This window comes from Sinohyriopsis cumingii, chromosome 16, assembly GCF_028554795.1.
Source record: "Sinohyriopsis cumingii isolate HCF-2022 chromosome 16, ASM2855479v2, whole genome shotgun sequence".
In the NCBI taxonomy this organism is placed as follows: domain Eukaryota; kingdom Metazoa; phylum Mollusca; class Bivalvia; order Unionida; family Unionidae; genus Sinohyriopsis; species Sinohyriopsis cumingii.
In genome coordinates, this window is record NC_142976.1 from 90,116,088 (window position 1) to 90,260,266 (window position 144,179).

A 144,179-nucleotide genomic window follows, 5' to 3' on the forward strand; every position below is an offset into this window, starting at 1 on the left:
GGAATAATGAAGCAAACATGATCGACGATATTGACTATTGATGACAATTTTTCAATTGACACGCGTACACTCTAAGACAACTTGAACAACTTGAAAAATATAAACAAACAATAAATTTAACTGGTAAGAACTTCATATTGCAGCAATTATAAACTGATAAAAGGCTCAACATTTCTCTCTCTCTCTCTCTCTCTCTCTCTCTCTCTCTCATGTGTAATAGAGTGTGTATTATATGCAGCAGTGTTACAACCTGAAGCCTAAAATTAAATATCTCATTACGCTACCCTTATAAACATGTATAAGTAACCTATATAATATTACTTTATAAATAGCAATATTTTCATCGGAAGACTTAAATTGAGAGTGTCTTTTTGCAGCTGCATATGTTTTATTAGCATTTAAAAAAATGTATATAAATAGTTTACCTGGAACGAGCAAGATGCGTCAGTTTATGTTTTCTCTCATATATATGTTCGCTACGAAGTATGATTAATTATTTTCTTTTAAAGAATATCAAGATAATTTGGGTTGTTTAAAGTTAGTTGTTTTCCTTAAAACCTATTCCTAAAACCTATCTTGCATAGTATATACTTGTTGTTTGAAGAAAAAGAACTTGTTCCAACTACTGTTAAGTAGGGCCGAATTGTCTTTTGAGTTGGGTCGAATTGTCTTTGGGCCAAATTGACTATGATGATAAGGTCAAACGTTTGTCAGTAATTAGTATAGATTTAATATTAATTATAAGTACATAGTTGCCTATAGTTTCAAATATGTATAAGATTCTTTCCCTGATATAAATATTAAGCAGATGCCAAATCATGTTTGTAACTGCATGAAAAATTAAGTTTAAAGAATATGAATCATTTGTAAGGGTTTGCAAATGTGACATCTATGATTTAATAAGCATTTAATGAATACTAAGATTCGCATTGAAATCTGTGTATTACTTGCCGTAGGCGTCAAGTATAGATGTCTTGTAAACTTCTGTATTTGTTGGGTGAAAGATCTAATAATGGTTTAGTGAATATCAAACTTTATTTTCAGTGAAATCTTAAGTACCGAGTTTAATAAAATCTTATTTTGGGAGTAAATTGTAAATAACCCATGTTAATGTATATAGTTTCCCTCTTCACAGCACAACTATGTGCTTATGTAAATAGTTACACAGCACAACTATGTGCTTATGTAAATAGTTATATTGGGTCCCGAGTGGCCGAATGGTCTAATGCGCTCTCCGTTACGGATCACTGCCACTCACCTCTGTCTTCGCCAGTTCGAGTCTCGAATTCAGCCAGTGTAGGTATGTGAGAAAGCTCGTCGGTAGCTTCTCGTGGGTCGGCTTTCCAGGTTTTTCCCGGGTTCTTCCTCCACTATTAATACTGGCCGCCATGTATAACCAATCGTGTGCTGAAAAATGGCGTTAAAACCCAACAACAATAAATACGTTTTGCTCATGCGCTGTGATACAATCGTTCTAACGAGAAGAATAATAATTCTGTATTCTTTTAAACTTGTAAAGTTTTATTTAGGTTCTCCCCCTGATAAAGAAAGAATATTCCTTTTGGAATGTCACCATATACAATAACTGGAGTTGGTCAGATTGCATTCATATAGTTATTCCTCTGCCACGAACATCAACTAATTTAATGCAACCCCATTAAAAATGTGTATAAAATTTTGAAAGTTAAAATATACACATTTATAGTCTCGTAAACGGCAAATACATAACATTACTTAAAACGTACTTTTTAATTAAGTGCCAAATTTTATTTTATCAGTATATGAAACAGTATCATCTAAATGAGCTTAAAACATTAGGCTCGACCAGTACTTTACCGTTATTTAAGTATAACACGACTGGTTAGCTACAGCAGATGGCTGTGTTGCTATGGTGATGTGAGTTGAAAGTCTGTAATATAATACTTTCATTGGAGCTTTGCCATCTGGTTCTAGAAGTTCCTTCGTTTTGTCCCAGTTCAAGAAAATTTCAGTTTAATTAAACCATTCCTTACAACCTATATTTAATAATTGTAATATTTATCTCCTAACAATGTAGATAATAATTCTGTAGATTTTCACTGAAATGTCTGCATTAAATTAATTCTGGTGATAGTTATCACATTTAGAATACAATGTACGCGAACTATTTAGGTTTTCTGCCTATATCGTTCGGTTAAAAATATATTCAATGCTCAAAACTTGTCACTATTACTTTTTTTTATAAAGTGTCCTTATTTCACTGATACCTAATTGTTTAGATTTTAGAAAAATGAGTTAGGTATCGTGTTGAAAATTAGTAATAATTGTAAGAGTATTAGTAGTGCTAAAAATGATAGGGGCAGTAGTGATATTAGTAGTTGTTATTGAGGCTGTCTTTCGATAATACAACAACAACAGCAAATAATAATAATAATAATAATAATAATCTCCGTTGGAAGTGAATGTTCGTGGTTTTGTTAGAACGTCCATTATGACTGCAGTAAAACCTTGAATTACTGAATCGCTACATATATCCGATATTTTATCATACACATTAAACTTGAATTTAACACACGCAGTACCCTTGATCTATATTGTCGTTGAATAGTATTACACGCTCACGTTGCTGCAGTCTCTGGAAGCGACTACAGTCCAGCTATTGAAGTATTACACCTATCCGACCTGTTATCATACACATTACCCTTGACCTGTACTGAAATTGAAGGGTCTTGGGTACTTACATTGATACAGCTTATAGAAGCGACTTTTCGTTGTATTGTTAGAACGTCTACAATGGCTGCAGTCCAGTTATTGAAGTATTACAGTGTAAAAGAGAATGAAACCTATGATCTAGGTTAACGAAACCACGATCCAACTGTGAGGAGACACTCGCATAAACACTTTGTGAATGACGAGACTAGCACATGTATTATTATTGTTATTATTATTATTTCTGACATCACTAGCTTGTATTTTGTCTGCAAAATGTATATAATATACGTAATCTGTATTATTAGTTGCTTGTTTAATATGATCAGTCACACAAAAAGCCTTATCATGTTAAAATGTGATTACTAAAACAGTTAATTACTGCTTTTCTGAGTAGGAAATAAGTTTAATTAATTTTTAATTCATAAGCCATTCACCTTTGATAATATAGTAGCTTGAATCATGTTTCTGAAACATTTTGGATATTAAAGGCTTGCCAAAGTGTGGCGTTTGCAAGGCTTTCTGTTTGCAAAGATATACAGAATATATATATTTCTCAAAAGATTTCAATGTACATTAAAGATCTAGTATGGCTGGAAAATTAAGGCTTTACATGGTAACAAACACGAGATGCTGCCTGGGGGTTTCACACTTGTTACCGGCTTTGGACCTGTCTGTATGCTAGGGGCGCATATACGCGAGTTTGATGTTTCGACTTAATTGAACTTATTCTGAAGAACGAGTAGACTGTTGCAAAATATTTGATAAAATCAAATTGAGGATTCTTTTATAGCCACAACGGTGATTTGACACACATAATTTTCCAAAATTTTGCAATATTTAGTTTTCCTTCTTCTGTACGGTTTGAGTCAATTTTCTTCAGCGCATTTCTAAACTTTGTCTAAGCATATATATATATATATATATATATATATATATATATATATATATATATATATATATATATAGTTGAGGCTCAATAGTACGCATACTCTTTGATCTACAGACAGCTTAAAAAAAAACTTTAAAAGAAACTAACGAGCAGTGTCTGAGTTAAAGTATATTACAATATTGTAAATTTTGATCTTGATAATATCTTGCCCAGAGACGCACCTCGCATTCATAGCAGCTCCGTCTTCCATAATTGTAATGCGAATAAAATAATAAAACATATTTTAGAAACCCCGTGTACCATACATTTGTTTTATTACAATTCCCTTGATGTATAATAGGTACTGATACTTAGAAGCGTTGATTACTAATATTGTCTTCATGTATGTTGTCGACTTTGTAATATGTCCAATTTAACCGTATAAGTATGGTAATAATTCATTCTAGTTTAATTCATGTATTCAGTTTCTTTATTAAAATGTAACATATGGTATGTTTGGAAAGTATTAAGGGAATGGAGTTTAGATATAAATTCTTAGAGAAAAATAAGCTATGTATGGATAACTATGAGTGTACATGTCTGTATTTATATATGCAAGTCGTTTCTAATACTTAACATCTGTCAGCCTATTTGTAACTGAGGCGATAGAAAGAAAATCTAACTGGACATTTTCTCTATGACAGGTCAGATAAGACTCTCAGCGCTAACAAGCAACCTGCTGAGCACAGTTTACGTTTCACAGGCATAGCTCTTCACACCATTGGTGTTTGGTTTTGGGAATTTCAGAAGTATTATGTATAAAGATGTAAATTGGAATTTTCCTGCGGAGATAATAATTTAAATTATTTCTGACAAAACGAAATTATCAGATTTCCATAATTAATATTACCTAGCAATAAATACCTGGCAAAAGCTCACAATTTGAGCTCTGAAATCTGAAAAAGGAGCAATTACAAACAGATTAGTTTGATTAGTGTTCCAATGATCTCCGGATAATTTAGCGGTACTCCCATGGGGCCCATATATAATGATAAGAAAATGGCCTATTGAAAGCAGCTTCTCGAAACAGTGTTTCTGCTAACGTCATTACCCTGTTTATAATATTTGTACTTTATATTAGTAATGCCTGGAAACTTTACAGCAACGAACTAAAAGTGAGTAGCAATAATTTGCGTTGTAGAATGATCCGGTATAGAATTTAATGTTCAACCGTCCTCTAAACTAATATCTAATTTTAATAAGCAACTTGAAAATTTGATCTCAAGGTCTAAGGTAATACAGATTAACAAAGAAACTCTGGCTACATTACGAAATTTGTGGAAAGGAAAAATTTATTTGTTAAGGTATATGCAAGTTTTCCTTGATCGAAAAAAATATAATTGGGAGATAAGCTATGCTTCAAAATGTTACAATTTAAGACGCTTCACATTTTATTTGTATGCGTACAGGGCATGGAAATGTAAGAGGAATATAGTTAAAACAGTCATTGAAGTTTTCACTATATGAGATAAATTATAATCATTTTCATATTGATTTGCAAAATTACTAAATCATGAAAAGATTGAAATAGGTAAGCTACACGCACCTCTCTGCCCATTTCGGTTTGCCCCCAGGTCCGAAAATTCGAACATAAATCAGAGTCTTAGCGACTAAATTATTAGAGGGAATAGGTAATGCCAGAAATCAAAGATAACTTACCGTAAATTTGGTATAAGTGCCTGTGCCAGGGAGGATCGCCACCAGCAACGTTAGCGTCAAAAGCGAACAAGAGCCAAAATCACTATCTGCTGACCATCGCTAGGAGAATGAGGCTACGGACATTCATTGGGAAAATGAATTGGGACATTCCTTAGAGTAAGAAAGTAGCCCTGTTATACCTCTATTCCACGAGGGGTGTTATATACAGTACAGTTAATTGTAAGACAATTTACCGGTTGCAAGTCAATATTTAATAGATATTGTATGCTACACTGGCATAATTAGTGTGTCCTAATCTGGTGTGTTTAGGTAACAAATTGCCATTTTGGCCGTATTAAAGACTTTTTTGTCTCGAGACTTAGCGAAGTCTGGTCCACGTATGTGTAACTAAAATGACCATGACTGTCGTTATTAGTGTCAGTCAACTGTGCATTAGATTGTAAGATTTCAAATAAGTCAGGTGTTATCTGAGACAATGGCATTTTTGTGTGTAATATATGTTAGAATTTGTAGAAGTTAATTATAAGAGATACATAAAACACTGGTAGCACATCGTCACACTTCAGACCACTGGCCAATTAGCATATTAGATTACATGCGCATGAATATATTCAATATTAGAAATTATTTCGAATGCCACTAGAATTCAGTTGGAACATCATACATTGGAACTTGCCATAACGCTATTACAGCTATTTGGGAATTCATCCCCATTATTCTGGCAGTTCTTGCAATATGACTGTAGTGACTTTGGCGTAACGAGTCTTCGGAATTCCGATATTTGAAATAATCTAGGCCATACGCATTCGCATGTACATACATAAGAAAGGTATGGGTTAAAACAACTGATTTGTGAATATGTGCACTTATTATCAGATGTTCCCACACGAACTAATAAAAGTGATGCCTTGCGGTATGACAAATTCTCTCAGAATTCGACCGTTTAATGAATATGGTAATCTCATGTAGATGGCTTTGATGCAAACATCGAAGACATCATTATATACAGTGACGTCTTGAAAGACCACCTGCAAACACTCCGGAAATTCTTTCTTATATTGCATGAGAAAAATTTAACAATTAATTGGACTAAAAGTGAATTTTCGCCGAGCTGGTGTTAAATTTGTAGGAAATAATGCAGAATATGGTCAATATTTACCTGTTAAAGTTAAGGTCTGAACTTGAAGTAATATAACTTCTGAATTAGGCACATCAAAGGCGATGGGAATCTGATTGCATATACTCTTTCACCTAGCTTTGTACTATAGTGCTTTGTTTTATATATTTTTTTTCATTCTTGAGGCATCATTCTTTTCCGTTATTTGGGGAGATGTTATGTATATACACGTTCTTTTTACTTTCTGAGAATGGCTGTATCTACTTTTTAGTTTAAATGATGTCACGTAGATTCCATAGGACCTGTAAATAGGTGTTTTCAAGTCTTTAATAATCAACATATTTACAATTTTGGAGCTATTTATGATTGGCTAGTAAAACTGTAGTGGTTTCATACACGAATAAGCATTGAGATATGTTAAATAGAATAGTAAGGTCAATCCAGTGGGGTATATTGCAAAATATAATTGTCATAGGTTCTTGGAAATGTAAATAAGAACAGAACTGAAATATTTATTCAATTCTTATTCAGATTCGTTAAATAAATCAAACTACAATACATCAACGTATACACGTACATCATGAAAATTTATTTCCACATTAAAATGCTTTATCTCAGACAAAACTGGGGATATTGGAATAATTAACGACAGTACGATATTTCCGACTTAAGTAAAAGAGGTGTAAACTGAAGAATGTATGAATGGGTAAGTTCAATGTGACAGTAATACAATTGTGTTTGAAATATTATATATGCAAGAATACTTCTTTTATATCAGCTTTCATATATACAACTACAAAGATGTTTATCCTCATGAAATACATTTTGTACTACTTAATTATGATTGTCTTCAGAATATTATTGATTACATAATCGAAACTGATCGTGAAATTGCTTTGGCTCATTTAATGGAAGCAAATAACAGATTATACACATTACCTACATTAGAAGGAAAACCCTATGTTTACACACCAGCATTAGGAGGACCTCTGACATTAGGAGGATATCCTCCTAATGCTTCCTTCTAATGTATGTGGAGTAACACGTGAAAATATTTAGATGTTTGAACTTATATAAGCTTTTCATCTTTCAAGTAAATAAAAAATATGACCAAACAGAATTATATTCTGTCACTAGCTAATGAAACTTTTTCAACAAAGGCACTCCATATGCAATACGAAGCGTTAGAACAAGTAATGATAGACACCAGGCTCAAACATCCGGTAAGATCAATATTTTATTCAGTGAGTTCGTATGCACTATTTCCAGATTTTATAAATATTCATAACATGCCATCGAATAAGGCTGCCATTACTAAAAATAGCGAAACTTTAAATGTCATAAAAGATCATTCTGACATAATTTGCTCTGCGAATTACCCGAGTGACCGAGTGGTCTAAATCGCTCACCGTTACGGATCACTGCCATCTCACCTCTGTCTGCGTGAGTTCGAGTCTCAGCCTCGGCTAACGTTGGTACGTGAGAAAGCCTGCCAGTAGCTTATCGTGGGACGGTGGTTCATCCCGGGGTTTTCCCGGGTTCTTCTTCCACCATTAATACTGGCCGCCATGTATAGCCGATCTTGTGGTAAAAAGTGGCGTTCAACCTACAACAGCAACAACCACAGCATTGTGCTTTTTTATGTAGTTTTTCAGTCAGAAAAGACCACTCACGCTCACCTGTAAGTACTGTTAAAAAACTGATTTGATCCTGCTTGGGAATGGAACTTAATGCCTACGCAATGCTTTTTAGTGATTTGTAATATGCCGCATGTGTGAAATTTCAATTTTAAGAAAATTAAAAAATAAAATAAATTACATGTGATACATTTATTTTCATTTACTTTGGATACAATTAATAGCTACAGCATTGCATCTTTTTAAAACTAAATCTGTAATTAAATGTGAATAAAATTTAACTACATAATCAGAAAATTGATGAGCTTAATTTAGTTTTAACAAAATAGTCCAATGGGTTTACACAAATGCAACTGAAGCTGTCTCCAATGAAATTTGAAACCGAGATATTTCACTGTTCATTTTATTTCTAAAATCAGTTTTTACCACCACTATGTATACAACCGTAACATATGTAACTATACGTGACCTTATAAGTATAATTGTGCAGGTTAGAGTGCTGCCATTATATCAGCACGGGATGGCTGCCATAATGTGTCCCAGGGTAACTACAGTTGCCTCAGTACAAAATAGTATATTTGTGTCGCTGTAATGTTAACCATCAAACCAAACCAAATCATGCACGTTTGGAGCAAGTTTAATAAGGAGGAGCTTATTAAGTGATACTATCAAATGGCAAGAATTAAAGCAATGCTAGTAATACTACTACTACTACCACTACTACTACTGCTACTTACTACTACTACTACTACTAATAATAATAATAAAAATAACAAAGTAAGTTCTGAATATAACTCAAGTTAATCTAACAGTGTATTTTACATCTTCATTATTGAACTAACGTACTACAAATAACATTTGCAAACCATATAAAAAAAATAAAATGCCATGTATAACATTACTATCAATTCATTCCTTATTTAGATTCATTAAATAAAACAAATTACAATAAGTCAATGTGGACACGTACACCATGAACATTTCTTTACATATTAAAATGCTTTATCTCGGACAAAACTGTGGGCATTACAATAATTTACGGCATCACTATGTTTCCGACTTAAGTAAGAGAAGTTTAAACTGAAGAATGTTTGAATGGGTAAGTTCAAAATCACACAAGACCAAATGTGTTTGAAATATTATCTATGCAAGAATACCTCTTTTATATCAGCTTTCATATGTACCATTACAAAGATGATTATCCTCATTAAATACATTTTGTACTTCTTAAATATGGTTGCCTTCAAAATAATATTGATTACATACTCGAAGCTGATCGTTATATTGCTTTGACTCATTTAATGAAAGAAGATAACAGATTATACACATTACCTACATTAGGAGGATAACCCCATGTTTACACACCAGCATTAGGAGGACCTCTGACATTAGGAGGATATCCTCCTAATGCTTCCTCCTACTGTAGTGGAGTAACACATGAAAATATTTAGATGTTAGAATTTATATAAGCTTTTCATCTTTCAAGTAAATCGATATTTTGACCAAACAGGATTACATTTTGTCACTTACTAATGAAATTGTTTCAGCCAAGGCATTCCATGTGCAGCGTTAGCACAAGTAATGATATAGACCAGGCTCAATCATCCTGTAAGATCAATGTTTATTTCAGTGACTGGTTAGTATCATTTCTACTGTCTTGAAAGAGTTTCATTACAATTTCAAGATTGTAGAAATGATGCTAAACCTGCCATCGAGTATGGCTGCCATTGCATGAGATAGTGAAACGTAAAATGTCATAAAAGATCATTCTGACATAATTTGCACTGCGAAATACCACGGCATTTACTTTTTTGATGTAGTTTTTCAGTCAGAAAAGACCGCTCAGTCTCACCTGGGACTATTGTTAAATAACTGACTTGATCCTGATTGTAAGGGAATTTAATGTAATGCATGCAAAATGCCTTTTACTGATTTGTATATGCCGCATATGTGAAATGTCAATTTTAAAGGTTTTAAAAAAACAAAAACAAATGCATGTGATACATTACAGTCAATAGGTACAGCATCTGATCTTTTTGAAACCATATCTGTAAATAAATGTAAATAAAATTTAACTTACGTAATCAGAGAATTGAAGGCCTAATTTAGTTTTAACAAAGAGTCTAATTGGTTTTCATGAACTCAACTGAAGCTCTCTCCGATGAATGTTTAAATCGAGATTGAACAAGGACGAATTTATTAAGGGATCCAAACCCATGGCAATAATAATAATAATAATAATAATAACCCGGGCCCCGAGTGACCGAGTGGTCTAAAGCGCTCTCCGTTACGGATCACTGCCATCTTACCTCTGACTGCGTGGGTTCGAGTCTCAGATTCGGCTAATGTGGGTATGTGAGAAAGCTTGCCAGTAGCTTCTCGTGGGTCGGTGGTTCTTTCCGGGGTTTTCCCGGGTTCTTCCTCCACCATTAATACTGGCCGCCATGTATAGCCTATCGTGTACTAAACAATGGCGTAAAACCCTACAACAACAACAACAACAATAATAATAACAAATTAGTTCAGTTCTGAATATCAGTCAGTTTAATCCAACAGTGTATTTTACATCTTCATTATTGAACTAACTTACCACAGATAACATTTGTAAACAATATTTACAAAAATGCCAAGTATAACTTTCTGAAAGGAATTACTATCATGGAGATGGAATAAGCTAAAGGGATGAAAACATTACGTCATATACTATGACGTAAAGCAGCACTTATTTAATAAACAACATGATGTATAACTAATATTTTCCTATGAATGTAAAACCAAAATTTTAAAAATGTTTAATTATACATTGCTGTAATTGTCTGGAAAAGGAAAATGTCATATATTGATGAGTTACAGGTAATAAAGTTGCAGATTTCATGGTTTGCAACAAAACAATATGCTCTCCTCGTGCTATTTTAGAAGGGGCATAACACGATATATCCAGTAACTCAAGAATATTTGTTTTCTTGGCGTGGTGGAAATGATATTTGTTCAAGAAATGGGGGTAATATAAAACAAGATTTACAAAACATTTTATATAATATCGAGGTCATTTCTCATGTGATGAAGAATAATTTAATGTATACAGAGGCTTCCAAATTAAATACCTTAAAATAATGCACTCAGTATTAGAATTGGGTAAAATATGATCTGCACAATTTTAAAAAAACAAAACAAATCTATTGTGAAAAATTGCAGTGCGAAATAGGTTGTCGGCTAATACATGAGATATTTCCGCAATATGATTTAGGTTCTTTTTAGTTAATAAATCGACGTATGCCAGGTAAATATTTGCTTGGCCTTCATTGGCTGCACAGAAAATGGTAATGTGTTTCATTTACACGTAGTCTAAACTTTACTTATACTATATAATATAAATTTGTTTCCATACTTGTTTTGAATACTGTACAACCCTTTTAAACAACTACCTCAGGCAAGTTAAACAAGTAGCCTCTGTAAACAATTTTTCGTCTTAAAGAGGTTAATTTCTTCTACTTGTTTGATGCAAAACTCTTATACATGTAACTGTTGAAGAAAGGTACTTGCATACTGGTAGTGAGATTTAAGGTAGATTCTTGTAATGTTAGGCCTCATTTACAGCATATGTACAATTCCTCACCACGAATGTAGTTGCATATGATTGTATGAACTCCATGTACCTTAAGGTAACTCGTTCATTTATCCTTTTGATACAAAATAAATGCCCATAACCTTGCCAAATAAATGAAAATGTTTTTGTGACGACAATGTTTCAGCGCAAGCCTTAACATGTTTATGTTACTTAAAGTCACGTGTAGGAGTGGTGCTACTTTAACATTTAAATGAACTGTGTGCGCGTGTCACTATCATCACAATCATATGTACTTGCTTCTATTAATACCTACTGTAATCGAAACTATCATAAAGCCTAAAGACACAAAGAATGTGATTGTTGCTTACATTTAAAAATCAACTTCATGCCAAGATTAGATGCTGTTTGGCCAAGTATTGGTTCAAAATATGAACGTGTATATAAAGGATGACCTACAATATCATTATTATTTACATGAAAGAATATATTTTATCTATGGTTCGAGTTAGGACAGGTTGGAATTTTGCAATGAAATGGATTCTTCTACGTAATCAGGTTTACTCTGGATATCTGCGAAGACAAGCCTGAGTATTATTCTACAAAATAATGTAATTTCAATAAAAACCGAGTAACAAGGCAGTTATGGTGCATTTAATTGTCCGTAAACGGTCAGTCAGTTTGCATCGGTTTGCGTAGCGGTTTGGTCAGCGTATTGAAGAACTGTTTTTCTTGAAATTATGTTATTTTGCCAATAATTCAACTGCCACTCTCACTCTCGAAAAAAGTATCCATGCTGTCTGTTAAAAAAATAACAGACACTTATTATGGTTATTTTGCACTTGGTAAGCAAATTCGTCATCAAAAAGCTGACATTATTGGGCTGGTCGGACTATTATCACGAACTCTAATCATATTTAAGATTACATCAGTCAATCTTGCGCAGGTCCATAAGCTTCCAAAACATTGATAAAGACTTTCGAAACATTTTAAACACCATCTGCATAATTAAATATATAAACCTGCGAACTCAAACTTGTAACTTGTAACTTCACACGTTATTAAAGGTAGATAACACCCACAACTATTACATACCAGCTTGTATGTATGTATGTATGTATGTATGTATGTATGCATGCATGTATGTATGCATGAATGCACGCGCGCGTACGTATGCATGTATGTATGTATTTATGTATGCGTGTGTGTAGGATTTAACAGCACGTCAGCACACTACTGGGTATATGTGTCAGATATAACGTGCTGAACTGACTACACAACAACGTTGAGAGATCGTATTATTAGTATTAACATCAACACGAGATATTTCAATAGTTAATTTGTTTACACACAAACATTGCGAGGACCTATCATGCGACATGTTTACACACCAACGTTGAGAGGACTGCAAAAATCAGGTGTGTATTCTCTTATTTTTAAAGCGATTAGTATGAATCTTAGAAAATTCATAAAGACATGTTTTTTGCTATTAGGGATATCTTTAGCAAATCGTTTAAGTGACAATTGGTACACATTTCAAACAGGTCCTCCCAGTGTATGTCAGATAACATAGGGAAATATTGTTTTACACACTTTCTTTACCTATTATCATATCCATCCAATATTTCGACCCACCCAATATGACCAAAATTTATTACGATCTAACTTAACAAATCACAGAAATTCCAATATTATAATTTTTTCACATGTTACTCCACATACATTAGGAGGAAGCATTAGGAGGATATCCTCCTAATGTCGGTGGTCCTCCTAATGTTGGTGGAAAACATGGGGTTTTCCTCCTAATGTAGGCGATGCGTGAACACACACACACACACACACACACACTTGAGCTTAAATGTACTTTACTCCTCCCCCATCAATGCCATCTGCCATTATGGGCAGGGCTCTTTATTACAATGCGCTAGTGCTAAATCACTAAATAACCAAAGAATTTCAGTACTCAGCACTGAAATAGAAGAATTGGTTTTATCTTAGATTCCTAGAAATTTTTGTTGGTCAGTAGAGTGTACTTCCCTCTGAAAGACTTTTTTTTTAAAGTTTAAAAATATGGCTGCTCCTTCTATCATAACCTAAATGCCATTTATTGCTTTTTATCAGACAGAAATACTAGAAAGTGTCAGCATTATTATATCAGGCAACATTGTGTTGGACCAATTGGTGACTTTATTTCAAACCAACTTATATTCATGTTGATAAGTTACAAAAGCTGAACTTAAGGTACTGCGGAAGCAACTGTCATCAATAATGCAAGCGCTGCTCTTAAAAAACAAGGCCACCAAATAAGTTCAGTGCTTGATGCAAATGGAGTAATCCAGAAAGTAGCCAATTGGTACAAAGTTAAACAGTAGTTGTTCTATTTAGGTGATGTTACTAAATTGTACAATATATCAAAAAAAAATTATTTTGAAGGATTTCCTGTTAAAAATTTTATGAGAAAAATTGGTATGCGTATGCATCTCAGCAATGGTATTACTCTGATTTCACTACCAAACCAATTGGTGAGGGGATTCCTGTTTATAATACAAAGGTGCTAACAGAGTTTCCTTCAACATCAGGTAGTTTTAAAAGCCATTCACCTTGTACACTGACATGTTATGTCACATGTAGATCAATCACAATGAAGAGTGTCCTATATGTCATATATTTCAATATCTTGTTCACTTCGGATGAAATGTGTGGTCACATTTTGGTATCACAACATGAAACATAGTTACAAAACTAGTAATCATTATAGAACACTGACTGATTATGTTCCGGATTTAAGTATTTGTGTCTTAGGGGTTGTCTCATATAGTTTAAATTTTTAATAGTGCTTGTCAGTTCTATTTTATTTTACAGGCATCTACCTTTGTGAGCCCAAGGCCTTAAAATTTATTAAAGGGATTTATTGACAAATTTGCGTTTTAATAAGAGCTTACTTTCAATTTAGAAATGATAAATCCCTTAAAATTGTCAAAAATTAAATGTTGAAAGAAAAAGGTTTAATGGTTCTATTGTTGTTTCTGTTATCTTTGTTTTCGCAGTTTAAATTACCAGAGTACATGTTAAGAGATGAAACTATGCCATTTATAAGTGCTGTTTATTGATGTTTATGGAATTTCAGATTGAGCATTTGTCATTGTTGTACAAAGATGTAACTGAGGTACCAACATGTCAATTATCCAGAGCATTCAGTTTTCAAAATCACATTTGCTGTCATGAGCCTGTTGCTATGATCTAGGTACATGTACTTGTATTTGTGACCTGTAAGATGACATATGAATGTAGATATAAGGGGTACGGTCAACACTGGTTGTGTTAGGTTCATTTCAGATGGAGATGTCATGAACAATAACTTTTGTTCAAAGTTTGTTGGTTAACTTTACCGGGTCTCATATTGCAAGTGGTCATTCATATTCTTGGCAACCTTGAATTTCTTAGGTGAAGTTTGAACAATGTGTTCTCTTTATCCTGTTAAAGATTGGAACACAACATTTTAACAATGGTGTTAGAAATCATTTTGGTAATATACTTTGAATTAAAGATGTTAAATTGAATGCTGGTTTGAAGTATTGTTTAGACCACTTTCCAGTTATAAATAATAAGGCATACAGAATTATGCATAATTTAGTAGAACAGATCAATATATGGTGACCTTATCTATCACATTTTTCATCTCCTACAAACAGGAATACAAAGTGGTTGTAGAATAGCATTTAAGGAGAGGAGTGACTGTCCATGCTAATAGCATTTTAGATGTGCTAAATATTATGGAAAAAGACAAGAGAGAAGTAGAATGTAAACATTGTAGCAATCCGGTATACATGTCATGGTTTTGCAATAAACACCCAGTCATGTTAAATACTCTTTACATAGCCCAAACAACTTTTACGAGCACCAGTCATTACTCAAACGTGAACGTTTTTGACTCTCATCCAGAAACGCACATACTTAACAAAGCCTAATGTTGTGACCAAATTGCCATTTAACATGCTGACCAGAAAAGTTAAGTCGGTCTGACAGCCATATTTAGGTTTGTATTTGATATTTAAACACTTTGGCTACCTGTAATCTGTCAGTGGTCCCAGCCCATGTACACTATAACTAACATAAACATGATGACTTAACTTGAGCTGGTCTGCAAGAGATAGTCCTACAGAAATGCACATTAGATTTAAAACTAATCTTGAATAAAATGTTTACCAAAGTAATATAAGTATAATTTATAAACTTTAATTACAGTTACTTATATATATATATATATATATATATATATATATATATATATATATATATATATATATATATATATATATATATATATATATACACACATCAGGGTTTCGTCATTTTCTGGCATAAGGAGTCACACAGCACATAACAGCTTGATAAACAAACCGTAAAGACCTTATTACAGAACAGGGAGTAGTGACCTAAACAGGGAGAAGTGGAAGCAATGCAAGATATATATATATATATATGTGTGTGTGTGTGTGTGTGTGTTTTCATTCTCTTATTTGAATTATGCCTTCTATTTGTCATTATGCATGTCTACATTTAACACTAGTTTTAAGCAAAATTTTATTTTCAAGTAGAAACTGAGTTGTATATATGTATATTATAAATATGTATGCATATAAAAATTATTATATGCATATGCAGTGTAGAAGCTATACATTGAAAGCTTGAGAGCACTGTATAAGCTATACATTGTAATGAATTTTAACTGATAGGACTAACAAAATTACAGTGTTGTAATTGCAACAAGGTGGTTCAGATAGGCCATGAGTGATGTGAACAGAGATCAAAATAGCAAGTATTCCAGCAAGGACATTTATACTGATAGAAAGGTCAGGCTGTCGTTCCCGAGTCATTAAATGGGAACAGCTTATTTTTTTTTACTCAATACTAGTATTTTGCAATATTAATGATTCATTGAAAACCTGGAAACATATTCTAGAAACATATTGCTTAATATAATTTTCTATATGTAGGAAGTAGAATGTGGAATCAAGCATTCTTGGAGTGGATATCAGTCTTGTCAGAGATATATTGATTCATTTAAATTGATAATGATTTTTTGAAATTTCAGTGCTATGATGAACATTTACTCAAAGATATTCAGATATTATTAGCTGATTATTATGAGTTTATTCAAATGACAGTTGGATAATTGCCATAATATTAAAAGAATATTATTTTGGATTTTACCATTATTCACTTCAAGACTATTTGGATTATATTGGATTTTATGATGAATTCATTTAATAAAGACATTAGGATTTAAAACATTTACTTCTGTGGTGTTCGCACACAAGGATGTTAGAATTATCATTTGGAATACTTTGGAATGTACAGTATTTGGATTACATCAAATATATTGGATTTTGGAGAACTATTGTAGGAAATTGTAATTTATACCATATGGTAAGATATTTTTAATTATTTCACTTTCTAATTTAGAGAAAAAATGTATATGTTGAATTTTACAAAACTTGTTAATTATTGCTCTTTCTTTGTTACACAATTAAAACCCCCAAACCTTAACACCAATCTACATTCTAATATTCCCACTGTTACTAATAACAGAAAGAGCTTTAATGACTTCTTCCCAAAAACTGCTAAACATTAAAGGTTCTTCTAAAAAAACACAACAGAATGTTACCAAATTTAGCAGGAAGGATTCTGGGATAGATGGGTTTCAATATCGTACAAATTATGCTGATCTGCCACCAAACAAACACGTACAAGGTTGCCTGAGGGTGATTTAATTTTTAGCTGTGGTTATTTAAAATACTGAGTTCAGTGTATCCATTGCTGTACACACAGTGCATACAATGAAAACCCCAATTGTAAATCCTCATATTCTCACAATACAATGAGTATAGTCAGGAAGAAATCTAATTTACAGGAGGAATCACCAGTTGTAGAGTTGTTTTTCTTCCAGGGTGTCATTGAACTCAGTGGTGTTTTATGCACCCTGCATCCTGGGTACGATGGTGACATTGGCTTGGAGGATGATATTGGTTTACTATCAGCAAAGAACCAAAGATTCAGGACCAACAGGCATGAAGGGAATAAGGTGGCTCTTGAGGGATCCTTCAGCAGACTTGGTGGGGTGAGCCATCCAAGGTGATACCAGTGGACGAGAGCTGTGGAAGAGGAAACGCTTTGTGCTGAACATATGGATGTAATGATATACGTTCGTTCCATTTTTTAATCAGTATTATTCAATATCACTATATAAGTAATATTAATAATTCAAGATTACACTACGAGTGAAAATCAATAATACATACATCCAACTTGTGATTGAAATTTAAGTTATTCTTATTTGTGTACAAATTTAATACTTTGTTCACCCTTGGTTGTAGAATCATTCATAGTTCATATTTCTGTTTATATCCTATACTTTGATCCACTTTGTGATAGGAATCATGTATTCATATTGGTGTACAAATTTTAGACATTGATCATCCATGGTGATAGATCCATATATCAGTCATATTTGTTTACATGCTCCATTCATTGATTCTTGTTGAAGTTATAAATTCTGATCAGTTTCCTTTAGAAATGATATATTTTATTATCAAAGTTGCTGAACTCATGCACATCACATATTAAATCCACATTTAATTTATAACTCCTTTCATTGTTATTTTTATTTTTAATCACATCCACGTTGTTTTTTTTTAAATTGACTTCAAATGCTTTTGTCGTGCTGAAGGTAATTTTTCTTTCTCCATTTTAGGTGTTGGTTGTAACACCTCTTTTTTCCTGTATCCATTTTTAACAGCTGGTTTTTATTCTTTCTCCATTTTAGGTGTTGGTTGTAACACCTCTTTTTCCCCTGAATCCTTTTTAAACAGCTGGTTTTTATTCTTTCTCCATTTTAGGTGTTGGTTGTAACGCCTCTTTTTCCCTGTGTCCTTTTTAAACAGCTGGTTTTTATTCTTTCTCCATTTTAGGTGTTGGTTGTAACACCTCTTTTTCCCTGTATCCTTTTTAAACAGCTGGTTTTTATTCTTTCTCCATTTTAGGTGTTGGTTGTAACACCTCTTTTTCCCTGTGTCCTTTTTAAACAACTGGTTTCTTTAATTTTCTTGCAATTCTTGCAACACTTGTTGTTTGTAATGATTCTTCATGTTTATGTTTTACGTGTATTACTTTTTAAGTAGGATGTGCCACTTTCAATTTTTCAAAGAATCACTAATATTGTCTATGATGCATTTTTAACTTTTCTTCCATTCTAGGCAATTAATTTAGTGCTTGTTGTGCAAGCTTTTCATACATTTTACTCTGCATATTTTATGTATATATTTTGTTCTTGTTTCTTCCAGTTAATTTTTGGTATTCTAGTTACACTAATTCTTTTCTTTGTATATCACCATATCATCTTTAACTGATGTTTCTTCAATAATTTATTCCTTTTGTAGTTTATATTGGTTGTTGTGGTCATGGTATATGTTGTGAAAATTAAAGAAACCAGTTGTGATAATGATACATGTGGCATAATTTTATTCATGTTATTATTATCATTTTCTTATCATAAATCATAATAAGGGCTCTTCCATTCAAACATACATGGTGCACAGGGATGGCTGTTTTTGAAAACATATGAAAGGGTACTTTGATTTTACAGATTTCATATTAAAATGATACAGAATTTTAAATTGCATCTCTGGGTGGGTACCCCACTTTAAAAATGACTTCTCTGGGTCCCATGTATTTTTTAATGGAACAGCCCAAATCTGATTTCATTTTCATCTAATTTCTCAAATGTGTCAACATTTTTTTGAAATTTCATTTCAAAATCTTTTCCTTTTGTTTCCCTTTCTATGGTATCAAATAATTCTTCTAATATTATATATTTTTCTTGTTTATATTAATTGTACAAAATTGTAAACCTATCGAAATTGAACTAATTTAAAAGCAAAATTTATTAGCAAAAATATTTTGCCTTTTGACCTGTTGCATCCACAAATATGAATCTGGTAATAACAAACAATTAACGCAAATTAATTTGTATGTTAACTTTATTTTCGTATCAAAATCAAATATTGCCATTATACACATAAAAAACATATATCTTTATTTTGTTAACCATTTAATTTTCAACAAATGTTAAGACATTAATCCAATAGCTCCACGTAATTTTCTGTTCAATTAAATTCTTATATTTTAGCAAATATGTCCTGGATAAACTCTTCTGGATTATCAGAAATAAAGTTGTTTTAACTTGGGTAGTGATTGCTTCAAAGAGTAATGATTATATTTTAGTCTATGTTCTTTTTATTTTCTAATTTTAGGATGAATTAATTCCAGCTGAAATGACACTAATAATAATTATGACAAAAGTCATGGCTACTATAATACTAAAGTTATATAATTGCTGATCACCGTCCTACAAGCCAATGTCACCATCGTATCCAAATTACTTTGTGCAAGTTACCAAATAATTTGTATCATTTTCTATATGCTGAATATAATCTTGCTAAATAACCATGTAGTTTATGTATGTTATTTATTTATATTATTATATTAGATCGAAAATACAAATATGGACAAGACCACATCAACAGACTCAATATGTATGTTTCCATGACTGGCAACAACTTGGATTACTTCTGTTTCAATAAAAACACTACTCCATATATTATTTTTTAGATCTTTGAGAAAACATGACAACTTTCAGGAACAACACCTATTGAATAATAATTAGAAACATTATCAACATCCCCCAAAATATCCATGAAAAAACACTGGTTGTGATAATTTCAATAATAATAACTAACTTGTGCAAGTGACTGGAGGTAACTAAATGAAACTACTGAGTAGAAACCTTGTGGGTAAAATTTCGCACACTTCTTTATTATGGTTTTGATTAGGATTGTGCCAGTATAGTGCAATAGCTGGTTCATCAGCAGCCTTAGATTTAATACCAAATTTATTATCCAAAGTCACAGGTATAAGTTCTTATTAAGATAAAAAACCCGTGGTAGTATTTTTATAGATTTTATTTTTGTTCAAGTTCTAATTTAACATCATTGATAAAACTGTATCTTCACATTAACCATATGTTTATCCTCAATTGGTCTAGAAGAGGAAATATTACTCTGTCTACATGCTGAAGAGAGAGAAATTGACTGACCTCTGTCAGGAATATTATTTTCAATATTGGTAATGATTATTATGTGGGGTGGTGGTGGCAACAAATGATAGTACAAGAAGAAAGGAAAGTAGTGTGCGAGAACCAAAACATGATTGTTATCATATCCTGCAAGGATGAATGCGTCAGAGATGCCCATGATGTAATATGGCTCGACCTTCAAGGTTTTAATTGACATGAAGGATGGGTCCCTATTGATAAGGGACTGATAAACACTATTGATAAGGGACTGGTAAGCACTACTGATAGTTAATACAATCCATCTTTACCATAAATAAAATTTACAGCATTATACCTATCAAAACTGGTTTTCCATTCAATTTGAGACTGTCGTTGAAAAGTTTAAATCCTTGTGAAAGCACATCTCATTTTATCCAAGCATACTTACACCCAAAGAAAAATAAAATACTAGACCTATTTGCTTTAAGTACAATTAATAATGAAACACTACATACACTAATTACCACATATACACTAATTACCACATATTACTGATTCTCATACTTCACTGGCATTCAGACAAAACTACCGAATCAACATCATGTCAACCAAGTTGGTTGTCATCCACAAATGTTTGCTTGTGGGTAAATAATACTGAAACTGTTGAATAAACAAGTCCAATATTTTTAAAGTCACTGATAATTAGGTCTGAACTTTCCCAGATTTTGGCATGTTCAGTTCACGTATGGATGACATTATCCAAACTGATGGAGGTCTAAGCTGAATTTTACCTCTCTTCAGCCAGAGTTAATGACATGGTTGCCAAAACGTAAGGACAGTGTTTTCAGAAGGAGATCATACACATGTACTTTAGACTAGCTTAGTGTTGTTGGCTGTATTTGTTCCCTTTCATGTTGAGTGTAAGTGATTTATCTTAACAGGTGATTTCATTTGTGCTGATACAAGTCATAGCATTCTTTTAACCATTAAACCAGCTGTTGTTTGTTGTCATCATAGTTCCTTTGTATTTCTTCATTTGGGGTACAGTGGAACCCTGCTATAACGCGATAATTGGGGTCCAAAAATTAGGATTGCGTTAATAGCAGGTTCACGCTAATGTGGAGTTTTACAGTATTCAACTTTTTCCAGAGAACAACGCATTGCACATATACATTTATTCATGTCTAATGTCAACACCATTTACTATTGTGCCATCATGGCATGCAATTCATCCATAATGCATGTAATTCCGTTGAAAAATTGCACACAGATTAAAAAATATTCAATAATTTTGTCACAGTTCATTGTGTCTGAATTCAACGTCTAATAGAGACGTTGAACATAGTTTTAACACCGTTTACCTACCGTCTGATATTGTACCGTCATGGCATGCAGTTAATCCATGTAATTCCATTGCAAAAATTGCATAAGTATTTAAACCATTCAGTAATTTTGTTACAGATTATTATGTGTCAGAATTCAATGGGAAAAAATAACAGCAAAATTAGGCTAAGAAAGACGAAGCACAGTTAATTATACGGTTCATTACGTTGCATGGTTTATGAATGGTGTCTATACAAATTTCATACCACTAAAGTTTTATCATATGCGTTTTTGTGTACCTTTATCCATTGTAAATTCCCAATAATTAAACAACACACGCTTTCAGCGTGCATATAACTTTCACTTCAGATTTTGTGAATATCGAAAAAAAAAAAATGAAAAATACTTTAATAAAAAGTTTTAAGCTGAACACATACACTGCCAAGTCCAGCAAACATGTTGGCGACTTTCGTTTTTTGATGTTTATTAAATTGTGAGAATATTTCATCAACTACCACATTGTCTGCTGCTTGGTTGTGTATACAGTTAAAAAAGAAACACATGTTGGCTATTGTTGAAGCAACGATTGTATACAAAATAACTGAAGAAATCACAAAGACAACTTACTGGCTTCATTCCTGGATCAATAATAAATAACATTTCCGATAATGTTTATTTTGGCATAACACTTCAAGAACGTGGCGAAATTGTTAAATTTCAGAAGCCACGCAATGATCATATTATATTCAAATTAATACGCAAAGTGTTCCCCCGAATGACGATAAAGATTTTACCCACTATTTCTCGTCCTTTTAAAAAATATAATCTGGGCACAAGAAAAATACATGTATGTGTATTTAAAATGTCAGGAACCACGCCACGATCGTAATATATTTGAATTCATACACTATCTCTATCTCAAAATGATAATAAAAATTTGTATACACTATTTCATGTACTTTTAAAATAAAAAAAATTCCGGGCACGAGAAAAGTACACGTACATATATTTAAAATTTCAGGAACTATGCCATGATCATATTATATTTGAATTCATAAACAATCTCTTCCCCAAAATGATAATACATTTTTATACACTATTTCATGTACTTTGAAAAAAAGAATATTTTTTCATGTGCACATGAATATATGAAATTTCTGGAGCCATGCCAAAGCTGCATTATATCCAAATTCACGTTATCACAAAAAAATGCAAACTTTGAAAGGCAACACCAAAAATTTAAGTACACACACACATTTTGTTTTACAAAACCATGAGTTATGAGATCCACAAAAAATAAATTATATTACAGTATTGTCACACATATCAATTTTGCCACAGCATATCATTTCCGGTGGCCTATTGGTTAGAGCGTCGGCCTCGGATGCGGGAGGTCGTGGGTTCGATCCCTGGCCGAGTCATACCTAAGACTTAAAAATGGTACTAACAGCTGCCTCGCTTGGCGCTCAGCATTAAGATGTTAGTGTTAGGACTGGTCGGCCTGGTGTCAGGATAATGTGACTGGGTGGGACATCATGCTACATGAATGCGGCATGATGCCCCAGTGCTAGATATCACTATAAACTGTCGCACTGCAGACTTCGCAGCGATATGACTGAAAATTTTTTAAAACTACGTTAAAAATCCAAATCACACACACACATTAAAAATCCGTATTCCTAGAATACATCTGGACTAAACAAAACAGAAAATTACACTTCAACGTTCTTTGTCTTGAAAACATCAAACATGCTCCTTTATTGTTCTCAATAGAAATGTTGTTTCAGAACACAAAGTCCCAGAAATTTCACTTTTGTGCTTTTTGCTACTGTGTCAAACCAGTGCATGGAATATTCACCATTCACAACAAATGCTTGAGAACAAAAGTGTATCTTACAGAGTTTATTTAAATTATACTAATTCAACCTATATTTGTTCCTCATTCTACCATAAATAATATAGCTTACATTATTCATTATATTTTTTATCATCTTTTTTATATGGATAACTGTAATTTCTTATGTGCCAGTGAGATGTTGAAAAACATTATTAGTAAATGGGAATTTCTTTATATAGAGAACTACTCAAGTATATTACAAGATTATTTTTTTAAAATTACAATTATTCATTCTTTATGAAGAGAATAGTTATTTAAATTGATGCATGATTACTTTCTCGTACAGCTTAGAATAGTTGTTTCTCTACCATGAAGGGGCCCCGAGTGGCCGAGTGGTCTAAAGCGCTATCTGTTACGGATCACTGCCATCTCACCTCTGTCTGCATAGGTTCGAGTCTCGGATTCGGCCAACATGGGTATGAGAAAAAGCTTGCCAATAGCTTCTCGAGGATCGGTGGTTCTTTCTGGGGTTATCCCGGGTTTTTCCTCCACTATTAATACTGGCCGCCATGTATAGCCTATCGTTTGCTGAACGATGGCGTTAAACCCTACAACAACAACAACAACAACTATACCATGAAGCATAACTCTCTTCTCAAGTATACAGACATACATATAAAATATGAATTAAATAGATCAGTCAGCTTTATTTTTTCACCTGTTTTATCTTCTTAAGCAAATATTTTTGGAATTGGATGACTAATTTTCAAGATGGGCCTTCCCTTAAATCTTAGAATATCTAACAAGTTCCTAAAAAAATACTTTCTTATAAAAATTATGTATCTAAACAAGGATATTATAGCAAAAAGTACACTGAAAACATACAAGTATTATATTGGCTTAACATGAATTCAGTACATTGTAAACATTAAAATTTACTTTTTTTTATAAATCCAGGATTCAGAATCTTAAATTGTTTAATCCCGATCAAAGGAAAAGGAATAAACAATCTTTAGAATGAAACCCAAGATCTTTAGCACCAACGCCTGGCACAGGTACCACTTGACCATAAGGAAAAGAACCCATTTTCACTAAACATGTCAAATTTTCTTTCTCAAATTGAAATTTTGGAGCACAGTTTTTATTCATTTCAAACCATGCCTTTTTTTAAAAAACATTCTGCAGGTGTCAAGAAAATCATCATTTTTATAACTCTCTGAAAAGCGTCCTGTTTTATCTCAGAGGTATTTGGAAAATTCATTAACTTCATGGTTTTTTCAAGTATAAGAAAGATTTCAATGTGTACAACTATAAAATTTAGCACATTTTTCTTTATTTTTACTACTGAATATGAATCCCAGTTATAAATGACAACATTTTCGTAAGTTTAGGTAATAAGAATGTGATGCAACAAACCCTTGATCACATCCTCTGCAGAAGTTTTAATTTATTTCTTTGGGACATCATCATCTTAAAAACAGACAAAAATGTCAACTGATTAACATGATCATTTACAGCAATGTAATTTCTCCATCAGACATATACCAAAGTACACCATCCATAAATGTGGAGAAAATGTAATGTAATTCATTCATCTGGAACATCTCATCTCAAAATGAGATAAAAATGTCTAGTGATGCATTGATTTATTTGTGCATTAGTACATCATTCATGGATGTCATTACATACATACTTTAGTCTAATCAAAACATAATGCACTTTATCTCTAATAGGAGTATAATAAAAATGTTATTTATAAAGTTATTACTTAAATTAACAAAAGAAAAGCTCATCCAAATCCTGATCAAGTCTTAATACCAAATTATTAATCTGTTTGCTGTCCTCTTACTGGTGATAAAATTATATTTCTTCAAAAGTCTGGATCTTGACACAATTATGGACTCGTTTTATTCTTAACTTATTTTTGGACATAATTTTTACTAATTTAATATAAAAAATTGAAATTGCTAATAACACTTGAATAGGTCATTAAAATCACTTTAGAAGAATTATCACACAGGTATTACGCAGTATATTTAACAGCAGATGGATGAAAATGTGATTGGTTGCTATGTAAGGGCAAACTGTCATGGAACTGTAGTGTTAGCCATAGTCACTATAACAATTTACCTACAATGCATATTTTTTTATTAACCCTGTTATTGACTGTTTCTATGATATCATTAAGTATATAAAATAAACCAAAAACCATTTTAAAACTTCACATTTCAAAAACTGCAAATTGTACATGCCCAAGTAAGTTCTTAAATCTTAATTCGAGTAAGCTTGAAAAACTTAAATTTGTCCAGGACTTATCAAGTGTGTTAAATTGCATAGGAAGTAAAGGTGGTTCAAACAGACTGATATGATATTTGTGATAATCTTTCATTGTGATAGCTATTTATGAAACAAGCAACGATAATGTTCTTTAACTCCCCATTTTAAAGATTTCAGCATGCATTAAAAGTCACAAAAATAATTACATTCATCCCTTAGAACATTCCTGATTAGACTAAATAAAAAAATAAAATCATTGGTGGATTGTCTGATATATTATATGTGCTGAATAAAAATGTTCATGAGTAAAACACTCAGTCTATTAATCACTGTGCAATAACAAATAAAACACTCTGTATGCATTATAGAATGCAGTCACATTAAAATAAGGCTGACAAAATTTTACTTCACTCTCTTGCTGTACTAGATAGTACCTTCTCTGTAAGATTAATCACTAATGTAGCAATAATGCTCTGTTTATGTAAAGCTGTCCATAAGTACATTTTGTGATAATGTTTGCATAAACTATACAATATGACTTAATATAATATGAGGTTTGTATTTAAGTATAATGCAAACGATTTTTATTGCCGTTTGAATAAATCTGAAATAAAAGGACTTTATATTCTAAAAATGACACCTACTATTCAAATAAGAGTCCTTCAAGAGGATTGATGTTTTAGTGACCAAAATTAATTTCCAAAAATCTAAGATAACAATGTTTCTTCTTTTTAACTGTGGAAATGATTGGAAGCACCTCCGATATCCTTGAGAAAGTCACACACAGCAGTTCTGGTAATAAAATTGATAAATTACACAAGGTACATCTAAGTGCATAATAAAATTCTTTATTATTGTCTTTGACACTGATAGAAGATCAATGAATTTGTTTCAGACAATGTCAAGATCAATGATGAAGTGCAACTGATAAAGTACACAAGATACATTGAAGTGCATAATAAAATTCTTTATCATTGACGTTGACAATGATAGAAGATAAATGAATTTGTTTCAGACAATACCAAGATCAATGATAAAGTACAACTGATAAAGTACACAAGATACATGTAAGTGCATACTACAATTCTTTATCATTGTCTTTGACACTGATAGAAGATGAATGAATTTGTTTCAGACAATGTCACGATCAATGATAAAGTACAACTGATAAAGTACACAAGATTGAAATCATCTCTGATATTCTTGATAAACTCCCACACAATAGTTCTGGTAACAAAATTGATAAAGTACACAAGATACACATAAATGCATAATACAATTCTTTATCATTGTCTCTGACACTGACAGAAGATCAATGAATTTGTTTCAGACAATGTCAAAATACAACCATACGTCAAGTCATTATATCTTTAACTCCTGTTTTATCTTGGTGGGAAATGTAGTCATTTCCACAACTTGTTTCTTTTCCAGACAAAAAAGATCTCTATGTTGACAATTTTAAATTCTTTTCACTACCATATCTCTACTTCTAAAAATGATGTTGTGAAGTCGAGTCATAAACAAACAATTTTTTTTTAAAGTAGAGATTTAGTGAAACCTGGCCAGGTCTTTTAGACTGGTAATAACTCTGTAAGATTTCAATGCAATTGGTTCAGGGCAACTTCTTTTGTAAAAGCTTTGTTGCATCAATTTTCTTAAAATGACACTCAAAGGTCAATTATTGTATTGATTTATATCAAATCTATGTAATGTCCTCACACGAGGTATACAATTTGCATAATCAATGGATGTAAACAAAAATAAACATACTTGCAACATCAAACATATTTAAGGCAGATACCAAACTAACCACTGTGTTCACCATGGTGACTGACTGATCTTTCCCTCAAAAGTAGTTCTAAAAGTAATATCCAAAGTCACATTATGATTAGTGATTAAGGTGTGGAAGTTCTGAGTGATGCTTCATTTACTTAAACTACAGTTACAATGACACTTCATGACCTTGAAAATGACTAGTGATTCGGAGGAAAAAAAGTTTCTGAATTTTTGTTCGATTTAAAGAATACATCATGTGTAAAATGAAGACAGAAAATATAGTGCACATTTTAAGTTCAGGACATGTACTATGTGTAACAATGAAGACAGAAAATACACTGAATATATTGACTGTTATAATAAAATAACGTTTAGTCCTATTTAAAAGTTTTATGATAATATATCAGTCCTGGAATCTGCTGTATTTCTGACACTCTCTTCATCTACTTTCAGTCTGTTGTAATTGTCCCTCAGAAAGAACAGCACCGGCAAACAGAAAACAATTGACCCCAATAAGCACCAGTTTTCCCACATGGTACCTGAAGATATAAAAGTTTACACAATATACATTTACATGCTGGATATAAAGATAGAAACAACTTAAAGATGAACCATGATTATAAAGAGTACTAGAGTGACTCAATAACATTGTAGAATGATAAGTCCATATAATTTCCATACCATAACAGTTGAGCCATCCCAAACATGCAAGTTGGAAAGACTCGTGATATGATACAGTAGCTTTTGACACAAAACATTTTACCAAGTATAAAGGTCCTCCCAGACCTGTGACATAATACAGTAGATTATTATGTAAAACATGACACCAAACATAAAGGTTGTATCAGGCTCATGACATAAGAAAGTAGATAATGATGTAAAATGTGACTCCAAGCATGAAGACAACTAAAATTTATAACCCCCATCCACGCCCTGTTTTTGATGGATCACATTTTATGGTGGACAATACGTCTTATAGATCAACACAGATTGGATGATCTACTATTTTCACGTATGGGTGAGTCAATGTTGATAATGGGGTACTTAACCTGAAAAATGTATGCCAACAAGAATTCATTCTTTTTACATAGCAAAACTAAATAAATATATAAAATTGCAAACAAAACTTTTCTATTTTTATACAGTAAAACTAAATAAATATAACATGTACATGTCTGCACACTAAGAAGCAGCACAGGTTTCACACTTGTCAGACATGCAGAAAATCTGTTTACCTTTTTCTGGGCGAGTCCATCTTTTGCTGACATATATACAGATGTCATATGAATCATTACATCTATGGAGAGCTATATAATGGGGGATTAATGCACTTACCAATATTAGGTATCATCTGGATTAGTAGGAACACCAAACCACCAATATTATTCATCAATGTAAGGGCGAAGTTTGTGATGCCCTCAGCCACTGGGTACGTAGCTTCGCAACATGACTCATAAAATAGTGGTGTTGAAGCTGACAGAAGTAGTCCCACTAAAATTAGGGTTGTGTACATAATTCCTGAAAAGAACATCATGAAAGAGACATTGGGAGGGATATATTGCAGTCCATAAATAAGTCCTGAAAATCAAAGCAAATTAAAACCATGTGTTGTTGCTAAAAGCTACATTTTAAACAGGTGCAATTATTATCCCTTTGCTTTATTATCAAGGTTAGTGATAAAGTGATATCATCCTTTATTTCATCTATCAATAAATAACCATATATTCTCCTCATACAACATGTGGCTGCAGTAGACCATTTGCATGTATGTGGTAACTGTACTTAGGGTCACTGGGAGGAGTTCAAAGCTCAAATACACTAATATATAAAATATTTTCAAGCCAAACTTCATATACTACCCATGTATATTGACATTCTCTGTCCCAGTTTTGTTGACATAAGCGGATGTCAAGATAAAGGTATTTATGTGGGGATACTGAAACAAAAAAGAAAATCAAATTTTTCATACAAGCAAAATTCATATTAAGGGTGACCTATCATCAGCGAGCAGGAGTTAAACTTTGAGAAGAAAAAAACAATGAAAATTTTGTTAACAGAAGGCAATACTAGTTCTAGTCCACTTGTATATTGACAACTTACATTTATGTTATCTTTGTGTAATACAATCCATAATGCATCAAGTTGTTGTTGCTGTTATAAGGTTTTTAAGTACACGATAGGCTATACATGGCAGACTGTATAAATGGTTGAAGGAAGAACCCAAGGAAAACCCAAGAAAGAACCACCAACCCATGAGAAGCTACTGGCAAGCTTTCTCACGTACCCACACTGTATATATACGCACACAAGAACACAAGAAAAATCTATTAATTTGTGTATAGGTCACATCTTAGAAAATTCATGCATCATCCACATCACATTAGAAAAAAGATATAAAAATGGTAGTCCTTATTTCATTTCATCTATATCCCAATGTGTCACTACACAATTCACTATGATTTTCATTGTCGCCAATATCACATGGCTTTATAGTTGTCGTTTACATGCTACATGTACTTAAACTAACCTAGATTTTGGTTTGCCTCAGACAACAAACATAATCATCTTGCTGAGGTTACGAAAAATATGAAAGTGTTCATAGGGAATTGAAAACCTTTCAACAAGTGAACATTTTTTGTGATATGCCTCACTTCAACTCCCTTAGTGGCCAGATATTGTAAATTTATGTTTTGGTAGCCGTTGTAAGCACGAACAGTCACTTTTTTCCTGCAGAGAGGAAACTTTAAAAACACAAAACTGTGTTCCTATCACCGATCACTTTGGAAAATGCAACAATGTACCAGATTGCATTGCTATCATTCAAGTTTGGTGCTCACTTCCTTTGATAAATGATGCATTGTTTTAATTGAAGTTTGTAGCCAGCTTGCTTTGATGAAGGGTTTATGCACAACTAAAAATACTGAATTGCACAAGGAAAGATTTAATGCACACATTGTAAGAAAATACAGGATATACGATTCTCTCAAACAAGCCAACATTCATTATTACCAATATTCTACATCTTCAATAACTAAAATAACATCAATGCTTAATTAAAATATTTAAACAAATATTTGGTTCTCTCTGTGGGGGGTGGGTTACTCATGGGCTAGAATCTGAAGATACAGGACTGTGATTCTCAATCGGTGCTAGGCTGATCCCAGCATTACAGTGTATTCTGGGCTAGACTGATCCCAGCATTTAAGTGTATTCTGGGCTGATCCCAGCTTAAGGTATGATATGTGCTAAGCCTATACTAGCATACTAGTGTATTATGCAGGGCTGATCCCATCTTCAATTGAATCTATTGCTAGGCTGAACCCACCATTATAGTCTATTCTGGGCTAATCCCAGCACAAGTATAACTGGCACTAGACTGATCAAAGTATTAAAGTCATCCCAGCTTCCGTAGACTGTGCTAAGCTGATCCCAGCTCATGTCAAATCTGTGCTAGCCTGATCCCGACATATGTGTGTATTCTGGGCTGATCCCAGCTTAAGTAGATTATATGCTAGCCTGATCCCAGCATACTAGTGTATTTTGGGCTGATTCCATCTTAACTAAATCAATGCTAAGCTGATCCCCACATAGGAGTGTATAATGGGTTGATCCCAGAATAGTTGAATCGGTCTAGGCTGACCCTAGCACAAAGAAAGTCAGAACAGTTGAATCGGTCTAGGCTGACCCTAGCACAAAGAATGTATTCTTAATTCTCCTCTATAAACTGTAAAAGAAATGTATTAAGCAGGTATGACCTTTACGTTATTAGTATAGCATATGAGTATCCGATTAAGGGAAAATGCCAAATTGAATTTTATATTAAAATATATCAAATGAGAGCACCCAAGAGGATGTCAGTTTGAATGTAATAATCCATTCGGATGGGAATGGTGTCTAAAGCATATCGCACTAAATGTATGTACAGAACTGTTTCTCAACAGAAAGAGGTCGAGTAGGGTTAACTCTGATGTATCACATATAACATACTGAATGGCACATTACACATCTGCCCTATGTTTAATAGCTCTGAATGTAGGCCCTAGTAGAACATGGTTCATTCTTGAGATTACTGACCATCAGGTCTCAGTGATCTGGATCATTGGTCAATGCATAAGGTCTTGAACTAAGCTTGATATACAGAAACCATTGGTCTCTGACCTTCTGATACAAGACTCAACAGGTTTGTATACAATTAGTGCAGTTTATCCAAAACGTTTGTCAAAAGATATGTAGTCTGGAAAAAAAGACTACAAAACCCATTTTCTTTGAACCATAATTTTATGAGAGCAAATTCTTTTTCAGTCACAGTGATTCTGACCAATGAACTTTTCCCTCCGGAAAAATGAATGTCTTTATTATACAAAATCATCCATAAACTTTGTGCAAGGTTCATGAAGAAACCATTTTTGTTCCTTTGTTCCTTCAGTGACCTTGAACTCTGACCACAAAATAAATAAGCCTTTTCCTTACTCCAATTCCAAGACGATCCCAAAGTGTGGTCAGAGTCAGTGATGTAGAAATAATATTACTGTGTATTAACCTTTTTCTTCTTTCAGCCATTGACCTTGATCTCTTGTCCCAAAATGAGTAGACTTCTTTCTTGCCAGAATTGTAATTCATCCAGTTTGCTCGACGTCTGTGATAGAAGTAATCTTATTATGAAGTAATTTTTCTTCTTTCAGTTAGTGACCTTGACCTTTCACCTTTTGATCCCCAAAAAGTTTTTTTCTTAACCTAGAAGTGCAAGTTATCCCAAATTTTGGTGAAGACACATAGTCACCAACTGACATTTTTATGCAGAAACTATTTTTTCAACTTTCATTTTGTGACCTTGACCTTGGATCTCCTGATCACAAAATGAATAGCTTCTTTCTTATCACTAGTGTAGATATTGGCAAACTTAAGTTATTATGTTTTAATGAAATTAGAAACAGATGGATAGACAGACATCATGTGTTCTGCCATATGAGAGCTGTATAAAAAAGCTAGAATACAATTTAAATAACACAATAAATATGTTCAATATAAATAATCTTTGGCATAATGGGGGCACATCCTGTCTCAGCACACTGCACCAGCCGAGTTTTGAATTTTTTCTATAGGCATACCTCAGGAAGAGAGACTTGGGGGAGTTTGTAGGGTTGAGAAGAGTGTCAACACCTGTTATGTGGAGCCACAAGAATTTGATATGAGGTATATAGATACACTGATAACCGAAACTTGATAAGTTTGATCCTGAGGATTGCTATGATAACAAACATCAGCCAATACTCAATACATGCACCTTAGGAATCTGGTATGAAGTATATAGTTCAGTACATTTAAGTACTGACACAAATTGGGAGTCAACACGAAATTTAACAGACAATGCAAATTTAGTTACTAGCTTCTTAACATATTGGCTGCAATGACATCGTGTCTGGACAGAGAAACCATAGTAGACAAAGAGGGGCCCAGCAAGGGGCTAGAGAAGGATGCATTGTATATTAAACTACTTATAATCAATTAATTTTAATATTTGGTTTGCTTGATACAAGTCTTATTTCAATCAATCATATTCTTAAGGTATCAAATTATCTGTATAGTCAAGAATTTGATTCTTACAGCAGAAATAATGTATGGCTAATTTTTTTTTAAAATTAAATATAAACTTTTAATTTAATTAAAATATTGTAAATATTATTCCTTAAATAAGTGTCATTTGCAATACTTTTAACACACAAACCTGTTGAAAATGGAATTGTTCCATACAAAGCCAGTGTAAAGACAGCAAAAGAAATCCCTGCCAGAATGTACAAGGTGATCAGGTATTTCTTCATGTGACGGGAGAAAATATCTGCAAGCCTAAAAGACAACAAAATATCTAAAACATAATGTAATGCCTAGAGGATTACAATTCATATCTTATTAAGTATGCAGCTCTCCCCAGCTATAATGCACTTTGCTATAGTGCAATTATGAATATACGCCAGAAATGCTGTTGGACCCCATAATCAAAACTATAAAAATTATAAATTTAAAAAACAAGCTTTCAATATCAGCTGAAAACTTTATATCAACAACTCTACTTGATTTGGACATTACTCGAATGTGTTTTTACATTTACAATTAAACTCTAATTAATTAGCCACTATTATTCAATCATCCTAAGATATTGTTTTCCTTAAAAAACTGCACATCAGAAATTACATGTCTCTAACAATTGTCATTGGTCAATATCAACTATCTGGTTAAAGTACATGGGACTGTTGAATTTGCTTTTAACACTAAGGCCACCCCAGTAGGTCAGTGCCTTAATCTCTGTAAACACAGCTCACCAATTATAATGAAGACCAGCTTACTGTCCATCATTATTTGTTGAAACAAGGACAGCAACAGCTTGCAGACAGGTTTAGTGGCTGCATTCCTTTTGTACTTATCTCTGCTTTCTGTTGCTGTGCAGCCCAGAATAGATAGATGCTCATTTGCAAAAAGTAGCTGCAAATGAGGTCCATTCAAACAATTGTCATTTTCTAGTGAAATCAGTTAGATTTAAAAGTGAATCCAGTATTATTAATATCTTCAAGTGAATTTAAATATTTAATCTCACAATGGAGACTTCCAAGAAAAGGTAAGTATATATGTGAGTAAGATTGTAACTTTAAGAGATTCACAGAAGAGGATGCTGAAAATGTTAAAGCTGTGCTATGGTGATATTTTAACTCATTTGATGATGCTCAGCACTAGATCAAAACAGATGAGGACTGCCTCACTGTTCAGTGTAATACTGATGCTAATGTCATCCCATTCTTTATCGCCAAAAGGGAAAACTTTCAGTCAATGGGAAGTAGGATTTACTTATGACAGTGGCGACGATGACCTGCTGGAAATACCCCATGCTGTTTCTGAAGGCATATTTGCATTTGAGAAAGCAATGATGTTTCTAGAAAGCTATTAAACTGAACATTTGAAAATTATGCAGCTAGACATACCATGGAATTTGCTGCAAATAAAAAACGAGAACAATCAGGACTCAAACAACATAAAATTATGAAACACTTCCAGTAGGGAATAATCATCATGTGAGTGAACAGTGCTTACTCTATTTGGATTAGTACCCTTGTGACCAACTGTGTTTGTTTTGGACATCATTGGAAGTTAAACAAATTACATGTAAGTTTGTTATTTTGTTTGTTTTTTTCTCCACTGTTCTGTGTTTTGGAATCGCTAAAAGCAGGCAGCAAATGATGTGATGTCACCCAGTTGTTAATTATCACATGTAACTGATATTTTTGAATTGAAGATGAGATATTATATTGATAAAAATGTTTCGACATTACTCAATGCACCTGTTGCCAATAGATGTTCATTTATTTAATTGCCATACGGGTGTAGAAGTGGTAAATATGTGATAATGAGTTATCAAAAAGGACTTTAGCTTTTAACATCAGGATGCATGAACCTCAAATGCAACCTACATTTAAAAATGAGAGGGAGGCAAGTGATGATATTTTTTCATAATTTTAGACTGAAGTTATAACTTGCAATTGGATTCATAAAATGACATGTTTACATCACCGATTGAATGGAACTCATACACCATACCTAATTCATATAAACTATTACTATACATTTGACTGGCGTTTTGTTACCCCTCCCATACACTCAGTTTTGGATCATTTTTGCTATCCTGCCGTTTAGTACATACCACTGTCAGCAGTTATGGACCCCAACTACAGCATTATAATGGGGAAATGGTGTATTGTTATTATTGTCTGCATATCCTGTACATCCAGCTGGTAACAACACAGACTTGTCTATCATTTAATAACATACTGGAAAACCAGATTCTATCGCGCTAATGTCAAAATTGAGTGGTAGACTTCGACCTGCTGGTCCACTATAGGATGACAGATATGTACATGTTAATTAATACAATGCATCAAAATACACCATACCTAATTCATATAAACTATTACTATCCATTTGACTAGCGTTTTGTTGCTCCTCCCATACACTCAATTTTGGATCATTTTTGTTATCCTGCTGTTCAGTACATACCGTGGGCAACAGTTATGGACCCCAACTACCGCATTATAATTGGGAAAAGCTGTATTATTACTATCTGCATATCCTGGTAACAACACAGACTTGTCTATCATTTAATAATACACTGGTAAACCAGATTCTATCATGCTAATGTCAAAACTGAGTGGTAGACTTCAATCTGCTGGTGCATTATATGATGACAGATATGTACATGTTAAACACAAGTCAATGTATCAGCTATTGAATCCACACTGAAAAATATTTGTGTGAATGAACTGTTTTGGTAGTGACTGACTAACATGCAAGTTGGTTCGCAAAACTAGTCATACATATAATTTTGGCAAAATTCAGTAATCTGTGTATTTTGTATACTTTAAGCCGAATTAAGGAGCGAACTCTATTCTGAACACTGTTACAAAAGTAAAAAACTCAAAATACAGATAGAACTTTGCACTAATGAATTTAAAAGACATCACCCAAGATATATTCTCAATGTCGATTCCAAGTGTACCTATGGTGACAAAATTCTCTGAATCATAAATAGGTCCTTTAATACCGTAAATCATAAATATGTTATATAGGTAAATTATAGATTTTTATCTTTTTACATTATATGCTAAACATTCCACAGTTATGCAGTATGAACAGAAGTGTATTAAACCTAGCAAAATTATTTTTAACTCATACTTAGATCACATTTCACATGCCAGGAATATCATTAGCATTTAAAAAGAATACATAATGTAGACACATTTATTATTATAATTATCATTATTATTATTGTCCCGCTCGGATGCTGGAGGTTGTGGGTTCGATCCCCGTCGAGTCATACCAAAGACTTACAAAAATGGTACTAACAGCTGCCTCGCTTGGCGCTCAGCACTAAGAGGTTAGTGTTAGGACTGGTCGGCCTGGTGTCAGGATAATGTGGCTGGGTGGAACATCACGCTACATGTCTTCGGAATGATGCCGCAGTGCTAGACATCACTATAAACTGTCACACTGCTGACATCGTAGCGATATGACTGAAAAATTGTTAAAGCTACGTTAAAAATCCAAACATACATACATACATACATACATACATACATACATACATACATACATACATACATACATATATGGATGCATGCATGCATACTCAATATGGATGATCTCGTGCAGGAAATAACGTTGATAATACAGCCGAATGAAAATACAATTTGTCAGTGTTTCTGACAATAATACAACATTTCAAGTTTTAAATTTTAGTTGGCAGCTCAACATATGAGTTACCTCGCAATGGATTATATTTCATAGTGTGAAACAGTATTTCTGTTATATTATTAAATTTCCAGTCCGATCCAGATGCAGTGTACTCATCTGTTTTCTTCCATATATCCTGAAATATATTATCTGACAGTGATATGAAATCTGTCTATGTTAGAATATGACTAGATTCTGATGAGATATAAGGATTGGCAAATTCCTCGCATTGCTTAGCGGCAAGCTGTTCTGACGTAGGCATCTGACTGACAAGCCTATCCTAAGATTTCTGTTGGGATCCCAGAGATTTATTTAGCTTAAAAACCTGAACAAGGAACTGCACTATGATCTTTAGACCCTTGTGCATGGCAAGCTCTGATTTAATTATTAGCCGAAACAGATGATATAAGTTTGTGGCAGATATATTTACTAACAAATGTTTATTATCGAATCTCCAACTGTTATCAAACCCAGAAAATGCAGCAGCGATTTTTCTAGGTTGATATCTGATATCTCTTTGTCAAGAATAGAATTCTCTTTGTGATATCGGCAAGTTTGAGTGTTCTGTGAAAATTGTCAATTAAAGAAACAAAATACTGTTATTAATAATATGAGCAAAATTATGCTTAGTGGCCTCATGCCAGCAGTCACTGAGCAGGAGATATTCTACGTTCACGAGAAGTACAACTGCTATGCAGGAAATATGCTAGGAGGGGTGATTAATCTTAAAACTAAGGCTTAATTTGAGATTCGAACTATGGCTGGTTATAAGATAAAAGTGAAAGGTGCTGATGCTACGTGTATGCAGATTTGTTAATCAAGGGCTTCATTTATTTGTTGTCTTGTGTTGACATTCCAACAGGGATGCAAGTCTATCAGGTAAATAAGAGTATGACTGACGATACCATTGCTAATTTATCTTTACAGCATGAATTTAAATCTCATCCAAATTATGCTTTTTATGAGGTCAACGACAGACGAATTATCAGAAATATTAAAACAAAAAAACATTAATTGTTTTATAAAAAGTAATGGTTATTTACAAGTAACAGTACGAGGAACTAATACTAATAAAGTTTGTTACAGATCGCACAGATATATGTTTTTGAAGTTTTTCATGGTTTGATTCCTAATTGTTTAGTTATTGATCACGTTAACAGTATTCGAACTGACAACCGATTTGAGAATTTAGACCTTGTTTCACAACAAGAAAATGTTTATCGTGGTAGATGAGGTGGTATCAATTTTAGAAAATCTGCTCAACCTATAATAGCAAACAACTCTACTACTGGTGAAGAAATATTATTTCTTTCAATAGCATTAGTAAGAAAACACTCTAAGATTGTCTCAAGGGCAGTAAAATTTGCTGATGGAGTCTATAAATCAGTATTATCAAAAACATTCGGGGATAGAATCGTCTTTCGTTATGAATCACTTGCTACTTAATATCTGTGCTTGTCAATCAATATTTGTGTTTAAAATTTCCTTATCTTATTCGACTACAATCTAGCTGTATCGCCCACAGCGATAAAATGTGAGCAACATATACATTTTTGTTTGTTCTATTATAATGTTGCTGTTATCGCGTATCACCATATTATCTTAATAATCAGCATAAAATTAAAGTGCAGAGTACCCATGCACTCCACTGCTAGCAGTTTATTCACAGATCAATATTTAGATTATTTCTACGATCTTTTCTTGACAGACAACAGTGAGCCATTGAGTGCCAAGCAGTAGCTGATACTAGTCCTATTTCGGATTTATTTGCACTGTCCAACTTAGTCTGTGATGAATCTAGCAGCAATGTTGTTGATAACTTTCCTATTTTATTCGATTGATAAAATTGAACAGTTAGGGTTAGCGAATTAATTTGGCATGAATCAAATCGCAATGATAAGATCATTGTGTACAATATAATATTCGTCAGATGTTAGATAACCGTTTGATTGCAAATTATCTAAAATTTCAACAATTTTGTTGTCGATTTCTGTGTTCGTATTTCTGACTAACTTTGAAGCTATTAATAGCATCAACCAGTCAACTATTTCAGCGGTCGAAATAAAGATCTTTAGAACATATACTATTTTCTCTTTTCTTCTATACTCATCAAATTTGTTAGCAAAGTTTTATATTAACAATGCTTTGTAATTAACATGTTTTTTTATTTGGTAAGATAATATTATAAAAGTTTGCAATACTATCTTCTCGGTGTTGGTTTAAATATGTTTTGCATCATTGTAATTGAGTTTATCATGAACCACTTCATTCTTTGTTTTCTCACAATTCTTAGTTGCTCAATGAAATCATCTGTCTTATTATGACCCAATATTTTTACATCATCAATTGTATTTTTGTTCTTGCCAAAGATTGTCTTCTCAAAATTTCTAAATTCAGCAATATCTATTGGACATCCAGTTTCTCTTAGGAATTTATTGTTTCCATAAAGTAACCACATTCATTACCCTTATCATTACCCTTATCCTGCTCCCCAATTGTTTCAATTCTACAGTTTGTCATTCAGCTAGATCACCTATTTTTTCAATAATTTGTTCAGCAACTTTCTTTTGCTCCTCTTCAAGAATACCGCTGTTTACCTGTATTTCACCTGGTAAATCAATCAATATTGTAGAAGCCTTGTGCCAGATAAACTGCATTACACTTTCTGTTGCGAGGCAATGAAAAATACGATTTTATCTTATCCATCTTGTCGTTGCTAAGGGGAATGTCGTCGGAGACAAATGTTTTATGCTCGTCACAATCTAGCTCAGCAACTGGAATTAAATCTTCAGGTTGTTTTATAATAAATACATCATCACTAATGCATAGTTAATTTTTTTTAGCTTTTCATTTTAGTCCCTACGCAGCTCGTATTTATCCTGCTATGGACTGATCATGTAGATGTAACCTCTATCGTAGTTGAGGAGGTCATTAAGTAACAGATTCATCAGAAGGTTAATTTTTTGCCCAATCCATTTCGTTCTACTATCAGATAATGACAATCTGGAAGGTCATGGTTATGCTGATGTTTGATTAATCGCTCCATGTCAAATTCATTTATGCTCATTCTGCAGTAGGGATTCAAAAAAAAATTATCAGGCAGTCAAAGTTAAATTTTATCTTACAGTAACAAATAAAAATGAACTATCACACAAAATTTGGTACGTTAATTGACAGCTCAACAGTAAAAGAAACTTCAGTCACTATGGATGGTGCAGACTTAACAAACTTTCTCAAAAAATCTTAAAATACAATGACAGGTAATTTATATGTCAGGTCAGTGAGTGCTAGAACTTAAAACAAAATATCCACCAATCAATGTAAATAAATCATAGGCAGTAAGTTTTGTGCAACTCTTAATGGTCAGCAATAGTAAGTTATCAGCGACAGGTGTAAAGATGACCGGAAATTTCAATATGAGTATTAAGAAAAGAGTAAATCTCAAGCCTGAAATCGCTACCCCCGCTAACATAAATAACTCACAAGCAGTAAGCTATGCACAACTTAGTATGGTCAATAATAGCAAGCTGCCACTACCTGGTAGGAAGATGGCTGGAAATACAATTATTGGATGGAAATCAATATTTAATACTCAACTTGATAATACAACTTTGACCAATAACGATTCTATAACAAATGTGAAGTTTGTGTAGGATGACTTTGTAATAAAATCCGGGATGCTATGGTGGGAAATCTGGACATGGGATCAAGCAACATAACAACTATAGCAATTCCATCAGAAACATCAGATTTAACAAACAAAAATTACGCAGATGATATGATAGCAAGAAATATTACATCATGAATAGCAAACTCCGGTGATACGATGACAGGTATGTTAAGCATGGGCTCGAATAAAAGAACTTATAATCCAGTCGCCCCATTTGATCTTAATAATAAATTTATGTTGATGCTGAAATAAGTGCAGTATCAGTGAGTACAATTACTTCTGCAAATGCCAATGATCTTAAAATTCGAGGTACAGTTATAGGTGCGATGGATTTGGCTATCAATAAGATAACTTCTGCATATGTGCCTGTTTCAACATCTGATTTTACCAACAGTATGTGGATAGTGTTACCCAATCACAAGCGATTGGTGGTAGTACACAACGAGCTAAAAATAGCATTGGTCATATTCCACATCTCACTGATGCTACAAATAATCATTGGGGTTTTGTTGTAACAGCATTAAGATAGTATTCGTAGAATAATCCAGGTTATGTGTTTGCGTTTAACAGCTCTATATCTGATGGGTTAGAGTGGGTCACAGATGGGGAGACAAGCGACTTTTGGATCAAAATAAAGTGTCCAGAAGCCGTTGCAATATGGAAATTTCAACTAGGAGGTCGACTAAATATTAATATCGGATGAGGTTATATTTGGAGTTTAGAAGGATCTATTGACAACAAAAGATGGACTCAGCTGTATTCGGCACCAAGTGTATTAGTACTTCTCAGCAATTTACACTTGATCCTAGAGAAACCACAGGCAAGTACTCATATTTCAGAGTTATGTTGAGAAAGCTGAAGGTCCTTGCCCAGGTTTGATGACGTTTCAGATATATACACTCGATGACCTAATATAGGTCTGGCATGCTAGCACGCTGTGATTTAATGTAATTGTAATATATAATGTATGTTGATCCTTCATCGACCAGGTTCGCAAAAGAGTTTTATATTTTTATACTAAACCCCAAAACGGAGATCGAAATGGCTGGCGTTGATTCACTAGACCCAGAACATGTTGAGGAAGTAAGGGCAGTAAATTTAATTTCTCAAATGAGACAATTTAAATTTAGAATCACCCGGTTTAAATGAGATGAGTGACAACTTTGCTAGAGTGTCAGGAGTGAGAGGCCCTCAATTGAGATATGCGATCAGAAACATTATTATTATTATTATTATTATTATTATTATTAGTAAATACTGTCCTGTAAGTCAGTGTGAGGCAAGATGGTTAAAAGTTGAAAAGGTTTTGATAAATACACTGCTTGAGCTAAATAATGAAAATGTTTTGACGATCGACAGATCTAACCTTGTAAAAACAAAATTTCATTGTGATAAGAAACCAGAGCAAGAGCGACTGAAAAAATTTATAATGAGTTTGACACACTAACTGAAACAAAGAAACACAAGTTTCTTAAAAATTGTAAACTCAGACACATTTGTTAAATGTCAAATATATTGTGTGCTACGCATGAACTACTATGACATAAAGACGTTAGAAATGGTAGATAATTGTACTGACTCTAACCCGCTATCAACAGCATATCTAGTTCTACTAGACTCTCTCACCGACAATAAAGAAAAGTACAACATATATCGCATTAATACTGCACTAAATGCAATATCAGAAATTGAGTCTAGAATTGAGTTATATGATGATGTTGAACGAGACATTTTTAAAGGCTTGATGAAATTATGATGGTAAAACCTAGTATTGATGAAGATTATGAATACATAATAGTTGTAAAATCTTGCATTAAAAACTATAAAATAAGAAGCTGGAACGTTACTGACAGATCCAAAATAAAGAAATGAAAAGGAGCTGATTGATGGATACTTTAACCTACCTGCCAATGTAAATATAGAGCAAGCAGATATTTGCAGTTTTTTAAATTTGCAAAAGCATATGCAATTCTCAGGCATCATCTGGTACTTAACAATTTTAAGCTGGGATAGTTATGTTATGTTGTTAGTTCTATCGATGAAACAGAATATATTTATTGTGATAGAGTAATAGATGTTACTGAAATACCAACAATTTTTAACCCTCCATTTTCACCCCCAGTCTTAACGAATATCAGATAATATGATATCTCATCTTAAGTATATTATAAGTATGGAGAGTTTCTTGCCGACCCTGTTAATAATAAATTAAGTACCCTGATCAGTAAGGCTGTCGCTGAAAATGCCTTCACTACGGCAATTTAAATAATTACCGAAACAGTTTCAAGATGACAAGCTAGAAAATATTACAATAAGATAATAAGCATGCTGAATTAAATTCCTATGATACGATCGCACAGAAAATTCAGAGTATTTTAGTAAGCTTGCTTGGGTTACAGTTTCTCTTTCTGATGTTATTGATAATCTTTGCAATCCAATATCACAAGACAAATGCACAAGGATCACAGAAGATAAGGAGCTAAAAAATGTTATGTCGATAAATCAATAGTCTCACATGGAAATTTTATCAAGATGCTAGAACCTGACTCTCTCATTAGTGGCAAAATTAATCTGTATTTGTTCTGTCATGATAAGTCTTACATTATAGCAAAAGATGAGACTTTAAAAATATCTCGACAAGTAGCTGTGCAAAATTTGGTTTGAAAAATAAATATAAATCGCTAGGAATTTTAAGTAAAAACCGCAGTAGTTGTGCATATGGAGATGGTATCTAAGCCAACCATATTTTGCATTGTGTCTGCGGCGGTTCGAGTCTAAGATTCAGCCAATATGGGTATGTGAGAAAGCGTGCCAGTAGCTTCTCGTGGGTCGGTGGTTCTTTCCGGGGTTTTCTCTGGTTCTTCCTCCACCATTAATACTGGCCGCCATGTATAGCCTATCATGTGCTGCAAAATGGCGTTAAACCCCACAACAACAACAACAATTTTGTATTGTGATGGTGATTCAATGATAAGTTCTCGATGCTGTTGCCTCAAGTTGTTTTCATATTATTTTTTTTAGACTAACATGGGGGGTCTCTGAGGTGTAATCATGCTGTTATGCAAGTGTAAAATAGGGTTTTGGCTAAGATACCAATAATGTGTTAAAGTACCATTAAAACCAATAAAAACAAACAAATTAAATACGGTTACATCTGTAAAAGTACCATTTGCTCACCTTTAAAAATTAGCTTAATTTCAAAATTTTTTTTATAGTTTTGCCTGTAAATTATATTTCTCTCAAAACATTTATCTAATCCCATTAATGTTAGGAATTACTTTCTGCTGCCTCCAGAATCCAGCCTTCTTAAAGATGTGAACATGTTTTTTATTTATATATTATGTAGACAAAGGGAAGGTATTCGTACAGATTACATACCATCACCCTGCTAGGTGGCAACCTGTAACATGGATGTCATCAGTGCGATTCCTGATGCTACCATTATTTTTTGGGATGGTTGGGAAGGCTAACGAAGGCCAAGGTAAGTATTTTTGCAGAAACATAATTTACTAATAAATATATTTTCTCTATCAAATATAATAACTAGTCACATTATTGCTAAAATAATAGGCAAATGAAGGGGGAAATGCTATGCATCAGTCTTCTACATTGTTATCTTGTAGGAGCATAATTAATGTTCTACAGCAAGAATCAAATGCTCCCCAAAGTTAGCATAACTGTATAATTTAAGTCACACGTGTGCAAGGAAAGCCCACGTGGGATCCCACACACATTAATCTCTTAAAGTTTTTTGGATGAATCTAGTGAAAGCTGTTCAATATTAGGTAGGAGGTTGTGATATCCTTGGCATGGCGTAGTTTCTGTTTGGCAGCAACCAGAATTCTGCTAAGATTTAAAGCCAAGTCAAACAAGTTGAAGCTAAACTAAGTTGACTGGGCATTCCAGCACATTACCTCCAGTATGTCTCGAATGGAAATGATATACTCAAACACAAAGCTGGCAGAGTTTGCCCACATTTCATGAGCTCAAATGTTCATTATTTGTACCTGGTCCTGTGAGCAGTCAATGCACATGGATTTATTAACTCCCCAGAAGCAAGCTATAAGGACTTATGCAATATAGAATGCTTTCCTGCAATAAGTGGCAGGAAGAGTCTTTGGTGATGGACTCTATGTTATTTGTTCATTTCAGGAATAATCTGAGAGCATGGACCAAATTATTTAAGTGTGCTGCTCTCAAGGGAACAATCAACGAGAGGATATAATGTTATTTTTTCATTACCCGTGGACAGCAGTTAGTTATTTACAATGAAGCTGGGCTGTGTCATTAAAGCGACTGACCCATCAGATCAAAATTGTTGATAGTTCAGATCCATGGAGACAGCATGTAGTTCACTCATCCTTGATGTAAAAGCAAGGGCCATCAAAAAACAAGTTTTATATGATAAATGTTTTAATGAAGTGGGAGATAAGGGCTCAAACTTATTTAACCTGAGCCACATCAAAACCCAGACTTTGGAAAAGGGCCAGTGATCATGGTTATGAATAGTCAGCAGGTCTGAAAGATCTTGTTTTGACCAATATTTCCTCTTCCCTGTTGTCTGAAGGTATCATAAATCAAGGAATGATATCCCCTAATTGTTATTGGGATCAAATTCTCTTCAAAGAAAAAGAAGTTGGCCAGCCGTGGAATGGAGGCTGAAATGGGTGTGCGATCATGTGAGTGACACGCCGCTTTCTGTCATATGCTTGGAGTGGAGGGCCATGTTGTTGACAAGACCTCTCCATAACTGCATCATAAAACTTTTTCTATGCATGCGGAACAAGAGTCATGTAGGAAGGCATATCTTTACCAGACATGGAGTAACAGTGACCTTATGTATTTCTGCACCATATGAGTTGCCACAATCTGTCTGGCTACATCTATCACTAGGTCAAGTAGACTGGTTACCCAGAATTTTTCCCATTGGGGAGGGGCAATCAGAATCATCTTGCGTTTTATGCCCTTCAGTTTTGAAGCAATTTTGGTGCTAGAACTGATGGAGGTAACTCCCAAATTCTCACCTAGTTGATTGCTAGAGCATTCAGTCGTGTCCACTAATGTTTAAATGAAGATGGGTAATGTATTGTTCCACCTTGTTGCAAATAAATCCACCACTAATCAACCTGATAGGATGCAGACAAGACAGAAGATAAATACATCGAGAGACCACTCTGTGTGAAGCAGTTGGCCTTTCCTTGAGAGAGAGTTCCCCTTTTAGCCGAGTTAGGTCACAACTGTCAAATTATCCAACTTATTTAAGAATCTTGGAATGAATGTACTCCAGCATACACCTAAAGCATGGACAATGGCTTTCATTTCCAGCTTGTTGATGTGAAGAGTCTCCTGGTTTGACCAACTGCTGCTGACTATCAAGAAGTCTGTGAACAAGTGTGCCCTATAGCCCGATAAGCTGGAATCTGAGCAGACTGTGAACTGTTGTTGTGGGTCCTCCAAAAGGTATTCCTGCCTTTAGCTAATCTGTTTTACCATTGAGACAAGAACTATTTGATGTCTGTTAATATTACAATGAGATGATTAAGCAAAGAAGATATTTGGCACCACTGCTATGAGTGCCATTTGAAGGAAGCACAATTAAAGACAGCTGAAGAATACAAGATCCACTGCTGCGCTGAAGAGGCATAACAGGTGAAGCGAGGAAACACTCTCACCATAATAATATTTTTGTAAGAGTTTTGTGGAGACACGAGAAGAATAAAGTCTATACATGTGAAAGGAATATGAACGATATTGATATGTGTTAGGAATTTCAGATCTAATATCCAGCTTAGGCTGTGAAGGAGATAGAGAACTTTGCTCATGTCTTAAACCGAAGCCATGCATACAACTTGCTATTGTAGACTATTGTCCAGGTACACCAACATCATAGATAATTTCAATATGTGTGTTACTACTGAGGCCCTTGGGAAAGCCCAGGGGCTGATGTTGAAGACAACATAAGTGCTCAGAATTAATACATCACTCCACACTAACCACAACATTAGGCATGAATGGGGAGACGAAAAACAGGTTGGGCAGATCTAGGCTTATGGCATATTTGCTGCAATCAACCGACCAACGGACAGACCTTGCGGTTTCTATTTTGGATCTGGGTGCTTTGATCAAATTATTTAGATTGCTCAGGTCTATAGCGGCCATAGCTTGAATTTCACAACCAGAAGGAAGTATGACAGGTTTTAAACTACCTCTACCACACATTTCTCTAAGTGTTTATCTCCTTCTGGTATTGCTGGTAGTGTCCATCATGAAGGGGCAGAACATAAGTGGATGAGGTTGGACAAATGAGACATGAAACTCTCTGAAACTAATAGAACTAAGAAGCATACAGTCATTATGTGGAAAGAAGTTGCTTCACATATCTCAGAACAGAAGAAGACTTGAATGCACTTGTGACTGACTATGGGTGGTAGGGAGGGCAGTCACTGTTTATTGTGGGGAAGCTTGAGGTGTGAGAAAGCATGTTTTCACTCATCCCCCTTCCTGTTTTTCTGCGAGAGGCAGGTGTGTATGATTCTCTGTTACTGACTTTGTCCTCGCGAACAACCTCAGCAATTCTGCTGACAGTTATTGTACCTTCAATGAGACCACTCTTGGCAAAGGCACACGATCTTCCACTTGTTAAGCATCATATTCCTATACTGAAGTCTATGGTAAGTACATACTACATGATAAAGATGATGCTATATCTTCAACTTGTGTTATAATGACCTGCCTAGTCAACAGCACTTTATTGATAATATTGAGCAGGCATGTTTCCAAATCTTTATCATTGCTGCATGGCAAAGTCTCTAGGTGCAGGTATCTAACGAGTTGTGGGAGGAAACTTAGGTTGTTTAACAGGTCTAGGGGGAGGCATCTCCACGTCCCCAAGATATTCATTGAATCAAAACCAATACATTTAAGGCATCTGGGTTGGGTAAGTATGAGACTACACTCATAGAACAAAGAAAATGCCAATGCAACTTCAAAGCTAATAACAAATATTTATTAATAAATTCACAAATGTCAATAATGAAGCAGAAACTAAACATTAAATAATATTAGTAATTATTATTAAAAGTTCAGACAGGAAACCTAGCATTTTCAGACATGCAGTTAACAAGTTAAAATCTCAAAGTACAGTCCTACCTGTTTATGTCAACAACTTATTAGGATCAAACGAAAGCTTGATTTTTTAATCCGACCGCGACATTAAAGCCTGGCGGCAAGATCAACTAATTGTTGAATAAAGTACAGGTCGGAACTGGCCGCTTGCCGACATAAATTATTAGGTGGGAAAATTAATGCCTGTCGGCAAGATTAACTAATTGTTAAACAAAGTATGGGTCGGACCTGGCAGCTTGTCGACATAAATGATTAGAAAACAAAGGATTTGTTTAAGCTGGGACCAAGGGCTTCTGTCGATATGTACGTTTATTTTTTATCTCGACGTCGACATAAGCATGGCAATTTTGGTAGAAATAGTAGAACAAGGGATCAGGGCTTTGCTCTTTTGCCGAAATAATCGGCTTTTTGACATAAGTGATGTTGATATAAGTGGGTAGGACTGTAGTGACAAAGTTAAAAATATAAATAAATGCACCATAAAATGCAAAAATTATATATATATATATATATATATATATATATATATATATATATATATATATATAAGTTGAAAACACATTCAATCCAATGGTTTCCTAATATGCATGTTGACAGTGCAAGTGAAAGTTAAAGAAGTGACATCTGCGTTATGGGTTGCCAGCTGATGGGTCAAGTGGAGATAATCGATAGGATTTGCTTCCTTTGATATATACAAAATGATGCTATCATGTCTATAGGAGAGCTGGATTCCAGAGGTAGCAGAAAGGAATTCCTAACATTAATGTGATCAGGTGACGTATTAAGAAATGGGAGGTTCACCATTGTCTTGAATCTACTGCATTTGTGATATGTAGTCAGAACTTCCAGACTGTGTATATTTGTGCTCTCTGTTGTACTAAATATGGCCTGATCATCTGTGTATGTATGTTGAATGCATACATATGTGAGAGAGATAAAAAAAAGGCATCTGGGTATACTAAATTGGTGAAGTTTTCTTAAATACAATAATAAAACTTAAAATTCACACATAAATGCAACAATAACAGTATTAAAATGTATATCTTTTTGTATGAATGAAAATGTTTAGATTTGTAATAATCTGTTACTGACACTTACAGTAACTCAGATTGGAAAAGTGATCTTATTACTCCAAACCCTGTATGAATTAGGCATGAAAAATGAATAATACTTATAAAAATATACAATCCATTATGCTTAAATATTTATTTTAATATATATCCATCTATTCTAAAACAAACGTATACAAATAATGAGTTGATACAAGAATATCGGTTGCCATATGAAATATGAAGACTCAAATGAGAATCATTATAACTCGTGAAATGTGTTAGTGATATGTCACTAGATGAGAAAGTGAAAACAGACTCAACATAGCTCTGTAACTGTGAAAATTAAATTGGTACCTATATTTCGGTTATCTGATTATGATTGGATGTATCATCAACAGTGCATTAAAAATAATGAAAACTACTGACTGGCTGAAAATAAAATGCTTGAAATATTGAACATAATTTGGCAGAAAAAGATTATGTCTAGGCAAAATGTACACAACTGTAAGCTTGAATCTAACACCATTATCACACCATCACTGTTGCCAAATAGATACTATATAAACAGGGAAATCTAACTAGAATGAATTGCTATTGTGGGTACCCAGATGAGATTAATTTCCAAACAAAAAGCCATGCAACATGTCATTTTAACAATTTTAAAAGTTACCCCTTGGATAGATCATTCATTTGATCTAAACATATTTAGCTGATGTTACCAAAAATAATGTAATTTGGCCATACAATTACATTACATTCTATGGAAATTGAATTAGCTATCTGTGCCTTGCAGCTTTAAAATTAACTGACGATTACTGTGGTGTTAACAAATGTGAAAGCCTGATTTTCTCTTCAATCTTATATTCAGATGTCTCAGACTTGATACTTTGCTCTTGAATTATGCTAAAAAATAATATTTTCCAATGAAACTAGATCATATTTAACACATCATATTTTGCAACGAAATTAGATCATATTTAACAAACACTTTGTAATGTTCTTAGATGACACTTAATCCTTTACCTCATGCAAGCGCCTTTGCACGCCTGTACACCATTCTCATGGAAGTGCCTTTCGACGCCTGCTGCAAACATCAGCCATTTTTCGCAGGTTTTCATAGCGCCACCTTCGGGGAAAACCCTCTATTAGATGTTATGTACTTTCATTGGTGTGAATGACCATTATGTCTGATCGCGTGTTGCTGTTTATGCTCTGGTTGAAATCTGCTAGTTAAAGTAACTGGGTCATATTCTCCACTCTCCAAAATGGAGGCCACAGATTTCGTTTAGTATTTACTCGAGTTTTCACGATTAGAACCTCAACTATGAAAGCTTCATTAATTTAAGTAAAGGCTCTGATGTTGTTGTTATTGTAGGGTTTATTGCCATTTTTCAGTAAAATATAGGCTATACATGGCGGCAAGAATAACTGGTGGATTAAGACCCCAGGAAAACCCGGGAAGAACCACCAACCCACGCAGACAGAGGTGATATGGCAGTGATCCGTAACGGTGAGCGCTTTAGACCACTTGGCCCCTCGAGGTCCCGCTCTGATATTGATGTAGCAGCAATTAGCTTTTATAAATTTTCAAATTTAGATGATTTAGTGATGTAAACAGACAGAGAACTTGTAAATTTGGAGTATGAGAAATGGCAGCTATGGTTGGTCATGTGGCTTCACTGAACTGAAGGTGGACAAGTTCTCTCAAGATTTTAAAACTCATAAAAAATTCTTCCATGAAAAAAAATTATAGAGCTATAACGATCGGATTTTACTCTTAAATCTTTCCATACATAATATAGGTGTACCAAAAATGTAAAATGGTTACAATTGCTGTTAAACGTAACATACACTACACTGCCTAACAGTTAACAGGCAGGCCTATGTGTATGGAGTAAAAATCTATTTATAGTGCACTGCACTGGGTAATTTGCTACGTGTATATCGAAGCACTAAAAAGCCATACACTATTAGGTAAAGGGTTAATACATATTTTGAAAATATCGACAGAGTTTATGAAATATTATACAGATAAAGTTAAATGATGAAAAGGTTTATAAGCAAAATTGACAGGATTCTCTTATATGTGTATTAGGAAATCTTGAAATACCAGTATGCAAAACATTTCTTACAATGCCTACACTAATTTTCTGATTTCATTACACACAATGCAATTTATCAAAACACTTGAAATAGAGTTTTCAATTAGCAATATACATTTCATTTCAACCCACATATAGTGCCTTAATGTGAAAGAAAAGAAATTTTAAAATTTTCTACCTGGCAACAAACAACGCAGAAAATCCTCCAATTACGCCATAAAATCCTAACAATCCTGCTTCTTTCTGAAATATATAAACATATATCATAGTTATTTTAATACAAGCCCCCTTCTAATAAATGCCTCTTTTTTCCAAAAAAAAAAAAATTCTTACCTTACTGAGGCTTATATATACCTGTATATCTAAATAATTAAAACAGTACATGAGTAATTCAACAACTGTTAAATAAATCGAAACAACTTAATTTTACCACTGTGTTTCAGAAAGAAAAGAAAAAGTTTACTATATTCTATTGGTAAAAGTCCAAGTGTTACTGATTCATCATTTTCTTCTCAAAATTCATACACAAAACCTGTCATTTTCTTTGTTTTCTATAATTTGGCAAAATAATTCTTTGATGATTTTTACGTTTCATACATTTTTGTACATGTGATAACCATGAATCAAACTACTGAATTTGTAGTACATAGCACAGAACATCTAATTAGTCCAGTTTATATCACTGCCCAACCCATTGTAAATACATGATGTCACTCAAAGCAAGTGGAAAGTTACAGCTATTACATATATGATTAATTATAACTGGTATGTTGCTGGCTTGTACTGTGGTCCGAGTCTAATTTCATACTATTTTCTGCATGAATTTTAGGACAATGGTACTAATGCTAGTAGTATTCTAAAAACTATGGTACATACGCTCATGCATATACAATATACATACTGACGAAAAGATGGACATCGTGTATAATTCATGGAATTCAATTGACATGACTGTTTATAGTAAACTTACTTAAAACAAACATCAAATCAGGGTTCGAAAATTCCATTTGTCGAATCGTATTTACAAGCACAGTGGATGAGGAAGGGTGAGTCATTTTTGCAAAATGAGTGGCGTTTTAAACACATTCAATATTATGAACAGTGAAGGATGAGTAAAAAATTGATGCTCAACAAGTTCCAAGTTATCTATGCCAAAACAACATGTCCATCCAAGATATCACAGTAGATATACTATAACTTGTTTATCAAGTAATCTAACTTGTACTTAGCATCAGTTAATCAGTTATAATTGCTTGGTATTTGGAATGATTCTCCTTCAATTTACTCCTTTTTCCAATTGCTACTGAGTATTATCTAAATCTGTTATGATGTTGTTTACTTGAGTCTTTCCAAACATAACATTTCTCAGCAAGAACCTTTGAACTCCCACGACTGTCATTGTCTTAAGTAATATGCAACGATAAAGATTTGTTAACACCTTATGTCTATGATGCTAAATGTACAGTACTGCAATTTAATTATGCAGGCAAAACTTTTGTAAACGAAATGCGTTGTTTATAAAAGAAGTGATACATGGACTGTCATGTGATTTTTCGGTCTTTGTCTAGTACCCTGTTATGTTCAATGTTAATTTCTCTGTGTCAATGCACAAAATCTATATTTAGCTAATGCTGACCATGTTATGATCTTGAAAATTATGTCCAGTCATAACCATCAAAGAGAAGAAATGAAATGTTGTGTGAAGTCCAAAACTCTATCACAGTATTGTTGACCCCATATGTAAACGTTAGAGTTTACAGACAATGATATAATATTAACCTTGGTTTACCTAATACTTCTTTCAGTAACGAAAATCAGACAGTGAAACAGACGTTAGTAAAGATAATCAGATTACTTACCTTACCTTGAATATTGATTCTGGACACATTAAAATAAAATGTGACCACTTGTGAGACATACATTGATATTTTTGCAATAATATGCTGGCCACTGGTTGCATAAGAGGGGTAACCAATATTGAGAGTACTTTTTAACATAAACTCGTCAGTGCCAAGAGATTTTAGTTGTAAAAAGTGTGTAGCCACTGGTCAGGGTGGCCATTCAAGAAGGGGACCACTGTATGTCTAGTTTACAGATTGTTTCTTTGTCGGAAAATGGATAAAGGTGTCACAAACTCAACTTAATTCAAAGGTGTCTAGGTCTTGTCACAGTTTCCCTGCAAGACAGTCAGTAAAGATGTCAAAGTCTAAGCTTCGTTCAAAGGTGACTAGGTCTTGTTTACAATTGTTTTAGTCCAACAATCAAAAAAAGTGTCACTGATTATACTTGTACTGCCCAACTGCTTGAATTAAGAATTAACTGCTATGGTACAGATATTGGATGTCAATTTGGCAACATTTGCATTTAAGACAAAGGAGACATCAATAAAAGTCATCTGCTGAAAACACATCTCATAATGTTCATCCATTCTGGGAGAGAAGGTACAAGACAGTTGTCATGGCAGACATCTTGAATCTACATCTGGCACCTACTAGGTATCATAAGAAGTGTAATGCTGACAACTCCATTCATTTGGGGAGGAGTATATTTTCAAGACTTTCCATTTAACAGAAGTAACAATAACAAGATTTACAAGACAGCTGCTGTGGTGACCATATTGTGCATCAGATTGGCCCTGTTTTCAATTAAGACCAGCTGAGCATCATAAGAAGTAAAACCCCATTTAAATATGACTTTCTGTTCAAGCAGAGTTGTGATAGCAAGTTGTTTCTTTATGTTATGGCAGACATGTTGTATGACTAGGAACAGCCAGACGTAAGAAGCTTCCAATTTAAAACCCCATTTTGATATGACCATTGCAATAACAAGGTTTTCAAGATGGCTGATGTGGCAGCCATATTGTACTGCGCCATTTTCACTCAGGACCAACTAAACAGCATAGAGGGTTCTCACCAGTTATTATGTACTTTTCAGAGAGTGATGTATGTAAGGTGAAGTTGTTTGCATTTAAAACACGCACAATGGAGAGAATGGTGTCATACCTCTATGCTACATTAATGTAATGTCGATGATATTTCTTTGGATATTGTACTTTTGGAAATTGTATATGATTTAAACACACTGCTAACTAAAATGAATGCTCCCTTGTGCTAAAAAATCAGCCTGAATTAGCCTACAGTACAATATCCATAGCAGCTATTAAAATAGAGAAAATGATTTTGCCAGACTTGACAATACCAGCTTCTGAAAGTGCAATGAATGAAATACCAAATATATAAAATGTCAAAAAAGTTATCAGCTCTTTTTTATACTATTTACCTCTGAAGTTCAGGAAGTGAAAATGACCAAGTGAAGCTAGCACTTTTTTGAAAGGTGCACATCTGGAGTAAGGCCTTTCTGTATACTCTATAACCCATATTATACCCATCGATAATATACCAAAATTGAAAATAGTAAGATCTTTTTAAAACTGGCAAATGTTTCAAGAAATCCCTTTAATACATCTTAATGCCTTGGTCTCATAAAGGTAGATGCCTGTAAAATAAGAAAGAACTGACAAGCACTATTAAAAATTTAAACTATATGAGACAACCCTTAAGATACACATACTTAAATCCTGAACATAATCAGTCAGCGCTCTGTGATGGTTACTAGTTTTGTAACTATGTTTCATGTTGTAATACCAAAATGTGACCCCACATTTCAGCACAAGTGAACAAGATATTGAAATATATGTCAAATAACACACTCTTCATTGCAGTTGATCTACATGTGACACAACATGTCAATGTACAAGGTGAATGGCTTTTGAAACTACCTGCTGTTGATGGAAACTCTGTTAGTACCTTTGTATTATAAACAGGAATTGGTTTGGTAGTGCAATCAGAGTAATACCATACAGACATTTGTTGAGATGAATACGCATACCAATTTTTCTCATACAACTTTCAACATTAAATCCTTCAAAAGAATTTGTTTGATATATTGTACAATTTAGTAACATCACCTAAATAGAACAACTACTGTTTAACTTTGTACCAATTGGCTACTTTCTGGATTACTCCATTCTGCATCAAGTACTGAACTTTATTTGGTGGCGTTGTTTTTTTTTTTAAGAGCAGCGCTTGCATTATTGATGACAGATGCTTCCGTAGTAACCTTTTGTTCAGCTTTTGTAATTTATCAACATGAATAGAAACTGGTTTGAAATAAAGTCACCAGTTGGTACAATACAATGTTGCTTGATATAATAATTCTGACACTTTCTAGTATTTCTGTCTGATAAAAAGCAATAAATGACATCTAGGTTATGATAGAAGGAACATCCATATTTGTAAACTTTAAAATAAAGTCTTTCAGAGGAAGCACACTCTACTGACCAACAAAAATTTCTAGGAATCTAAGATAGAACCATTTCTTCTATTTCAGGGCTGCGTGCTGAAATTCTTTGGTTATTTAGGGATTTAGCACCAGCGCATTGTAATAAAGTGCCTTGCCCTTGATGGCATTGATGGGGATAGGGGTAAAGTACTTTTAAGCTAAAGTGTGTGTGTGTGTGTGTGTGTGTGTGTGTGTGTGTATGTTTGTGTGCCAGAGATATTACAGCTTGGTGCAAGGACATGTCCAGTGATTACCTATTATCAAATTTATATGGTAAAAATGGTGAAAACGTCCTATTCAGTTTCTGACAAATATTTTGTACTATCTAAAATAAAATAAACTGTATAATACTTTTGGAAAAAAATAATTAAAATTTCATGCTGCCATTCCAATCTTAACATTAAACAAATAGAAACAAATGACTGAGACTATTTGGTTTCATCATCATTGCTGGCCTAATATGAGTTATTATTCCAGGTGAGGATCAGGGGTTGTCCATTTAGTACATTCGAAAACAGTCATATTTTTTTATATCCCCCCTCATTTGCAGGGTGTACTTTTTCTAACCCCTCCCCGTGAGAACATATACATTTGCTTAGTATCTCCATTCAAACACTGTCAGTTTGTTTGCATTTCAAATCAGGCAAGAGGTTATTTAGTAACACGGTTTCCATATTTGCATGATCAAGCAGCAGATTTGATCATTCACTGTGTTTGATAATCTCACCACATTCCATACATTTTTATTTATCCATTATCTCAAAAATATTAAAAACTGTACATTGCAATTACTGGATGCGGATGACACAGTTCTGACTGTAATGCATCATCTATCCTGGAAACCAGAAAAGAACACAAGGGCTAATCTAGTTGCTTACCATTAACTTATCAGTTATATATATGTATATATATATATATATATACTATAAAAAAGTACAAGGGAGGACACTTATCTCTCTTTTTGTACAACTTGTATCGCCATGATCAGACCCGCTTAATATGCAACTGCACTACACAGAATGGTTGACTGCCCTCTCATTGGCCAATTGAAAATGATGCACTGCACTTATTTATAACTTCTCTTCTTGATGCATTTCATTTTTAAAATTGGTAAGGGGCTAAAACCAAACTGGAAATTGTGCAAATGCTATCAGTTGCTTGTTGTTGGCTATGGCAAATAGGTTTTATTGGAAGTTTGATAAATTTTTGGTTATTAGGTGTGTATGTACTACTTGGTCTTATCCCCACCCATACATATTCAGACTTTACCTCTCCCAGTGTGCACATACAAAATGGCCAGTCCTCAACAAAACAATGTTTAATCCAAAGACAACACAAGATTCTCATTTAAACTAACATGTGTCAACTAAAAAATGGCCACTGATATTTGAGACTGAGAGAGCAATAAATACATTTATTTAAAAATCAAAACTGTTATTAGTTGTAAAAATATGTTAAATAATATTGATAAATACATACATATAAAAACAATGAATGAAGTGACTAAGTTTTGTGCATATATTTTATATCCCTTTTAAAAAATGTTTTTATAATTCTCTCAATCCCAATTTTCTGACACTTCAGTCTCTCTCAAAATTCTGCTGTGATGACCAGACCTAACAGCAGTTCCGTCCCAAGCATTAGTCAGTTCCTAGTGATATATTCCTCACTAGAAGGTTTCTAGATGTTGTTTCTGCTTTGGGGTGATGCTGCTCTTCTCTCATCCATCAGCAATATAAAAATAAAGTCAATAATAGATGTATACACACGGGTTCTGTTCTGACAGGGATTATTACTAAAAAGTGAGTGCTTTAAAGGAGTTAATGCCATGGGTCAAAAGAAGAGGGATTTTTGTTACCATCCGCATACCAAGATCAGTCAAAATAAATTGATTAATTTCTACCGAGTGACCGATAGTTAGAGCTGATAAGGAGGTTTAAACAGCTTAAAAGTTCAGTATGGAATAAGGCCTGACAACGCTTGTCTTCGATGTCAGAAGAAAAAATAACGGAGACCTACTTGATGGTTTATTGACTGACAGAAACGAATCTAAGACAATGTTTGTAATAACTGAATAAACGGAATTTCACTAGTCTTTTAACACTTTTTGATTAGCTTGCTGAAACAATAACAGAACTTACATCTGAGGCTGCCAATTATTTCTCTAGGCTTTGCGTTCTCAACCAAATACTGACTTCTTCCCCGGTTGAAAACTATTTCACCGCCATTACTGTCACAACAGAGCTACATTCAATTCTTTTTGCAGCGTCCATCGGATCCGAATAATGCAAAGAAAGTCTCACAAGACTAAAATTAATGTGGCCGCAGAATTTATACTTTAATTTTATAAGGAGATTTATTTAAAAATATGCTAGTTTTCCTCATGATTAAGAAAAAAGACAGATTTTCACTTTGTGACAATCGAAAACTACAAATGCTTGGTCAAGTGGCACATTTTCCCCAAACTATTTATATCTGACCAATGACAATGTTTTATTGTCTGTTGTTTGTTGGAAGGAATACTTTTGATGGGAACAAATATAGCGTGCATAATATAAAATATGAATTTGATGACTGGATATCTAAAGTGGAAGTTTTTGATTATGTTTAGCTCTCACTTTTAGACAGACCTTCCAAACCAGCTATTTCAACCACCTGTAGAAGCAGTTTTATTGAGTAAACAACCTGGGACAGAAACAATTTTGAATCCAAACCACCCAGGTATATATATTTTTAAAAGTGCTGTGCACAGGTCCCATGTATGTTTTAATGGAACAGCCCTGACCAGTGTGCTACCAATATTGTTATTGCATTAAGATACAAGATAAAAAGGGCAATAATACAAACCTGGCTGTAACAGTCTGCTTTGTTCTTATGCATATTTTCAGGTGATGAAAATAATATTCACCACTTTTGTGGAAATCCACTAAAAATTACTGACTAATGAGGTTGCATCATTTTACAAGACAAAAGGGCAATAACTCTACAAAAAACAACTAGAGTAATGGGATTTATCTCTACGTGCAACTTTAAGTTATTATCATAATATTTACTAATTGACATGGCAATCCATCAAATACTTAGGGACAAAATGATTTCATGAGATTGTGAAGTAGAAATGGATGGAAAGATAGATGAATAATCAGACACAATTGCTATGTACCCAAGCCTCTATCAATGCATGGGGTAATATATACAAAGGCCTTTTGATATTTGCATTTAGGTTTAGAAGTTTTGTAATGTGGGGTCTTGTGTCATAAAAACCTCTGAGATATTATGGCTTTTAAGATTGACATCCAGCACTCCTGACCAGCAGTTGTAGACACCAACAGACACTCCATATACCACTGATATCTGCCAGAATGTCACATTTCTGTAAATCAAAAACCATGAATACAGATTCTGATATCCATCTTTTCCAGAATAGATAAAAACTGTTTTCAATTGTATGTAATGGTCTATCTATAGAAGACCGCTTACTAACCAGCCTAGCTGACCTGCACCTTCTAGTCTAGTGGTATGTATGCCAGAATGCAAGACAGACAAAACATGTTTGACTCACAATGCAGACACTTAAAATTTGCATCCCGTCCTATTAACCCAAATGAATGATGGATCAGAATATAATGCCTTTATTTTTATATCATATTCACCATTGTAAGTTCATAAGATCATAAACCATAGTTAAAAATCGTATATCTTGTGTCCGAAAATTAAGAGAAAGTTTTATGTTATATACACTACATATACCTTCCATTAGTATCAATCAAACCCCTTCAAATTAAACCCCTTGATTAAATATACTACAATGGTGAGATTTCATTATGTTAAAGTCTGGGTGAATTTTACCAAGAAATCTACCAACAAAAATAGGTAACTGTATTAGTATTAATTTCAAAAATGCTTCAGATGTATTTTAATCAGTGTATACAATGACTCATTAACTCATACAATTATAATATTAGCTTTGAAAAACACTCTTATCAACAGTCACAATCTTCATTCACCATGATTAGATAAGATCTTTTGTTTTGCTTCAAAGATTTGGAATGTAACTGGCTGCAAATCAACTCCATTTCTAAATTTGTTTGCTGTTGTTGGAATAACGTTTTGGACTAAAATATGTTTCATCACTAATACTTACCTAATCATAATACTTTATGAGTACAACCACTACCTTGCAAATTGAATCCTGCCAGAGTCCAAAGTGATCTCCCCTTGGTACAGGGATGTTAAAATGGAGCAGGCTGTATGCCCTTCTAGTAGGATGTAATGGGGGGGGTAGGATGGGTCTTTAATCTATGTTATGAACAGGTAAAGATTAACAAAGAAACATTAGTTTTTTCTTCAATCATATTACCCGATTATAATACTTTAGAAAAAGAGCTAAGAGGTTGAGGGAGTTACATCTCTTGTCAAGGAAGGAAACCATGCTTGTACTGCTGTGAGAAAATTCTCTACTTCCCCTCATGAGCTTTTTAAGCAGTGTGTCTTCTCACCAAAGCAATTTTCTTCACCATTTCTTGCATGAACCTTTTGTTTATGTGGACTTGTTTAATTTAATCTAGACATGCAGGCTCAAATGAAACTCCTGCCACTGAGGCTGTCTGATGAGGAAAAGTAATACTTTCCTTGGAATTTCAACTGCCAGATTTATCTGGTTGATCATCAGTGGCCTACTGATCAGTGGCTAACATTTGCATAATCTTTGAAGTGGAAGACACTGGAGGATAAGCATAAGCATCTAAATCATCAGCAATATGATAACAGCAATATGAGACTTTAGTAAATGATCTAGGTCAAAGCCTTCAACAACCCTCAAGACTTTGCCCCACATCAGATGCAAGTGTGTACGAGTTTCTGCCAAGCAAAGTTACCACGAGACAACCCAACAGAGCACGAAAAATAAGCAAAGCAGGACAATTTTGTTTGCAAAATACAAACACATGTAGGTGGTTGTAGAAGCTATTTGTGGAAGCAATGCCATGACCAATGTTGGACTAAGTGTTGCTGGAATCCTAATCAAAGCAACGATCATAGGTACAACAATCAAATTTATTGTTGGAGATGTATCAATCGCAAACAGTGTCATGGGTGGTGTTGGTAAAATAAATTTGTTACAGCTGCATTTGGAAATACAAATTCTGAATTTCTCATGTGACACAAAACAGTCTCTATCCAATAACCAAATAGTACTAAATGCCTATTGAAGATAATGAAATCATTAGCATGGCTGAGTTCAAATGATGCTAATGGAAACAGAAAACCACTGACAATTCTGAGCACATTAAGGGAACCAGAGCGACAGCCACCCTAAACAAGTAGCTGCTTTACAGTCAGTGAAAACTGAGTAAATGCTTCTTAGTGTATATTGATCAGTTATGCCAATACATGAAAGAATATTTCTTAGAAAAGAAAAACTGATGTATAAAGTATCCAGAAAAGACATTCCTGTCTATATAAGCTATATCTTTCACCAAAGAGATGCTGATGGCACTCCAAATTTAAGGTCATAAGAAGAGAAAATTACATTATACCAAGGCCAAAGAAGGAATTGTTTAAAAAAGTTTTGAATGTACTGGTCCACTGGTATGGAAAAACATTCCCAGTGACATAAGGCAGGCTCCTAGCATTTCATCTTTTTATAATCAATATCTTAAATGGATGAAATCTTTAGAAAATTGAACAGTTCTAGTACAAAAAATACTGCCTGCTTTTCTGTAATTTTACATCATTTTCATAGCTGAATTTTTCAATGCAGGATTATATTTTATGTTTTATATATGTTTATGTTTTCACCGATGCCTGTGCATGTGTTCCAGGCTTGATACTTTGAATTTTAAAATTACTTAATTTTTTAGTGTCAAGCCAGACTCTTCATATCAAGTTGTATATATTGTACATATTGTGGAAGGCCTCAAGGAAGTTTAGTTCTGTAACTGATTGAGTTACCTTTTCTAAATAAAGTCTTTATTATTATTATTATTATTATTATTATTATACCGATATGGCTTTTCTAATTTTGCTACATTAATAACATAATTATCCTTTCATTGTTTACAAGATACAGAGCACTCTACGACACTTGTTTTACCTGACAAGACATTTAAAACCGGAAAAGAAGTCCAATCTCTCTACTGATGCAGACATACTGGGTGGCAAGGGAAGCTTGTTTGGGAAATATATCAGGATCAGAAAAAAGGCAGATGCAGAGACTCCAAATGCTGCAAAACACAGGATTATCATCAAGTGAAAATGTACATGATTTTACAGGAAATGAAATCAGGAAATTATGTTTTCACAGAACCACGTGTTTTTGCTGTGAAAAATGCCATGACATCTACAATAGAATGTATTACTAAATCTTAACACGTAAATCTTCCAAAGGAAGTAATAAATCAGGTCATGAGATCATTAGTTCAATTTTATGTGGATCAATATTATAATATACATTCTTCTGGGTCTTGCACACCAGTCAGAGTGATACAAGATGTCTGAGCCATATGATTTTTTAGGAAATGGGATCCAATTGTACTTCAAATTTTAACATGGTTGAGAAGAGGCCACATAATGACATATAGAATAAAATAAATGTAACATGTGCCTACCTAAAACAAGATACTCATGCCAATATAATACAATTAATGGGCAAAATTCTAAGTGAAACAGGGGCCACAACTCCATACACTTTTCTCAAAGACACTAGTAAATATCCAACCTGTCTTAGGTTTTCTTAATATAAGGCCTTGTGCCAAATTTGGTTTCAATAATAATAATAATAATAATAATAATAATAAAAGAGCTGCTTTAGTGCCACACTTCATCTTTAACAGTTCTTAGCACTTCACAATAATAGCTAACATACACCAACATACATAAACAAGACTACAACAAAAAAAACACAACATCATGAAATTACAAACCATGGTGAAATTAATTAAGGGCAGACAAATATTTTATTCGTTCTTGCAACTGAAAGGGTTGAGTTTTTAATGCGCACTTGAATGTCATTGTGTCTGAGTGCAAGCAGCAATTGGTTCCAAGTAACTGGGCCCTAACATGCAAAGACTTGGTTTCAACAGTGGGAATAATGTGAATATGTGTACCGGAAGAACAGTGTTAAGGTTTTGTATGTTATGTACACATTCTTGTTGTCAGATTGGTAATTTGAACTATTGACAATCAACAAAATGTAGAAGAAATAAGAAATTTCGTGTCAGATTCTGGAGTCGATGGGTGCTTGAGTATTGGTTCTCCATGGAGTTTCTGTGCAGCAGTGTTTTGAACTTTTTGATATTTCTGCAGCAGGCATCAAGACAAAACAGCCAGAAGAGAATTAAAATGGTCGAGTCTAGAAAGTACTATGGAATACACAAGTGTGTCATCAACATAAAGAAAATGGTGACTGGAGCTGATGCATCTCTGCTCAAGATTTGCAGCCTTACATGTTCATGACATGCTGGTGCAATGAGAAATACCTGTTGTGAGTGACACTTAGGTTTAAGAATGATTGCTTGAATTGAATGTTGATGTAGCTGACAGTTATTGTTTGAGGTAAAGGAGAAAAATGAAAACGTTTTCGTGAGATGGCCTGAGTGGCATCAGTTTTAGCATCACTCATCTGCAGCTTGTTACATGTCATCCATAAATCACATCAGATCTGAACTTCTTTATATCATTCATAGTAGTATCAACTTCAGTTGGGTGACTAGATTAGTACCTTTTGGTGTCATCAACATACAACTGGTGACACATCAGATGGTGCAGAATGACACATGAAACAGGATGAGTGTAAAAATGAAAAGAAACAACGCAAATGAGACAGAATGAAATGCTTTCCATTTACAGACACAGTGTCCATTTGAATATGTATGACTTTAGCATTAGCAGGGCTGTATCATAAATACCAAATGCACGCTGGAGACAGTGAGGTAATATATCTTGCTCTTTTGTGTCAAATGCTGCTGCAAATAAGTTGAGTAGGATGAGAGCTGGAATCGTTCCACAATCCAAAGCAAAGAGACGATCATTAACTACTTTCAAACGGTCAGTTTCAGTACTCCAACAAGGTCAATATGTGACTAAAAATGACTGACAGGACCATTTAAATTCAAATGAGATTACAAGTTGGGACAGAACAATGTTTTTCTACGATTAGTGACAGAAATGAGAGGTTTCAAACAGGACAGCATTTTTGTATTATTGTCAAAGTTCGAGTTTTGGGGTTTGGTTTTGGTTTAGGCTTTCAAATGGAGTTTTGAAAAATAATGGAACATCCCAGAGAGAGGGAAAGAGAGAGAAGAATTAATAACCTCAGCTGATGAAGGCAATATAGAATCTAAGCACTCAAACAGCACTTACGTAGGAATCAGGTCACGAGGCTTTGGGGCACACTTCATGACAGGATTATATATAAGAAATCCATAGAAACAGGCTCAAATACACAAGGTCCAACAAAAATGTTTGGTGAAAATTTAGTAACAAAATTCAAACTTTAACAAGTGTCAAAGCCTTGTAAAATGTCCAGAAAAAGTTGACCTATGTCCTTTTCAGGACAAGTCTCATACAAACATTTATACCACTCAATTAAGTCCGTCAAAATTTATTAAACAAAAATAATTTGGTTTAGTTTGGTTTTGTACTTCATTTCACATTAACAATAATGTAGGTCAGTTAGTACCAGGGCAATTGGAGTAAAGTGCCTTGCCCAAGGACACATCATGGTAGCTCACCCAGTCTGGTCCGAAGGAGAAATAAAATGAAATGGCAAAGTTAGAAGTCAAATATGGGTCACAACTCCATAAAGTTTTGATTAAAGAAATCAAACCTGACCTTCATCTTTTCAATGTATATCTCAAATAAAATTTGTTTCATTACGTCCTTCAAAAGTTACTTAGTCAAAATGAATTGGAAAACAAAGTTCTAAGTCAAATTAGGGCAATAACACATGGAATATTTTTCAGAAAATGGCTAAAATGTAAAGCCTCATACCAAATCTGATTTCAATCCAAGTCCTTTAGAAGCTAATGAATAAAATCTAAATAGAAAGCCAAAGTTGTAATCAAACAGGGGCCACAACTATGTAAAAACCTTTGTGAAAATCAAATTTGAGCTGGGTCTTGTTAATGTAGAACATACTTTGTTAATGCCACTAGTCTGGGTAACATATTAAACATCAGTTCTAGATGAGCTGTTTTACCAATGCAACATAAAACAATTATGACAATGAAAACAGACAAGTACACATATTGCATATATTAAAAAAACAATACTAATAGCTACATTATAGTGTCAACAGTACCAACAGCAACAACAACAACAACAAAAAAACAGCACAAGCAGCACTAAAATGATGATAGAGTCTTTTGTGCTTTATGTCAAATAAACAATCACCAGTTTACATTAGAGAGTCATTTTGTACAGACCTTTATAACTTTCTTCAAGATGAGATGGGTTATGTCGTTTTTACACTTTTATCCAGATCAATCTAGTAATAATTTCAATGAAAAGTAAGACTAACAGTATTTGCAAGCTTATAGTCTAATTCCATCTGAACATTTGCATACATAATACAAACTCCTCCATATTTATAGTGTAAAAAAGTTCCCGAATTCAGTTTCCTCACTAGATCCATGGAAATTACGTTGATGAATACTTTCTGAGTTACAATATATTGTGGCAAGTGCAGTTTTACCTATGCGCATATACAACATGATGTCATTCCTGGTATCATCTTGAGTTCCTGTCTGGTCATCTGCAAAAATAAAGAAAGATCTGAACTGTCAGCATAAATCCATCAAAACTTAAGCCGAAACCTTTCTTTAAAAACAATCAATTATAAATTGTAAAGACATGTAGCTTATACAGCACTGAAATTTGTCAGTCTGGTATAGAAACAATAGTTAAGAAAAATCTGAATTTTACATAATCCGAACTTTATTCAAAACACTGTCATAGAATATCAAAGATTTGGACTTTGAGTCTCAGTTTGTTGTTCAAAATGTGGGGTCAGGATCATTATTGATCATTTTATAATAAAAACCCATTTTGAGAGACTACTGCTTTGAAATACCACCAGTGTTGAGACCAAAAATTTCTCAATGCATATATTTTTTAATCATACAGTATTATTATCTGTCTTGAGAGACTATGATTTTTGGCAGCTGGGGTGGTCTTTTAAGACAGGTGATACTATGTAATTTCAAGGAAACAGCATTGACCCTAAAGACACTTGCAGCTGTATATTGTCCATACATTGGATAGTCCCACGGTCCATACTGACCAAGTGAAAAGTGATATATGGAGTAGATACCTATAAAAGGATTATGGAGTAGATACCTATAAAAGGATATGTCTCAACTTTCCTGCTAACATCTAACCGACAAAAAACTCGCATATTTTCCGTTCCACCTAAATAAGGCGTGTGTTAAACATCTAAAGCCACTAATGCTGCAAAGAAATGAGTGCAAATCTAAAATGTCAAATAACACTAAAATTGATTTCAGTGACACAAGAATCTACAAAAACTGAAACTGAAGTGTAACCAACATATTGTATGTCTAAATCACCAATAAATTGTATGAAAAAATTTAGATTTATTTTTGTTAATAACCTTCATATCCAACTAGTTTGTGTTCTTGTCACAAATGGGAAAATCCAAAGTGGATTAGTACTAGAACTGAAACATCGAATATACCGATGAAAACTATATAAAACAATGTACTATCAAAATTTCCACTGAGCCTGATTGAAAAGTCAGTTTCATACATCTAATCCCATACACGTTGATATTTTTGGATATGGGTTTAGAAGGGACAAACAGTTATTATTGCTCCATTTCATGTTATTTTTATTAATGCACCTACATGGATAATCCATACACAGGTGAGCATAAGAGATAATTCAATGTATGCAATTATAACGGTTACATCAAAATGATATTCGCTGGCAGGTATGATCTTTTTATTTTTAATCTTGCCATGATGTATACATGTGACCTTCAAACCAACAAATCTGAATGTTGTTTACTTATCCTGAAGTTAAAGAAAATTACTCTTGAACAAAAGTTACTGTACAAAATCCATTTTTCTTAAGAGACACGGTGACCATGACTTCGACCTTTTTGATCCCATTTTTCATTCATTCAGTGACCTTGACACTTGACAATTCAATCCAAAAATCAATAGGTGCCTTTGTTGTCACAACTGCTGGCGAAGTTTGATCATGATTTGTATTAGAGGTCTTGGACACTTTTGACCTTGATTTCTCAATCCCAAGAAAACAGGTGTTTTTCTTGTTTCAAATGCATGCCATCTACTAAGTTTAATCAAGCATTCTGGAACTGAACCTAAGTAGTTTTGTGAGATCATTTCGCTTCTGTCAGTAAATATAACTTTGACCTTTAACCTTCTAACCCAAAATGAATAGATGTCTTCTTTATCTCAAGAGCAAGCTGTCCAAAATATATGATCAAAATAGGTGCTATGAATCTAGGATTTAACAGAATATTAACCCAAGTCTTGCTATATAGCGCCCATAAACTTTTACAGGGTTCATACAGGTTTATGTGAAAAAAATTCAAAGACAATTTAAAATACACTTCAAGGACAATTCAAAATACATTTCAAGGACAGAACCCTGATTCTGGAGTAACACAGATTCATGATAGAAGCTAATATTCCTCTAAAATAGGTAAAGTAAAAAGAATAAGACAAAATAACTCAACTTGAAATTGAAAGCAAGCTGTAATTGTCAATTATTTAGTACATATATATGTCATAAAAATATTACAAGTACTGCAATCCAAACTGACATAGTGAATAAGTAACACTGGCACCAAAGAAAAACAAACAAACAAAAAACCCACTCACGTCCTGAGAGTTTAAAAGAAATACAAGTTTGCGTGGGAAAGAAACTTCTTACATGGAAATCAGTATGTTTTGTTATTATTTTGCCACTTTTGTTTTAAGGCCAACCACTATTCCATATTCCTTTCAGTCCCATTTCATGAAAACAACAATGACCTAGTTTATAATGATGGCTCATCATCAATCCATCACTTTGTTTTACTTCCTAGCTCATTTAAAAACATCTGATGAACATGGTGTACACCCTTTATGAAATAAAAAAACATTTACTCCCAGAATGCATATGTTACAGAATTTTGTATAAGGGAGAACACTCACAAATAAGCCAGATATCACATTCACTAAAAACTTTGAAAGTTGATTTTTTCCTTCAAAATATTTAAAATAAAGCAAACGAAATGCATAACGTATGATTCAAATATCTTATTCTGTTGACATTTTCACAAAATTCAAGTATATGTTAAGTAACGGTAGATGGCGGAATACTCAAGTTATTGTCCAGAAACAAAACATTGAATAGACAGAGAATGACATCATAACATGATATGTCCACATTTATTTTACTCCACATCTGCCAAGAAGCTAAACCACCGTCACAGAGGCCGCCTGTAAAACTGATGAGGATAATATGGCAAGACATGGCTCTTGACACTTAGGTTCTCACACAGGCAGACATTCCAAGCAGCCACATTCCACTGATGAAGTTCCAGATGAGACACACAAGCCACATTACCAGGATGTTAGAGGAGCAACTACCAAATAAGATCTACAGTGAACTGAGGGAGTGAACTCAGGATTGTAAGAAGAAATGTTTCCAAGATTTCCTCAAGTCTTCCCTGAAACATGTCAACACTGACCTTGAGTATTGGGAAGATCTTACACAGAATTTCTGAACCTTGTGCAGTCTCATCCATGCTGGAGTTGCAGACTTTTAACTGAGAATTGCAGAGGTAGTGCAGATGCATGAGCATTGTAAATCTCAGAACTGCAGCACATCCTCTATTTATCAAGCAATCTGATGTGGCATCTCCAGTCATGTGTGCAGTAATTTCCTCTTGCTACTGCAGTGATGACATTAAACAAAACGAGTAAAAACAGAAATGTTATATTCTTGTCTTGGGCTACATTATTTCAATCTCTTTCTCTAATATCTCAATTATAGATAGACAAAAAGTTACCTGATAGGTATGAAATCTCTTTTGAGAAATATGATTGACTTGAACTGAAATAAAAAAGAAAACTAGTTTATATGATTGCTATTAGAGTTTTAAACATATCAGATCTAGTTTCAAATTGATGCTCTAGAATGATTACATATGGGACCCTTTCCTAGCTGAAAAATTCTTGTTTCCAGAAATGCCATATATGCAGATATCTAAAACAAAAGCCAATATGACGAAATATAGTTCTGCTTCGATGTTACCCTAAGTACACATAATACTGCATGGTCATGGATAGTTTTAAATTTAAGTTTTATTTCTGAACTAACGTTTGTTATCCTAAAGATGGATAAATTATATTGCTTGCGTTTATCATTGGCAAACAATGCTAAGATGGCTAAACCTTAGGATGCTTTAGTGCTAAATGATATGATGAACTTTGACCGCTTGTATTCGACACATGACATGAATACTAAAATTAACGATATTACAAACTTTCATACGGGTCCAGATCACTCAAACCTGGAAATTTCCAATATATTGAAATGAATGAACCAACAAACTCCACAGACATTTTCTCCAACCAGTATGTGCATTTCCATGGTATAAAAACATTATGATTATGTATTTAATTGAGCTGTCTTGCTTAGCGTTCAGCATTAAGAGGTTAGTTAGGACTGGTTGGCTTTGTTTAAGGATAATGTGACTGGGTGGTACATTATGCTACATGTCTGCAGCATGATGCCCCAGTGCTAGACATCACTTTAAACTGTCACACTGCAGACATCGTAGCGATATGACTTAATTGTTAAAGCTACGTTAAAAATCTAACTCGCACACACACATGCTCCACTGCTGTAATTTTCAAGGCAGCCGTGCAGGACCAAAGTTCATGCATGCATTAATAAGAGGAAAGGCATCACTGTAGAACCCCTTTAAGTACAGTTCTTTTCTGTTATGAATTCATAGTGGGATGTATAAACATCCTTGTGTATTAACTCATATCTGCATATTTTTGGATGGACTGAGGTATTCTGATCAGATCAGTATTCTACTTTTAAATTTTGTTTAGATTCTTATTTCTCCAGTTTATCTGAACAGCTAAATAGAAATTCTGCAGAATACATTTTATATGCAAGAGTCTGAACTAATTTTACTGAACTTTCTGGTCATCACTTCTTTCCAGGTGCATATCTGTAACATTTTTGCATGATTTGCTCACATGCACACCCTCATAATGTTTATAAAATAGACCCTGGATTACAATGATACAGTTTGTTAAAGTCCTTGATACAAACTATTTTGTCTTGTGCTTCTGGCAACCGAGTGTTTAAACAACTGGGAAAATATAATGACCAAAACAAATGCATACAATAATTATGAGGTCATATTCAGGTATACTTGTACTCTTCATTGGAGACCCTGATTTAATGTCATATTATGCAAATGTAAGAAAACTACATGTCACAAGTTAGGACTGCATTGAACTGATCACTTGGCTTGCTTTGCTTTTGGTGTTTTTTTTAAATTTAATTTTGCTTTTTAAAAAATAACAACAAAAATGTGAGCAAATAAACGTTACCTGAAATTAGAATGTGTCTGATTCATATTCTTTCTTTCAGGTACTAAGTATGGACCTGAAATTAGTGTTGCAAATTAAAATAACTACAATGAAATGGAAAATGTAGAGCTTAAATTTAGGAACACTTATTTTTCTAGAAAAATATGTCAAGAAACTATTACTTAATTCTACAGCAATAATGAAATATATCAGATCAATTATGTAAGTTAACGTTAACGTTTAGTTTTCATTTTTCAAAATGCAAAAACGTGATATTCATTGTTCTTATAAAATTGTCCAATAGTGGATGTAGCAGTGTTTTATGACATGTCAGCACATAAGTGGCTAAGTAGTGCCAGACCAATAGTGGATGGTCAGTTTGTTCTACCATAATATCACACATAAAAGTAAGCATATCTTGATTCAAGAGCATTAATACAGTTACTAAATTTGTAATGTCAATTTACATTAAATGAAGTGTTAAATTTTATCAATTCCGTTAAATTAAATTATATTACTTTCTACAAAAACAACATAACAAATTTGACCTTGAATATTTAAACTTTTATTTTTGTTGTGAATGCTAAACCATACTTGAATCTATTAGGTTATTCATGTATGCATGACTAATCATATGGGATTATTCATACTGCTTTTATATTGCAAAAGGTAGATATCACACAAGACGGACATGCACATATGACTACCATATTTGCCAGACTATAAGAGGACACTTTTTGACCAGAAAATCTAAGCTTTATCTTATACTCCGAATCGACTAACAGTATTTCATGTTATTTTTTGTACACGAAAAAATAATTATTAATATCAGTGTACGAAAAATTATATGTAAAATAAATAATTATCATTTGGTGGTACTGACCGTGTACAAAAAGTAAAGGGATCATACCAGAGCAAGTCCTACGGAACACACAATACTTGACAACTTAATGGTACAAACGTACAAAGTAAACCTATATTTTCTGTCTCATTCTGCTCTCAACTGAAGGATCTAATTAAAATGAAAATAGAAGTACTCAAAGATTTTTGTTGTTATTAGTGAATGAGAGAGAGAGAGAGAGAGAGAGAGAGAGAGAGAGAGAGAAGAAGATTATGTCTCAGTGTGCAAGCCCGTCTGCATTTAGAGCATATGTAGCTGTTATGTTGTGTAATGTTGGCAAAATGATTAAGATGGTTTGAACATGTATTAAATATGGGTATTATTTATTGGTAAATTGCATGCAACAATATGAAACCACATTGTCAAGAAATTAAGTGCAACTTGTATTTTTACAGCATATATATGAATCGATTGAATGGAGTCTGTGACTTTCATATTTACGATAGAAAATGACTAGGTTTTATATTTTATGTTTGTATGACTAATATGAAATAATAAGACAAGTTGACCAATGGTCTGTGGACTTCACTTTAGCATGTGCTGAGATGTAATTTTATTGGATAAAAAAATCATGAAAGGTCTTCCGAACTCATTTCAAAATGCACATGGTGTTTTGTTGTGGTGGCGAACTTAATAAGGAGAACTAATTAACAATGATATTTAAAGGTATGCTCTGTGAAGTCTTTTGTCCATTTGTTAATAAACACCAGTAGATACTGTAATGACAATAAGAGAGCTTATGCACATGGACACCTGCAGGATTTTTGCAAGGGGGTGGGGTGGTGGTGGTCAGTCAGTCAGTCCTGGTCAGGAGAGTTAGTATAGTAAGACTTCTAAAACTAAAGCTATTATTTACAAAGCGTTTTGAACCAAATCTTTTGACATATTTTCAGCTTCATTTGCATGAAAAAACTTGTCAGGATATATATATATATATATATATATATATATATATATATATATATATATATATATATATATATATATATATATATTTGCAATATGATTTGGGGGGTCAAGTGACCCCCTTGATCTATGCTGCGGGCACCCATGCTTATGCATCAATCATTGTATTTTCTCACCAACAATTGCTTATTAATTTTTGTAAAAACAACATGGCAATCGGCTAATTTGGATATTTTTGCAAACATAAATCTTTTATTGAAAATTTTATGTCTGATTATTTAATGGATTTAAAAAAAAATACAAAGTGATATGTACGAAAAATTATAAAATATTTAAATAATTATTTCGATGACTGATTGTTTACGAAAAAGTAATGGGTACGAAAAAATACACGAAATACAGTATATATGGATTATGGCATCCAAATTGCTTTATCATATTTTTGTATGGAAGATAATTCTCCAAGAGTACCAAAAATAATGTGTAAAAGATATTTCATTTTGGGGAAGACATTATGTGAAAAAAATAGGATCCCACAATGAGTATTTTAAACAATTACATGATCATCAGTATTAAAACTGAACATAGATCAGATGTAACTGTGCTAAACCAGCATGCACCTGTAATGTATACTGTTTGTAATATATATTGTTTAAATTTGATTACATATATGTGCATTAGAATTGACAAGTTAGAAGTTGAATAGCCATGACAAAGACTTATTCCATCATAATTTACTTGTTGCACCTAATGATCAAATAAAGCGTATGCCCTATTGACAGAGGCAGACAGACAGACAGACGTCTTCGCGATAGTAAATCTATAGTGTTCACTTACTTGATGACTGATCTAATTTGTGTACAAGTGCAGCACTATGTTCCATTATCAACTGATACCTCTAGGTAAGCAATTCCTTCTAATTTTTGTTGTCACATCCATTATTAAAAAAATCACATGGCTTTGAAGTGGTATTTACATGCTAATTAAATATGCTACAGCTGTATTAAGCCATTTCAAGCTGACACCTGTTTGAGGTCAAGATTCGGCAGTCCAGATCAGATTAGCGATTCTACCGATAGGGAAATAAGGCTACCCATGGGTGTTATGAATACATTAATATATAATGAAAGGAAATGAAAGTAAATGCCAGGTGGTTACTTGTGTAAATTTCTCTGCCTGTGATATTCCTGAACATGCCGATGGAGCCGACAGCAATTTAAAGTACATCTAGCATGAGCGAAGATAATAAACAATTGCAGCCTAAGTAGAGGAAGAGTACATGCACTTTAAACAAAATCTTATTTGTTAGGAATGGAGAGATTATTATACTTGCAAAGAAAATTAGACAGCATGTGAAATGGTCATTCTTGGGACTTAACCTAATCGCTGCCTCGCTTGGCATTCGGCATTAAGAGGTAAGTGTTAGGACTGGTCAGCCTGGTGTCAGGATAATGTAACTGGGTGGGCCATCATGCAACATGTCTGCAGCATGATGCCCCACTGTTAGACATCACTATAAACTGCAACACTGCAGACATCCTTGTGCAATGACTGAAAAACTATTAAAGCTACGCTAAAAATTCAAATCACATCACACATGTTTTCTCTCTTTGGCAAAAGCTTCCTCAACACGATGGAATAAGGTAAAACAAACAAAAGAACCACAAAGAGCTGAGCTCTCTTATATATCGGACCATATCTTTTTTTGATCATGAGGTGCAAGAAGAAAAATATGATGAATACATATGCATCCTTCTCTCTCCTCGCCAAAAAATAATGGAAAAAAAACATTTTAGTATTAATGATGCAGTTTCCATATTGCTGATAATCTGAAATAGCATACAATGATATGTTTAATATTTATGAAACTGGAAGTTATTATAACTTAATTCCCCACATAGCATCATGAGTTCTATTATATCTTTAACTCAATATATTTTCGAGTCAGCGTCATTATATGTAGCTAAAAGTGATTAATACATTTAAAATACTTCATGTGAAACAAATAGGTACTTTTAGTTACATTTTGATGATCCTGACTTTAAAGGCTACTGAGTTATGGATACCATAAAATTCGCGATGCTGTGTGGAACGAAGTGAAAAACACAATCTGAGTTATTGATCTTGCCTTGTCTTATACTCGGCATTGACTTATATATGGACAACGGATGGAAAATTTGCCAATTTTCCTGATTCGATGTATCCTCTGCATTGATTAATAGGCAGGCAAAGATGGTAATCCACTTGGCATGGGTTGAGAGTGATGATACAGTTACATTTAAGAGTAATTAAAGAGCAAACTTGATCTTACCATGTCACATGAACATGCTAAACAAAGGACAACCCCTCCTCCCAAAAAGAGACATTGTGAAAAAAGAACTTTTGTTTAACAGGACTTACACATTGGGAAATTTTGTCAAACTCAAAACTGGTTTAGACCAGAAGTCTACATTATATGAAAAGTAAATAAATTTCAATTATAAACAGAATGTACATTTCCCAAGAGTGACAAGAAGTTTTAACAAAAAGCAGCTATAGAAGCAGAGTTCCTGCCAGGCATTTATCTAAAGGGATTGGGGGATCTATTGTCTCTTGGATATTGTCAAATGCTTCATTTTTGTGGTTTTCAAATTTCGTGTTTGGGTAAAAAATACGTATTCATCAGTACCTAACTTTGTGGTTCTCTTATTTAAACAAACAATAAACATATGTATATGTCTCTGTAAACAGTCATATTGGTATTCATTTCCACACATTTGTGAGCAATTGGGTGTCATATGTCCTTCAGCAATTAAGTTCATTAATTAAGTTATTAATTGCCAAATGATGTAGATGCGGAGATCTTAAAGAAAATATTGAATTCTTTCTCCGCAGGTCTGAGTTTACACATTTAATACCAATATCAAAGCATAAAATTCTCAAAAAGTAGGGATTAGGTGCCTGATCAATGTTAATGATTTTAACCACTTTGATTTTCAATAATCCTGGCAAAAAGAACCTGAAGGAATTGTTATAAAATATGCAGAACATAAACTGCAAAAATACAAAGTGTAGAATTATAATGAAATCATGTCTCAGTAGACCTGAAAACATCTACCCCTAAGTGAATTCACACTATGTGCCTTAATAGCGCATTGGAGAGACCTGATTGAAACAGACTTTGAGAAAGCAGGACTAATCTTTTGACTGCTTATTTAGCAGATAGTTATTATGTGCAAAAATGTGCATATAAATGGGAATAATATGTGCTTTAGGAAATAAAGGAAATGGGCAGTAAATGTGCATTTATTACTATTTAGCAGGTAGACTCACTGTATGTTACGATTGTTTTCATGCTCATGACATTCCGCATTTGAATAAAATGGTAAGCATTAAGTTTATGTATTTCTTATCATACTTATCCAAATGCATTTTTCACATTCTCAGCACTATATAAAGCTATATTATTAGAACAAAGGAAGAAGCAGGTGACACCTTTCCAATGCATATGATGGAGAGGAGGGCGGGGTGGAGATGAATGTCGGCTTGGTTGTTATTTCATTGTGACTTTGTATTTGTGGTCTAGCTCACCCATGACAACTGGAACCCAACACATTTAAGGTATGTAAGAGTATCTCTGCTCCAAAATAAGATTTTTCACTAGCATGAGCTCTGCCAGAGTCTCACTTTCCTGAAGCAGTACTTTCCTGACTACTATGCCATGATGCTGTACTAGGGTTTTAAGTCCATCAAAACCATAGTCTAATTGTTCAGACAGAGGTATTTTGATCAAATAAATATTTTTACTGCCTTTGATTTCTTTTTAGATTCGTTCTGATTCCGTTTTTGTCAACCCTTAGAGAGATAGATAGTGTGTTGCACAAGATCCCTCAGGGCTAAATTGTTTGAGAAAAGAAATTATAATTTGACTATATTCTTAAACTGCCTGATATTTAATTAGGCTTGGTATTCTGCTCTTTCTACCTTTAAAATACCACTGAACAGGGGGCTGACGGGCATGCCATCTGCTTTTGTCCATCCAACATGAACACCAGACACATATTCAGCACCATTTTCAGGTTCAAAATCATTCATTGCTATTTCCAGAAACATTTTTCCAGCTCCAATAATCTGATATCCGTCAAAACTTAAAAAGAAACATTGTCATCAGTGCGTATCAGGCAAACAAACGTGTTATATGCAGATGAACCATCTGGGGTTTTATAGGTAGCAGCTATTTTAAACATGCATTTGTAAAACTTCTTTGATGAATGCAAGGTTAAAATTATGACAAAATGCTTGTTCTAGGGGCCAATGTGCCAATCAAATTTAGTTTAAAATACATTCATGTCAAACCAAAGTGCACAGATATGTGAGAGTTGAAAACATGAAAAAAGATGTCACAACAAGTGCTACAAGACCTATACTGGCAGCTTGACTTATCATATGACAATAACTACAAGGGTTAACAGTTACATGAAATTTGAATACTTCACTGAGTACAATTTTATGTGCTTGTAAAACTTGGGTTTAACATGGGCTAAAAACATTTAAATGACATTAATATCTGTTTTATCTCTGGATAATTGTGCTGTGTAATTACAATCTATTCATACCCCAACTCAACATTCACTGTCAGGGTTGATGGGTCCCTTCCTACACAGCAAACTCTTCTGATGATTAAACAAATATCAATGTATTTAACTATTACAAAAACGTTGTCACTGTCATTGTAAAATTAAGAAGTCAAAAATTTCAGAATGTATGCTTTTTCTTTGGGATTTTCTTTTAAATGTACACTTTTTACTCATCTTATTATATTTGAAAACAAGTCTAAATTGGGATTTAATTGCCTGGACTTTGTTATTTCAGAAAAAAATAAATGCTGATAACTGGATTTAATAATATTTACCTAGTAGAAATGATGCTGAAGCTCCAAAGGAAGTGATTATAATTGATACTGCTGTTGCTGTGGTTCTCTGGTGGGGTGGAAACCATTCTGCTGACACCACAGGTGGTCCTCCCATGGCAACAGGGCCTGCAACTCCATTTAAGAACTGACCAGTATGTATCAACCTTAAAAGGAGGGTCAATAAATTACAGAATCATTATAAAACCACTTGCTAACCCATCAAGTTTGTTTTTCCTTATAGTTATACTCAAAAGATACTCATTTTGGTTCTATGATTTGTCTATTTCAGTGCCTGCTACATCATTTAAAAACCTAAAATAACTCACTAGTCCTTAAACTGATTGTTCTTTATTGACTTGGATGCTGCTCTCTCGGCAATGTCAAAGAAAAGCGCCAAAAGCAAATCCTTTGTATAATCACTGGAGCAGGGAAAGTTGGCCTCTATGATCCAATTTGTTTTTCCTTATTTTTAAAGGCATATATATTACATAGTGTTCCCTGAACAGTTATAAACAAAGAAAATAGAGAAAACCACACAACACACCCAGGCTGGTATTAGAGGAAAGAAAAACAAAATTGGAGAAAACTAACATTTGAAGGGTAACCACTTACCCTTGCATATGCAAAAACAGGGTAAAATGTTGGGCTCCAGAGGTGTAGAGTTTGCAACCACATGACTATCTAGGTCCCCTAATAAACTAGTAATAGTTATTGAGTCACAAAGGCCAGAAAAGGCAATCCTACTGGGCTTGCACATCTCATGCTAACACTGAACTGTGAGAAATGGCAAAATAGTCACTGCAATTAGAGCATTTCTGTAAGACTTTATTTTACAGATTTCTTCCATGCAAGCTAAAATACTAATGAATGTATTTGTGTTAACTTTTACCATACAGTTGTATGCTTTAAATCTTGAATAATATTAACTGTAATGCTCCTTACTTAATTTATCAGAAGGCTATTTGAACCATTACTCAAGCTGCAGCCTCTTGTGAAAATTTGTGCAAGACATGACCGTTCAATAATGACCTAGAGTAATTTATTTATCACATATCGTGCAATTTACTATAGAAAATTATAACAAAGTTGACACATAAGAAAACAGAAACGAGTTAAAGTCCTATTATGCAAATAAAAATGTGCCCGTTTCTTTGTTTATTTTTTAAAATACAATTTTCTCTTTTTCTATTTTTTTCTTATGGGTTTCATAGTCACCCAAAATGTTTTACGCACCATGAAGAAAGGTACACTTCAGTAAAATGGTTGTGATTTTCATATATCTCATAAAGCTATGTGCTGCAAATGCAACCACAGTGAAGAGGTGGACAGGTTAAATGGCAATTACAAATGATCAATACCGTCTGGTCTGTTCCATAGGGTTTCACATGTTCATATACTGTACTACTTTTACTTAGTTCCAGTACTGCTGCTATATTTTACACTGGAAAATATCAATGTATTGGTCTGTTACTTTATCCAGGGAGATAAAATTTTATTTTTATTTAAAGAGAGTTATAATCATGCCCACTTCTTTCGATTATGTGAATTAAATTCTTTCTTACATCAACCTATTGTCTATTTTTCACCTCAAGCAATAATTATATTCATTATCGTTCTTTAGCACTGTTTATGTATCCTCTGACAGGCATAGAACCAAATCATGGGTATGAAATGATGCACCTTGGGCTTGACACTATGCATCCTAGGTCTGACACCATGGATCCTGGTTCTGACACTATGCATCCTAGGTTTGACACCATGGATCCTGGTTCTGACACTATGCATCCTGGGTCTGACACCATGGATCCTGGTTCTGATTCTATGCATCCTAGGTCTGACACCAAGGATCCTGGTTCAGGCACTATGTATCAAATCTTCATATTCAGAATCTGAAATCTAAACTCAACTTGATTCATCTCAATACATATCAGTCTGATATTCCGCTTTTATTAAACTGAAAACTGGAATGACTAATTGATTTTGAACAATGAAATTACTGTATTTGATTATTCTTCATTTTTCCGCTCCGAAAGGAGAACTCTTTTTGGGGGGTCGGTTGGGAGTGGGGGTAATCTGTCCACATCAAAGTGACAATGATTTTTTTTTGCAATTCTACAATCTGATCTTGGTTTATGAGGTCTAGAACGTTTTTGCGTATAAATAAATTTCAATGGGAAGAAATGTTGTTGAGACATAGATACTATTAAGTTGTGAATCATCTGTTTGGGACTGTACTGAAGTTAGAATTGAGAGAACGAAGAAACTAACCAGACCACCTAGTGGCTGTGGGAGATTTTAGTTAAATCTTTCTTGCTTCTAATAATTAAGTACTTCAGCTACCCCAGTCTTGTAATCTACAAATTTTACTGAGTATCCTGAGACTCGAGACCCCAAGGTTTTATTTAGTGCTGGTGTCCTGGATTCATTTCATTCAAATGGAGTCAGACACCATTGTCCAATGTATACTATCTTATTTACTGCTCCAAAATTCAAGCACTATAAAATGGTGATATGATCGTATGATTAGTAGGATTATAATGTGTTAAATTCACTTCAGTTTTCAGTCTGTTTTATGAGATGAAATACTTGACAAACAAACAACAGCAATGATACCATTGCTAAATTCACAAACCTAATTTGGGATGCAGTAAGAAAATCTGTGCACCAAAGGACACTCTTATGCTAAACATATTTCCTGGACACACAAAGAAACTAGAAAACAAGTTACAAACTTGAAACAATCAAACAAAGCATTAACATAACCCTTGTCTTTGGTTAATACACCACCAAGAAAAGATATAGAATCATTAGTGAAATGCGTGAATCCAAATATTTTTAAAATCAAAGGTTGACTTACAAAATTAAAACTTCCTCCAGCTACTCTAAGGTATGCTGTTCTTGGAAACTAACAAATGTGGTCAGTCAACAAAAAGACTGTAAAACAAATGTTTCAGATTATCACTTCTTTGTATTTTGTCTAAGGTATTTGAAAAGTATGTGTATACAATTCTGAAGAAATTTATTGCTCAAAATAATCTGATTACACCAAATCAATCAGGCTTTACACCCACTAACTTTACAACCTATGAGGTACTAAATACATGTATTTAAAATATGTTGACTTGTCTAGCCCTGTAGCAGGAAAGGAAGTTAGAAATGATTTCCTTGATGTAACTGAAGCATCTGATCATGTTCTACGCTCAATATTATTTAATTAAACTTTAAAAATCTGAATTCAAGGTAGTTATCTGTATAGTTAGAATACTACTTATCACAATAAAAGGATAGAGTTGTCCTGAATTCCTGATTTTCGAATCCCTAATGACTAGAGATTCATATTTACACCACTATTGTTTTTAGGATATATAAATGATATACTATCAACACTTGGACCAATACTGTCAACACTTAGACCAATACAGTCAACACTTAGACCAGTGATTCCCAATCTTTATGAGTATGAGGACCCATTCATGACGTCAACAAGTTTCACAGACCCTTAAATGCTATCAGTAGTACATTTAGGCTCCATTATTAGATAAAATACATACCCTCTGAATAACCCTGTAGACCCTCAGAGGTCAGCGGCCAACAGGTTGGGAACCAATGATTTTGACTATTTACTGAAAACACTTCACTATATACAATTGCTGAAATACAAATGTTCAATTCTAATGGCTAGTTAACCCAGAGAAAACAACACTTATAACATTAATACATAATCCAAATGTTAAATTCTAAACACATGAAATCATGATCCAAGCAACTATCCTATACTGCAAATAGATAGCAATATACTTAAGAAGTATCCGAACACAAGTATTTATTTATTATTTCAGCTGGTGATGCTATTTGTCATGCATATTTAGAGCATTTATCTGAAATTTAGGCTGAGGAGAAAGTTAAATCCTTTGAAGATTTTGAAAAATAGATTGGATCACTTATACCTGGAAAGAATGAATGAAGCTTATAGATTTCCTTTCTTTGACTATGCCTATTTTATCTGGGAAAACTACTGTGCAAGAAAAACAATCCCTGGGAAAAATAAATTTGGAGGCTATCAAAATAGTAACATGTACTACTAAGAAAGCATCTCTGACATTACTATAGCATTTGGATATTTTAAAACTTAGCTTTTACAATTTTTCAGTCATATTGCTACGATGTCTGCAGTTTGACAGTTTATAGTGATGTCGAGCACTGTGGCATTATGCCGCAGACATGTAGCATGATGTCCATCCACATTATCCTGACACCAGATCAACCAGTCCTAACACTAACCTGTTAATGCTAAGCGCCAAGTGAGGCAGCTGTTAGTAATATTTTTGTAAGTCTTTGTTATGACTCGGCGGGGTATCGAACCCACGACATCCCACATCCGGGCGGACGCTCTAACCATTAGGCCACCGAAGAGGTCGACATTACTATAGGAGGAAACTGGATGGGAGAGCCTAAATTAACAATGTTACAAGCATATATTAATTCAGATACCATGGACCTGCCCCAAAATGGATAGGAGAGCCTAAATTAACAATGTTACAAGCATATATAAATTCAAATACCATGGTCCTGCCCCAAACTAGTGACAATATATCATTTGACCTTGTTTTTTATGATGGGACCTACACCACTCATTTATCAAATACTTTATGCTCACTTTGTATATAACTAACATGTATGCACTAGAAAAATATTGCAAGAATCTCTTTGTAACAGGGGAGAGATTTTACTAAGCTTCCAGACTTCTACTGAATTCCCAGATATTGCATTGTTTGGAAATAAATCACTTTTGTGAAGATGCTTCTCGAATAAATATAATTTAAACTGCATTCTGCCATTATGATTTTGTGTGATTTTCCCTCATTCTGTGAGATATCACAGGTATGAAATTAATTGCTGTGTGGCTTTTCTTCACCCTGTGAGATATCACAGATATGTAATTACTTCTGTATGATCTTTCCAAACTCTGAAACGTCACATGTACAAATGTATTCAGTGTGATTTTTCTTCACTCTAGGAGAAATAACAGGAACGTAATTGTTTGTGATTTTTCCTCAATTTGTAAGATATCACAGGTATGTAATTCTGTGTCATTTTTCCCCAGTCTGGGAGATATCACATCTATACAATGAATTATGCAATTTATCCTGTCTTTGAGATAATATTAAGTGTAATTATATCACAGGTAAGTAATTAACAGCTAGTATAGGAATATAATTATGCAGAACTGAATCTTACCAAGTTGCTGTTGTTGAATCAGCCGGAATACAGCGTAAACCAGTTCCCAAGGCAACCAGAAAGCTCATGCACAAAGTAGCCCATCGGATACCTGCAATTTGTAGATAAACAGAATAATTCTTTTAACAATTTAAAATGCACCATAAGCATATTAACCAAGAAGGAAAATAATTCAGGTCACAAATATGTATTCAATTTCCAAAAATTTCATGAAGTTAAAAAAGGATGACTGACAATACTGTATATAGTTTTATTTTTCACTCCTATCATGATCAATCAGTATTCTGCAAAAAGTAATCATGCTTGAATGTGTGTCTGAATTCATGCATGCATGCATCAGTATCACATCTAGCATGCCAAGGGCAGAGTACACACTGTGTTCCCTGTTCTCCAAAGTTAGGGGAAAAATCTATTTCAATAAGACAAAGAAAAACATTAGAAAGTACTTAATGCACTAGTGATAACAACGTTTTCAAATTTTTTATTTATTTTGACAGTTTTGTCACACAAACTTTGTCACTGATACTTCATAAAAACAATCTCTCTTGGACATCAATACTGTTATAAACATTTGGTCAAAGTTACTACCCACAAAAACATGTATATGTTTGAATACCATGTTTATATGGATCTTGTTCTACTTAATCTACATTCATTATCCAACAACATTTATTATATAAATTTCCATGTTTTTAAAAGCTTTATCTTTACAAGCAAGTACTTTGTGGAATAAATGCCTGATTTTGTATTTCTGCAAGTTTGTCACCCAGAAATGTAGTCCCTGCTGTCATTATTTCAACCCAGAAAGTAGGTTACCCTGGTGGCTTTCAGTGACATTATGTTGTAATTCAGCTGACAACAACAAACCTTAAATGTCTGGAGTGCCAAAACTTACTGTTTTAAAATGACTGAGATCTTCAAGGTTTTGTTGCCTTTTGTGATTTTGACCTTAACAATGTAGGAGGCAGTTATTTGTGTTTTTCCCTGATGAAAAAGGGTGCTCAAAGATGCACAAGAGTCCAGAATTGAGGGTTATATGACCCCCCAAAATGCAGGAAGCCTGTAATCACATGTTCGCTCTGTGTGTGTGTTTGTGTGTGTGTGTGTGTGTGTGTGTGTTTGCATAGAGAATTCAATGGCACATCAGCATAACATGAAAGCTAACTTATACAAAAATAAAATGTAAGATAAAGGAAATACAATATTTTATCGAGGTGATAATCCCTTCCAGATAAACAACAATTGTTTGAGTAAAATATACTTGGGATCCAGAGAAAGCATTCTTAATGTGCAGTAGTTACCCTCAGATATAATTTAGAATTTAGTATCATTTTCATATGAACTCGTTGACCAATCAATTCAGTGCTCAAACAAACTTCTTTGTAGACAAAGTCCCTAGGCTCGTTACATTAAACAAACCAAAAGCCCTGGTTCAAATTCCACAACATCAGACCCCAATTTCCATCTGCCCAAAATTGCCCCTTTTTAACATTATTTATCACACAATGTTGCAATTGCTACACTTTAAATATCAAAAGATAAACAACAAAATCATACTGACTAGGTGTTTATTTGGATCTCAAACTATTACTTATAAAGCAACGTTTTCCACAAGGCCTTGAGGTCATCTATTGTCTAATTACTCTATCAATGCTCTTCTTATTCAGTCAATCAACAGAGTTTATGTTCATTAGGATTTGAAACATGTCTTGTTTTATACAGTTTCTCTTTACATCTTTGATGTTATTCAGCATATACAGGTGTTTTACTACAGGATGTTTACTACTGAACCAGTTGCCATGAATGAATGCACAAACCTGTAACTTATATTTAACTTTTACATCAATTAACCATGAGAGAGGGAATGCAGCTATGTACAAACCTGTAACTTGTATTTACCTTTTACATCAATTAACCATGAGAGAGGGAATGCAGCTATGATGTATGCTATAGGCCCCCAGTTACTGAGGAGAGCAATCGTTGAATCTGTCCAGCCTAATGCATCCTCGCTCGCACTTGCAATTGGCCCCCATGTGTTCCAAACCCCACCTTGTATTGATGCACCGAGGGAAAAAACAACCAGGATATACCATCTTTTGAAATAAACCTGAAATGTACCATGCACGTTTAATTATAACTGCATGAGAAGGATGAGAAGTTAGAAATAAATTACCCATAAATAGCTGAAGAAGTCATCAGAACTTCAAATGTAAACAAAAAATGTCAGTTTTTGTTCACATCATAAATTTACCCAACCTATTAAATAAACCATGAACTTGTACTTTTAAGATCTAAATGACATGTAAATTAATGGGATCTTATTATTTTACACATGAAATTATATAGTGACCTCAGTTCAGCAGGTACCTGCTATATACAGGAAATGTATAATGTGACTTCTGTATACAGAAAATAGGTGCAGTAACTACTGTTTTCAGCATGTGACCACTATATACAGGACATTCAGTAACCACTATATACCGGATACTTAAAGAGGGCAATTGTATTCAGCAGATGACCATTATGCAGGAATCTGCACAATAAAGCTGTGATAGGCCGAAGGGAATATAACCCTTATGAACTGGTTCAATGTACATGTATGTGGAGGTGATTACAAATATATACTTGAATGTACAATATAAAACAATCTTTGCGGGTTAAGATAAAGGCATATTCAACTTCTGGAAAGTGCACAAATGAAGCGCCAGCTCTGCACTGTGAAATTCAATATTTGTAAAGCAAACCTTTACTTTTGTTACTGGTCATATAGCCAGTTCTTTCCTTAGAGAAACAGCAATGATGTGGTAAAATTTGGCATGCCACCTACTCCTATAAACAACTGCATACTGTACAATCAAGAATAAGCAAAACCAGAGAAGGTACTGTATGTTTTGGCATGCCAGGGAAGGTACTGTATGTTTTGGCTTGCCAGGGAGGGTACTGTATGTTTTGGCATGCCAGGGAGGGCACTGTATGTTTTGGCATGCTACACTGATATTTCTCATTTGTGTCAGGGAAAACTAAAAGTATGCAATAAGTGTGTGTGCAGGGGGCTTCTAAGGCAGACTCTGCCTACATGATGTGGTAGAAAAACAATTCACGGGTTGGACTGACTAGCAAAGCAGAATTCTAGCAGCGTCATTGAGAAATGCTTAGTCTAAGTGACACGAATATTTGAATCAGTAAGCCATCCTATATTGGTTTCACTGAGAAATGCTTTCGCTGTGTAATACCATGAGTGTATAAATCAGTAGGCCATCCCATAGTAGTGTCATCATGCAAAGCTTTCTGTGTAGTAAAATGAGTTTATATATCAGTAGGCCATCCCATAGTAGTGTCATTATGCAAAGCTTTCTGTTTAGTACAATGAGTTTATAAATCAGTAGGACATCCCACAGTAGTGTCATTATGCAAAGCTTTCTGTGCAGTAAAATGAGTTTATATATCAGTAGGCCATCCCATAGTAGTGTCATTATGCAAAGCTTTCTGTTTAGTACAATGAGTTTATAAATCAGTAGGACATCCCACAGTAGTGTCATTATGCAAAGCTTTCTGTGCAGTAAAATGAGTTTATATATCAGTAGGCCATCCCATAGTAGTGTCATTATGCAAAGCTTTCTGTTTAGTACAATGAGTTTATAAATCAGTAGGACATCCCACAGTAGTGTCATTATGCAAAGCTTTCTGTGTAGTAAAATGAGTTTATATATCAGTAGGCCATCCCACAGTAGTGTCATTATGCAAAGCTTTCTGTGTAGTAAAATGAGTTTATATATCAGTAGGCCATCCCACAGTAGTGTCATTATGCGAAGCTTTCTGTGCAGTAAAATGAGTTTATAAATCAGTAGGCCGTCTCACAGTAGTGTCATTATGCAAAGCTTTCTGTGTAGTAAAATGAGTTTATAAATCAGTAGCTAATCACATTCGGAAATGCTTTTTTGTGTAGTAACACTGAGTATATGAAGGCCATCTCATAGCATAGTAATCAAAAATCGCTTTCTCTATATAGTAATAGAAGTAAATGAACCTGTGGGTCATTCCATTGCAGTGTAATTGAGCAATGCTTTCTCTGTGTAGTAATATTCTATGAATCACAAGCTTGTTTACCTGACATGAAATTTATGACACTCAGTGACATGCAGTATGCTGTTCCACAAGTAGCATCTTATTCAACTGATTTCTTCACGTAACCAAACTGACTATATTTAAGCAAAGCAATTATATTCATAAGTAGAAATCAATTAAAATAATAATAATCATAATAATAATAATAATAATAATAATAATGATAATACTTTTAAAAATAATAATTTATAATTTCCACTGCACCAGTTTTACATAATTGTCTGATTTAAAGTGCTAATATATGTATATGTAATTACCCCCTGCCATCACCACTGCCAAGAGCCAACACTGATCTAAGGAATGTACAGTCTGACCCCACTATAGCATGATCCATTATAACATGAATTCATATATAACACAGTCATGACATGGCTCCCGAATTTTGTATATATGTTTTTCTCCTGCACATGAAAAAATTATCAGTTTATTCTTGAAAGTGCGAAAAATAACATGTAAAAAGTTTATTAACATTTTGAGGAAGTGATTGTGTAGGAATTTCGAATATAAGATGGTCAAGGAATGGCTCCTGAAATATCATATACACATATTTTTCTCATACATGAAAAAATTCTTCTTAAAGTATGAAAAATAATGTGTAAACATTTATGTATCATTTTGGTGAAGAGATTATGTATGAATTCAGAGAAAAAAACAAACATGGTGTAGCTTTAGCAATTTAAAAGTTTTGTCAATTTCTCAAAGTAAAGAATATCAGAAATATGAGTACCTGAACCAACGACTGGGCCTTTTGAAACCTTTGATCTTCAGTTTATTGTTATACAATGTCAGTTTATAAGTAATAATCTTATTATTACTGATCCACTGACCATGAAGTCATTGAGTATTCTTTGTTTGTCTTCAATGTATTACTGATCCACTGACCATAAAGTCATTGAGTATTCTTTGTTTGTCTTCAAGGTATTCTGTATACAATCGATGTTCAAACAATATTCAACATGTTTGTTGGTTTAACTGCTTACACAACCAAGCACCAAAAGATGCACTGATTGATAAAAGTTTCTAAATTGAACTTATAAGTCAAACGCAATCAGTTCACCAGTGAATAATATCATCCATTTCGTAGTAAAATGACCCCATTGTGGATTGACAATTATGTTTGCTGTAGTCATTAAAATGAACAGGTGTAAAAGTGTTAATTAGTGGACATTTACAATTGATAATGGGACATAAAACGTAAAGTTATTACCATTAAAGACAAAAAGGAAGCCATGGACAGGATTAAGTCTGGTGTTCGAATTCGTCAGTTGAGGAATATGAAAGATCAAGAGCAGAAATGACATTAACAGAAAGCAGCCAAAAATTAATCAGTTTTCAACACACAAAAACGTATTTCAAGTCGCAGATGAGAAAAATTAAGTAGCATTAAATTTACACAAACACTGATTGTTTTCATTGGGACAGATTGAACTGTAAATGTGCTTCACCTTTCGATGCATAATTTTGCTATATTTTCCCTTGTATTTTAAATCTGTGCATATTGCTTATGGAATTCATTGTGTTTTGGATTCACCACATATGTCTAGATCAGCAGGCGAGCACACAGTGTTGATACTCTTCATGCTTTACATCAGACATGTATATATAAACATTATATATGTGTATGTACCAATGTATGGTTCTCTGAATAAAGTAAAATATTATATATACAGTTTTTATTTTCACTACATGTGTATTTCTCATTTAATATGCATTGACTGAAGATGGTAACTAAACCAATGAAGGACCGTATTTTTGTCCCTCTTTTATTACCCACATCCCACCCACTCCGAACATTGTTTGGAAATATGCATAATTTTCTGCACATATCTGACTTGGCTGCTTAGAACACAGTTCGTTTTATAATAGCCAGGTTGTATGGACCTTGAAAATCATTATTGTACGTGGAATCTGTTATATTTAATCCATCTGCAATTTCTACAGTCGTACATATACACAACTAATTTTTAAACATTTGTATATACACATAGTTTTGTCACTGGACGCTAGACGAGGGCGCTTAAAAAAAGAAAAATAATGTTGTCGCTCTTGTCAATTACAAGTTGCCACATGGACTTGATGAATGAGAAATAGATGTCATAATAAATCTGCAGTACTAACTTTTTTTAAGAGTGGGAAGAAGAATTAGGAGAATAAAAAGAAGAAGAAATATTTCATGCAAATATAGATAAATTGCAGACTTCATTATTTCGGTTTAGTTTCTGATTGATGTCAAGTCTGACGGGTCCTTTTGTACCTTTGTTCTTACTGCTGTTGTAATAAGTTTAGCTTCCTCTCCAGTTTGATCTACAGCAGGATGATCAAACCCTGAAGATGCCTCATAATTCACAGGAAACGATGATGGTATTCGATGTGTGTCACTCATGATGTTAATGCAACTGAAATGCTAAAGAAGAGTCAATTTTCATTAGAAAGTGCATTTTTGCTTAGATGAAGTTTATTTTTTCATCCATAACATCCTATCTATACCTACAGAAAAATGCTGAAAAATGCTTAACTTTCTGTATCTTGAGTGCCTGCTTTTCAGATCTCACGTTTCTTGGCATGAGGCCTTTGTTATTTTAATTTGGGTCAACAGTGGCAAAAGTGTTGACTCAAACTAAAAAAAACATGCAGATCCTAGGATTCTTGACTGTTCAGAGCCTGACTTGGCAGAATCTCAACATAGGAATAACATTTGTGCCTGTGTGAGTGTCCACACAGATGTACAAGTACTTGCATCCTTCAACACCCAAAATTAACCTTTTATTTCTGTTTAATACCATAATATACTCGCTTATAAGTCAACAGTTTTAATTTGACTGAAAATTCAATTTAAGCAGAGAATGGGTTGTTTTGTAACACTGACTTACAAAAGTGAAAACTGATAAATCTAAGGGTAATGTTTGAGACATTAGATAATTGCAATACACAAAAATACTGTCAATTTTACATTTTGATGTCATTATTCTATTTCAGAATTGTAAATATGGTATCCACTGTGTTTATTCATTTCATGATGGTATTAATTATACAATATATGTATCTACATTTGTGTAAATTTTTATAATGTGAAAATATTATGGAAATTAAATATTACCCATCATTAAATGAAGTGTCCATCAGTGGTGCTTACAGTGGGTCTTTACTAACAAGTATACTGCTTCTCTTCTGGTAGAAGTAATAACAACCTGTATTTGTATTAGTATTTTTGTTTTGCTTAGTAAACTCATTGTTTGAGGAGATAAAATATTTAGTTCCAAATGTGATATTTCCCAAGTTGTATTTCAGTGCATGTGACCCAATAAACCCTTGGCTTGTAAAAGCAACAGTCACTTTGTTCTCAAGTTTACAAGCATTGGATAGAGCCGTAAACTTAAGACATGTACTTGTGTAGTGCCAAGTGGAGTTCACCATCTTTCCTTAATCACTGATGGATGATAAAATCTTAATGTTGAAAAAAAGCAATAAATTAAGCTGAAGGATAAAAAAGTCACACAGTGTGAAAAAAAATACTTCAGATTTCTTCTATGACCCCTTCTGACACTGGACCCTGTCTATCATGCTTCTACTTATATGATAGGGTCCTTTATTCAGAAAATGTCATAGGGGTGTGGGTGTGTGTGATTTGGATTCTTAACGTAGCTCTAAACATTTTTCAGTCTTATTGCTTTGATTCTGTAGTGTGGCAGTTTATAGCGATGTCTAAGATTGGGGTATGATGCCGCAGACATGTAGCATCATGTCCCACCCAGTCACATTATCCTAACACCAGGCCTACCAGCCCTAGCACCAACCTCTTAACGCTGATGCCAAGTGAGGCAGCTGTTAGTACCATTTTTACAGTCTTTGCTATGACTGCCGGGGTTTGCACTGGTGACCTCCCGCATCAGAGGTGGAAACTCTAACGACTTAGCCACTGAAGCGGTCAACAGGTCATAGGAATAATCTGGGTGATTTTGTCACTCTGTGTAGTATGATAGACATAGTATGGTCGGTATGAATTATAGTGATATGGTCATGGAGGGGTATTCTGCTATCCACTGCAGAGTGATTAAGCAATAGATGAAAGGAGTATTTAGAAATAGGCAATAAAGAAACAATTTGGATTGAAATATCAGTTCCTCAATCCAGACAATTACTTCTCTGTTCTGCATATAGAACCCCAAGCTCCACTTCTGAATGGGTTGATAAAGTAGAAATTGAAAAGGCCTTTCTAATTATAGGCGACTTTAATATTAATCTGTTGAAAGATCCTCCTCAAAAATGTCAAAATTCCTTCTTGACATATTTTATTCCATATGACTGAATAAAAACCCAAAATGATAATTGAAAACAGTGCTACACTTACCCCAAGTCCCACCCATAAGTGACCATCCAGTGTGTTTAATCAGACAATCTCCATGTCTCTTTGTTGGACATCACACAGAAATACGGTATAGAGACATGAAACATTTTGATAAAAAGAAATTCCTTTCATGACCTGATTCAGACATTAATACCCAGTGAGACTGAAAATATTTTTGACCTTAACACTGCTCTTGACATGTGCTATGGACTTTTTAATAACATTCTAAATAAACACGCACCAACAAAAATAAAACGTGTCAGTAGTTTCCTGAGGGTTGGTGGTTCATACCAGGGTTTCCCTGGGTTCTTCCTCCACCAGCTATAATGGCCACCATGTGCTGAAAAATGGCATTAAACCCAAAACAACTTGAGAGCACAGGTACAAACCATCATAATTATCTCTTGACAAAGATCATACTATATATCAGCTTTAGTTTTAGTTAAGAAAAACTGGAAATAATACTGAAATAAGTCAGACATAATAGAGGCAAAACACATGGTCAGTTAAAAATTTCATACTGACTCCATGGGCCAATTCTGATAAATATATTTAACATAATACATCCTAAATAATAATCAAAATAGTTTGTTTCTTTACATTGAATTAGTTTGAATATTGTTATGATTCTATGGTCTTAAACTAGGTAATAGGAAAAGAAAAAGTTAGCAAAATTCAAGAAGTTATTTTTTTCCCTAGAATACAAGATAAAATTTTTAAATGAACATATAGCATTGTGAAACAAAACCCATATAATCATAAAATGTCTACCAGTCTGGATGTATAGTGTTCCGAATGAATTCCAGTATTGAATGTACTGACCTGCCAAAGGTCTTTATGTATCAAAATGATATAATCCAGAATGTCCTTAAATGAATTCACAGTAATCCAAAAATAGTGATATAGTCAAAAATGTCAATGAGTACTTTAGAATTTTAATGTATAATTCTTAAAAAAATTATTTCTTTCAAATGATATCTGAACACAACTAAAAGTAATTTCACTAAACTGATGTTAAAATAGGAATAAATAATTTGTTCATCACAAACTTCATATAAAAGAAACTAAAACAGGATAAAATGACCTAGATGTAGGTCATTTTTCCATTAATTTCACAAAAAAATTCTCTTTCTAGACCCTTCTGATGTCAAACGTTCAACTCACAATCACATACAAAAATAGGCAAACAATATAGATATGGACAAAAGTAAGTAAAACAAAATACACCTCATTTGCCAGCACTGTCTCCAGATTGTACCTTTGTGTCTTTATTCAAAGTAAAACTCAAAAGGAAACAAGTCAGAGAAAGAGGGAAAAGTATTTAAAAAAGACACCAAATTATGGTTATTTTGGGTGAATTATTACACTATAGCGAGTACCATCTGAAAAGAAAAACTCCAAAATATTTAGTGCTTTTATAGTACACAGTAACTGGAGCAAAACCATAGCAACTTCTAGGAAAACTCTGATAAACATTCTCATGGAAAAGATATCTACCTGAAACAGAGATCAAGAAAACTCTCTCTTTATCGCACTGATTTAGGGAAAGCAAGCGTGTCCGAACTACAATGAGAACATGGTGTGTATGTATATAGAGCCACTTGGCAAAATTAGGCCAGATCACAGTATCTATGTACAGTTAATTTTTACTGTACATACATATTGACTTTCCAAACAGCTTGAAGGCATATATGTATTTCATTCTTTAGTCTGGAAAAAAAAAAGAAATTTATTTGAAGCAGAAATTGATTCTTTTCATAATGAGCAGGTGAAAGATAACTTTAAAGGATTCAAAAATATGCGCAAACTGAGTCATTTCATTCATTCATTGATAATTTTTATCCATCTAGCAGGTCCCTAATGCAGTCATTTTCTTTGGGTTCCAAACCAAACAAATGTTTTTATGCTAACATGGTGCCCATATTTGAATGGGTGAGTCTATTTTGATGACTGCGTACAATAAAGTTTTTCAAATCACTTACTGTGTAAGTTTTCAAATTTAGCCAAATAATTTTCCCTTTCTATTTTTTCTAAAGATTATTTTGGAAATATCAGAACTAGAGTTTGCCTTCTATGTAAGTGTACTCCAAAGATACCACCCATTTACTGAAAATGGACTTTCCAGGAACTAGAAAACTAAAGTGAGCAGACTCATCATTCACCTTAAAACTTCTTGTTTGGTTTGAAACATGAAGAGAATGACTGTTATGGATCCATCATTGACAATACCTTCGTGTGTTTGTTATATCCTTCAAGCGTTTTGTTTTTAAAAACTGAAAAGGAATGGGCATCAAACCATTGGTGGTGGTGGTGGGGGGGCTTGGCAAACAGTACCGATTTGAAAGAGAAATCATTTCTCTGCCCTAAAAACTAATGTTTTTTTCACTTCCTTCCTCATAAATGGATATTTTCTCGTGTATTTCATCACACTACTATGTGTAATATGTTGGGATACCATGATGTGCCATATAATGTTGTGTATATTTAACTGTGTGCTTAACTTTTGTCCATAATTATAAGTTGTACTCTAGAATAACAAACATAATGTTCATCTAGCTAACTTTTGTCCATGGTTGTAAGTTGTAAATAAAATGTTTACCTAGCATTTAAGTTTGTAACATTCTAAGCCAAGTCTTTTTACAATTAAAAAGGAATTTTCCTTTGTAATGATTCACATCTTGGTCAGATGAAAATGTGAAAAAATAGAGATGTGATATGTAAATATTGCAGTATCTGAAATTTTGTGGGGGACCAATCTTCATGGTGTTCATTATTGCCTCAAACCACAAATTTTAAAGACTCCAGAAGATATCAGCTACATGTGATGATAACCCCCTACTATGATCCTACTTCATTCCTCAGGATATTAAGAAAGCTACTAAAATTTTATAAATGAATGCCAATACTGAAATCTGGTAATAAAATGTTAGCTTGTAACATGTTTGTTTTATTTTATCCCTTTGCAAAAAAGAACTATCAAAGATTTTATATCTTTACAGTGCAACTATAGTGATAAGGAATCTGGAAGCTATAATTTCCACTCACTGACTTAAATCAATATGTGGATAAGGAAAAGATAGATAGAAATGAGAAAAAGCATAAGGCATTCGAATACAAAGAACACTGAAAATGATAGAAAGAACAATAAAAATACTACTACATGTATATGAAAGCTAAATTTAATACTAATTCAATTCAAACCTTCGAAATCCTCTTTAAAGCATATTTCATTTCATCCATGCACTTTTAATTCAAAAGAAAAGAAAGCCAGCAAGATATTAGAACCATTGCTTGAAGATCTACTATCAATGAAACAATATATATATACACACACTAATTAGTTAAGAGTATTAAAGCTCTCACATCGACAATCTTAGGACCAAGCCACTGATATCAACATCGTGTCAGTCAAATCTTATGATACACACAAATGCCTATCAGATAAATAATCCCCAAATTGCAGAATTAAACAAGCCCAGCTTTTTCAAAACTACTAATAATTAGGTCCAATCTTTCACTCGTTGTTGTGTGAGCTACAATTAACCATTCAGTGTGAATTGGCTTGATTAATGAGGTTGCAAGGTTCACATATACAGTACACTAATCATCAACAGCATTTTCCTTTTTGGTGATGGCTTGCATGACCTATTTAGCATACCAGTTGTGGCATTTTAACAATAATTCTTCTTTGTACCCTTTATTTACTGTCAGATATAGAGATTAAAGTTGGTCTGTCCATGAAGTTAGCGCAAACAAAGGAATGATTCCGCTGTTTTCAGTTTAGTTAACGTCTTCGCATTTTGGTGATTTTGTCTTCCTTTTGATGTTCAGCATTCAGACAGAACCATTATGTATGTGATTGATCTAGACAGGGGTTTAATTTGTGCTCACAGAGGTGATAATACTGTTTTAGTGCTGTTAGCTGCATCAGCTTACAATCGGATGAAAACACTCTAAGTATTGAAATGGTCAGGTCTCTGCTTCATGCTTATGCAAGTGGTTGCATTGTTTTAAACACTAAAGTGGCCACCTTTTGCATCAGCATAGCTCTATACTTTTGTCCTATTTATTTTGGATTTTTTTAGAGATTAAACCATGAAGTTAAATAACTACTAATATGCAAACTTTGACAGGCAAAACCACAAATTTAAGTACCCATGAAAATGTGGGGTTGTTTTTCAAAACAACGAAAACTGAGCCCCATGAAAATAAATGATACTACATTCATTCATTCCTGTTTGAGGTCAGTCAGAGGGAATTTCCAAATCTACAGATATGTCAAAATATAATCTGAGAGGAATTATTTATTTAAACTATTCACTGGAATTACTAAATTGTTTGTTCAATTTTGGATTTATACGTTATTCTTTTGGATTACTCTCAATCCATAGACATTCTGGACTGTATCACTGTGTTACATCAGGACATTCAAGACTACTGGAACACATTCAGAACATTCTAAGGGACATTTAGGATCATTTGAAATTTAATAACAAAAACTGAAAATGTCTCTTGAGTTTTCACTTTGTCTTGTAGAGAAATATATCACTTGTTAATGTTACTTAAAACATTTTTTCTCTTACATATTTTAAAACCTAGAGTCGTAATAATTATCATTCATGAAACAATAAACTAATTGTAAATAATTACGACTACACTTTACCTGTTAATTTAAGTTTTGTTGCTGACTTATCATCTATCTCGAATCCTGTATTCTGCACATATTTTTAAATCATGCCGAGTTTGCAATAAATGACATCCAGCTACTACCACTATATATCAAAAGAGTTTCTCGTATTCTTGTAGCAAAAGATGCAATTGTTGTACAGATGTACAAACAAGCTATGAAAACCACAAATAAGATACTGTCATCCAGAGCAGAAAACTTAAAATAGTCTGAAGGCATTTACAATCATTTTTGTATGTAAGGTTTCACATCCAGTTATTCTTTAATGATGAAAATATGCTCTCCTCAGTGCTCAAATATGAGTTGAATTAGTGGTATCACTGTTTGCAATTAATAAGCTTCATTAATACTTTGTTCTGGAACAGCAACTTTTGACTCTTTCTGAATTCTGCTCTCATATACAATGCTACTGATTTTGGTAAGAAGGTACACGCTTTTCTATAGACAATGTTTGGATTTTTTTCATTCATGTGTGGGCCGCATAGTATACATATTTTGAAAATGAGAGTTGCTTGTGTACGATGTATGTATAGTGAAGAAGACAATGTCTAATATTCTTCCATGGAACAGGATTCCTAAAGTTGAATGAAGTTAATGATAAGTAAAAAGTTACTTTTGCATCTACCACTGTTCTGTATATAAAGAAGGGATATATCATAGGGTCGCAAACATGGTATATGTAGTTCTTTTCACCGGTTGTCACCCGAGTGCAATGTTGTCTTGGCTGGCAAAATTCCCAAGTTTTGGAGCCTGTAACTTCAATTTGTTACAACGTAGAAAAGTCAGTTATGACTTGATTAATAGAAAAATGTCTCAGAAGTAAAACAAGCCATAGGGTATGGTCGTGTGCCTTTAAAGACGGAAACAATAGAAGGAAATCGAAGGTCATAGGTGGAACAAAGTATTTGGAAGTTATGTACCTTCTTTCTTATATAGTATGGTAGACGGTCCTATGTCAGAACGGGCCATGGGGTAATCTAAGATACTTTTTGTCTCTCTGTATGATTTTTTCCCCTTCAGATTATTGTTGTTTTTTTTTTTGTTCTCAACATCAAGCTTGTGTCAAGCATCTGTGATTTATAGAAGGCTTTTCTTCACAGAACTTCATATTCTTATTTCTATATGTGGCTGATGGTACCACATACCCACCTTTTACGTACACGTTATTAAAGATATAGAGCTGTATTTTTTAAATATGGTTTCTGGAAACATCACTCTTTCATTTTATTTCCCCCATTTTTCCCATTTTTGTTCAATATAAGATTTAACTACATTTTATTTATTCATTACAGCAGCTGCTAAATATATTAATTAAAATTAATTACTGGTATAATTTCATTACTTTCGATAGCAAGGGGTAAACCAAAACAAAAAACAAAAAAGAAAAAAACAAAACGGGAGAGTGCAAATACTATACTATTTTATATTAATACAAATATTACAGAAATACGTGTAAAACTGTATTTACCTTCTAACTACTTTCTTTTTCACCCTCTCTTTTTTCGGGGGCCATATTAGGACACGTCATCTTTATTAAGAAACATAATCAGATCATAGTAAAAATGGCTGTTGTGAATAACGTATAGCAGACTATCCAGATATGGTATCTCATGCCTTATTTGGGAAAATGAAACACTGCAATAATCTCGAGTGCCATGGTCAACAATGTACAGTTATATATAAATTTACCATTAGCCAAACTTCCTGAAAAACATAACTCTACTCTGGTATTAGATTTTAGCACCAGTCATCTTTTGTCTTTGTCACTATATTTATCTGCCCTAGTTGCACTGGATCACTTCGTAGTCTCGAGTCTTCGTAGCTAAGGAGTCACCTGAAGAACTTTTGTCGCTATTATGTTTTTCCTTCAGGCTACTGATTGTTTCAACATTTATCTTGCATCAACCAGCTGTGTGCTAAATGATTACAATCTTAAGCCACAGGGTCTCGTATCGTTGTTTCCAATTTACCTGTCATACATGTAGTATATAACTTATTAACTGCATAGTACATGTATGACAGGTAAATTGTAAGCAACGATACGAGTAGTCCTGCAAGGTTCAGTGGGGTGGGTGAGGGTACTAAAACAAAACCAACATGTGCTATGTCTTACATTGTAGGACTACGATATGAGCCCCTGTGTCTTAAGCAAGATCGTCGTTTATTCGATTCACTACCACCTACCTTTTAGCACTAAAACTGACACGACAAGTTTGTTTACTACTATTTTCGTATTAACCGTTCATACATTAGTAGTGGTTGATGAATCCTCCTACTTACAAGTCTATTTCACCACAGTCGAGTCTCCAGATATGTCCTGCAACTTTACTAAAACAATCAACTTCATCAAATGAAATGAAAACTACAAACCTTAAAAACTTGAGAGCCCAGTTATTATAAACAAGTAAATGAATAATAATGGCAGCTAGATCCAAAATTATAGCAGACGACATTAGACACGGACACCTTTGCACCAATTTTAATAAGATTGGGCGACAACTTAGAATAAGCCATTTCTCAGCAAATTGTGAACAACTTGGAATTCCAAATTGTTGCGCCCTTTCTCGAGAAATATGCATGGTCTCGTTTAACTCGTGTTTTAAGATCAGACTTAGGAGATTTTCATCAGTGTGTGTGTGTGTGTGTGTGTGTGTGTGTGTGTTCTACTTTTACATTAAGTATAAGAATAAAGAATTTTAAAAAATTATCAAATAAATTAGTTTCATTGAATCATCATCACGGTGTGATGCCCTTTGAAATGGATGGATCAGTATGAACCGACTTGAAAAAACGAACTCGAATCACTTAGCCATTCGTACTGCTCAAACTTGGTACATTTTCGTATCTCATCTGTCTCATTATTTCATAGTTGTTTTCAAAGATTCATTTATTCATTTAGCCTCATTTTGCTACTTTATGGCACATCTCTTTTAAATACTTTCATTTCAAATATTTAAAAACTATATTTAATACTAATATATATTCAAATTTGGATTGATTTATTTATTATTCATTTTTTATTTATTCGTTTCATAACTTATTTAGTCAGTTTTATTTAACCATTAATATGATTTGTATTGCATTATATTTGTAACAAGTGTGGTTCCGATTATGTTGCTAGTAACTAATGAATCAAGACATTTTGTTCAAGAATGTTGAACAGAACAATTTGTGAAACAGATATTTACTGAAGATCATTTGACTGATGCCAGGAGGCATATTTCAAATATTTTCCATACATCATTTAACAACAATGAGTATAATATCTTAATGGTAGTAACAAGTATGGCAACTATTTCTACAAAAGTTTATATGTGAGAAATATTTACTGGTACAATGAAATATTACAATGAAGTATGAGTAAGCATTATCAATTAATAGATGGTACAAATGGTAAAAGAATTAGCCGATTTTATGAATTTTTTTCATGTTCATATGTACAGCTTTATAAAACGCAAATACAGAAAATATATGCGAAGCACACAACAGTGGTGCCCGAGAACGTCCTGAGGAGCAAAAGCCGCAGAGTCAGCCTTGGTTGCTGACTGTGAGAGATCATTCGGCATGCTGTCAAATTTATTCGAGTGGCCACTGATGTCTACATGCAAACCGTGCTCCACGAATAGACGATTTTGTCTAATGCGTAAAAATGCGAGTTCGAAATGGCTTTGAGAAACTTCTGATTGCTGGCGCCTTAGCTCCTATATAATAATTTCCATATTCGCTCCATGTAGACCCACCTCAAGCCAAGTCAATCCCAGACCAAAACCTCAATGCCAGATTTTAAAGGTTTAACCAGCAAGGGGCCGATCCCAATACTCTTTTTAACCTGGAGGACTGCTACGTGTAGATCTACACATGCTTTTATTGTTTCGACTTGCTTCCGCATTTTGAGGTCATGTCTGGGTCTTCCACAATATTTGCCATGAGCGTGTCTTTGCGTCCAACGTATTTGTTTTTAGGTCACAACAGCGTCATCAACGTATAGTTTCCTAGCCGCTTCGTGATCTCTAATTGGGACTGCCAGGTCCATAGTTGTTTTAGCTGCAATGACCAGATCGCCCACCATGCCAGCTAGTGCTTCTTGGCAGGTCACATCGTCTTCTAAGATCACAACTGCTGTGTCAACATATGGGTTCATATCCTCGTCGTGCTCCGGGGTGTGGAGGTGTTGCCAAACCTGTCATTCTATTACTATCGTGCTCAGGATGCCGGCCATACAGTCGACAGCCTTGGCGAACGTATCCGCGGCATGGCGGTCAATGTACTCCCTTGCCATCTTACCCAAGGCTGTGACATCTGCATCAAGGGAAAATTTCTTGTCAACATATTTTCTGCTACCGCACCCTGATCTTCCAATTACGTTTTTGCTCTCTGTCATGGTCTTCAACATACTTGTTTGTGTCAACATTTTCCAGGTGCATCTGGATGAACATATTAAGTAGGGTTGCTTGGCAGTAACCTCTTCCTTTCCACTCCTGAATGTCTCGCCACCGTCGTTCAATGTACTATCATCGATACAAACTCGCTGTTATGCCTGGGCAGAACAGAAGAAATATTCACACCAGAACTTTTCAGATTTACATCAGCGTCGGTGTTCACATGCAGGTCATATGGGTCTGGGACATCGATACAGTTGCTACAGGTCGCAAGTGAGGCTTTGGTCGCATACTGGGCAGTCCGACTAAACACCCCAATACTAACCCAAGACACCCCAAGGCTGTCCTAAAACACTCTCACTTACCCATAATACATATATACAGTTAAATAAAGTCAACTAATAAAGTAATCAGTATAATTAGGTATTGTATAATTATCGCTGAACATCAGAAGAGTTTTTACCCTTTTTCGTCATCGCCAAAGGAAAGATCCCCCCAAGACACCAAAAGACTATTGAAAACATCTTAAGACACCTAAAATCATATTTTACAGGTGAAATTCTTTATCACTTGACCCAAAAACAGTTTAATTTAATCTCAAATACCCCAAAATTGAAAATTAAAAATCCAAGGAATGCTTTAAGCTGATTCCATAGTCAACCACAGTGGCGAAGAGAATGATTGCTCAGGCGTCTGATTCTAAACTGAATAAGTGCGTTATATTACATATGGGTAAATGAATAACAAACGCACTGCAAAGTAATTGAAGGCTCATTTTATTTTCATTTATCCGTGTCTATCCTGGCCACACCACGAGGAGGTACTCTTTCCATTGCCCATTTTTATTGATGTTGTTTGAGAGTTTTTTTTTGTGTGTGTGTTGTTTTTTACTTTATTCTATTTTTATTAGGTATATAGTACATTTCTCATTGCTGATTCTCATTTTTATATAATTTATTATGAAGTCTCAAAAAACAATCATCGCTTTTGTTGTCCTTTCGTTCACGGGACGCAGTCACCGTCTCCGTTTGCATGCAATTCCTTTTGCCGTATTAATGACTGAAAATTTCCCATCTTTTGATTTTATGAATTGTGAATTTTGCCTATATTTTGAGTCCACGAGAAAAAGTTGGAAAAGTTTGTTTTCTTTTCCTGAAGACATGCAACGCCAGACTGCATCATGTATATGGTAAATTAGTTCTTCATTAGTCAGTTGATAATTTCTTTTGCCATGTACAGAACTCCCATAATCCATAAAATGCAAGACCGTAACGCCGTAAACTTCGTTTATTAAATCGCTAATATGTTTAGGCTACCATTAAACTGAAATTTTTAAAACATTAGTGATCAACTATGCGTTGTTATTGGTCTGGTGTTTGCTTTCTTTCTTCTGGTGATTCAGTTCAAACACAAATTTTGGAAGTCTTCGTTTTAAATGTTTGACGTAGTGTTGCTGGAAGCTCTCGTACTTTTCTTTTATTAATTGCTCAGGTTTTTCAGAGCAACTTTCAAACTCCATGGTAGTATTGGCGTCCACGATATCTTCGCTACCACACAGAGACCTTATGACTATCACGCTCTACCTTGTCAATTCTTACCTTGTTTTGTAGGTAAAACTTAATGCTCTCTTTTAGATGTTTTGTGCACAAATATTGTAATGCAGAAGGAAACATGAGGTTGATAGCCTTGGTCAGAGTTCCATATTCCATATTCTCTGATATTTGCATTTCAATAGTCTCCACATCATTATCAAGTTCTGTTGCCACATCTTCCAGGAATACTTTGTACGTTTTATACGACGCATCTCTGTGCCGAAGTAGAGGACCAAGAAAGATAGGATGGTCATTGGTAGTTTTCCTCAACACTCTCTGATTTTTGTACACCGACAATGTCACATAAAAGTTTCCAAGGCAAGGTCAATGGCAATTGGTTGGTTCTTTGTGTTTCTTAAGAAGTGTTTCAGATCCTTTATTTGTTCTTTAGTGCAGAAGATAATTGATGGCACTTGTAATTTGTTGTGTATCACAGTTTATACGTGAGGGGTTCATTGAAGAATCCCACCATATCTAAATTCTCATCAGCTATATTGGTGTTTCTTGCGCAGTTGCTTTTTCTCTTTTCCTGGAATTAGACTTCTATTTTCAAAGGAATTACTGAAATTATTGTACTGATCATTTTTTTAAATTTGTTTTTATTATTTGTATATATGTATACTGAGAGTGCTTTGGGACAGTCTTGGGATCTCTTGATATAGTCTTTGGGTAGTCTCGGAGTGTCTTGGCGTGTTTCCTTTGGCAATGAATCAATGACAAGGGAAAAACTAGATAATTATGCAATGCATAATTATACAGATTTTCTTTTTTTATTTGACTTTTTAAATTGTATATAGGTAAACTTTGTAGGTGACAGTGCTTTGTGACAGTCTTGGGGTATCTTGGTTTAGTCTTTGGGTAGTCTTGGAGTGTCTTGGGGTCTATCCTTTGACAATAACTGACAAAGGGGAAAAAACTAGATAATTATACAACGCATAATTATACTGATTACCTTTCTATTTCATTATTTAATTGTATATAAATACACTGGGTAGGTGAGAGTGTTTTGGGACAGCCTTGGGGGTCTTTTAGTGTAGTCTTTGGATAGCATTTGTATCGGGGTCTTTCCTTTGACGATGACTGACAAGGGAAAAACTCTACTGATGTTACTCGATAACTATACAATGGATAATTATACGATTACCTTTTTTTAATTTAAATATTTTTTTGGTATATATATTTGCATAATGGGAAGGTGAGTGTTTTGAGACAGTCTTGGGATAGTCTTGGGGTGTCTTGGGGTGATTAGTCGCTCCCCATATTGGGCAAGGTAAGCTGAGGGACCATCAGTTGCTTTTTCTTTATGTGGGTGACATAATATATTCACTGGCATGGTTGATGTATCGAGCCGGCCTGTTTGCAATTAATGGCAACCCAGAAACAGCGCCACCTACGTGTGCCACGCGTTCGGTCGTATTCCATTTGCTTTTAGTACCATGACGGATAGGTGGCCACAAATCAGACCATCGACTGTTTGCTGCAAATGCAGTGTGGAGTTGGTCATCGGTGTAGGTATGCAACGAACTCAAGGCTGAATGACTTAAAGTAGGACAGGCAGAGAGGCTAAGCCAGAATACCACCCAATGCGTCCCGCAGTTCTGCAAGATGTTGAGGCTGACAATACCAGCCTCATGCCCCGATCAATCAGGCAGTCACACTAGTTCATCTTGCATTTTATCTAATTTGAGTTTGTTTTTTTTCTACTCCAGACACCAGATCATCTACGCCTCTGCATAGTACGTTACATGGATATGGATTTACAGTCTAAATGTTGGCCTGATAATAACTCAAAATGCAAATCAGGTTTCGACAAATAAGCAGGTTTATTCTTATTTGAAATAACAAAATTTGTGTGATAACCCGAATAAAATATCTTCAAAGATCGTGTCTACCCAAAAGAGCTCAAATGACCTCTCACTGATTATTGCACCAACTGGAATATGACCAGACTTTGTATGTTTGAAATGTCAATAGTTTTCGGCAGTAGCTTCTGAGAAATGTTCGCAGAGCTTGCGCTGTCCGTCTTCTGTATCACTGTACATCATTTCTTTGAAAGTTAATGTATGTGGATGCAATTGCTATATTAATACTAACGTATTCTGATTTTCTCACTGTCAGTGGCACTGTGTATACTTTCTACATTACTAGGTTCGATCACTGGCAACTCGTTCAACACCAGCAACATAAACCTTTCTTGTACAATATTATGTAATGACATTCCAAGTTTGTTGTTGTCTTTGTTTACTAAGTGCGTGAATTTGATTCCAACATAATTACTAACTCGATAAATTTATCAGTATGTTTTGAACATGTATTTGAAAAGTCATATAAAATCTTTTTGGCTTTTATGACAAATCTGTATGATGCATTAAAACAAAACAGTGATTAAAACCTTCCTGTAGCATTACACATGCTCCACCATCTGAGAAATTGATCCCAGAATTGGCATTTCGTATAATTAATAAATAACATAATCTCCTAAATTTATCAAATAAAACCAGCGTAAAATCACTTTACAAAAATAAACCAATTCTCGCTTATAGAAGGCCCAAGAATTTGCAAGAGTTTCTAATTAGAACTAAACATACAGAAAATAAAAAAAAGGAAATTTTCGTCTTCCTAATGTTACTGAGACCGGTGCTCTCAATGTGCAAACATAAGAGAAAGTACTTCTTTCAGTACGCTAATACAAAAGATGTATTTTCTCTACGTGATAACACTAACTGCATATCAGTTGATGTGATTTATTTATAAAATGTAGCATACAATATGCTGGACAAACACTTCAACATTTTTCCGAGAGAAATAATAATCATCGCTTTCATATACAAATTTATAGAGATCCTCAGTTTTTCTCTAAATAGTTCAACACACGTTAACACCAATAATCACTTTCTACTCGATCTTTCCTTTATGCCAATAGATATTGTGCATGGTAACATGAATAGTCATGAAAGAAACATATTGGATTCATAAGTTTGATACTGTGTATCCTAATGGCCTAATGCCAGTGCACTACATAATATTGTATAACTTATTTATTTTTCAATTGATACATTGTATATCCTTTATAACAATATAATTATATGTATGACTATTTATCGCTATTTTATTTTATTATAGACCTGTTTCAGAGATTCTTTAAAACCATATAACGGAAATGGTCGAGACCTCTTCCAATAGAGATTAGATTAATGGTAACGAGTGGTCACATGATCTTAAACATGGTGGATATAGTCTGCGTTTAGAGTGAAGTTTTAATAGGGAGATGCAGAAGTCAGTGAGACATACTCATCGACGCACGTGCATAACGCAGAAAATTAAAAAATAGTATGTAATTAACTTTTAAGAGAGACCATGCAAGTGCATTTAAGTTATACATGCATCGAAAAATTGACTGGCTACGCCCACGTGCTGGCAATCCGAGTCTCCACTCACCCTGCCACCCCATGTTTGAAATTTGGACATTTATAAATGTCCAAAATATGAACAATGGGAATGGAAGGTTAAAGGAAACTTGGATTAACACGCTGGGTGCGTCGTTTTACACAGCTACATTCAACTTAGTACTAATATTAGTACCCCTACTTCGCGGACTACATTGAGTCCACCACATCATAGCTACATACTAGATATACGCGGATAATACCCAAATACACAATTTAGAATATTAAATGTATATTTATTGGCCGTTTTCTTGTTGTTGTTGACTTTATATATATATATATATATATATATATATATATATATATATATATATATATATATATATATATATATAAAATTTAAACACCTCTATAATGGATGCAACATACCTTATACTCATTTTTGCAACTGATGCGAGAGGTCGCGGGTTCAAACCCTGGCTAAGTCATACCAAATACTTATAAAAATGGTAGTAGCAGTTGCCTCGCTTGGCGCTCAGCATTAAGAGGTTAGTGTTGGGACTTTATTGTGTTGGGACTTTAGTGTTGGGACTTTACGGCCTGGTCTAATTGTGCACCATATTATAATTATTATGATCCAACTGCAACAAACACTGGTTGCAATGTGTATACAAACTTCATAGGTTCTGTTGTTTTCCAAAAATATGCATAATGGCAATAATACATAATGGTACAAAATTTTTTAGCAAATGGCAGTTGTATAAATCATCTCTCTAAAATGTAGTACACTACCCAGCAACTGTGCAAATAGACACTTCCAAATGTATATTGTGTTATTAGTGTATTTAAAAAAATAATTTTTTGTTGAAATATTAATATATATTATAATTGTTACTTTCAGTGTCTTACTGATCATGTGGCAGTCATGTTCATCAAGTACTTTACTATTCATGGTTTTTAAAGTTTATCAAGTATATCAGCAATTATGATTTCAGTTGAGAATTATGATAGTACCGGAGTATGTACATTGCTCAAAGAATTTGTTTTTTTAGACACAGGCCCAGGGCTGGTGACTTAAAAAAGCTCGCACTTTTTCTGGAATAATAGGCTATTAATTTATCCAGGCATTCATTTTATGCCTTAAAATTAGGAATGTACAACTGAGATGAAATTCATTGCCTTTTCCTGTATGATTGGACCTGAAATAGGAAGTGATATTGCTTGCCAAATGAGACACTGAGCTGACCCAAAATGTGGTGCTGCATCCATTGTTCTCGTTCTCTGTAATACATTCAGATTTTCATTTTAGAATATCAGAGACTGTAGATTTTCGACATGGAAAGCTATCCCAAGTTCTTGTTGGGACGGTTTAGGAACTGCTTCCCAATGCCTTTGTCTTTAAGAGATAATTTAACATGTCACTGCTAGGATGGTGGTTTAGACATATTTTCAGTTGCTGTTCTTGTTGTAGGGTTTAACGCCATTTTTCAGTACACGATAGGCTATACATGGCAGTCAGTACTAATGGTGGAGGAAGAACCTGAGAAAACCCCCGGAAAGAACCACTCACCCATGAGAAGGTACTCGCAAGCTTTCTCACATACCCACATTGGCTGAATCTGAGACTCGAACCCGCGCAGACAGAGGTGAGATGGCAATGATCCATAACAGAGAGCACTTTAAACCACTCGGCCACTCGGGGCCCCATGATTTTCAGTAATTATGCAAAATACAAATTTATTTACTGACCTAATTGCAAATTTCTTTAATATGTTACAAGTGTACAAGAGTTCTTTACTGAAAATAAATGTTAATTTTGAACGACTGGCTTTAAACAACTTTTTAAATTCCTGTTAAATGAAAGCAATTGAATTTTTAATAGCAGATCTGTATTTGATTTGTTTAATACATGTGTTGTGAAAGTTTAAATTCATAAAAAATATATTTTGCAATAAATAAAATAACCTGTATGAAGTACTTACATCTAACAGATCATTTATGCTCAAATACGTAACCCTTATCAGTTATGTGACCCCCAGTAGCATGTAAACACTGATCCTGTTTTTAGAAATATGTTTACATTTAATTTGCAAGAATATTTCCACTAATTTCTCTGGTATCTTGAATTTGGACTTTTCCTGTTTTTAGAGGCTCTTGCAAAAAGAAATTTCATAGAAATCCATTCCAAACCAAAATGGTTGGTTTATAGAGGATTCTGGGTTTGAAATGGTCCAGTTTTTAGAACTATCATTATAGTTTCTTTTAACTTGGCTTAACCTCTGTAATCCTATATTTTGCCTCCAGTGCTCATCAGAGGTGCAAAACTGACATAAAATACCCAAATTTTCAACTTAACAACATCATGGAGGTGGCTGCAGGTGACTTTCTACATGGTGGTTTAAACATGATTTTTGGTAAATACACAAAAAGAAATTTATTAACTGACATAATTGCAACTTTCCTTACTTTAATACTGTACAGGTGTACAATAATTCTTTGCTCAAATGAAATTTTAAATTTTTTGAATAATTTTTATTGATTGGCTTTGACCAGCTTGTTTTGATCCCTGTAAAATGAAAACAAATTATTTATATAGAGAGACAGAGAGAGATAGAGAGAGAAAGAGATAGAGAGAGAAAGAGAAAGAGAGAGATAAATATAGAGATAGAGAGAGAGAGATAGAGAGAGAGAAAGAGATAGAGAGAGAAAGAGATAGATAGAGATAGAAATAAAGAGAGACAGAGAAAGTGAGAGATAGAGATAGAGACAGAGATAGAGACAGAGATAGAGACAGAGATAGAGAGATAGAGATATAGAGAGTTAGAGAGAGATAGAGATAGAGACAGAAAGGGATAGAGAGAGATAGAGATAGAGAGAGAAAGATATAGAGAGAGATAGAGAGAGAAAGAGATAGAGAGATATAGATAGAGATAGAAAGATAGAGATAGAGAGAAAGAGATAGAGATAAAGGTACAGAGAGAGATAGAGATAGAGAGAGAGAAAGAGATAGAGAGAGATAGAGATAGAGAGATAGAGAGAGAAAGCTAGAGAGACAGAGAAAGTGAGAGATAGAGATAGAGACATAGAGAGAAATATAGAGAGATAGAGATAGAGAGAAAGAGATAGAGATATAGAGAGTTAGAGAGAGATAGAGATATAGAGAGAAGGCGATAGAGATAGAGTAAGAGAGAGAAAGAGATAGAGAGATAGAGATAGAGAGAGAAAGGGATAGAGAGAGATAGAGATAGAGAGAGAAAGAGATAGAGATAGAGATGGAGAGAGATAGACATGGAGAGAGAAAGAAATAGAGAGGTAGAGATAGAGAGAGGGAGAGATAGAGATAGAGAGAGAGAGAAAGAGATAGAAATAGAGAGAAAGAGATAGAGATATAGATAGAGATAGAGATATAGATAGCAAGATAGAGATAGAGAGAGATAGAGAGATATAGAGAGAGACTGAGAGAGAGATAGAGAGATATAGAGGTAGAGAGAGATAGAGAGATACAGATAAAGATAGAGATACAGAGAGAGAGAGCGATAGAGATAGAGATTAAAAGATATATATATATATATATATATATATATATATATATATATATATATATATATATATATATATATATATATATTCTGTAATAGAAACTGGATGTGGGTCATTTTTATTCTTAAAACAGTCAAAGAAGTCCACAAATTGTGGAATAGTATTCTACATAAAGATAAAAGTAAACATGTTTATCTCCAGTGCTAATGATCTTAATATTTATTTTATGATCATAGTGAAATATTGGAATTGTATTATATTGTTACAAAATAATGTTTACTGGTCGGGTGCACCATTAACTTGATTTCGGACAATGGTCAATTACAAAATACAGATATACATAACATATAAGCAATGACGAAACAACAAACAATATAATTAAATATACATAATAGTGGGTTTGAACAAAGGAGATGAAATTGCACATATATGATATCCAAATATTTGTATACCATCCACGATCACATACACACAATTTAAAGAGTTGAAGTAGTGCCGTTAAAATTTTAAGCAAATTAAATTTTGTAATCAAGATGAAATGATCACATATTTCCATGGAGTAACCAAGCGACGATTGCAATCCGCGTCACCTAACACTCTAGAACGTGTTGGCAGTTGTTCACACTAGCGATATTCAACACCATCTTTATCCACTGCAGAGTGCGATAGAGAGAGAGAAAAAAGACTGGCTTAACCTGATAAGCAACAGACTGACCAAGATCAGCAAAGAAAACAATTCTTTCGGTGCCTCTTGAAGATGATTTTTACAATCCAGAAAACCCAAAAGTGACCTCAATTTTGTTTTAGAATGACAGCATGTACATATTTGGTGAAAGTTAACAGTTTAGGTCGCAATGGCTGCTATGTCTTTTTGTGTAATATTTATACGTTTGCCACAACTAATAGATTTGCAAGGGAAAGCTAACCCACTCACCCATACACACACAACATGTAGCCCAACATTGGAAGGATCTTCTCGTTTTGTTGAATCAGTTCTTTTAAAAGTGCTTTGTAATCTATACATTTTTTAAAGTGCTATCGACTTTCTTCCATGTAATCTATGATGACTCTAATGACCGAGGACATGGCATGGTAGGATTTTAATGTATTTGATAAATCTCTGACCATTGTGAACATTTACAAAGTAATTCTAAGACATGCAGATATTGATCATAATTAAATCTATATCGTTTCGTGTGCAGTTCTTTTTAACCGTTTCATTTGAAACTGTGGAAAGTAGTTTTATTGTGTTCTCGCAGTCTTGGAGTTAGACTCTCAATGTTTCACTCCTAACTGTTAATCTGCAGGAATATAATCTGACCATTTGAACACCTTCAAACTAATAAGCTTTTTAATACCGTTTACGATCGAGCTGCTTACAGATATATGTCGAAGAGAATGCTGTGTTTTATTATGCAATAATAAAGAATTAAACATCACAAGTCTACTATGAAACTCTTTTCTTAATAATAAAAGAAAATATTGCCTCTCACGTATAATAATAATGTGATACTATTTTTGTTTAAATGAATCAATTTTAATCAATCAAGAACATATGCAAATAATGGGCTTGCGAAACATTTAGGCAACGGAACTTGATGTACGATAAAACTAATTCCAATTAGTAGGTAATATATAAGAATTCTGTATCATCAGTTAATTTTATAGCTGAGAATGTGTCATTGAGGCTATACTATTTGGTTTGAAGTCCATATGGCTTTTGATATGACCTGTAATATTAAAAATGTAAATATTTTGAACATATGGTTCACTGAATGAAGATTTATCATTAAAACTACATACTTGTTTAATATGTTGTTAGAACAACCAACATCGGGTTACATAGAATTAAAAATTTACACATGAAACGGTTAGGAAAATTCAACATGAGAAATACAATGAAAGATGAAATAAAATATCCTTTTGTGATGTGCTGTGAAATCTTCATTGTGATTAAAGAAAGGGAATATATTAAAGAGAAGGTAAGTGTATTTTTGTCTTGGTATTTTTCAAAATGTGACTTAAACAAATACGCACTTACTCTTGTACACATTCAATCATGATGGGGGAGGATAAAGGGATTCTGGATCGTGTGTATCGGTATTGGATAGTGTAGGTGGTGTGATGGATAATATGTTTGTGCGATTGCATCTCCTTCTTTTACAGGATACCCATTTCGTATGATAGTAGGTGTGAGGACACTATACAAGATATTTTGGAATGTGTATATCGTGTATTTGATGGTATAGGTAATGTGGTGGATATAATGTTTGTGCGACTTAATCCCCTTTCTGTAAGTCACTTGGCGCTCAGCATTAAGAGGTTAGTGTTAGGACTGGACGGCCTGGTGTCAGGATAATGTGGGTGGGACATCATGCTACATGTCTGCGGAATGATGCCGCAGTGCTAGACATCACTATAAACTGTCACAGTGCAGACATCGTAGCGATATGACTGAATTTGTTTTAAAGCTATGTTAAAAATCCAAATCACACACACACACACACACACACACTATTACAACTTCTACTTCCAAACAAATAACAACAACATAAAGTCTCAAACGCCCTTTTCTTTGTACAGTGACTTGCAAACTGAAGAAAATTGGAATTCGATAAAAGCAGGTTTCTCTTCTGACATAATTTTAGTTCTTTTCCCAACGATAAGGTCATGGATGTGTACGTGACTAGTAGAATCACTGAAGTGCAAATCTAGTTGCACATCCTTTTCTTGGAAATTGGTTTGGAGTAGGCATATTCATCTTTTGTTAGCTGGTTCTCCAATAAGGAAATCATGAGCTATGTGCATAACTTAGATCATCCATTTAAGTGTAAGTATCGTATCCTGTATGCTTTTATTTATAAATCCTTATGTCCTTAATGAGAACTGTTTAAGAGACAAATTTTGTGGCACTTTTATCTACAATTATATTTTGTAATCCTATTTGTTCGCATTTTGAGTCAATACTTTTTAATTACCTCTATCTACCAAAGGTGATTATCGAAATATATTTGTTTTCAAATTTGCAACTGATTTAAAACCATGTGATTTGCGTAGCGCATGAGCCGGGTTTCTGTCTTATTATATTTACTTTCGAATGAATAGATACATTATACAATAAAAGTCAAGCCCGTGCATGTTGGTTGCTACCAAAATAGTCATACAAACGTAGCTTGTAAACATCGTCATTATGTCGTTGCCAGGATACAAAGTGGTGTAAACATAATGCTCCAGACAACTACCCGACCAAGCTGGCTGAGGGAAAAATTAAGGCCGCAATTGGAAACATATAAATGGTGCCATCTTCAATACATAATTGTTGGCAATTACGTAAATCCATCTAGTATGGTGGCTACTCATATCATTTGCATATGGAGATTAAGTAGTCACCTTCTTGTAGATTTTAGGAAGTTTTGTCACTCTAATTAGCATCTGAGGCAAGTGCATTTTATCATTAAACAGCACAAAGATGAGAAGATTAAAATTAGCTGCCGTTTTAGGTTATCTTCATGGTGACACAGGCCTTATAAGCACCCACACCTCCTTTGTAATATACAAAAAGAAGTGTGCCATTGTTTACGGATTTAAAGTTATTACACTATTATATATGGCAACTTTGTGATATAAACATATGGTCACCTAGATATGTATATTTAGTAAAATACATCAGCTCTACTATAGTTTTAAAAACATGCATGTAATTTCTGATAAATAGAGACGAATAGCTGTATGAATAAAGGATTGTTGTTATGTACGACTTAAAAAGTCACCCCAATGATCTGGATCTAACAATCGCTTCTTTTTATCATCTCAGAATTATTCGTAAGTAAAGACAAATGTAAGTTACGATTTTTAGTGTCTGTATGCTTGAGTTAGATAATTAGTTTAAATGCTAGTGATATTAAGCTGATAATTAGTATTGCATCCTGATTCAGCTCTATTTGAGAGTACTAACACATTTTATGTCTAGTGTGGTCTGAAGTATTTTTATTATTATTATTATTATTATTATTATTTGATCAACCAATCTTGATGCTATTTAACACAGAAAACATTTAATCTTAACCTTCATCGATAATACTATACAAAATTAAAGCTCATTCTTTATTGCAAGACAAAATATTTGAAACAGAGTTTATTCTAATATCCATTTTGTATAACAAATCATATAGAAATAATGCACCTCGAAAGATTTAAAACTCTTTCTTTCCATTTTCAAACCTTTTTCCTCCACTTGTTTTTTTATTATAATTTACCGGTAGCGTTATGTACCAAGTAGATTTCAATGGCACGTGTTCCATCTGAATCAGACTCATGACTAAAACTGATAGTAAGTATTTTCCTCCATTGACCATACTACTCTCTCTCTCTCTCTCTCTCTCTCTCTCTCTCCATTTATACATCTATCCTTACAGAAGTCAAACGATTTGTATCTGTAAATGGGAATTCTAGGCATATTCAAAGAATGTATATAATTATCCACTCATACAACAAAAAGTGTAAGTCTCAGATGTCACCTTGATCTATGTCGTCTGCAATGAACTAATAAACATAATTGCTGCTAGACCTCTAGCCGAAAAGGGTTCCACGAATATGTCCTACTTTCAATATTGAAGAATAAATTCATGTGTATTGTAAATAACATGCTGCATGAGCAATGATTGTAAATCTTCTCTGTCTTTAGTCTTAGTTAGCAAAATAGACATGCATATGGTTCCATGGATTTTAGTGCAAAACGCCTACAAAATAAAACATTGTATGCGTGTTGCAACAGGAAACAGATGTGCGTGTTATTAATAACTGAAGGTGAGATCTGAGGACAGTTGTATATGGTCATAATATCGTGGCCATAGGTCCATCCAGTCAACTATATATCTGTCTATTATGATGTACACATGGATACATCCATAACCTTGCTAACTCTTCCCTCACAGATCAGTGTTTGCTATATTCTACTCAAAAGATTTATTAAATAAGCAAAATAGATAAACCGTGCAGAATGAGATATACACCTGTCTTAATTAATTCTCTTTACATTTCAACCTTACACATATCCCTTGGTCGCTATCAATCGAAACAATAATAAACAAGGAGGCTTCTTGGTCGCAAGCCAAAAAAGAGGAATTCCATTAATTCTACTTTCAATATTGTAGAAGAGACCCATACAAGTGCCAGATAAAATTGCGTGTCAGTAATTATTGCAAAACTTTCTTCATATGTTCATGCCTCTTTGATGAACAAAATATGTTGATACAATCATTTTTTGCGAGACAGGTAAAATTAAGTGCAGGTGGCCTCTGCATAGATGGTGCGAAATTAACCTCCTGAATATTATTGTTAGTATATGTATTCGTATATCAAAAAAATATATCCATACATACATACGTGCGTGCGTGCGTGAATGCATGCATACATACACACACACATGCATACATACATACATACATACATACATAAACTTAGGACTTGTGGCTAAATGTAGCTGCTACGTACAGTATTTAGGGAATATTGTGTTATATATGTTTTGCACGAATTATATATTATGTTAAAGTCTGCGAACATGAATGATAGAACATGGAATATTTTAAACATTTAAGATTTGGCGCGCCTTGCATTTTTACACAAAAAAACAACATATTTTCCATATACGCGTAACTTCCGACTTTTTGTAAACCAATGTATTTTAAATCCCCTCTCTCTCTCTATCTATCTATCTATCTATCTATCTATCTATCTATCTATCTATAAAGAGAATTAGAGAGAGAGGGTGAGATACACTGTATGTGTGCCTCTGTGTGTGTGTGCCTTTGTGTGTGTGTCTTTGTGTGCATGTGTGTGTGTGTCTTTGTGTGTGTGTGTGTGTGTGTGTGTGTGTCTTTGTGTGTGTGTGTGTGGTAGAAGTGGTGACTCGCACTACAAATATGCAACTAAAATAGAGAAACCACTATGGTGTAGATCTTGATATTCAAATTTTAATTTGAAAGACTCAAAAATAAGTAATTGAAAAGTTAATATAGATTTAACAAATCGTAACAATAAAATGTGTCAAATACGACAGTATTTTCTCAAGAAACTAAAATCAAGTACTATTCGATGGTCATGTTGACCATTAAATATAAAGGACCTTTAGGGACGAATACCCTGTATTCTTTTTAAATCAGAGTGATGACTTCTAATTGGTTAAATACAGAAATCACGTCGATAAAATGGTGGAGGAATGAAAGGAAGAGTCCACTGGAGCAAATACATTTGTATAAATATGTCAACTGTTTTAGTTCTATATTGCTTACCATTATTCTGGAGAACCAATTTATATAAAAAGAGCTGAACAATGAATTTAACATGCCAAATATGTAGCTGATAGGAAATATTGTGGGTTTAACACTATTTTTCGGGTCATGGTTGGTTTTCCATGGCGATCGATATATTTAGTGGAAGAAGAACAAGGAAAAACACAGGGAAGAACCACAGACCAACAAGGTGGGGGTGGGGTCTGCATGTAAGAGTTCTCACATACCACATATTGGCCTTGTCAAGACGCTGATCAACACTGACAGACATGAGATGTGCATGATCTGTAAAGGCAATCGCCTTAGGTCACTGAGGGAAAGTAATTTAGGTTTAGCAGGGTCTAATCCGTTGGAACATATCAAATTTTGTTTTAAATCATATTACGATTTAAGAATTTACTAGATCATATACCTTCGATATGTATTCCAACAGGAAAATGTATTGACATTTCAGTGACGTGGACACAATGATATGGGTCATTGTGGCTTACGTTTTGATTTTCCGTTTCGGTGTTTCCATGAGTTAAGCAATAATGAAATGTATTTTAATTTTACAAATAAATATAGAAATAGTCTGGTATAAGATTCATTAGGGTCTGACTGATACTGCTTTATTTATTCATTATAGAATACATTTGTTACCTTACATTATGGCCGTTTTCACCCACTATGTTACGAAACATTGCATGTGTGTTCTTTGTTGACAATTTGATCAGAGTCAAAAGCCATTAAAAGTTGTGCCTTTTTAGTGTCAGTCAATTCCTTAAAATATTTTCGGAAGGAAATTACCAAGCATTGGTGAAAATTTCGCCTTAATGGTTATTTCATTATGGTGGGGGAAAACAACCATAACATACTGTGTACTTTTTGTATAAAATAGTTAATACATACATGCATACATATATATGAATTAAGTTTGTATGAAATTCTGTATCAGTCAAAAAGATAATGTACAGAAAGATTGAAAACGTTAGGGTGACACAAGTACTTTAACCCTAACAATATTGTCACCATAACGGATAATCGGTTATAATGAACTGTCACAGTAATGACAGTTTCGCTTATAAACACACACACACACACACACACACACAAACACACACACACACACACACACACACACACACACAATCTAGTGCAAAAATTACTTAATGGGAAATGAGATCACGGTAGCCATCATCGACCTTGAAACTGGCGAAAATGGGATTTTAAAAGTACGCATCTACTGTAAATAATCACATTTTGTCGACAAAGGGAACTTACCATTATTCCATAGGTTTGTCATTAGTATGACATACACTACTTGCGACAAAGTAAAGGCAAAAGTTAAAGTATCCATAGGTCAAATTACCATCATGGAAACGTTATGGAACAACGACAAATGTAATTCTGAAACTACATCTTCCAGCCAAGAAGTCGTTTATTCCATTCATCTACTAACCTGCAGTTATATTTACTAACAAAACACCATTTGGACTGACCAATAATCACTCATCCGCTGCCTCTTTTGAATATTTCACACCAGTGCCAGAATAATATTTTAGTCTAAATAATGTGAAGTTTCTATTTCCACTGACTCGTTCAAACAAATATTCTTTCTCTCCAATAATTTCTAGGTACAAAATAAAACGCGTGCAAGTAAATGTAATTAGATATCGTTCAAGCCGTAAGAAGCCTTTTTACATATCAATTAAGGCTTTCAACATGTTAAATTACATTTGTTTTTATGTGTATTATCTTTTGTTACAGTTTTAGCTGAAAGTAGTTAAACATCTCTTTGACCATGATGTACAAAAGATACATTGAAACTATCAATATTTTAGGTACAGAAGACAATATGGTTTATAACATAGCACATATTAGAAGAGATGAATGATCAAAATAATGTATTTTAATGTAAATATTCGGTCCAATCGGTATTTTCTTTCTTAACTAGAGACCTTAAAAGTTGACATTGTAAAAGTCAGGGGCGAATTACTCTGAAGAAATAGCAAATAAACGGATCTTTCCCAAACCAAAACTTCATTTTAGTACGCATTGTTTCATACAAGTGTATGTTCACAGGGTGGAAAATATGTGTGATTTTATGAGAGATGTTGCATTCGGGTTTTTGTAGAGCACAGGTTTTCATTTCTGCAAAACAAAAGATAAAACGAACTATTTTTAATCAAGATCATCTTCAGTCTCGACGTATTTCAAGTTCTGTTCATCATGACGAAGAGACAGAGAGAGAGATTGAGAGGAGATTTCTATTCATTCTGTTGGCTTATGGGGAGGGGAGATAGTAGAGAAAGAGAGGGTTAGTAACAGCACTATCTGTTCATCCTGATGGAGAAAAGAGGGGGATAGTGAGAAAAAGATCTATTCATCCTGATGGAGAAAACGCCGGAGGCAGGGAGAGAAATAGATTGGCCTCCTAATGGAGAGAAAAACGCACAAACACGTTGTGCTCTTATGAAACTCTGACTTTGAAGTATACGTGACGACCCTATTATCTTAGCAAAAACATTTCTAAGATGAATATTAACATAACAATGTGCTGTTTCCAACAGAGACTGTCGCAAGCGAAACTGGATACATAACAATAATTGTTCGTCCTAAAGATTTGTTTATACAGATATCCAGCCGCTCTCTTTGTAGAGGTTTGGAACATGTTTAATTTAAACGTTAATGATTCATATGACTTAATCTAACCCCCACACGTACGTCAGTCATGATACACATCAATTCGTAACCATTCTGGCCTCATTCTTAAAACAGGATTTGAATTTAAGAATACAATATATTTGCTTTCAATTTTGTAGCCACGTTTGCTCTGTGACTATGTGTTGTCCGAGTGTGATACAAGATCATTAAGTTTTCTTCCTGTTTGCGAGAAATGATGGTCACAAATGAATAACAGATGATTATACCACAAAATTAATGTATAGTCCTTGTAGTAAAAAGTTGATTTTACTACAGCATTATTATTATTATTATTATTGTTATTATTATCAAGGTGTACTTAGTTGGTTTCATCAAAGTGTTTAACTCCAAATCAAGTGTATGCTTCTCGGAGGAGTACGAATATTATCTTAAACATAACCCATAGGTTGTGGGAAATACGTCGTGTTTTTTATACATAGATATATGCAGGAGGGTGCATGCATTGTTTTATAACTGTTTGTCTTATCACAGTATCATAATAACAACAATTATTTGTTCGTCCCTCTCATGCCCAAGCCAGACATCAATACTCTTTATTTTACCAAGTGCACTATCTCGAATGACATCCGCTAATGTCGAAAATTTGCTATTAATGCATAGTTTAATTATCTTTTTTTCAAGATTAATTTTGAGTCAGAATATCTCGACAGGTTTTGCATATTTTCACTAATTGTACATTCATGTAATGAGTGACCTTAAACAATATCACATACATCTAAACAGAGTTGCAACCTGAAGCATAGCGCACTGGTGACTTAGGCGATTATTGATTATTAGGTAAATATCTCTTATACTTAATTCTGATTTTTTTAAGATTACATTCTAATTTGATTATGATTGTCAAAATTTGCCTTCCTTTTTAATAAAGCATTTCACAAAATTGCATTGCATTAAAACATTATATTATTACATGCCTGAGATTATAAGAATCTCATTTTTCATTTTATTTTATTGCATGATTAAGGTTTAACAAAGGATAATAGTCATTGGGATAAGGGCCATTTCCTGTCCCTTCTCCAATTTCTTCGTATCATGTATATTATAGGTATGAGATGGTTTGATTTAATTTCTGCCGTAAGGTTTGTTGTGGCATGCTGGTTGACATGGAGATAATGTGTCAAGAACATATTAAAACGACAAACACATTTTGCATCATTTCCATATATTTCTTTTGATACCATGTATCCATAAACTGTTCTCTAAAGTTAAAATGACATTATTTATTTTGTTCTGGTGTAAAGTTGTATGAAACAATGTTTCAACGTGTCAGAAATGACCAGCAATGAGCCGGGTGAACAATGATGAACAAATCAAACTTACAACTCAACATGTAACTGTCAAATTGCGTTGCAAATATAATAGTGTCACTGATAACATCAAAATCTTAGAGCGTTTCGAGGCTTGTTAATATCTGAATTGGTTTATTCATGAAGATTTTATTTGTCTTTTTTGTCCAAAGGTTATCTATATCTGTCTAGTTTTAAAACGGGTATCGTGAAAATTCTTGTTTATCGATTGTATTAGTCGCGCGTCTTGTTCTCGAATTTTTTTTATCTCGTACTAAAGATATTTGCGCACCACGTACTGTTTCTACCTTTATAAATGTGCCCGCACAAGAATATTATAAAATAAAGAAACAATGGATTTACCTTGTTGTTGCATATTTAACTTTGAATGCTTAGGGGCACAATAATATATAATGTTAAAATTGGTATCTCAGAAATATTTATTTTGTTAAACAGTCCAATATTCTACATATCAGTCAATATAGCTAGAAAAGAAAATAGTACCCGCTACATGGCCAACTGGGATTTAGTTTTAACTTTGAAATTAATTCTTTGGTTTAAAAATTTACTTAAAACTGCCAATATGGTGCAATTGGGGAAACATTAAACGTAGATGAAAGCGATTTATCGAAATTATATGACGAGGCTAATTAACAAAATGTAATTCAATTTAGCCTTTTGAAACCGAAATAGTATAGATTACTCTTGGAAACTACCTTGCTAAAATATAATTGCAGGTATTGCATACCTAACTAACTGGCCCCGTATGATTCAAATGTTTTAATAAAACGTCAAAACCCAAGCTGAAAATCAAGAAAGTTAGATGTGTTATAACTTGATTAAAATTTAATTAGATTAGTAGAACTTTCAGATCTTCTAAACTTCAAATCTTTTATTAGCCTGTTAAATGTCGATTACGATGAGTTTATCCATGTACATCATCTGAGTTTGTTGTTTTGAGCTAATACTTTAGCTTTTTGCGTGACACATTTGGAAATTAGAGCGTATTATCGAGGTTCTTGCTAAGCAAGGTAGAAAAACAGGAGGACAAGTATTCCTTTGCTTCGCTGTAGCCTTTATCTTCTCAGAAAGTCAATGCAGTTGGATTTAGGCTTCATGTGGACGATTACAAGGACTCTAAGCCTGATCAATGCAGTAAAATGAAGAAGTAGTGCAGTATATGTAATTTATTCAAGCCTAGATTGACATACATGTCATGAGACAAAGTTTTGCGTCAGTTAAACAATCTATAGATCTTTTACCTCAAAACCGAAATACGTTATCTATATTACTTGAATGCTAAATACCATACATTAAGGATCCACTTGTAATCTTGCAGGTGCAAGTAGTGTTTATTGCAGAGAGAAGTATGATCGTAACTAAAACGTCTAAATTTCTATTCTAATGTGCAGATTATGCAACATTACGGATATAGCCAACCCCACACCCATTCATTGTGCCGACGCTATTAAAAAAATTCTTAATTATGTTAACGAAGCTTTAGAAATTGTGCAGGGAAATAATCTCAGTCTTCATTTTCTACAGCTTGATTCCACCTTTGAACTTAAAACCTATGAAATATGAGCTGTTAAATATTTCATATCAACTTAGTTTTATTACAATTGAGAGACATACAGAAAAACAGACAGACAGAGGCAGAAACTGAGAGAGAAAAGTCATTGAACACTCATAACTATGTAGTTTAACAAGTATCATTTCTTATCCAGGAAGATGAAATATTGATGTTTATTAAGGATGCGCATTTTATCCAAATAGAGTTACATGTGTCGTACTTTATACTGCGGGCTCAGTTTACCGTTTGTCACAGATGTCTGTCTCCTGTTAGATACAGGAGCGTCATGCCAGATAAATGATTAGCGTTGTAATAAAGATGTTTTTTTATGTTGTTTCTAACGGCACCTTTATTGGCTATCAAGGACACAGAAGTTTGTTTGGGTGGATATCGCGGGTTCGATATAGGCAATATTAATGCTTAAAGTGACTTTAGAAAACAAATTGAAACCAAACCATATTTGTTTATATTATCTAGTCTATGTCACATTCAATAAGTTATTGTCATAAAAAAGAAAAATAATGCCTTCTGAGATTCGAACCTGGTACAACCGTTTGGCTTCCAAACGTTTGACCGAAGTTTACGTACATCAGATATATTTGTGTTTATTGTATTTTAATCCCCACTGGCGCCTTCCAAAAGGTTGAGCCTATGGGCACAAAAGAAGCTAAACGTTTGAAGAGATACAAATATAAGAAAGAAACAAATACGATTGTTTAAAATATATTTGTGTTGCTCCTGAAAAGTGTAAGTGGTATACTAGTAGGAAAAATAAAATGATGTGCAAATTGCAGTAAGATTGATATACGCGTAGTGGGGATCGAGGTACCAACAATGTGGCAACAATAAACTGATAACGCTATTTGGACCGCAAAACTCTGGAATTTTATGTTTTTAGGTATCCGCACAAGTAACAATGTGATGATATTATTTAAATGCACAATCTGCATAAATGATTTCTTGAAGCAAGACTGCGCTCATATAGTTTTTAGTATGAAGTTACCAAGTGCAGCATTCATTCTGCAAAGTTCAAAACCTGTCCATATAACAGTTTCGTTTTCCAGCATTAAATATAACTCTGTAAATATAAGTAATGCAGATAGTTTCGTTTGTATTTCAAGAATACGATTTAATACTTACCCAGCTAAACAAAAATAGTATTAAATTAACTATAATTACTTATATAGTGTAAGTACAAAACACGGACAGAAATAATATAAAAAGCAACCTGCTTTATGAATCAAAAGTCTTTTTCTTTACTTATCTTTCTATTAGTTTTGTATACATCAGTTGAACTAACAGTTTGTTTTCCACAATAGGTATATTTTTAAAATATCATTAATTATTAAGATTTTATTACTGTGCTTTCATTTTTGTGGCATTCATACCGTCTGCATAATTTTAATTGTCGAGCATTAAGCTATCATTACTTCTAATTTACCTACATTTCATCAGCTTGATAACTCATACTTTACATCATCTCTTAACAGTATTGTTCTCACTCAAACGTTTAACATAGCACTGCATTGTTATTGCTAATACTCTACCCTTTTCCATTTTTATCAACTGGGTAACAGCTTTTGCTCTCTTCTGTTTACTGTTATTGCTATCACTCAAATATTTAGCAGCTCTAACTGTTCAAATGCTCGATCATAACGACATAATACAACTGTTATGTTACAATCTATTAAACAAACTTTCGTTATATTACCATCTGAGCGACAGGTGATCTTTTATATGGCCACTAGACGGACCTTAGTTATATTATCATTCCCGCTATGCATCTGACGCGACAGATGATCTTAAATGTGTATATCGAATAGGCACATATTCGTCATATTTTCAGGACTCTGTACTACCAACCCGTCATATTAATATTGAAGCTACAGAAATAATGCCTAGAGATAATCTGATATGTAATCATCATACTTTCATTATGCTACAAGCCCCGCTCTAGCTAATGCGATGGGTAATCTAATATAGAACCGCCAGAAATTCATTATGCTACAACTCCCTCTAAACAGGCTAATGCGATAGATATTCAGACATAAAATCTCTAGAAAGACACTTGCCATATTACCGTCGGTGCTATACCACTAACGCGAATAGTAACATACACTCTTTATATTAGCCTCCCTTATTAATGTGACTTGTAATGTCAATAAATAACTGGACAGCCACTCGTTACATTACCATCCCGTTATATAACTACTACGCAGCCTGCAAAATTGTCGACGACCAGTAGCAACCAATTTCGTGACGGACTGTTGCAAATACATGAATAGTCGTTTCGTCTTATCAGTTAGATTTTGAAGTATATCTATTAAATGTAATCTATAGATTTGATCTTTTTATGATATTACAAGAATAATAAAACGAACTACAATATAAATAATGGTGAATTTTTCACCACTCGTGAATCTGGTGGTACGAGAAGATAAATAACTGAAGTTTAGTCTGCGTTTACTAGATGCTTGCATCTGCAAAAGAAGACTCCTCCGCGTCTATGCAATGTCTGACTAAACATGCTACTTCCGACTCCCAACGACAACATGGTGAGGTATCTGAATCCTTGGAAGCCACCAGAGGCTAACAAACCAGTAATGGAAATAATAACTATTCAAGAGGAATAAGATACTATCAAACTTTCATAGTGTAGCTCAAGTTACCGCATTCGTTCAGCACTTCAAAAATTTCAATATCAATTGTATGAACATAGATAGCAACACTGCTCGTTCCAAATATCCCTGAAAGAGTTGGCCCTGGAGTTTATGGAAGAGTTCATGTTTGATAAATGACTAAGGAGTTATGGGAACCGTCGTGTGTAAATCAACGTGGTATATTCATTAAACAAATGATATCATAAACATACATGAACTAAAAATGATGTCTGAATTAAGTAAATGTATCTAAATTTCAAGACGCTGATATGAAAACTCCCTGAGCTATAGACACAGGTATTATTCGCGATGCTGTGCTGAACGAAAAATAACTGCATTCTGATGGTGTGGATGCATTTGATCCAGTTCAAATTCCAGCAATCCTTTGTTGGTACTCTTCATTCCGCAGACCTAATTTAACGAGTAGCTATTCGTTGAATGCCAAAGGCTCATCTTTGGAGGGTGGGTCTAGTTGTAACAATGACATTAATGACAGCTCTGATTCGGACTATAACTCATACTGGTCATCACTATATAGATGAAGAAGCCGATCTCTGCATAACTTATGAACGGTTATGGATCAGCTGGACAATGACCATCTTTGTCCTGGCTAGTACAAATTGGCCATGTTATGCTGAATTGAACAAATATTAATAAATTCAACATATTATATAAATATATTATTTATGTTTTTTATGTTTACTTTCCATGCTTGATTATAAAAATAACCGTGCTAAGAGCTGATATTCATGTATACCTGCATTAACCATTGTGTCATTGACTGCCTTTTGTCTTCTTGTAAAATACAACTTAGGACCAGTTGGTTATGAACATAACCAGCAGAATTTTCATGTCATTGCTACTGCGGACTTGTATGAATGTTTTGCCGAGTTCGCATACTGCTAGGAGGACATTAATATCGCATATCAGCGACATGCACTAGTTATATTACCATCCCAGCAAAACATAATGCGACAGGTAATATGATACTTAGCCTCTAGAGAGAGGTTTCGAGGTAAAAAAAGAGCTATTCGTCCTGATGGAGATTGAGAAACAAATACGGAGAGACAGAGATTAACATAATGTCGTTGGGTAAGATTGGATCTAGTGGAAACACTTAGTACAATTAGATGAATGAAAGATTTTTTTTTTATAATGCAAATAATAAAGAATGAATCCAACACTTTACTCTTAAGCATAAATCCTAACAACGGTATAAGAAACGATGCTCACAAACCTTAACAACGGATAAGAGAAAATTATTCATAAATGGAATTAATTAGTATAATGTGACAATAACGGTGTCTATAGGAGCCCCATGTCAAAGAGGGTCAAACGTTTAAGGGTGTCTATGTGAATTTAACATTAGACAGCCATTTTGAAATGTGTGTTGTAACAGCGTATCATTATGCCTCAGTCTGCACTCTAACTGAAATGCAATTTTACGTCATACGTTTTACACTAAGAACTTATTTGTTCTATTTTAGTCTGGAAAATCGGGTTTTTTCTGCCCTTTAAGAAAAATATATGATTTTATTTTGCTTGATAAATACATCGAAATAAATGTATATCTAAATCTGAAGGTCGTAGCATAATAGGGGTGTGTGTCAGAGAGAGTGAGAGAGTAAAAGCATGAGAGAGAGAGAGAGAGAGAGAGAGATGGTGGTAGGTAGCTACGTATGGTGTAACCGTGTCCATTGTTCTGTGACAGTGCTGGAAAAGGAGAAATTGAAATTAAGTTGCCCTTCAAGAGTTACATTTTATAAACTGATTCCAACTTAAACAAAGAGTGGAGCCAAAGAGTTTCTAGTCTTATCTCTATCACCGTCTTAACGCAATGAGGAAAATAAATCAAACAATGCTACATTTTATGTTAGCGCTGACGGGTGATGTATTATTAATTCCCAAATTATGTGGTTTGACTCTAGATTAATGTCATGCAGCCAAAACATTTATCAAATTAACGAATCTGAAACAAAGTAATGATTGATAGTACTGTAGAGTTATGAGGTTGTGCATGTTTTGAAAACGGTAAACATAGGATAAATTTTCTTCAAGATAAAGGTTCATTTTAAAATGATTTTTGTGTACCATAACCTTCTATTCTACATAATCATTTCGACTACAACAAATGATATAGGGGCATCTTAAAGGAGCAGTACTGTATCATATGAACAAAATATAAAATTGAAGGAAACTCAAAACTAGTGTTGTGTTAAAAGACAACTTTCTCTGCTATACAGTACATGTCAAACATTTGGACTTGGATAGATAATCTAGTCAAATAACCAGATTTGAAAAAGGTGACGCCAAATTTGAGTTTTATAAGCAGCAAATAAAAAATGATGTATAATTTTGACATATTCGAACAATCACGGATGTTTCCGTAGAAGCTCGTGATTCAGTATAAACATTAAGATCATCGAACACGCTCATCTCAACAATAATATATATGTTTTGTGGAAACTCCGCCTGTTCAGACGGAATTAGTTTGACAGGGAAAGAATATATCGAAGACAGTACAGAAGATGTAATGGAGCTAAATGATTCATCCTACATGAAAAATGGCTTAAAGTAACGTCATATGAGAGAACTAGGGGCGTGTCAAAACTATTATCCAAAGGCTGGATTGTTAATGTTCTAGATGGTGTAATAATTTCTAGTCAGTGCTTGCATCACTTTTGAATCAAAATTATATTTTGTATTAATAACGGAGGAATGGATATGTATTCAATATAATGAATACAGTTATCGTTACTGGAAATTAACGCGGAGAGTGCAGGCATAAATATATGCTTGCATCCTTCTGACCTTTCATGGAGGGCATCACTGCAGTGTATGTCCTCTACAGAGCCGAAAACTGTTTCTAATGTCATTAATATTGCTTAATTCAACTTTTCTTTACTGTTAATTGTATGCAATGCAGACTTAATGAGTAGGGTGTCATAATTTATGAAGTCGATTTAGTTTATATTAATTATTCATTATCAATTTCAGGCATTAACGTCGTATAAAGGACCATGTGAATTGAAAGAATTACTCATGTCAGCTTTGTAGAGGCCATGGCATGATTCTCATATATTAGATTCTGAAACCATTTTGTATATTTAGACTCATTGTGAACATATCATACACTGTCAGAAGAGAAACTGATATGGTGAAGGGATATTATGTTTAGTTTTACGCTGATGAGATCTACACTTTGCCTATAATGTTTCCAAAACTGGGTTTATTTTATGTTGACAAATAGTTAAATTTGCGCTCTTGGAAAGAGGAATGTGATGTTTTATATGAATATTTTGAATGAATGAAAAACAGTGTTGCTGTCCAGTACCATAATATGTATTATAATTCAGTATCTTTAAATTATGATCTGAAGGGAAGAAATCAAATTTTCTTGTTTGCCAACATTATACTTTGATAACCTAGTAATCCGAGGAACTCGGTTATTACAAATACCAAAACTGACCTACATATCCAAAGCGAAAAACAATCATTTAAAGCTTTCTAGCTTTTCTGTCATAAATCGCGATGAAATAATAATAATAATAATAATAATAATAATAATAATAATTATAATGATAATAATAAGAAGAATAATAATAAACTGTAATGTACATTGGTTGTTACATGTTTTATATTTTTTCTCAATCACTGTTTGCATGTACGTCCAACTATTTCAGCTAATCATGGCAATTAAATGAAAAATGTGATTTAATCAAAAGTCAGAAAACAGTTGGAGTACCATATTAGTAGAGTAGATTGGAAATAGTTTAGAGGGAGTTTTTGTTGTTAATAGTTGTTAGAAAAGTATGTTTAGTATTACATTTTTTTTACAAAGGTTTGCTAAAATAGTAATGCCAATTTTTTGCAATATTTTATTAACGTAGCCGCAAATGTATGGGTACATTCCAATATGCGAAGTCTTGAACTCAAAACCCATATTTATAAAGTTGAAACGGAATAAGCTTATATCCATGCTTATCTGACATTGTTGCAAATCATATTGATTGTTCTATGTTAAATGTTAACACGTTCAACTTTTTTGTCCAGGGTATAGTTCTGAAGCTGTTTGAGATATCAAGAAGGATAAATGTAGAGATTGTGCTGCATGTCATGTTCTATGTCATTTTGCAGGGTCAAAGTCAAACATAGAACACTTGTCGTGTCATTTTAATTTATATGACTATTGATGCATTATCTTACAATCGTCTTAAATTAGGGATAGTATAGCATTATCATCCCTCTTGTAACATTTGCTTGTGTAGCCCATGCCTTTATGACAGCAGGAGAGATTTCATGAAACACCACCAATGTAAACATGATAACTAGATGGTTTGTCACATACCATGTACAGGCCTCATGCCAGTAGTTTACGTTCACAGCAAGCAATGGAAATTGTAATTATATGATTCTTTTTATATTGTCTGGCGGATAACATTTAAACTAATGTATATATTTTAATGAAACTTGAACCAATTATATAGCATAATTAGTGTATCACTAATTATGATATATAACTGGTTCAAAATTCATGAAAAATGTTTACATTAGTTTAAATGTTATCCACTCACTTCCTTCAAAAGGCTGATATTTTTGGTTGCTTATATATATCAAGTTCTTGCGCACTCGCTTATATACTTTTAAAATAATTTCCATCCTTCCTTACTATTAATACTATTAAGTCTGGTACGATCAGTACAAAAGCACAGTGAATTCTAATACTACTGCTTCAGTTGATGCTACAAACAAAAGGAAAAACAACAATCTTAAAAGCCATTTTGCTAATCGAAGTGAATTGGAATTTTGTGAACGCATCTTTCTCTTATGACAGAGTTTTTAGTTGGTTTCCCAACAAGAAAGCCATTGACTTAACAGTGGACAAGTATAATCGTTGAACTGCAAATCTAACCGCACGAGCTTTGTTTGGAAGGTAATGCTATTCAGTGAAGGTTTCTTTTGTCAGTTGGTTTCCCAACAAGGAAGTCATGATCTCTGTGCGTGACCAGTAGCATCGATTGGAGTGTAAATATAGTATCATATCTTGTTTTATTTATAAATCTTTGTAATGATCACGTTTATCACGAGAACTGTATAAGGGTCATGTTGCAAAGCAGATCTATCTACCCTTAATTTAAATCGAACTTTTTGTATTTTAAATCAGTCTTATTTAATTTGCCTCTGAATAGCTTCTAAGAAATATTTACATTTTAAAGCTATTTGTAATACACAAATCAGTATAGATGGGTGGGGAATGGTTCTCTTATTGTTAAGAAATGGTTGCAAATTATGGTAATAGTGGTATCCTTTTTCTTTCGCTTGTTTTCCAATTCTTAAGACGAAACACATATCCATATGAGGTAAAATGACAGAGAAACAGTAAGTCTAAAGTCGATTTATTGTTCCCTCTGTCATTGTATGTAGATGTCTACAAATAAGTAAAGTTGAACTTACAAATTTAATGATTTCGTTTAGCTCATTAACACGTTAGAGCCCATTTCTCATATCAGGTAGAAATAAAACTGAGTGACATGTATTTATAGTTATATAAAACATATGAATGACTTTTGTTGCGTCTATTTCAAAGTCCTAATTTATCCCCTTTTTGACATTTTTGAGATGCGTATTCAGAGCAATTTTGGGACCATCCTTTCCTACAAGTATTTAGATATTAAAAAATGTAGACATTGTGTTATTTTAACAGCTGATGATTTATGTATTTAGGATTGGTTACAATGTAACAATGTTTTAGGTTTTTTCTTTCGTCTAAAATAGTTAATTTTCCTTTGAATAAACACACATGTTTGATGAGATGTATTTCCTTTCTGTCTTCAATGGACAATAGATTTCCAGGCCCCGCTCGGAATCAACATGGTGGCTGCAAATATTCTTTCTTTGCGTCTCGCATCGGTCGCACACCTTTATTGTTTACTAAGGAAATTGGATTCATATTAATTTTGATATTTCCAAGTGTGTCAATATTCATAATATTGTTTATTGTTTCCGAGATTTTCGTTGGGTTTTCATGTTTGCTTTTTGCATGACTTTTAACTTTTGTTTTCCCGTCATCAAATTTTTTGAATGTCTTTATTTGGAAGATAATTTCCCTCACAGTCTACACTTTATTTGAAGTTATCAGGAAGATTGACTGACATTTTCTCTTGTTAACGTTTTTTTGTGCAAACAATTCTTCGCTTTATTACAATATGTCAGATAGAGCAAAACGTTTCGCAAAATAATCATATACTCTGTTCCTTATTCTGCGGTGCTCTGCTATAATTTGTAGGCCTTTATCGGCTGAAATGCTAGAGAGTGTAAATCAACGTGGTATATTCATTAAACAAATGATATCATAAACATACATGAACTAAAAATGATGTCTGAATTAGGTAAATGTATCTAAACTTCAAGACGCTGATATGAAAACTCCCTGAGCTATAGACACGGGTATTATTCGCGATGCTGTACTGAACGAAAAATAACTGCATTCTGATGGTGTGGATGCATTTGAGCCAGAACAAGTTCCAGCAATCCTTTGTTGATACTCTTCATTCAGCAGACCTAATTTAACGAGTAGCTATTCGTTGAATGTCAAAGGCTCATCTTTGGAGGGTGGGTCTAGTTGTCACCATGATTTCAATGACAGCACTGATTCGGACTATAAATTCAGACTGGCCATCACTATTCAGATGATGAAACCCATCCCTGCATATCTCATTAACAGTTTTGGACCAGCTATATAATGGCCATCTTTGTCCTGGTTAGTAATTATTGGTCATGTAATCTGAATTGAAAAAAATGAAATAAATTCAGCATATTAGATAACTATATTATGTTGTATTTTATGTTCACTTTCCATGCATAATTATAAAGCTAACCGTGCTAAGAGCCGATTTTCATGCATACCTTTATTTACCATTGAGTCATTGACTGCCTATTTTCTTCTTGTGTAATGAAATTTAGGACCAGTTGGTTATGAACAGGCCCATCAGTATTTTCAGGTTACTGCTACTGTGGACTCGCATGGATATTTTGCCGAGTTCGTACACTGCTGGTACGACATTTAGTCTCGCATATAAGCGACAAACACTTGTTATATTACCATTGAAGCTATACATAATGTTACATAAACATATTTAGCCTCTAGGGAGTAATATAATGAAGTGAGTGCGATTAGATTTATTGGAAACACTTATTACAATTACTTGAATAAAATGTTTGTTTATAATGCAAGGAATGATGAATGAATCCGAGACTTTCCTCTTACACATAAAGCCTAGCAATGGGTAGAAGAAAATGATCTTCACAAAGTTTAACCAAGGATAAAAGAAAAATTATATGGTTCATCAATGAAATTAAGTCGTTTAGTCCAATAACGATGTCTATAGGAGCCCCGTGTCAAACGTGTATGGGTGTCTATGAGAATTTATCATTAGACCGCCATTTTGAAATGTGTGTTGTAACAGCGTAACATTATGCCTCGGTCTGCACTCGAACTAAAACGCTATGTTACGTCATACGTTTTATACTAGGAAATTATCCGTTTGTTATATTATAGGCTGGAAAATAGGAGTTTTTCTGCTCTTTAAGAAAAATGTATAATTTTATTTGCTGATAAATACGTCGAAATAAATGTATATCTAAAGGGTGTAGCATAATAGGTGTGTGTGTCAGAGAGAGAGAGAGAGAGAGAGAGAGAGAGAGGGATAAAAATAATACTAATAATAATAATAACAATAAACTGTAATGTGCATAGGTTGTTACATGTTTTATATTTTTTCTCAATCACTGTTTGCATGTACGTCTAACTATTTCAGCTAATCATGGCAATTAAATGGAAATCTGATTTTATCAAAAATCGGAAACAACTGGAATACCATATTATTAAAGTAGACGGGAAATAATTTAGGTGGAGATTATGCTGTTAATAGTTGTTAGAAAAATATATATAATATTAAAATATTTACAACGTTTTGCTGAAATAAAAGGTGGTTTTTAAGTTATATCATTATACTGAAATACAAACCTATGTAAACGTTTTGTTTCTCATTTCGTGAATAAATCTTTCATAAAGGGTGCACTTTTGTAATCAATGAATATTCTTTCTGAAAGATTTGATTGTTTGAAATCTTTTCATAATTATCATTGAGAGTCATAATGTTTAAGTTACAGCAAATAAGTGACTTTTATCAGCATACATCTGTTAGAAAGCTGGGGATTGTGCCCTCCCGTCTATCTGTATGTCCCTGCATTAGTAATGTAGTACGTAGTCTATATCGTATCTTCTACAAGATGAAAAACACAGACTTGAAACTTTGGAAGATGTTTCGGGTATCTTTAGATCTACACAATGGTTTCGAATAGATGTTTAATTTGTTAAAAACGTAAATAATCGAAGTAATTTGGGTCGAAATATAAAATGTGGGTTGTGTCATCTTCAATGACATGTATATTGACACATGTCGTGGGCTTTACAGTTAGACTATCTGGTCATGCCCAGGGATGGTCAATGTAATCAAACTTGGCACAGCTGAGACTCATGATTTGATGTTGTCACTTGGCCTTTCTATGGACCTATCTTAGTTTAGAGCTGAATGTCATTTGTAATTTTTCAAACTGTCTCCCAGAAGAGTTTGTTAAAATCATGAAATTAAATGTTTTCCGGTGTCATATCATAGCTTGAGGGTGTATTATGTCCATATCGCGTGAATCAATATCATAGTCCTATCAGCAAGATCGAAGTCATGTGTGAAGTTTACTCACTTTTTATATTAGGACCCTAACATGAAAGTCAATGAAAGTAATTTAATTGAACTTATGATGAAATCAATAATTCTGATCTTATAATTATTTTGAAGGTAATTTCATCAACATTATATATTTCTGTTGAGCCGGTAGCTCACACAATTTTTACAAAAAGAGAAATAAAATAATATTCATTCATCATGACCTAAGTTTACCTTTTATAGTATATTTGTATGATCCAGTTTAAAACATCAATGGTGGCCTAGTGGTTAGAGCGTCCCCCTCGGATGCGGGAAGTCGTGGGTTCGATCCCCGGCCGAGTCATACCAAAGGCTTACAAAAACGGTACTAACAGCTGCCTTGCTTGGCGCTCAGCATTAAGAGGTTAGTGTTAGGACTGGTCGGCCCGGTGTCAGGATAACGTGACTGGGTGGGACATCATGCTACATGTCTGAGGCATGATGCCCCAGTGCTAGACATCACTATAAACTGCCACATTGCAGACATCGTAGCGATATGACTGAAAAATTGTTAAAGCTACGTTAAAAATCCAAATCACAAAACATCAATGCTATTGTTTCACAGTTGTACTTAAGTTTAGAAGCTGTTCAAATACATAAAAAGTATGTCTTGGATGATGTGTCTTGTACCAGTACTAATATCAAATCTGAAAACGTTTGGTAACAGTCCTCTCAACGTTACTTTGGCAATTCAAAGTAATATTATTCAACACTGTGATTTTACATACAGAGTTTTTGTAACTTTTTATGAATGCATCAGCAAACATATGGGCACATTCCAATATGCAAAGTCCTGAACTCAAAACCCATCTGTATAAAAGTGAAACGGAATAAGCTTAATATCCATAATTATCTGACATTGTTTCACATATTAAATTGTTTGTTCTATCTTAAATGTTACCATATTCAAGTTTTTATCCAGGGTATAGTTCTGAAGCTGTTTGAAATATTAGGAAGGATAAATGTAGAGAGTGTGATTCACATCATGTTCTGTATCATTTTGCAAGGTCAAGTTCAAATTGTTCGTGTCGTGTTAATTTATATGAATACATTGTGATCCGTCTTAAACCATTTGATTGTGTAGCCCATGTGTTTTTGATAGCTGGAGAGATTTCATGAAATTCCGCCATGTAAACATGATAACTAGATAGTATGTCACATACCATGTACAGGCGTCCTGCCTGTAGTTTACGTTCACAGCAAGCAATGGAAATTGTAATTGTACGATTCTTTTATATTATATGGTGGATAACCTTTAAAATAATGAATATATTTGAATGAAACTTGAACCAGTTATATATCTTAATTAGTGATGCACTAGCCTTGACTTCAGTCTCAAGTGTACAGGCACAACTAGGAAAAATATAATCAACAATCTCTGTCCATGTGAAGGTATAATACTTGAACCAGTGAAGGCATTTTCATTCAACTTTAGCTGGATGTATATCTAGACTCAATAGTGTCTCATAAGTGAAAGTGAACCATTAAGGAAGTCATGGCCTGTTACCTTGTCTAGGCTGTAACCTTTTAACTACTTCATATATTTTAATGAAACTGTATTCCTCACTTTAAGATGCAGCTGGCAGGTTCGCAGCTCTATTATTAAATTCATTGTAGTGAAAACTAACACCTTTAAGCCGCTGTGTGGTGATAGCGATACTTAAAGCCTCGATATCGTCACATAACATTGTCCTGGTGCCATCTTCAATATCAAGGTTGTAGAATTTTTAGAGTTTCTCTACCTGCATTTCCCATTAACTCATGCAACACTAATGCACAATAGTGGATGCTTTTGTGCATATGCAACTTAGCCACATTTGTCACATAATTGTCATCAAATGTCTGTGCACTGATCTTTATCAATATAACCAAAAAATGCATGAAAGGGAAGATCGCGAAGACCTGCTGCTTTTTCTGAAGATGTATTTCTTACCATAAGTTTTCAATTAATTTCAATATGATACAAATGCAAGTACAAAATAACTCTTCAAATCAACATATAAGTATTAGAATATGAAGTGTTATTACAACATTTGGAGCTTCATAGAGGGTAGAGGATGACACATACATTATCATATATTATTCATTTATTATCTGTCTTGCATGTACATATAAACTGTCACAATATTTATTATGATAACAAACAGGTCAAAATACACTTTGACATCTCAATAAATAACTAAATTTAGTTAAACATTCGACGAGGGTTATTTAGGCAAGTTCTAGTTTTGACAGCTTCTAACGCTTGACAGCAGTCAGGGAGAAAGACACATATTTTCATATTTCTCCTAAATTACGTGTTTATCAAAGTATTCTACGAAATATTTAATCTACCAACCTATGTTAGTGTTTTGGGCCCCATTATAGCAAGTTGAGAGGCATAATTTTTACAACTTATTCAAAACCACTTCTTTTAATGTTGTCAAACTTTCAAGAAACGTTCAATGTGACATGTTTTAGTTACTGCTGCTTATGTTTAGTATTACAGCCTAAAGTTTAACCTTTTCTTCAGCTCCAAATTTTCGTCAATTATTTAAAGCATGCATTGATACAAGTGATCTATAGCTAGGTTGCGTTTTGATTCAAGAAGAAAAAAATAGCGTGGATCATCAACTGAGCTATTTATAAAGAGACTAAACAAGCACCAGACAAAATATTACACAATTAAGAAAGAATATTTCATTTTCGTTTTGGCTTTGCAAAATTTTTAAATGTATGTTAATTCAGCTCATTATCCAACTACTGTATCCAGTGATCAAAACCGTTTTACTTTATTAGCAAAATGAAAAACAAAAGGGAAAGTGCCACGCTATAAAACTGACAGGAACCATTTCCTGAATTTCCAGAACGTAACATTTCAAATACATGGCGAAGCATTATTACGTTTTATAACGTTTAATGCTTAATAAGTATTGTGCTCTGTTCTAATAATTGTATCTGTATTAAAAGCTCTATTAGGGTGTATTTTTAAGAAGCTGGTTTTGATATAGCCGCCATCGAGGATCGAACCTTTCCACATATACCCTAAAATACTTCATTCCTTACCCATTTTATTGAAATACACCAGTTAATCATACACGACCAGTTCTATATTCTTAAATCGGTCAACAGCCCCACCGCTATTCCAACAGACAACTGAGGAATGTCCCCCAGGTCCGCGACAACATATTAAAGGCAGAGCTTAACATCTGTAAGGTATCGATTCAGATATTTCTGCTTCGCACAAAGCTCACGAATCATAAGAATGACGGTATGGACTATGGATCAGTAAATGTATTTAATATACCATCGATCGCTACATCCCTTAGCATGATATCAATTCTCTTCCACAATTAATTCCCCACAATTAATTCACACAATCAAAACACACAGGTATTCATAAACGTAAATGGTTTGTGAGATCGCTATAAAGGAAAGAATTCGATGTCAAGCCGCAGTCGAGGATTGAACCCGGTTTTTTCTCAATAATTAGAAATGAATAGCATTCAAGTTAGTCTGGCTATTAACTGACATATATGCTTTGACAGCTGCACAGGGTTCTGTGTGCAAGCAAGGAGATGGGTGCATGGTCCGGGTTCAATTCTCAGTGGGAACGAATTATAATTGGACGCTTCAGAGTGGCATTTTTAACTGATCGGGTGATTTACAGATTTATATCAATTGGTAACACATTAATAAGGCTTATGGCAGTAGCAAATAATTTGGTGAAATCGTGAATGCTTTTGTTAGCGTCTATTTTCCTGACACATAAATCTGTTTTACGGACACATCATTCTGTATCTGGTGTAGTCATATTGTTACGATTATATGATCTTAAACTAATTAACAAAGCAGAATGAAAATCAATTAGTTGCGTAAAGTTCAACAAATAAAATAGTTCTAAAAGTACAAAGATAAGAATTATAAAGAATTTACAGTAGTGTGCATTAAAGCTCAAAATTAAAGAGTATTCCGAATGAATTAAAATGGTGTTTCAAATAAATTCCAAGTTTGAATGTGCAGATGTTCCAATATAATGGAAAACCGGTTGTGTTCACATTCCAGCTGCATCACATTGATATAATCCAAAATGTCCTTGAATGAATTCACAATATTTAACAAATTTTGTTTAGTCCTAAATCAATGAGCAAGTTTTAATTTTAGTAAATAGTTTAAATTAATAAATCCTCCAACATATTAACTGAAATACAACTTAACTTGATTCCACGAACACTGACATAAAATATATGGAAATTGTAAGTCTATTATAATCAATTTTAATATTTAAAAAACCCAAGGCACAATTTGAGGACCAGGATGAGGGTCATCTTAAAATAAATCTCCATTAGCCAGGAAACCAAATATGTTTCTAGAAAATGTTATGGTCAGAATCAAGGCTGTATCTAGATCTCAAACGTAGTAAACATGTTTATCCTACATGACATTTGTGCAGTAAGGTGGACTTCAAACTGTTCCTTGGTGACACTAATATAACGATACTAACAAGGATGTAGGTTTATTGAGGATATTCGCATGGTGCGATGCTACTTTGTCAAAGTCAAAGGCGAATGGTTCTATTTCAATCGAGCCATTGTGAGCATATTCCTAGCTCATGCACGTGGCTACCTGCTATGCTGCCTCAAGACTCGGAAATTCTACACGGTTCGCCATTGTATGCTGGAGTTGCTCCCAAAGCTGTTGCAATGCTTTGTGCTTCTGGTGTAAGGAGGTCGAACTCCATGCAATGCTTCAAACTCGTTGCGCGAAACACGTGGTTGTTGTGCATGTTCCATGAATAGTATTTACCTTGCTAGTCGTATCCTAAATAGATATCCATGCCTAATGGATACTCAGGCCAAATATATTTTGCACCTTATGAGTCATATCTTGAAAACGATACGCACACTGCCATCAATTGGCTTAATACAAGCTGAAACTGCCATATTGATCTTTATTTTGTAAACGCTGGCGAGGTCTGAAGCCAATCACGCAGTCTAACGCACAGACGTTCAGGCCTCATCCAGCCTAAATATCCTTTCCAATTACACGACATGGTGTAGGCAAAACTCTCCAACTCCTCTGTTGTAATGATTTTTCAAGTAATCTTCTAAACATGAAAGATTCAGCTAAACAATAGCACTAACAAAGAACCACTTGTAGCAGTTATAACGATTAATTTCGATTAAGGATGTAATTGGCGATGGATTTCTTTATAACCATATGAAAGTATAGATGCGCTAGACGCCCAGATGGCGAAAGTAGTCGGCCGTCTCGCGCAGCTCTAGGGTGTATACCGGAAAGAATAGCATATTTTTGCACACATCTAGTATTTGTGTATCTGTTAGGGGATAGGGAGGGATCTTTAGAAAATAATTATAATTGTGTGCTTTGTGCATTATCAAGGGTGGTGGCTGAGGATGTGGGGTGGCTGCCCACATGTGGTCCGATCACCTTCCCCGCCGCTGCAGGTGTTATGAGACGTAACGTATGGTGACGTCTTGGCACCATCAGACCGATTTCCGCTTAGAATGAGATAAAAGAACCATTTAATAGCAATTTTAAGACATGTTTGCCTCATCTAGTTTCACAAATCGAACCTTCTCACGTCAGTTACAAGTTCCAGTGAAAATACGTGAGTATTCGTTTACTGGACAGGCATAGCTGTGTGATATTATTTCACAAATTAAAGATTACTTGATCAAACTCTAACTAAAACACTCAATATTATATTCTAATATGCTTATATGCAGCTGATTTTAAATTGCAAGCAATACAGTCGGTTTGGCCTAGGCGTGTAATATAGTGTACAAGCCAGGCGATGCGTACAATTTACCCAGTGACCTGGGTTCGAACTTCCATTGAGTACGAATTAAAAATTCTCTAACCGGTATGAAAGTATTATACAGACATATATATATATATATATATATATATATATATATATATATATATATATATATATATATATATATATATATATATAAATATAGGTAGGTGTATCTGTGTGTATGTCTTTAACTTTGGACCCATGACCTTATTGCAAGATCCACACACAGATTGTTCATTTGAGTTTGTGTTCTTAACTAATCAACCTCTTTGAGGTAATTTCCTATTGGATGAATGATGAGATTTTTGAGAGTTCATTTAAAGGCGTTCCGTACAAAGCCATTGTGATAAATAACGACTGTTGGCACATAAGCAGATTTGTCGCGAATCTGGAGACCTAACCATTACATTCCTACGCTGTCATTTATTTACAAAATGTGCAGAATAAAACAATGGCAAATTCAGAATTTAAAAAGAAAATCGTCCATAATAGTGTTTGCTGCCTCAGTTAATATTTCTTATCAAATGTCTTTCATGTTAATTCAGAACAATTACCCGTTGCCTATATTGTTCTAATACATGGTAATGCATTTAGCCTTTTTTCGTATTGAATTATCTTCACTAGAAGGAAAACAATAAGTTTGAAGAATAAAATATTTGAATTAAATTTTCTCATGGGTGATTACTTTTACTGATTAAGCAGCCTCTGTGCATTCATAGTTTTCTTCATTTTTGGTTTTACTTATTATTTAAAACGAAGTTATGTCACTTGTGTAACATAACGTGCTTATAATAGCGTTTGAACTAAAATGAATTACAATGTGACTTGTTTCAGCTATAATGAGTATCTGGTTCGAACATTTCAACTACATTATTTCTTCATCAACTTGCCTGAAATACTAAATACATGTATTGTATTGTATTCGAGTGGATGATATTTATTGTACTGTATTGTATTATATTACATTACATATTTTATACTGTTTCAATCTCCCTCCTCTTAGTCACAAAATGAAGCTGACTCAATCGCTCTGTTTAGCAGTTTCCTAACATCATGGAGGAAGAAATTTAGATAGATGGCAACCTGATTATTCTTGGAGATTTCAACTGTCACTTGGACTGTCCTGAAGATCAGTACACATCAAAACACCTATATTTTGTCCATATTTTCAATCTCAAACAGTCAGCTAGCCACCCTACCCATAAACATGATCACAGTTTAGATAGGATTCTTCATAGACCTGATAATAATATTCAAAAGTCTTCATTGGTGTCCCACTAACTTCCATTAGATCACCTCTGCGTCATGTGCCATCTCACCGTATCAGTCCCAAACCCACCATCTATGTTTGCTACTAAGAGAAACCCCCATGTAATAAATAGAACGGAACTGATGTATGGCATCGCAGAGAACCTACAATTTTCATTTTGTTTTGAAATTTTATGATGTTTGCTTTTCTAATCTTGTCATTGTATATATTTTGATGTGTCATCATCTAATATTTTAATGAGTTTCGAGCTTCTTGAGATTAGATGCTGTACTAAGTGAACATTCAAAGTTAATGTATATCACGATATTCAGGACCTAAAATTCATTCGGATCATCTTTCTTTTGGGCTTGTGATATAACTTTAAGCATTGCTCTGAATTTAATTCATAATTTTGTTAAGTTCCTCTACAATTTTCATTTTATACCCTAGAGAATTAAATTATCAATAAAGTTTTACAAAACTTGTTTGCTTTGCTTCTTGTATGGTATTTAGTTTAAGACCGTATAATTGTATATATAACCGATTCTCAAACAGTTGGTTGAAGTTTGAATATAAGAAATGAGCATTGTGTCGAAGCGTGCATTGGGTCGAAGAAAGAATTACGACATATCAGCTTCTTTACCTTTCTCCTTTATCGGTCAGAAATTATTTGTTGAGATCCAATTCTACGACCCTGAAAAATAAAAATAATAATCGACTCTATTTCCCATGATTAATCAGCACACTCTCTAACATTTTGCTTTCAAAATTGAGGGGATTATATTTGGTTAGTTTGAAAAGGTACATCATGTTGAAGGAAGATTTTGGTGTTAGTTTCCTTGGAAATATTTTTCTGTCAAGGTCTAATCTACCTCATATAGAAATAGATTAACATTTATTTTAAATAAGCGTGTGTTCCTTTAAGATATGCACCTTTTATGAATTCAAATATCGCACATATATTTGTGTCCCTCCCTAGCAGGTAAAGTCCACTGAAGATAAAACAAAGATGGTGTGATTTTATGTATTTACAGAGTGGTGCAATAATGTCTCTTTTAGTTATACCTACCAATCATTTTGCATTTATAGCATTCGTAGAAATGTGGACACCAAACCAAGACAAAACTCTTTGAAGACTGCTGTCTGGGGAGGATGATAAGGGATTTGTCGTTCCATGTGGTATTATCTTTATCGTTGGAAAGTTTCAACAGAAATGCATTAGATACGTACACATATTACTCTTTACGCCGTATTTTCCAATTATACATTACACTTTGATAATGAATACATATCCAGCACGTGCATTAGTCCTACAATAAAAGACTGGATCATACTATTTATGCTTTGTCTTTGAATTGTTACAACATTTAATGTGCACACCCTGGGCTACTTCCTCTACCATCATTCAGCAGTAAACGCAGATTTAATATAAACTGTGTACACCTTAAATTGCAAATATGTTTCGAGTAACTTATTCAGTCATTTTGTATTTGTACGGATCCAGTCCAACCTTGCTGACATATTAAAGGAAAGAAGAATATAAAACTGATAAACTTCAATAACTTAAATGGTTGGAAAGTACTACAAGATGCAGCAAATGAAACTTTACAGATATGGAATAAACATAAATATATGCTTTTTTTCAAAGAGTGTTTTTAAGCTATTTTAAAACAACTATATGCAACATTTAAGCAAGGAAACTGATTGATTTGAAGATGTTTTTATGATTACAATTAAGATATCATATAATTATATAATCGTCCTGCTGTATCCGCTATTTTCGCCCGTTTCAAACCAGGTATATTCAAACATATCCATGGTACAAAATCTAAGCAGCAAGATGATATTCAACAACCAAAACACTGTTTAAAGCAGCATTGTATAAGGTCATGTGATATGCACAAACCTAAAACATGCAGACTATACGCTGAATACGCTGAAAGTTCACTCAACTTCAACATTGCAAATAGACATGACGCTATTGAGTACAATAATTTCGAAATCATACATCCAGGGCCGGCTACAGGTCGATTGGACTGATTTGGTTCAATATCATATCACACTTATTTAAAAGTGTATTTGCAAACGCCGTACTCACAGGGGTCCCTTTAGCAAGTCCAAGATGGGGGTGGGGGTTGGATGTGTCAAAGCCGTTACTGCATACATCACTATTAATTCTTAATTAGACACATATTGAACTTAGATAACATTATTTTGCTAAATTCAATTTTGATTTTTTAATATTCGTAATTAGATCTTTTTTTGCATTGTTATTGATCAATTTCGGAAGCAATCACACCTGTTGACAAGATAATCTTTCAAATAGACAAATGTATATATTTACACAAGTCTAGAAAAGTCATATAGATACATGAATTGTAAACGTAGTGAAGTAGAGAACAGTTCAGTAAATACAGACATACTCAGGTACATACAGCCAAGTAGGCAGACATAAACAGAATCAAACAAATCATATTATTTTTGAAAACATATATTGTCCTTCATAACTTGACCTTTCAAATTCAAGTTTTGTCCTGTAACCCATATATACTTCAAGCTTGAATTGACTAAGCTGATCTTCTTTTCTAATAAAATTAAATATTTACATTAGTCGACAGAACTTTAAAATAGCTAGTGTATGGGGATTCACCCACCCCCGAGTCTGTGCCTGCTTTAGCAGATTAGTTCGCCTTTTTAAGCAAATTCATCCATACATGCATACATAAACAAAACCAGAAACCCCTCCAGCGTTCTAACGTTTGATTGTCTATTTATGAAACACTCAGTGTTCCTTCAGTCCAAGAAAAGAACTAAAGAACACACTGACCTTATATTTTTCTATAATTATGGCGCATCATCAGCATCAAATCGTCAAATATATTGTAAGTATTCGAAGATTCATCGCATTTTGTATTGTTCGATTGCACCCAAATCGATTGTAAAGGTTTAATCAACCTTAGATTAAGACGAGATCGATATTGAATAACTTTTTATTACGTTTTGAGAGCTATGGCTCATATTGTTAAAAAATTAAGCATGTTAACAAACAGGCAGTATAATGTTGTTTCAGCCAAATATGCGTTAGAGCTTCATCTTCATATATTCGGATCTTTTCCGAGATTTTGTGATCCCCGAATTTCTTACAATCTGAAAACTGTCAAATACTATAGGCCTTAACATTTTTTATTTTAAATTTCTTTATATTAAATATTAAGCACTTTCTTACAATGGTTGAAAATTACCTTCCATGATTAGCTTGTTGCTCTCCGTAACCGTCGTATAACTGGCTTACTTTTAATATACTCCGAGCAGCAGGGAGGGCGAGTAGACCTAGCTCGTTTTCCGTATAAAAAGCTCTACAGAAAACTTTGTTCGAAGAAGTTCTGATTTACCAAAATAAACTCTTCCACGATGACTAAAAATCGCCAAAGAATCCGGAAACACCTTTAGGTATTTGCCCTCCCTGCTGCTGTGGTAATACCAGATTTTTTAGCCAAATATTTTATCAAGACCAATTCGATATCGTGTTCGAGGATCATGTAAATTCACGGTTATAAATCCATGAGGTGTTGCTTGAGCGTGACTGAAAAAATTGCAATTATCTCTAATTACTTTTGGTATTTGTGTGTATCGTTGAGTTACATAAATAACATCAGCATTTTTATGTCTGCCTCGCCAAAATATTCTTGCAGGATTCGCTTGTTTATCCAACATTACGTCATCATAAACAACTAAATTGTTAATTGATCCGTCTATGGAATCAACCGATGGAGCTTCTTCAATATCAGTAATAAATTCCATAATATTATCACCGTTACTTATCAATGATGCGTTTTCGCTAAAATCTTTTAGTACCTCATAGCATCCCTGATCATCAAAAAATGGCGCAACTAAATATAACTTATCCCATTTCAACCATCTCATTATCAAATTCAACAACAATTGTGTTTTACCAGGCCCAGATGGACCTATTATTATCATTCTAATAGAATTTGGTAACGACGCATGATGTTTTACTGGTTCATGTTTTTTTGTGGCTGAAAAATTACATTCATAATATAATTATATTATGAATTTATATTGTGTGAAATGTAAAACCCGTACGCCAACAAAAGATCTAACTACAGTTGTTACGCGCAACAATAGATCAGCCGCTACTGGTATATGTGAAAAATGTGGTACAAAGAAATTTAGATTTACTTCATCTGGTCAAAAACCAACCAAAGTAAAATCAGTTGGAAAAAAAAACTCACGGCGGTGATATTGCCGCAAAGTTAGCGTCAGTGCCAGGATTTTTTGGTCTAAATATCGCGGAGAGAAACATCTTCCCGAATATAATTACTGTGGTCCTGGAACTCGACTAGATATTAGTCTCGATAATAATAATCAGCCCCGATCAGGAGAAAATCCGATAAATTTAATCGATCAGGCGTGTCTATCTCATGATCTAGCTTATCGAAGTGATGATCTGCAACAGCGACATCTTGCTGATGTAAAACGAATTCATACTTTAAATTCTTTAAAAAATAAATCTATCAAAGAAAGATTAGCTAGTTGGATAATTAATACTTCAATGAAAGGCAAATTAGTTTTAGGTGCTGGTAATTAATATGGAGGCAATTTATTATTCTCCTGCTGGATTTTGGAAAGGTAAAAAAGCTATCAAAAAACTCGCAAGTGCTGCTCGAGTAAAACCTGCTATGGCTGCTGCATGGTTATCTAAACAAGCTGTTTGGCAAATTTATTTACCACCGCCTAAACGAATAGAATACGCACATTTTGACGTTAGTGTTCCTAATGAAGTTCATCAGGCCGATATTATGTTTATACCACATGATACCGTTAATGACGTCACTTACAAGTACGTGTTAACGATAGTTGACATCGGAAGTAGATACAAAGAAGCTGAACCACTGGGAACTAAAACAGCCACGGAAGTTGCTGACGTATGTAGAAAAATTTATCAACGAGGACCATTAACATGGCCAAATTTACTTCAAGTTGATCCTGGTGGAGAATTTCTTGGTGCAGTATCCTTTTTTAATGAAACAAAGTAATGTTAAAATACGACGTGGAAAAGTTAATATTCATAATAATCAAGCAATTGTTGAACGATTTAATCGAACGCTTGCTGAACGATTATTCGGATATCAATATGCGATGGAATTTATTCAGGATAAACAATCTCAGGAATGGGTTACAAGATTACCAAGTGTTGTAGCAGCAATAAATAATGAACCAACGCGAGTAATATCAATGAAACCATCAATTGTTATTACAAAAAAATATACCAATAAAAAGACGCGATTTTTCAACACGACCAGTGTTATGTAGCATTATTGTGCGATATTTATATAAACCAGGTGAGGCTGAGGGCGGCAAAAAAAGCAACAGATCCTATTTGGAGTACAACATCGCATAAAATATCTACCGTGACAAGATCGTCTGGTTGACCAGCAATTTACGTACTTGATTAACTTGCACCTCAGCGAGGTTTTACTCGTGAAGAATTACAGGTAATTCCTGCTGATACTCAATTACCTCCTCAATCACTTAGGTAATCAATTCCACAATTGTTACACTCCAAACACGCCAGAGTAACATTGGTGCGATTATGACCGAGTTGGTTATTTTTTCTATCTACGGTTAATTGTCTTGAATCATATTTTTTATATTTCCACGTCATTATACAATTACAACCGAAACAGTGATTATTTTGTTGTTGTCGAAGCGATATTATATCATCGACATCCAAATCAAATTCATAATTATTTTTTTTTA

The 144,179-nt window shown here is 33.9% G+C and overlaps 1 protein-coding gene across 1 annotated transcript; it reads right to left on the reverse strand.

The window, feature by feature from the left end:
- Window positions 1-26,974: 26,974 nt before the first annotated feature.
- Window positions 26,975-84,039, reverse strand: LOC149780978 (solute carrier family 49 member 4-like). The gene is made up of 12 exons (XM_089938089.1): window positions 83,909-84,039; window positions 82,010-82,100; window positions 76,772-76,935; window positions 70,095-70,149; window positions 68,531-68,574; window positions 65,180-65,239; window positions 61,580-61,709; window positions 58,750-58,858; window positions 51,323-51,387; window positions 33,648-33,766; window positions 29,258-29,440; window positions 26,975-28,461 (listed from the first exon to the last, which is right to left on the reverse strand). Exons 2-12 carry the CDS (start codon window positions 82,075-82,077, stop codon window positions 28,313-28,315), a joined length of 1,146 nt encoding a protein of 381 aa, XP_089794215.1. The 5' UTR covers window positions 82,078-82,100; window positions 83,909-84,039; the 3' UTR covers window positions 26,975-28,312.
- Window positions 84,040-144,179: the final 60,140 nt, after the last annotated feature.

Bases quoted from the DNA above. Each gene is read 5' to 3' on its own strand.
- LOC149780978 (XM_089938089.1), bottom strand. From the start codon at position 82,077: ATGAGCTTTCTGGTTGCCTTGGGAACTGGTTTACGCTGTATTCCGGCT. The intron at 68,575-70,094 runs GTAACGTTTATT...TTTTTATTTCAG, and splicing joins CAGACACATTCTAATTTCAG to TTCAAGTCAATCATATTTCT. The intron at 28,462-29,257 runs GTAAGTGCATTA...TTATATCTTCAG, and splicing joins CCAGATGATACCTAATATTG to GTACCATGTGGGAAAACTGG.